At 44.8% G+C, this 104,374-nt stretch overlaps 1 protein-coding gene, 2 non-coding genes and 1 pseudogene across 4 annotated transcripts; 3 read left to right on the forward strand and 1 right to left on the reverse strand.

The window, feature by feature from the left end:
* Positions 1-25,796: 25,796 nt before the first annotated feature.
* MALT1 (MALT1 paracaspase) lies at positions 25,797-86,799 on the reverse strand. 2 transcript variants are annotated; one of them, XM_049620277.1, is made up of 17 exons: positions 86,360-86,799; positions 76,407-76,573; positions 65,756-65,877; positions 59,825-59,984; positions 57,355-57,533; positions 56,826-56,922; positions 56,275-56,304; positions 53,281-53,307; positions 51,170-51,202; positions 46,007-46,210; positions 36,929-37,106; positions 35,576-35,650; positions 35,104-35,231; positions 32,403-32,552; positions 29,648-29,805; positions 28,446-28,571; positions 25,797-27,371 (listed from the first exon to the last, which is right to left on the reverse strand). In XM_049620277.1, the coding sequence occupies exons 1-17, from the start codon at positions 86,629-86,631 to the stop codon at positions 26,931-26,933; spliced, it is 2,547 nt and encodes an 848-aa protein (XP_049476234.1). In that variant the 5' UTR covers positions 86,632-86,799; the 3' UTR covers positions 25,797-26,930. The 2 variants fall into 2 exon arrangements, with proteins under 2 accessions (XP_049476234.1, XP_049476235.1); XM_049620278.1 differs by lacking the exon at positions 56,275-56,304.
* On the forward strand, positions 64,853-65,325 carry LOC125914440 (40S ribosomal protein S11-like; annotated as a pseudogene).
* Positions 76,811-76,895, forward strand: TRNAR-UCG (transfer RNA arginine (anticodon UCG)). The gene has a single exon. It is a non-coding gene; the product is annotated as a tRNA-Arg (tRNA).
* Positions 86,800-91,286: 4,487 nt separating the features above from the next.
* LOC125914936 (U6 spliceosomal RNA) lies at positions 91,287-91,393 on the forward strand. Its single transcript, XR_007455490.1, has one exon. It is a non-coding gene; the product is annotated as a U6 spliceosomal RNA (small nuclear RNA).
* Positions 91,394-104,374: the final 12,981 nt, after the last annotated feature.

Genomic DNA, 104,374 nt, shown 5'->3' on the forward strand with positions numbered 1-104,374 from the left:
TGCTTCAGATTCTGTGTCTCTCTCTCTCTCTGCCCTCCCCCACTTGCACTCTTTCTCTCTCTCTCTTAAAAATAAATAAACATTGGGGGCGCCTGGGTGGCGCAGTCGGTTAAGCGTCCGACTTCGGCTCAGGTCACGATCTCGCGGTCTGTGAGTTCGAGCCCCGCGTCAGGCTCTGGGCTGATGGCTCAGATCCTGGAGCCTGCTTCCGATTCTGTGTCTCCCTCTCTCTCTGCCCCTCCCCCATTCATGTTCTGTCTCTCTCTATCTCAAAAAATAAATAAACGTTAAAAAAAAAATTAAAAAAAAAAAAATAAACATTAAAAAAAAAAGCAAACTGTCAAAATATTTGGTACAGAGAATGAATGCTGCGGGGGATGTAGAGAGGAAAGACCACTGGTCCCACAGCATCCCAAAGGCTTACAGTAGAATCAGAAGAAGGATGTTGCTATAAGACAAGCGTCCCGGGGCGCGGAGGGACTGTCAAAAGGAACATTTTCACCGCCAGCACACATTCTTCGAAAACGTGATTTTTGACGATCACGGGGTATTCCGTCTCACAAATAACCACGGTTTATTAAACAACACTCCCCATACATTTTGTACACTTACGAGGTTGATAATTTTGGCTCTGGTAAACGATACCGAAACGAAAGTCTCTGTAAATAAATTTTTGCATGCATCTGATTTTTCTTTGAAGACAGATTCCTAGAAACGGAGTTAGTGGGCTGAAGGGTGATGATTTGAAAATATTCTTGATACTCATGCCAAATAGCCTGCTGAAAGCATTGCCATTCAACACGTTGTCCAGCGGCATGTAAAAGGCCCTTCCCGCCAGTCAGCTTGCCATGGAATGAAAGGAGGGCATACAGCGGCATCCGCTGTACATTGTTTTAAAATGACACTTGTTTAAAGATAACCCGAGGGGGGCCCGGGTGCTCAGTCGGTTAAGCGTCTGACTTCAGCTCAGGTCGTGATCTCACGGTTTGTGGGTTCGAGCCCCGCATCGGGCTCTGTGCTGACTGCTCGGAGCCTGGAGCCCGCTTCAGATTCTGTGTCTCCCTCTCTCTGTCCCTCCCCTACTCACGCTCTGTCTCTCAAAAATGAATAAACATTACAAAAATTAAAAAAAAAAAAGATAACCCAAAATGTTAACCATGTCTGACTCTGGATGTTGGGTGTTTAGAGGAGATGAATTTTCTTCTTTAAACTTTTCTGTATTATATAAATGTCCTAAGTAGCTTGTGTATTCCTTAAAACATTTTTTTGTAAAGCAGTTTAAGTGATATGTCAGGAAAACCGTGCTGTCCCAGGACTCATGCTGACAACAGCATGTGTGAAACAGCAGGTAGGGGGCCTCGGAGGGTGTCCTTCAATCACCTGGGCACTTAAAAGCCCTTCCTCTGGGTGGCTCAGTTGGTCGAGTGACCGACTCTTGGTTTCAGCTCAGGTCACGATCTCGCGTTTCTTGGGTTCGAGCCCCGCATCGGGCTCCGCGCTGACCGCGTGGAGCCCGCTTAGGATTTTCTCTCTCTCTGCCCCTCCCCCCACTCTCTCTCTTTGTCTCTCTCTGTCTCTCTCGAAATGAATAAATAAACTTAAAAAAAATTTAGGAAAAAAAAACCCAAACCCTTCTCCTGAGTTCCACCTCAGACTCAGCAAGTCTGCATTTTCCGGTGGGAGGGGGCCGAGGTGTGGGTATTTTTTTAAAGTGACCCATGTACCCTACATTGACTTCGGGGCGAACGCCCCTGAACCGAAGGATCGAAGGGAGGCCTCGAAGGCCACGCCGAAGGCGTCATCCCGGCCGGGTGTGATGGAACACACCTTTACCTGTGTCTGCAATGTCTCGGCTGCCCGTAGAGGGTGGTCTGATTCTTATCCACCGACGTCTGCAGACAATGAGTCAGAACCAAACAAAATTGCATCTCTCATTAGGGCCGCTGGCGCCTCCCTCATTCCTAGCGCTGGGGAGATCAGACGGGGTGGGGGGGGGGAAAGCCGGGCAGTGGTTGGCTTTGGCCCTCCCTTCCTGTGTCGGGGAAGCAAAACTGGTAGTCTCTCCCTTGTGTGTGTGTGTGTGGGGGGGGGGGGGGCTGGGGTTGTGTTGGGGAGAGAGAAGTGAAGGTGGGGTAGGAGGGAGAGGTAAGGGCCAGGCCCCTGCACTCCGGCTTCCTCAAGGCCAGTGGGGAGCTGCCGCCCCAGGCTGGCCAGGCTCCCAGCCTCCTCTGAAGCCTGGAGATTAGGGCAATTCAATCCCGTGCTCCTCTCGTCTGGTTATTTCTGTGGGGAAGGGGGCTGGGCCTGCCGCCGGTTCCCTCAGCAACAGGGCCTGGCCGGGCTCCATTGTGAGGAGGGCCTCGGCTGGGAAAAGCAAGCCGTGGGGGAAGGAAGGGAGGCGCCGGGTCTTTCTAGGGCCTTCCCTTCTCAGAGCTCGTGGAAGCTGTAGACACCCTAGAGCCCGCGGTTCCAGAAGGGGAGGGCAACTCTTCAGGGTCCCCAGCCCCTCCCAGGGCGGAGAAGGCCAGAGGGGAGCCTGTGGGCATAACAGAGCTCATTGTTTGGGTGCTGAAAACCAGGGCAGAGTCAGGCTGGGCTACAAGCTAGGAGAAGAGGCGTTAGAAAGAGTTCTAGGGTGCACATCTTTCCCTTCGATGACGATGACGAGGAGGGGCAGGCCAGTCCCTGACAACCCTGCCTGGTGGCGGGGCCTGGCCTTCAGCCCCCAGTCCCCACACCCGGCATTTCCTGACCAAGCGAAGCATTCTTCTTAGCATTTCTTTTTAAGTCTATTTATTTTGAGAGAGAGCAGGGGAGGGGCAGAGAGAGAGGGGGACACGGAGAATCCCAAGCAGGCTCCATCCGCCCTGTCAGCTCAGAGCGAGATGCGGGGCTCGAACCCACGAACCGTGAGATCGTGCCCTGAGCGGAAACCAATAGTCGGAGGCTCAACCGACTGAGCCACCCAAGCGGCCCTTCGCCTCTGTTGTGTTGTGATCGTGTCCCCCTCTCCTCAAGCCTTTTCCAACTCTGCCACGGTGTGTCCACCTCTCCCACATTCCTTCTTCCCATTTGTCTTTTATTTCCTTCACACGCACACCACACACGCTGCAAAAACAAATGAAAATCTCCCCTTCTCTTTCCAGGTGCAATCTTCCGTCAGGACAATAAAGGCTCTGCTGGCCTCGAGGGGGTCAGGAAAGCCATCCAGGCCTAAAGACATTAGCACACTTCGGGAACTAGGCACGAGACAGACGTTGGACGGGTTCTGTCACTAGTGAGTTTTAGATGTCTCGGTACTTAAACACGTGAGCTTCCAGATCTAAAAACACAGCCACTCCAGGGGCGCCTGGGTGGCTCAGTTGGTTAAGCGTCTGACTTCGGCTCAGATCATGATCTCAGGGTTTATGAGTTCGAGCCTGGCGTCTGGGTCACTGCTCTCAGTGCAGAGACTGCTTCGGGTCCTCTGTCCCCTTCTCTCTCTCTACCGTCCCCTCCCCCCAATCTCTCGTGCTCTCTCTCTCTCCCTCTCAAAAATCAACATTAAAAAAAAAAAAAACACAACACAACCCTTCTAAAAGCTTCCAGACCACACCCAAGGAATAAAAAGGTGACAATGTGATTTAATTAAGTCCCGTAGAAATAAGTATCTTTTGGGGCGCCCGGGTGGCTCAGTTGGTTGGGCGTCCGACTTCGACTCAGGTCGTGATCTCACAGCCTGTGAGTTCGAGCCCCGCGTCGGGCTCTGTGCGGACAGCTCGGAGCCTGGAGCCCGCTTCCGATTCTGTGTCTCCCTCTCTCTCTGCCTCTGCCCTGATCTCACTCTCTCTCTTTCTCTCTCAAAAATAAATTTAAAAAACATTGAAGAAAAAAAAAAGAAATGTGTTTTTCAGAGGGATACCTTGCTGTTTTCAGTAATTCCCCTGATGCTGTTTCCTCAGGGACCATTGTTTCAACCTGGAGCCAATGAACCGAACCCAGTTCATTTCTCCCAGGGGGACCCGGAGCCCTGGGCCAGTGTCTTGCCTGTGACTGGCTGTGCTCAGACAGTTCACCAGCCTGCACAGCACCGACGTGCTTGGGCTCCGCTTTCGATTTCTGCACGGGCGGCTGTTTGCACCATGAAGAAGACTCACCTGTGTGGAACAGGGAGCACCGTGCCTGGGACACAGCAAGCACAGAAATACGGTCGTTGATGTTCTGGCCTTGGGAATGTGCCTGGGTTATCACCGCAGCTCACAATACAACAGTGCACAGATCGTTATTATTACAGTTCACAGACGTAAGGCTAGAAGCTCAGGCAGGTTCTGTAACTTGGTCACCCAGGGTCACCCAGCCAGTTAGACGGTGCAGTGTGGATTTGAACTCAAACACTCAGCAACCCGGGGCACCAGGGTGGCTCAGTGGGTTAAGCGTCTGGCTCTTAATTTTGGCTCCGGTCATGATCTCACAGTTCGTGAGATCGAGCCCTGCATCGGGCTCTGCACTGACAATATGAAGTCTGCTTGGGATTCTCTGTCTCCCCCTCTCTCTGCACCTCCCCCTTTCTTGCTCTCCCTCAATGAGAGAGAGAGAGAGAGAGCAAGAAAGGGGCAGGTGCAGAGAGAGGGGGAGGAACAGAGGATCCAAAGCGGGCTCCACACTGTCAGCACAGAGTCCGATGCGGGGCTCGAACCCATGAGCCGTGAGATCATGACCTGAGCCGAAGTCAGATGCTGAACCACTGAGCCACCCAGGCGTCCCAATAAATAAATAAACTTAAAAAAAAAAAAAAAAAAAAACCGCTCAGCAACCCGTGAGCCCTTTCCAAAGCAGCCACCGCCTCCCCTGCATCGTGACAGTTTTATAAATGGTTTGCCTTACCTGAGTCCTCAGCGGTTTGTTCCACGGAGATGAGTCCATTATGTCGATGCACTGGCGGTCCGCTAGGTAGTCCTTCGGTGGCGGCTTTTAGTGCCTATTAAGCAGATGGAGAAAGAACAAGATCAATGCGGTGAATGCGATGTTCCCGAGGCTCCCGCGCGGGGCCCATGGCCCTGCCTGCTCCCCCAGGTTCTCGGGCAAGGCCACAGTTCTAAGGCCTCTCGGGAGAACTGCTTCACACAAAGACAGAGGAGGTGGGTTTTCCCAGGCTGGTGGGATTTTAGGGGAAGGGGACCGTTCCCTACAGATGTGTCGTTTAGATCCAGATTGTCTGATAGGAAATGTGCCTGGAGAGCCGACATGGAATTATTCTTCTGAGGCCCTCATTCCGTTTAGAGTGCTCTTTGCAAACAAATACGACCGCTAGAAGGACCCCGCGGGAGTGCAGGCCCATCATCCTGTCTGGGTCCCCGGGGAGGGCCAGGGGCACAAAGGAGGGGCACAAGGGCCTCAGTGTTCTTCCCAAGGCATCCGGGGAAGTGTCTTTGATGTGATATCTGTTTTGTGGTCTGTGCTGGGTTTTCTGGCTCCTCTCGGCTACTTTTTGACCAAGAATGGAAAAGACGGATGACAGAGGAGGGGGTGGGGGTGAAGGGTGGCAGGGAGGGAGGTTGTCTCTCACCCAACACACGTACGTGTACACACACACACACACACACACACACGCACACCCTCTGAAGCATTTTTAGAGAATAACAGTGCCACCTGGTGGCTGTTTACGTGCAAAGCCTCCTCGAAACCTTAGCGGGAGAACACATAACACAAGTTGTACCATTCTGTGCGTATTCACTCTGGTTTTCCACAGTTGAAAGTCCCTCTTCACCCTCCTATCTGTTTCTCAGAAAGTGAGCCAAACCACGAATGTGCTTCTGAGAAGTGCTTTAGAGCGTTCCGGGAGGGGCTGTAGGCCAGGGAGACCACAGTCAGGAAAACAGCCTCCCAACAGAACTCCGAGTTCCCGACGTCTTAAGACCCTGGCATGGTGCTTATTGGGGGAAGGAGGCAACAGCCTCAAGGAGCAGAGATATGCGAAGCAAAGGCTCGACTGCAGGAATTGATTCCAGCCACTGTCCGCTACTGTGCATTGAAAAAAAAAAAAATCTGTAAATTACCAGAAGAGCCACGAGCCCTTTATTGTCAATATCCTCCCTTTCTGCTTCTCTGACTCGAGCGTGGTCTGTCCACTAATGGCTCCTCTCACTTTGCTACACTTGTACGAAACGCCATCCGCGTGCAACGCCCCGTGTTACCACCCTGTGCCCGGCACTGAACAGCCAGGGGGGGCTCTTACCGCTGCTGGCGACGTCGGGGTAGATGTAAGCACGTGGGGGGGGGGGCGGCTTTGTTTTCCTCCCAGGAATGCGACACACAGGTCACAGCTGATCGTTATCTCCCTACGTCCACGAGACAGTGAACACCACGAGCAGAACTCACTGCCTGGTACATCGTGAGTGTCCTGTAACTGCAGCTATGAACGTACCAGGTAGAAACAGAGCCACATGCACGCGTGTGCCAGGTATCGATGACTCGGGAGCAATGCAGGTTTTTCAGTGCTTTGGGATTTTAAGAGGACTCCCTACAAGGCATCACGATCACTACCTGTGAGCCTTTTTATTTATGTAGGAGTCCAAGGAGCTCTTTCCAAATCCTAGCTCGTGGATCCTTGCAAAATCCCCTGGAAGTGACTGGCCAGGGAACGGAACACAGGCTTATCATTAATCTGAGCACCGTGGCAGTGGAGTCAAATGCCCACCCCCTACCTCCAAAGGCCGGAAAGTTCTTCAAGTGCCCTCCCTCCAAAGTCTGGAGCAGTAAAACTCCCTGGGACACAACCTGGCTTTGCACTGTGAGTGCTAGGTAGGGGAGACTCCTCATTCGCCCCGAACGCAGGGAAGGAATCAAGCTCTGAAAAATAATTCTGGGTTAGTCTGTAAGCAGGACCACAGAGAGGAGACCTGGAGGGCTCACCTCATCCCTTCTCCGTCCCAACGAGTGAAGACAGGTGGAATCAGGCTACAATGAGTGTCAAGAGAACGTCAAGAGGGGGACACAGATAGGAGTGATGATAGGGACGCCACCACCTGCAGGGGGCGGTGGGAGGAGAACCCGCTTCCTTGCCTTTTGAGTTCCTACTGGCTGCCCGTGTTCTTTCCGCCATCTTTAAAAAGCATCCTTCCCAATCTCTGCTCTGTCACACATTGCCTTCTCCTTTCATGTCTAGTGCTCCCCTTGTAAGAGTCCTTGTGATGACACTGGCCCACCCAGATAACGCAGAACAATCTCTCCATCATTAGTCACATCTGCCAAATCCCTTTTGCCATGTACGAGCACATTCCCAGGTTCCGGGGATGAGGCTGTGGACAATTCTTGGGCTGCTATTCTGCCTCCCACACTGGGAAGTCAGGGAGGAGAGACCAAATGACATTGCAAGGAAGGATTCCTGTAATATGGAAATCTTTCCATAACATCAACTTCTTAAGTCCCAGGGCTCCAGAATTTTTCACCCATGAGTCGCCCTTCGGAGCTCTGAAGTGTGCCAGTGTGACCTGTCTGCCACCTTGGCTGCGAGAGGTCACTCCTGGGACCCTCCTGAGCCAAGGGAGGTGAGACCTTGGCACAGCAGAAGCTTCTTCCTCCAGAAAGGAGAGAAAGCCCTCGGAAGCTCAGCTACCCACTGGCCCGGCCACTCGGGTTGACGAGGTGTTGCCCTTGGCCGGCGCAGTGGTGGGGAATGGAAAACAGGTTTTGTAACAACCAGAGCACATCAAGTTCTTTTGGACCGTCTCTGATGAGACCGTTTCTGGCTTCGAGTTAGTAAGAGGAACCCTGATGGGAACCCCATACGCCAAGTGTGAGCATTTCCTTCTGCTCTGCCAGAGAACCACGTTCAAAGTAAGAGTTCGCAGCAGAGAAAGCTGGTTCACGTATCCTAGAACCTCCAAGATGGTCCTGGCCACAAACCTGTCCCATTGGCAGATCTTGTAGCGGATTCTAAGATCTGATCTGAGCACACGGACGCCTCGGACTCCCCTGCGTTGTAGCAGGCCACACTGGCCATGAGCGCTTACGACTTCTGCTGTCCTTGTCTCCTGGTCCTGTGGCTTGGAAGTCCCCACCGGGACACTCTTTTGTCTTCTTAACGTTTATTTATTTATTCTGAGAGAGAGAGCGTGCACGCACGCACCTGCGCACGAGCGGGGAAGGGGCAGAGAGAGAGAGAATCCCAAGCCGACTCCGCGCTGTCCGTCCCGTCTCAAGACCTGAGCCGAAACCAAGAGTTGGACGCTTAACCGACGGAGCCACCCAGGCGGCACCCTAGCGGGACACTCTTTACAAACCATGGTCCGTGGATCAGCATTGAGGTTACAACGGCCAACACTTCCTTGGACCCGTTGGTCAGGTCGCCCACAGGCTTGATTCCCTGCCACCCTTCCCCCCCTGAAGAGATAAACACACGTTCCCTCTTCAAAGCTCTTACCTTCCATACAGCTCTTTCAATCCCTTGATCGGGAAGAAAAATCTTACTGAGGGGTGTGTCAAATAGGGATCCGTTAAGACGCAAAACATAGAAACTTGAGTTTCTATGCCGGGTGAGACCGGGCAGGGCTCTCAGCACTAGCGACATTAGTGACATTTGGGGACAGATAACTTCGTTGTAGAGGCTGGTCTGTACACGGTAGAGTATTTTGCGACATGCTCGGCTTCCGACCACTAGATCAGCTATTCCTGACAGGGGGCAATTTCGCCCCCCAGACGACATCTGTTCAGTTTAGCTGATAATTATTGGGACAAGGATCCTCGCTGGAGACACTTCCTGGAGGGAGGCTCAGGGGGGCATGTGCAGGAGAGAGGGCACACCCTTTTTTAAAAGAAATTTTTAAAATTCTTCATGTAATCTCTACACCCAACGTGGGGCTCAAATTCACAACCCGAGATCAAGAGTCACGTGCTCTGAGCCAGCCAGGTGCCCCAACACATACTTCGCTTTAGGGGTGGCTGGGGAGGCACCGGAGAGAGTTAGCACCTGCTGCCTGTGGCAATCTGAGCCCAGGCGACACCCTGAAAAACCAGTACTGGAAAGATCGGTGCACAGCCCGGCCATCTGAACAGCAGGCATGGCTGTCTTCACACTCTCGGTACGTTTCGTTGATTTGGGTTTGTTTTTTGTCTTTTTCGCACCCCATATCTGTTGAAATACTTCTATCTCAACGTACATTCAAATATTATCCACTCGTACACACAAATGACATCAGGCCCCATCTACAAAAAACAGCGAACAGATCGGTAACAAAGGGGAAAAGGGAAGTGCGTGTATCAGCTACGAATCGGTCCACCCCGGGGCCACTGAAGGCTGTAGTTTTTGTTCTGTAAGTACAGCCGGGTGATGAGAAACCAACAGACGTGGGTTGTCACAGCTCGAGTAGCTGCTGGGTCCCTCCCCAAGACCCCACCCCAGTGACAATGCTGTGGGTGCAGGTTGGGGGGGGGGGGAGAAGGTCAGCTACTCGCGGAGCTGAAGAAAGGGGAGGTTAATTAAAATCACAGTGGGCTCAGCTGCCTGGTGCCCCTGAAATAACACCGTTTTCCAACCGCTTTCTTTTCCACCCATCATTAGCTTGAAATAGAGGAGCCAAGATGCATTTTAAAAAGCCAAGCACAGGAAAATAGACCGTCATCGCGTCCCTATTTCCTGTTCTGCTCTCTCTGCCCTTTTGGATGGAGGGATAACACAACCTCCCTGGACTGGCCCCCTGCCAGGTGCTCTCAGCTTCAAGTTCTTAACGAGTGAGCGGGCAGAAAAGTTCAAGAAGGAAGCAGAAGGGGGGCGCCTGGGTGGCTCGGTCGGTCAGGCATCCGGCTTTTGACCTGGGCTCAGGTCACGATCTCACGGTTCGTAGGACGGAGCCCCACGGGCTCTGAGCCGACAGCGTGGAACCTGTTTGGGATGCTCTGTCTCCTTTTCTCTCTGCCTCTCTCTCTCTCTCTCTCAAAATAAATAAACTTAAAAAAAAAAAGTAAAAAAGAATGAAGAAGAAGGGACGGGCTGAGGAAGGTCTTCCCCAGGCAGCACTTTTCGAGACATGGTGGAATGTTGAAACATTCTGGGTTTTGTCTGGTCCTTTGGCGACATTTTTTTTTTTTTTCCTTCTTTTCCTCTCACTAAGGCATGTAATGGAAAGAGGTGACTGGTGAGCCCTGTGGTGGCACTGATTCCTCTTGTTAAAGTTTTTATGTGGATCCCTACCAATCCATGGAAATCCTGTCCATGGAAAAATGGACAGATTTAGGACAATGCTGGCTCATCAGGACTGGCGACTCTGATGTCGTTCCAAGACAGGGGACTCACCCTTCCTCCCATTACTGAGCTCCCCCAGGACAGGAACGCCCCCAGCCCCCCTCCTGGCTGTCTTCCAGCCCCCAGCGTCGGCGTTGGTCAAAGGCGGGGTCCTTAGGCTGTGTCGTTGGAGCCAGGGTGTGAGGTCCAAATCCAGGATCCATTTACTTCCTCTGTGACTTTGAGCAAGGCGGCCCTCGGGCTTCAGTTTTCTTGTCCATGAAATGGGAATGCTAATGGCAAAGGCCTGACTGAGAAACAGCCTGGTGCCAGGCTTACCGTAGGCGCGGCCTAAATATTAGCCGTTAGCATTAGGGGTTTAGGTTCTGTCGTGTTCAGCTTTGTAGCTCACGGAAGGCCAAATATCTAAGGCATTTGACTGCTTAGAACTGTTTTTGTCATAATGGCTTCTCACTTATGGACGGCACAGATTATTTTCAAAGTGATTTTTGAGAGGGTTTTGAATGGCCTTTGGTCCCGTTTCTGGACGTGGGCAGGGATCCCTCCGGGAAGGCGTGGGGTGGGGAGAGCTTACACCGAGATGTATCAGATGTGGCACCCCCAGCCCCAGGGCCAATGTGTCCCAGAAAGTTCGTACAGGCAGGCGTAAGAGCCTGAGAGGCCTCTCCTACCCACCTTGGATTCCTTCCATATTTTTCTCAGCAAAATCTTTCTCCAGATCTCTGCCTTTTTTCTTTGAGGATCGCTCTCTGTGCCTCAGGCTCTGTATATGAAAAGTCCCAATAAAAACGGAGAGTGGGGACGACGTGAGTGCATTAACACTCCCGAACTGTTCACATTTAAAATGGTTACAATGGTAAATTTTATGTTAGGTATATTTTACTACAATTAAAAAAATATACACGATCACACACACACACACACACCCCTAAAAAGTGGAGTGGGAGGGACGTAAGGGCCTTCACTGGTGATTTGACATCCAATTTTAGGAGGTTCATGCAAGTCCAGAGTCACGTGTTCCAGGGCACCTTCCGGGAGCATTTCTGTGTTTTCCTCGCTGCGTGGGCGGGGGCGGGGCGGGGGCGGGGCGGGGGTTCGGAGCCCGGCTGGGACTGCGGCTTCTGGGTCCTGACCCCTCTGGACAGGGGTTGCCCGTGGGCATATGTTGACTGTTCCTCAAGGCAGGAGGGGGGTCCAGAGGCAGGTGGCCCGCGCCCAGAAGGGAAACCTTTGAGCATCTTTGCCCTTTTTGGCTCAAGGGTCGTGGGAGCAACGGGACGGGACGGGAGAAGGACCCACCACTTGCTGAGCCTGGCGGTTGAGGCCTGGACTGGCAGCCTCTCCTCCTGCATTCCTCGGGCTCTCTGGCCTCTAGCCGCACCCCCTGCTTCCCGTCATTCAAGTAAAAATGCAAAACTGCTTCCTCCTGCGTCTTCCCACATCCCCACTGGGAAGGTCCAAATCGCCTTCCAGGTGGGAGAGCCCAGGACAAACTCAGGCCTGTGCTGCCCTCTGCTGGGCGTCCCGGCCCACGGCCTTCCGAGGACTCAGCCGGAAGGACACAGGACCAGGGCCAGGAGGCCTGTGGGGAGCTGCAGACCCAAAAGGGACCCCGTGGGTCCCTCATGCAGGTTCTTCGCTGGTCCTTCCCTCCTCGGCTTGGGGCCCAGCATCCCTCACTGGTCCGACTCACCCGGTGGGGATGCAGACTGGCATTATTCATCGCAAGCCATTTCCAGCCGTGAGGTCTCTCCCCTTCGGGCTCAGGGAGCTTCAGCTGTCCCCCTGGGGTGGGCTGTGGCTCCCAGCTTCCCCGGGGGGGGGGGGGTGCGGCCTCACTCTGCTTGTTCCTTCAGGACGTGCCCTGTCACCTGCTTATCTTTCCACCATTGCCACACGCTCCTATTCTCCTTCCCAAACAGAGTTCTAAGTGCTGTCGGACCCCATCTGGCAAGATGGCCTTCAGGCCGTTCCCGCCCGACCCCGCAGCCAGTCTGAATTAATATGTGATCCTGCCGGGCCGCCCGTCTGACCTCCCGCAAAGTCCGCCAGCTGTCTAGAGGGCGAGTACAGAAGGGCACGAAATACAAAGCCCTTCACCACCTGGTTCTGCCTTCCTTTCCTTTCCGTGCTCGCCATCGACATCACCTCCTCTTGTGTCTGGGATCTTCTTGTCCTTCAAACAAGCCAGGCAGCTGGGGTTCCCGGGTCAGCTCCATTGGCTAGCAGTTTGATCTGGTTGTTACCTTTCTTGTCTCAATGATACACTGGGGATAATAAATACAAAACAGGGGTAATAGGAAGAGCTGTGTAGGGTTGTTGTTAACATGAAAACGACAGGACATATGGAAAGCACTTGGAAGAGCACACGGCACATAGTAGGCACCTTATAAGTGCCGGCCGTTATTTGTTGAAAATCTTGGCAAAGTCGTTCCTTTGACCCCAACCTCTGTTAGCAATCTGGTTGCTTGAATATTCATGCAAGCCACTTACCCAGCAGCCTCCGATGTCCTGACTCTGGTGACTTTCACTGCCAGCTTAGCTAAACCACCCATGCTCCTGTCGCCCCCCCCCCCCCCCCAACTAGTCTGGACTCAGAACTGCCTCTGAAATCTTACCTGCCAGCATTCACCTTCTGGGAGCGTCCACCCTCCTTCCAGCTCTCTCAGTGAGCACTGCTTTTAAGCCGGCTGGCTTCCTTCCCAGGTGACCCAGGTATGTGGCCTCTCTTCTTCTGTCAGCCCGTCAGATCTTCCCAGCTTTTTAAAGTTTATTTAGGGGCGCCTGGGTGGCTCAGTCGGTTAAGTGTCTGACTTCGGCTCAGGTCAGGATCTCGCGGTCCGTGAGTTCGAGCCCCGCGTCAGGCTCTGGGCTGACGGCTCAGAGCCTGGAGCCTGCTTCTGATTCTGTGTCTCCCTCTCTCTCTGACCCTTCCCCATTCATGCTCTGTCTCTCTCTGTCTCAAAAATAAATAAAAACTTAAAAAAAAAATAAAGTTTATTTATTTATTTTGAGAGAGACAGAGAGAGTGCAAGAGGGGGATCACCAGAGAGAGAGGGGGGACAGAGGATCCAAAGCAGGCTCCATGCCTATGCGGGGCTCGAACTCACACCGTGAGATCATGACCTGAACCGAAGTCAGACGCTTAATCGTCTGAGCCACTCAGGCGCCCCAGATCTTCTCAGCTTTTAAATGTGTCCCTGCTGAGTTTATGTATTACTGATCACTTGAATTTTCTTATCAAGATCTTTAATTCTCTTGCTCATTCATTCATTCACTCATCCGTTGAGTTGGTGAACATCTGTGAAAGCCCTCTGTGTGTTAGGCATTACATCAGGCCTCAGGCTCACACCATCCTTGCCCTCAAAGCTTAGGGTCTAGTGGAAAGAGATGAAAGAAATACATGAGTTCCGTCCTTACAAATGCTGCACTTACGAATGGAGGAAAGTCCCAGGAAAAGAATCAATAGAGTAGTAGAATGGAGAATAAAGAGAAAGACCTATTGGAAATGGTCTTCAGGGATGACAACAGAAAAGCTGTCAGTGAACTTGACCAAATGGTGACTCCAACAAGGGCAGTTCCAGGAGAAAAGTGGTGGGATTTGGACACTTGAGGGGTTCAGGAGAGCGAAGGAGACACAGTTCCCCAGGCTATTCTTTCTATGTAGGGAGGGGGCGGGGAGGGAAATTGGAGATAGAACCACAGACAGCCTTGACATCTCCTTCAAAAGTTTTTAAGGATCTCAAGATGGAGGCAGCAGACAGTAAACCACTGAATCAAGCGTGGGGCCCCAAGTGGCCGGGAAGTCTCTGCCCACGAAGCTGGCTCTGATGGCGAGTTTGTATGCCAACGAGAATAATCTGTTTATTTATTTATTTCCTTTTGTTTTTGAGAATAATTTGCGTAAAAGAAAGATGCTGATAATGTAGGAAAGAAGAAATACCTCAAGGCATGACATCTGGGGGAGAAAACAAGATGGCAGGACCCTGAGTCTGTGTGGAGGGATTAGACAGGAGGGGGCCATGGCCTCTGTCATAACAGCGAGAAAGACAAATGCGGGGGTATATGGAAGTATGCTAGTGATGGCTGGGGTGGCTTCCATTGTCTCAGTGATGGCTGAGGCCAAGCTCCCAGCCAAGAGGGAGAGGGTGGCAGGAGGAACAAGGGTCTTCATAGAAAGCAAGTGCGTGTGGAAGATGGTTGGGGTTGAGTTGTGCCAGTTAAAAAAATGGAGGGCGAGCAAATAGAAGGGGTTGTCAGTGTTTGCAAGAGTCAGAGTAAGACAGGAAAGGAAGGAAGGAAGGAAGGAAGGAAGGAAGGAAGGAAGGAAGAAGGTTAAGTCAAGAGAGGCTGGGAATGAAGTTAGAGACACCCCCAGCATGAGCAATCTGGATTAGGTTGAAAAATTACTGTTGAAGGGACACCCCAGGAGGTGAGTTGAGCACAGAAGTTTGGATCAGACAGCAGAAGGTTTAAACGAATTTCTGGGGTGACAAGGCCCAGGATAGCTCCAGGGAGGTGTGGGTTCGGTTGCAGGAAATGGTCTCTGTTGATGAGGAAGGCTGGGAAGGCCAGCAACACCCAGCTGAATTTACCAAGAAAGATGACAGGGCACAGGGCAGAGCAGGAGGCTTTGGGACAAGTGCTGAAGGTTTCACACTGTTTTTCAAGATGGAGGCCAAGAATGCACTATTTGAAAATGTTCTCTTACAGGGGCGCCTGGGTGGCTCAGTTGGTTGAGTGTGGGACTTCGGCTGGGGTCATGCTCTCACGGCTTGTGGGTTTGAGCCCTGTATCCTGCTCTGTGCTGACAGAACCTGGAGCCTGCTTCAAATTCTGTGTCTCCCTCTCTCCCTGCCCCTACCCCACTCGCGCGCGCGCTCTCTCTCTCTCTCTCTCTCAAAAATAAACATTAAAAATTTTGTTTCTTACAAACATCTTTCTGTCTTCAGTTTTGAGGTTCCCTGCTTCTCTCATTTCATCCGATTATCTCCAATAGCTCGGGGTGGGGGCGGGGAGGGGGGCGGGTGCCGGAGGAGCCGCACTTCTCTCCGTGGGCCAGGAGGGGGCGCAAGAGATTGCAGCCAAAGAGTGACTGGAGGGAAGGCTCTGGACCACAAAGTGGATGGAGCTCAGGAACCGCTGGGCCTCCTCTCCATCTGTGTCCCTCCGAAGGCAGGTAGGGGCTGGGGCCACCTGAGGGTTGGTTCACCTGAGAGCTGCAGGGATCCCTGGCTTGTGGTTGCCGCACCCCACCCCCGCCTCGAGCCGCACCCCGTCTTCCCCTCTGCCATCTCTCCTAGAGATCTCATCCTACCCACCCTGATCCAGGATGATCTGTCCAGATCCTTAACTTAAGTACATCTGCTAAGACCCTGTTTGCAAACAGGGTCATGGGTCACAGGGTCTGGGAGTTAGAAGGTAAAGCTATCTTTTGGGGGGCCACCATTCAACCCACCACACCTTTCTTTTCTCTCTAGTTAAATAACCCAATGGGTGACCCACTTTATTTGGGTGAAAATGTTGGTAACAGTTACCGAGTTTTTACTATATCCTGCCCGAGCTAAGGTCTTTACCGGGGCCCCTTGTTTACTGCTCACAGGTACCCCCGGGGCACACAGTGCTGACCGCCCTTGAGAAAGTGGAGGCTTCAGTGGGTGAGCTGCAGACCCGGCGTCCAACCCAGGGACGCTGCCCTCTCAGTCCCATGCTGCCTCCTCTCTCTGGGTGGGATCTCCTTTCTACCAAGAAGATTCTCGCAGTTAGAAGGATTCGAGTAGCTCGAGACGTCCAAAGTCTCGTGCAGAGGGGGAAAGAGGGGGCTGGAAATGCGGAGCGTAAACACTGTGACCCTGGGAGCACGAAGCGTCACCAGCAGGTTACGGAGAACGGAGGGGAAGGCCAGCGTCGGAACCAGCTTATCTTAGTGGCGAACCCAACTGCCTGCTACGGGGCGCCGGGGGGGGGGGGTCCCGGACCTCAGGTTGGGGGCTGCCCGCAGGGGGACGATGCTTGCGAGAAGGCCGCCCAGCAGACCTGCAGGTGCCGGCGAGCGCATGTGCACCGTGGGCGCGCCTGCGGCCCCCAGGTGTACCACGCAGGGGTGGGGTGGGGGAGGGCAGGGGTGGGGGGTGGTCTGCAAGCCGACCAACTGTATTTCTGCTGCTAAAGAGAAACCTGTCAGAAGAGGCACGGGCAGCAGCCGGCCGCGGTGCCCTGCGGTGCTGTCGGGGGCAGAGGCGGCCTCGGCCTGGAGGCCCCCCGGGTCACTGGCAGGGGTGGCCGATGACATGGATGTTTGGGGCATCTTGGCCTGGTGTCCTTACCGGATTCGTGGGACTGCCTCCCCATGTTCCTATCGTACTGACCTGAATGCCTTCCATGGTGAATTGGCCTTTTTCTCCCTTTATGTTTATTTTTATTTATTTTTAAAATTCGCATCCAGGTTAGCATATAGCGCAACAAGGATTTCAGGACTAGATTCCTTCTGCCTGCGTGTGCCGCGAGGGAGGGCGGGTATCAGCGGGCCGACCCCCGAGGGCCACCACGTGGTCTCCCGCAACAAGCGCGCTTTGCCGAGCCGATGGGAATGTCACTGTGCCCTTCAAAGTCATATGTGTCCCTGGGCCGCAAGGAGGTCAGGTGACACCAACGTGTCGCATCAGGTTTTAAGAAACTCAATCCGTATTTAGCAGTAACTGATGCAAACAGGGGCGGGTCGGATGGCATCTTGCCTTGCTCATAACAACTACCAGGAAGCCACGTCTTGAATGACGAAGTCGGTCTGAGGGCCAGGTTTTGTGCTATTTGCCAAAACTCCTAGTCAGTATCGGCACACCTCAGCGATAGTGTGGTCTGGCTCCAGATGACTGCCATCAGGCGAACGTTGCAATAACGTGAGTCAAATGAACATTCTGGTTTCCCAGTGCAGATGAAAGTTACGTTTAACTGTGGTCTATTAAGCATGCGATAGCATGATGTCTAAATTAACGTGCATGCCTTTACTAAAAAAATACTTTGTTAAAAAATGTTAAACGGGGGCGCCTGGGTGGCGCAGTCGGTTAAGCGTCCGACTTCAGCCAGGTCACGATCTCGCGGTCTGTGAGTTCGAGCCCCGCGTCAGGCTCTGGGCTGATGGCTCAGAGCCTGGAGCCTGTTTCCGATTCTGTGTCTCCCTCTCTCTCTGCCCCTCCCCCATTCATGCTCTGTCTCTCTCTGTCCCAAAAATAAATAAAAAACGTTGAAAAAAAAAATGTTAAACGTCACTCGAGCTTCCAGCAGATCATAATCAGTAATCTGTGGTCAGCCACGGATCACCGTGACAAATATAAGAAGGAAGAAGTTTGAAAGAGCACAAGTTACCAAAATATGACACAGAGACACAAAATGAGCAAATGCTGTTAGAAAAATGATCCCTACAGACTCGCCCCACAAACCTTTAATTTGTAAAAAAAAAAAAAAAAAAAAAACCAACAAAACCCAGTATGTGTGGAGCACAGTGAAACAAGTCTGCCTGTATCTGCTCGGTGGCCTCCTGAACGCCTCCCTTGAACGGGGAGGTGAGACACCCTCACAGCTCAGTGGGACTTTTTTTCTTTCCCTACTTTCTCAGCCTTGTCACCCAGCTGGTATGCGAACCAGCTGTGTGTGAGAAGGTCCCCAAGCAATGGTGGGGTCTAGTGAGAGGAGATGAGATCCACTGATTTCTACCAAGAAAAACAGGCATTTTATGTCTATTTATTTTGAGAGAGAGAGAGAGAGAGAGAGAGAGAGAGAGAGAGAGTGAATGTGCCATCAGAGGAGGGACAGAGAGAGAATCCCAAGCAGGCTCTGTGCTCAGTGCAGAGCCCGACGTGGGGCTCGATCCCAACTACTGTGAGATCATGACCTGAGCCGAAACCAGGAGTCGGACACTTAACCGCTGAGCCACCCAGGCGCCCCTACTGAGAAACTGTTTACACAAGCCAAAGGTAACTTGGAAAGGCGGGGTGTAAACGGATAAAAGTACAGATGCTCTGGATGAAACAGAAAGGGGGGGACCCCCGTCCCACCTATCAGGGACAAGCTATTCTGAACAGTTTGGAAACCACCAGACTCAGGTGTGAGGAAGGGAAATTGGGAGGGGGACAGGGCCACTTACCCAAGCTGGGGCACAGGACAGAGGACGGCGAGGTCAGATAAAAGTGTCAAAACCCAAGTCTGGCAGCAAGGGGGACACATGTATATACATACATGTGTACAGAGTATAAATCAGGTACATAGTGTATCATCAGTCTTCAGGGAAGACAAGAAATCTTTGTAACAGAGTCATGAATGTTCTACACAAAGATGAAGTGGTAGGACTAAAGATTATGAAAAGGCTTAAAAATATATATTTTAACACCTCTCCCTGTCAGAACTCTGTTGAGCATAATACAGCAACATTACTGACTTTTAGGTCAACACCTTTAGAAATGCTTGGAATGTGACCTGTGACTTTCATCTTTAGAGACTGTGGGTTCAAGCCCCGTGCTGGGCTCTGCGCTCCACAGTGTGGAGACTGCTTGGGATTCTCTCTCAAATAAAGATAGACAGATAGTCAAAGCCTGGTGCTAGCAACTTATTAATGTAGGACTAATCAGCCAACCATTTACTTAAAATGCTGTTCAACAGTGGACTTCAAGCTGTATTACAAAGCTGTAATCATCAAGACAGTATGGTACTGGCACAAGAACAGACACTCAGATCAATGGAACAGAATAGAGAACCCAGAATTGGACCCACAAACATATGGCCAACTAATCTTCGACAAAGCAGGAAAGAATAGCCAATGGAATAAAGACAGTCTCTTCAGCAAGTGGTGCTGGGAACACTGGACAGTGACATGCAGAAGAATGAACCTGGACCACTTCCTTACACCATACACAAAAATAAACTCAAAATGGATGAAAGACCTCAATGTAACACAGGAAGCCATCAAAATCCTCGAGGAGAAAGCAGGCAAAAACCTCTTTGACCTTGCCCACAGCAACTTCTTACTCAACATGTCTTCAGAGGCAAGGGAAACAAAAGCAAAAATGAACTATTGGGATCTCATCAAAATAAAAAGCTTCTGCACGGTGAAGGAAACAATCAGCAATCAGCAAAACTAAAAAGCAACCAACAGAATAGGAGAAGATATTTGCAAATGACATATCAGATAAAGGGTTAGTGTCCAAAATCTATAAAGAACCGATGAAACTCAACACCCAAAAAAACAATCCAGTGAAGAAATGGGCAAAAGACATGAATAGACACTTCTCCAAAGAGACATCCAGGTGGCCAACCGACACATGAAAAAATGCTCAACGTCACTCATCATCAGGGAAATAGAAATCAACACCACAATGAGATACCACCTCACACCTGTCAGAATGGCTAACATTAACAACTCAGGCAACGACAGATGTTGGCGAGGATGCGGAGAAAGAGGATCTCTTTTGCATTGTTGGTGGGAAGGCAAGCTGGTGCAGCCACTCTGGAAAAGAGTATGGAGGTTCCTCAAAAAACTAAAAATAGAACTACCCGACGACCCAGCAACAACACTAGGTATTTATCCAAGGGGTACAGGTTTCGAAGGGGCACATGCACCCTGATGTTTATAGCAGGACTATCGACAATAGCCAAAGTATGGAAAGAGCCCAAATGTCCATTGATGGATGAATGGATAAAGATGTGGTGTATACACACACACACACACACACACACACACACACACAATGGAGTATTACTCGGCAATCAAAAAGAATGAAATCTTGCCATTCGCAACTACGTGGATGGAACTAGAGGGTATTATGCTAAGCGAAATTAGTCAGAAAAAGACAAATATCATGTGACTTCACTCATATGAGGACTTTAAGGTACAAAACAGATGAACATAAGGGAAGGGAAGCAAAAATAACATAGAAACAGGGAGGGGGACAAAAACTCTTAAATATGGAGAACAAATAGAGGGGTTACTGGAGGGGTTGTGGGAGGGGGGATGGGCTAAATGGGTAAGGGGCATTAAGGAATCTACTCCTGATCATTGTTGCACTATATGCTAACTAACTTGGATGTAAATTAAAAAAATAAAATAAACATTAAAAAATAAACATTACAAAATTAAAAATGCTGTTCAACAAATCTCCAACATGATGCAAGAATTGGGAATTACTTTAGATTTGTGGTAATTACTTTAGGCTTAGCTATTTTATAACAGGTAGAATAAAAAGTATCTATGTATGCATCACTCATGACATTAAAAAATGCATGGGGCACCTGGGTGGCTCAACTGGTTAAGCATCTGACTCTTGGTTTCAGCTAAGGTCATGATCTCACGGTTTGTGAGTTTGAGCCCTGCATCAGGCTCCACACTGACAGTGCAGAGCCTGCTTGGGATTCTCTCTCTCTACACACCCCCACCCCTGCCCCGGCTTGCTCTCTCAAAATACATAAACTTAAAAACAAAAATCTCTTTTAAAAAATGCATGAAGTCCTGTGCATTTTTAAACTTGATAGCATTTATGAAAATTAAAAATGTGTTCTAAATACAAATTTATTGAGTCTTAGCATATTTATATTAGTCAATGTGTATGTCTATATTTGAAAATTATATAGTATCTGTTCCTTTATAAAAACTGAAAAATCCAGGTAAGCAAAGACAAATAATGCCAGCAGAGAAACACTGCTAATCAATTGCTTTCAGGTGCAGACACACTGTACGTTATTTATTTATTTATTTTATTTTTTTAAACATTTATTTATTTTTGAGACAGAGAGAGAGACAGAGCATGAACGGGGGAGGGGCAGAGAGAGAGGGAGACACAGAATCCAAAGCAGGCTCCAGGCTCCAGGCCATCAGCCCAGAGCCCGACGCGGGGCTCGAACTCACAGACCGCGAGATCGTGACCTGAGCTGAAGTCGGACGCTCAACCGACTGAGCCACCCAGGCGCCCCGACACACTGTACTTTATACTAAATAACTGGTGATGTTCAATTTCCATGCTTTTTTGAAAGGTGATTTTGGAGTGAACAAAATTCAGTTTTGTTTTTGTTTTTTGTTTTGTTTTTGTTTTTTTGAGAGACAGAGAAAGTGAGCAGGGGAGGGGCAGAGAGAGTGGGAAAGATAGAATTCCAAGCAGGCTCCACACTATCAGCACAGAGTCCGATGCGGGGCTTGAAACGTGAACCATGAGATCATGACCTGAGTCGGAACCAAGAGTTGTACACTTAGCCAAATGAGCCACCCAGGAGCCCCAGTTGCAACTTATTTTTAAAAATGTTTTAACTTTTAGTTTTTTAAAAGGTAAGCTCTACACCCAAAGTGAGGCTCGAACTCACGACCCCAAGTATCAAGAATCGCACGGTCTACCAACTGAACCAGTCAGCCGCCCCCATTGCAACTTATTTTAGAAGGCAATACTACATTGCCAATATTAGAGTGCTGTGTAGGAAGCATCCTGAAAACAAATAATACACGCCGAACCGTGAGCATACTGACCGGTATGGCTTTGGGAAAGCCAGATTTGAAGAATGATGACCCTTGTCCCACTACTGCCAGCCCTGGAGAGTATTAGAAGCCCTCGCATGTTATATCCTTGTCCCCATACACAAAAGCACAGACAAGCTGCAAGGAAACAAAAGCACAGACAAGCTGCAAGGGCGCACTTCAAACCAAACTACTATTGGGTGGTGAAATGAGCAGACTCCTTCTTTGTAAAGTGACTTGGTGTCAGTGATGCGAAAATATTTTTTAACGCTGTCAAATTGCAAAAAAATTAAATGCATTTATACAAACAGTCTCATATTCTGGGTATATTTTTCTTTGCTAATTAATATTTTATCAGTAGAAGACATAGGTCATAGGAGCTAAGAGAAAATCCTAAAAATATACAGATTTTGGTCAGGCCTGGATCAAACTCACAATGTCAAAACAGAAAAAGAGGTTGAAATTGCACAAGAGTAATTTGTAAGTTTTGTGTGTTTGGCATTAGTTAACAGTTAAAAGCAGTGATGATATATACTCTATTAGTAGGCGAGCATTCAAGTAACAGGAAACAATTTAAAATTTATTAGGCATTTTGTTTAAAAAAAAAAAATCAGATCTTGGAGCGCCTGGGTGGCTCAGTCAGTTGAATGTCTGACCCTTGATTTTGACTCAGGTCATGAGCCTTGCGTGGGGCTCCGTGCTTGGTGTGGGGCCTGCTTAAGAGTCTCTCTCCCTCTGCCCCTCTCCCCTGCTTGTGCTCTCTCTCTCGCTCTAAAAAATACATAAATAAAAGTGTAAAAAATCAGATCTCCTTCTGATAATAAACTTGTGCCGATCTATGTGTCAATCTATCAATTATCTCAGCTGTGGCTACATGATCGAATCTCGAATCTCCGGAGTCTGACAAGTCCTCAACAATTGTGACAACTGAAGAGACCACCTCATCATTGCTTTGTGTGCAAGTAAGAGGTCTGCAAAGTAGCAACAGTGGGGGAAAAGGAAAGGTCTACTCCCTTTTCTGTCAGTATGCTTTAAAGATTTTCTTTCTCGAGGCTCTGCCTATTTGGTCTGTTCACCTTTAGATGAATAATACTTTAATGTTTTATATTCAACGACTCAGGTCATGATCTCGCGGTTTGTGGGTTTGAGTCCCACATCTGGCTCTGTGCTGACAGCTCAGAGCCTGGAGCCTGCTTGGGATACTGTGTCTCCCTCTCTCTCTGCCCCTTCCCCGTTCGTGCTCCCTCTCTCTCTCAAAAAATAAACATTAAAAAAAATTTTTAAAAACATGTAACTTATAATTGCTACTTTGTAATTTTTAAGTTACTTTCCAGAAAATCTCCCCTTCCCCAGAATCAAATATTAGCTTTGGATTTAGGTGAGCCTTGCCTTCCTAATCTCTCGCTCACGTTGCAATGGCATCAATGGGTTACCCCTCCTAAATGCTACTGACATATAAAATCCTACGCTAAGGTTACAGAGCGACTGGCGTATAAGGGGTCAAGGAAAATAAAAGTATGGCCGATAGAAAAGACAAAAACTACACAGCTCTGTTACTTTAAAAAATGTTTTAAAAGTATAAATACATGCTTTCAAAAATTCAAATATACAGAACACCTGCACAGCTGAATACAGGAGCCCCCAGCTGTATTTCATTTGCTCAATTACCACCCGGGGCTAGAAGCTACGACGTCAGGAGCTTACACATAGACGGCTTTCATCATCACAGAAAGCCCATTGGGCAATTCATTGGTTTCTGCTCTACAGTAACCATAATTAAGCACTAGTACATTATTACAAAAGTTCTTTATATATTCTGGATATAAGTACCTTATCAGACATAATTTCAAAAATTTGCTGCCATTCTGTGGGTTAGACTTTCACTTGATGGTGTCCCTTAAACCTTTAAAACATTGAAGTTCATTTTGAGGAAGTCCCGATTTTTTTCCCTTGTTGCTTGTGCATTTGGTGCTGTGTATAAGAAATGGAAGATTTACTGGTATGTTTTCTTGTCAATTTTATAGTTTAGGTATATGATCCACTTAGATTTAGGTATACGATCCATCTGGGGCTGACCCAGGACTTTTTGTTGAAAAGATTACTCTTCCTTATTGAATGCTACTGGCACACTTGTGAAAAATCAATTGTTCATAAACGTTATTGATTTCTGGATCCTCAGTTATATTTTATGTTCCCGAAACCCATGTTTATCCTTATGCCAGTACCACATTGCCTTGGTTACTGTAGCTTTGTAGTAAGTTTTGAAATTGGTTAAGTGTGAGTCTTCCAACCTTGCTCTTCTTCAAGATTGTTTTGGCTTTTGTAATTTTCCATATGAATTTTATCAGTTTGTCAGTTTCTGCAAATAAGCCAGCAGGGGTTTTAATGGGAATTGCACGGACTCTGGAGCATTCTGGGAGCATTTTTATCTTAACAATGTGAAGTCTTCCAATCCATGAACAAAAATGAATTTCCATTTATTTAGGTCTTCTTTAATTTCAACAATGTTGTGTAGTTTTTGTTCACCTTGATGCTATTGTAAATAGAATTTAAAAAAAAATCTCAATTTCAGAACATTCACTGCTGATATGGAAACAAAACTGATCTTTGTATATTGATCTTGTATCTACCCTGTGGTCTGGTGAGCTCATGTAGTTTTTATTTTATTTTCTTACAATGATGTTTTTTTATTGAGCATAAGTTGTGTATTTCTTTTTAATTTTTAAAATTTTATTGAGCTCATTTAGTTTTTAAATGAATTTCTTAGAATTTTCTACAAAACAAGTTTATGTAATCTGTGAATACATAGTTTTACTTCTTTTCCAATATGGTTGACTTTTATTTCTTTTTCTTGACTAATTTCCCTGGCTAGAAACTCAAGTACGATGTTGAATAGAAGGGGTGAGAAAAAACATCCTTGTCTTAGTCCTGATTTTGGGGAGAGAACATTCAGCATTTAGTCTGTTGCCATTAATGATGTTAGGTGTGGGGTTTTTGTAGATGTTCTTTATATCATGTTGATAAGTTTCCCTTTTATTCCTGGTTTGTTGACTATTTTTATCATGAAAGGGTGCTGAGTTTTTCAAAGCTCTTCCTGCAACTATGAAGACAATTAAGTCAATGTGGTAAGTTAGTCCTTTATGAACATGGTAGCATTGATCCTCATTATTTTCTTTTTTTTTTAATTTTTTTTTTTTTTTAACATTTATTTTTGAGACAGAGAGAGACAGAGCATGAACAGGGGAGGGGCAGAGAGAGAGGGAGACACAGAATCTGAAACAGGCTCCAGGCTCTGAGCTGTCAGCACAGAGCCGGACGCGGGGCTCGAACTCACGGACCGCGAGATCGTGACCTGAGCCGAAGTCGGACGCTCAACCGACCAAGCCACCCAGGTGCCCCGATCCTCATTATTTTCGATTCTATATTTATGAATTTACCAATTTACATCTCAACTTGTTTGTAATCCCCACCTCAAAACTGTTAGCACTTCTATGATCATTCACAGGCATCTGCAGACACACGAAATTTAGAGCTTCCTGATGTGCGTGTTCTCCGTGGAGCTGAACAAGGCAATGCTTTGCCTTCCTGTTCCAGGTCCCCCCAGACGTGACCAGAAGATGAGGGGGCAGGGGGAGCGCAGTGCAGTGCAAAAAAGTTCTGGTTCTGGGGCTAGTATGAATCCCAACTCTGGCAATTATTAGTGGGGTGGCTTCAGGCAAGTCACTTAATATTTCTAAACTTCGTTTTCTCTTTTGAAAATAAAACAATATGTACCAGGATAAATTGTCTTCAGGATTTAAGATTGTAATCTATTTGAGGTATGTATACACACACACACTTCCCCTAGGAGCAATGGCTCTGTATTCACTAATTCAGTATCCACAGTGACTTCATGGAATGTAAATAATGTGAATAAGGTGAATGCTGTGACTAACGAGAAGCATCTGCATATGACATTGAATTTTGGATGTTAAACCAACCTTGTATTCCTGGGATAAATCTTACTTAGTCATGGTGTAAAATCCTTTTTATATGTTGCTAGATTCACTTTGCTAGTATTTTGTTGATGACTTTTGAGTCTATATTCAGAACAGATACTGATCTGTAGTTTTCTTGTGATGTCTTCACTGGTTTTGTATCAGGGGAATACTGGCCTCATAAGATGACTTGGGAAGTGTTCTCACTTCCATTTTTTGGGGAGAATTTGCAAAGGATTGGTGCTAATTCTTTAAATGTTTGGTAGAATACAGCAGTGAAGCCATCTGGGCGTGGTATTTTCTTTGTGGCACGTTTTAAAGTTACTAATTCAGTATCTTTGTTATTGGCGGTTGTCTTTTTCACTTGCTTTCGGTAGAACCAACAGTGGTAAGATGATCTCTCAAGGCCAGTACAATTCACTAAGAAAATTGACGTTATCGAGGAAGACATATCCAGTGTCTGTAGGATTCAGATAAGCAGCTGGCCAGGATTATCCAGTGGTAGAACTGTCCTGCTGTCTTGCTCTAACAGAGACAAACATTTCATCATCTCTCGTGCTTTCACGACCTTAGGAACAAGAACTTTCAGCCCGTTTACAGAAGATTTAGATACAAACCTGTTAACAGACATTTGTAGTAAAGTCATATAATCACAAATTAAAGTTTGCACATTACTAGATTATATACAGACATGTGTATTTACATATTATCTTTAAATCTATCTACAAAAATAATACCTGTCTCAGAACCTGTCAGGAAGGCAGTATGTAGTGGAATAAACACTGGAATAGAAATCTGGAGATCTCAGTTCTGGTGTCAGCCCTCACTTCAACAAGATGCCACAATCTGTTTCTCCCACCGATAAAACGAGGTTAAGCCTGGTGATCACCAAGGTTTTTTTTCCTCATTCTAAAAATACAAGGACTTCTTCAACAATAATGTCATTCCCACTGTTGTCACTTCTGAGTGCTCGAAATGAAAATACTTTTGTGCTAAGCACATCCACACTGCATTCTTACGGAACAAGCCAACCAATTCACCAAATCTTACAAGAAGAGGAAGAGGAAGTCTGTGGCTAAATAATATAATTCCAACATCTCAAGGTCCTGGGTTTGCCATGAAATAGCCACTATTAATCCTCTCTCTCTACAAAAATGTATTTGTTTTTTCGTCACACCTCACTTCCCGTCGGTCCCGTAGCACAGGAGGCGTGTAGTCATTATGGTTGCTTTCAAACACAAGGAGGTCACTTGTCTGAAATTCGGAGCCCGTCAGAGAGACTGAACGGCATCTCATCTGTTGTCTCTACTGGCACATTACTTCTCCCAAAGCGACACGAGTCGCGGTGGGAATGGGGACTCGAGATAAATGCATCCGCGGTCCGGCTGCAATGACAACTATCTGATGGCAAAACGCTGCTTGAGTTACCAAGATGCGAATGGTAAAGAGCGTGGAAGGAGTCTTGAGACGAGTGATACTGTCCAGCCCCCGTCGAGGTGGACGCAGGGCTCTGGTAAGGGCCGTTACACATGACACACGTCTGGAAGCAAGTCTTCCTTCCCAAACCCCGGTGAATGTCCAGTTTGGCAATGAGGGGTTTCCCAACGTTCACTTCCTGCTTCTCCTCTACAGTATCTTCCAGTCCTGAGTACTGATACGACACACACACTGTGAAGATTAGATGTTCCTGAAAAGGAACAGGGATAAAGTTATTTTTATCAACTGTGAGAGCACATCGGTCTCAGAGTATCACTGACATCTACAAATACGCACAGGACCACACAACAAAATCCACGGTCACTCCCCTTTCCCAGCTTCCAATCCTCAAGGCCCGTTTACATCTTCCCTATACTAAGCGACGCCGGCTATAATCATGTTCCCTTTCCTTCATTCGATACTTTGAATTGGTAGAATTCTAGTACTTACTACTGACGGTGGTCAGAATCACAGAGACCTTGTACTGTATTCTGGAGGAATAGTTTAAAGGTGTTTTCCAAGCAGTGGGGCTTGGGAAACTTACCCAACTGGTGGAGATGGGAGAATGGTCCTTTAAGGAGAAAACCTGACTTTACACCCAGGCCAAAAGTTTAGCTGGTTTAAAAAGTATTGTGAGATAATAATCCATGGTCACAGGTGGAAAAGCATTAACTGCATCAGATCACAGGCTTATTTCACAGACAAAGGAGACTGAAGAAGATTAGCTATGAACAGGGTGACGATAGTTTGTATCTGTTGTTCCAACTAGAAAATGATTATTCAAAGATGCAAAGATATTTAAAAGCAGATTATGCTCTGTATCTCTAACTTTTTTGTTTTAAATGTTTATCTGAGAGAGAGAGAGAGTGCACACATGTAGAAGAGGGGCAGAGAGAGAGACAGAGAGACAGGCAGACAGACAGACAGACAAAGAGAGAGGAAGAATCCCAAGCAGGTTCCATGCTGTCAGCACGGGGACTTGAACAGATCTCACAAACTGTGAGATCACGACCTGAGCCAAAATCAAGAGTTGGATGCTTAACCAACTGAGACCCAGGCACCCCTCTTTTCCATCACATACACTCTCACGTGAACATCTTCAGGCCATTAGCAGGGACAGAACACCACGCGGAAGGGGGGTCACTGATACGACTGTGTATCACGTATCTCTATTTCAATTTAACACTCAATGAAGCAGCAATCTATAAAGCGATACAACTGTCACACGCCAAAATGAGTTTTCACTTTCATAAGATTAGCAGTTACAAACAGGAAAAGTAATAACCTTTAATTTTTGCAGTGAACTGAGCCGAGTATAGAGGCACTGCTTGGGGAGATCCTTTGATACCAAATAGCTGCCAGTTTCCTCAGGCGTCCCTTTGTTTGCAGCTTTTGGATCAATGTCTAAGTCCTGTGAAAAGTAGCAGGCGTTATTAATGAAATCAATGAGACTCACAACACTGTGCATGACAATAAAATATCTGAACAGGTATTTCTCTCTTACGAATTTTGGCTGAGTAGGTAAACTCTCATCCAGGACTAAACAAACAATAAAGACAACACTCTAGAGTACAATAGGAATTCTAAATTCTGCACACACATGCTTAAAAAGTTAGCTGTGCAAGGACAGTTACTTCCAAACTATCCCTAGAGACACTTCTTAACCCACTCCAAGCTTCCTTTCACATCCAAGCCCCATTAGTGTGTGACTCCTGGATTCTCGTCCTTCTATTCATCACTTTTGGGCAGGTGCAGCGGGTTATCTAGAAACAATAAACGGACAAGACACAGACAGCCCTTCCCTTTTCTTCTCTAAGAGACAACTCCTGGCTGAGGGCGGGAGATCTGTTCTGGAACTCCAGGGAGAAGGCCTCAGGTTCTGCCCTGACCCATGCCCAGAAAGCTGCCGGGGCTGGTAGAGAGACCTATCTAATTCTGGGCTTCAGTGCTGGAACATCTGCTCTCACACTAAGCAATGTCCTCCATGAAGCTTTTATCAATACCAGAGGTGATGCTCTGGATTTGTCTTGCGCCTTGCTTACTTCTCAATTTACTAAACTCATGTAGGAAAGAGGGATACTATTTATTGGCTTCTTTAGGCTGACACAAAATACATACTGTATCTTAATTTATGGAAAAACAAATTTCTGTGCTTCCAATATACTACCATAAGACTTTAATTAACAACAGTAGTTTTTAAAAGGAAATTATTTTTGACATAAGAATAACAAATTTGATAGTCTACTTAGGGTAAGGGAAATTAAAGGCTTCTTTCCTGGGTGAAATTTGACATTTAGGGTATTTTTGGTGATTAGTTTTTAAATATTATGACTACTGTCACTAAAACACAAATAAGTATTTACATAAATGGAATATATAGGTATTTATATTTCCTTTAACTTTACCATGAAGTTTCCAAATGTTTAGTTATTAGTAAGTGAGGCTGTATCGGTATATTTTGAACCAAAGAAGAAAGGGGGGACTTACGAGAGGAAAATCTGTGACATAGGCATCGCACATTACTACGTCGGGCGGCTTGTGGACTATGCTTGTGTAGATTATCATGACGTTGGAGAACTCTGCGGCGAACCCTAACTGAATCTGGACACCGCACTGAAATTTAAGGCACATACTTTCTGGGAGTTCTGAAAAAGAACAAAAAGAACAACTTGTAAATAATCATTTGAGGAGTGCTCGGTAAGTTTTCGGATGATGAGCAACAGATAAATTTTCTTTAAGGGCGAAACAGGGCTTTTGTTTTCACTCAGAAAGGTTCTGTAACTAACACATTGTTCAAAGACACATAAACACACATGCATACACTTACAGAAAGAGGAAAAAAAAGCCCCATATTCTGCTGGTTGGTCACGCAAATAAAAGCCTTTCATTTACTATTTCCTGACAATTCTTGTCCCTCTGCATATATAATTTTTACAGTGGTAACCAAAAGTATCCATACAACTTGTAAATTTTCACTGCTGCCTCGATCTTCATGAAAATAGTTTTCAATAAGCATTATGTTGCCGAATAGTTTGCTACTTTGAACAACTCCACTATTCTTGAAGATCTATAGTATTTCTGGATTTTATTATTTTTCTACCATAGTTAATATTTCTTATATACATGTACTTAATACTTTAGACACAGCTGCTGGACAGTTCCTCACACATGTGACATTCTCCACTCACGTAGACTGTAAATAGATTTGACCATACAATTTCCAAAATGAATATTAATTTTCAAAATGTTTACCTAGTTGATGAGATTAAAAAGGAAAAACTACACTATCATAGTTTTAATTTTGTTTTCTCTCATTACTACTTAAGTTTGCCATTTTTATATTTGTTTCTTAATTATTAATATATTCACAACTGTGTATATTGTTGAATTTGCATCCTTCGGTGAGTGATTAAGGGAGTCTTAATGTTTTTCCTTTTACCATTTTGTAAGAACTTTTTAAATTATTTTTAAATGTTTTATTTTTGAGAGAGAGAGAGAGACAGAGAGACAAAGAGACAGAGTGCAAGCAGGGGAGGGGCAGAGAGAGAGAGAGAGGGAGACACAGAATCCGAAGCAGGCTCCAGGCTCTGAGCTGTCAGCATGGAGCCCGATGCGGGACTCGAACTCATGAACTGTGAGATCATGACCTGAGCTGGAGTCGGACACTTAACCGACTGAGCCACCCAGGTGGCCCTTGCATGAACTCTTTAACGTAAAAAATACCAAACCTGTTACCAAAAACAGTGCTCTCTTTTCACACAAGCTACTCTGACCCTCTAGAGCCTGTTTGCCTTTGGTAAGATGACATATATCCGTGTGTAAAAGATAAGAAATAAGTATTATTTTAAGACCACAATCTTTTCATGATGTTTTAAAATATTTGGGCCAAAAACTTCCTGCAAATCAGGTTATAGTCTCAGTAACACAGACTCACTCAATAACTATTTTACTGAACATCTACTATGTGCCAGGTGTGGTATAAGTAATGAGCAAACAGGAAAATAATGGACCAGACACTTCTAAACTTTTTTTCGTTTTTTTTTAATTTGAAAATCTAGGGGCGCCTGGGTGGCTCAGTCGGTTGGGCGTCCGACTTCATCTCAGGTCACGATCTCACGGTCCGTGAGTTCAAGCCCCGCGTCGGGTTCTGGGCTGATGGCTCAGAGCCTGGAGCCTGCTTCCGATTCTGTGTCTCCTTCTCTCTCTGCCCCTCCCCCATTCATGTTCTGTCTCTCTCTGTCTCAAAAATAAACATTAAAAAAAAAAAATTAAAAAAAAAAAAAAAGAAAATCTAATTGGCCTCATTAGGCGATTTATGAATTGGGCAGCATCTCATCTACCAAGTAAAGAGATGCTTCCTTAGTTTCATTTTATAAAAGGGTTTTTTGTTTTGTTTTGTTTTTTCTCTTTTCACTGTTGATCTTTACCACCGTGATTTTGCCATTGTTGTTGTTTAGAGTTTTTAATCATTATTATTTTTTAATGTTTGTTTATTTATTTTTTTGAGAAAGCGAGCAAGTGTGAGTAGAGAGGGGAGGGGGACAGAGGATCCCAAGCAGGCTCCGTGCTGACAGCAGAAGGCCGGATGCAGGGCTCGAACTCACAAACTGTGAGATCATGACCCGAGCCGAAGTCGGACACTCAACCGACCGAGTCATCCAGATGCTCCTAGGTCTTTTTTAGAGGAAAAGACTCGTAGCAAATCCAAATTCTTCACTTGTCAATGATTTAAACTTACTTTTTCACTAAACACACAGAATTACCAGTAGTAATTCATTATGTTGTAGATATGATTTCCACTCCCTCTTTCTCCTGCTCACCAACTCGCTGCTTCCAGAGTCAGAGAGAGCGAATGCCCAGTGATATTTATGAGCACATAGTATTTGCTGACTAGCATGCTTGTCTCCTTACACGTGCGACCTCATTCAACATCAACAACCGTAGCAAGTGTTATTTCTTGTCCCCATTGATAGACAACATGCTTACCAAGGGGCAGAGACAGAATCAGAACCCAGGCCTGTCTGATTTTTCAAACAGCACACTTCCAGCAGCTCAGAATATGATCAAGTCTAAGGGACTGTATATTAGGTAGACTGTTTAGTCTTGGGTTTGCCCACTACGCTAAAATGTTTTCACTACAAAGTTGAGAAGAAAACGATTTATCCAGGAGGAAAAAAAGTCCTTCATGATGTAATACAAGCACATTATAGAACAACGTCACAAAAAGCAGCCATCACCGTACCGTGTGCCTTGGCCCACTGCAGATTCCGCACCAGAGATTCCGCAGAATATCCTGTTCCCTGTATTGGGTCAGTAAGTGCTCTCTTTTCAGACAAGCTGCTCCGAATCTCCAGAGCCTGTTTGCCTTTGGTAAGGTGACACTTACCCATGTCTAAAAGATAAGAAATAAGTATTAAGACCACAATCTTTTCATTATGTTTTAAATACTTAGGCCAAGAACTCCCCTGAAAATCAGGTTATATTCTTAGTATCTATCACTTATTCACTCAACAAGTATTTACTGAACACCTACTATGTGCCAGGAACGGGTCAAAGTAACGAGCAAACAGATGTGAGAGAGCGAGAGCGAGAGGGAGACAGAAAGAGAACATGAGTGGGGGAAGGGCAGAGAGTGAGAGGGAGACACAGAATCCGAAGTGGGGTCCAGGCTCTGAGCTGTCAGCATAGAGCTGGACGTGGGGCTCAAACCCATGAACTGTGAGATCATGACCTGAGCCGAAGTCAGACACTTAACCGAATGAGCCACCCAGGCGCCCCCGTCAAAATTTTTTTTTAAATGTTGGATCAGCCCACTTCTTTTTTTTTTTTAATTTTTTTTTTTTTAACGTTTATTTATTTTTGAGACAGAGAGAGACAGAGCATGAACGGGGGAGGGTCAGAGAGAGGGAGACACAGAATCGGAAACAGGCTCCAGGCTCCGAGCTGTCAGCACAGAGCCCAACGCGGGGCTCGAACTTACAGACCGCGAGATCATGACCTGAGCCGAAGTTGGCGGCTTAACCGACTGAGACACCCAGGCGCCCCATGGACCAGCCCACTTCTAAAGGCCCTTTTAACTTTTATCTTCTATAATTCTATTACCAAATCCCTAATACTTTAAACCTTAAAATTCACAAAGAACTGAAAGTATATTTGTTTACTGAAAGAGTAGTCCTCATTTTATGTCTGCACTCCGTTGGGAAATACACGCAGTTAGTAAACAAATGACTATTTATCTACGAGAAAGTTAAGATCCCGTGCCATCTACACCTCAGATATCTTTATTTTGAGACAGAGAGAGAGAGAGAGAGAGAGAGAGAGAATGAATTCCAAGCAGGCTCCACACCCGACATGGGGCTTGATCCCAAGAACCATGAGATCATGATCTGAGCCAAAATCAAGTCAGACACTTCACTGACTGAGCCACCCAGGAGCCCCTACCTTGCATATTTTAATTTTCACTCAAACACAGGCATTGGTAAGTAGTATATGCCAATGTTTTAGGTTTTGAACTTAACAAAAAAGTTATGCCATAATGTGTTTTCATCCAACCTATTTTAGACAAAGACTTATGATTATTGATAAATCTCAATTTAAACTTACAAAGCTATATATTATTTAATATGAACAAATTACTTCTCCTACTTCTATATATATTATTATTAATAAAGTTATAAACTAATAGTATCTGGTCTTGGGAAAGTAGTTATTTATCTGGAAAAAAAGAGGTAAAACTAAGATTCTTAAAGTAAATTTTTAAAAATATTTATTTGGTTTTTTTTGGGGGGGAGGGGCAGAGAGAGAGGGAGACACAGAATCTGAAGCAGGCTCCAGGCTCTGAGCTGTCTGCACAGAGCCCAATGCGGGGCTCGAACGTAGAGTGAGATCACGACCTGAGCTGAAGCGCGACGCTTAACCACCCAGGTGCCCCCAAACTAAGATTCTTAAATAGAAGAATCTATTCTGAAATAGAAGCCTCATATATAAAGCAGATAAAGGCAGACTTTTCTGGCTGAAGCAGGATGGCAGGAGGAGGTCCAAAGCTCTGGCTGTCTATGTTACATGGGAAAATGGCGAAGTCAGGTGACCCAGCTACAAGATCTGCACCGATAAAAACATGAAAATAAAGGTGACTCATGGCTCTTAGGGTAACTCTCACATACCTGATACTCAAGCTGCCATCTTTGGAACACCCAAGAAACTCCAAATCTCATGGGCTGGTTTGCAAAAGAACTGTTTTTTGGTATGACTTTTATTATTTTATTAAAAATTTTTTTTTCTTTATTTCTGAGAGAGAGAGAGAGAGAGAGAGGGAAGGAGGGAGGGAGGGAGGGAGGGAGGGAGGGAGGGAGGGAGGGAGACACAGAATCTGAAGCAGGCTCCAGGCTCTGAGTTGTCAGCACAGAGCCCGATGTGGGGCTCCAACTCACGGAACTGCAAGATCGTGACCTGAGCCAAGGTCAGATGCTTAACTGACTGAGCCACCCAGCGCCCCGAAAGCAGAATTTAAAAACATTGAGTACATCAAAAAAAAAAATGAACCCAGACTCTTCCACCGGGCCTCAAAATTTCTGTAAGGCTGTACCTCTAATCCTCAGAGAGGATGCTCTCTGGACCAGGTTTCTGCAAACAAGCAGACGGGGCAGCACCAGGCACGAGGCACAGAAAGGAGGCACACAACTCGGGGAATGAAACTTCACCGATTCCACAGTCTTGCCTGCGATCAGCGCCGCGGCTCAAGTCATGCTGAGCAGAGGGCATAAAGCCAAGTCAACAGGGAATGAGGAAGGGGGCGGGGGGGAGGGATTAAATGGAGTGTTGCTGAACACTGCCTAAATTTTTGTTTTTTATAAAATAAATACTAATTCCAAACCTGCACAGTAATAGTAGGAAGAAAATAATTACCAGACGACCCTGAGTAGCTTTCTCTTTATTTATTTTACCTTCTGCAACTTCATCCAGTAACACAGTAATTTTCTTGTCTTCTAATAATCTATCTTTTAAAAATTTCATGAAAATTCCATTTGCCAACCCAGAATGCTGGATTTCAAAAGCTTCTGCCCCTTGACACCTTAAAAAACAGCAAAAAGACAAATTAAAACAAAAAGAAAGGAAACACTTGCCACACGGGCTTGCATAAATACGGATGAGCTTCATTTGCTTCTCAGCCTCCTGCATGACATCTTAATTAAACAGTTAATCTTCAAGCAGGAACTACATGCTCTGGTGCTTAGTGAAAAGAAGATGTCAGGATAGGAGGTGCTAAAGTCAATTCTTTAAAACTTCTTATTGAGGATATCAAAGAGGAAAATTTATGCCTACAATTCTATGGATCTGTCTAGGCTTCTAATCTATAATCAAAAAGAAGTCACGAAAAACGAAGGCATCTTGAACATAAATATAAAATTTCCTTACGTGGCGTATCCAAACACAATGTTGGCGGTGACTTTTAGTGCATCCAAGATCGGGATGGTGTCATCATAGTCATTTCTACATAAAAGGGAGGAGGGAGGAGGACAGATACAAATGTGAAAAAAGTTAAACAGCATTTTGGAGAGCTTTAATAATATAATGGAAAATATAACACTATTATATTACATATGATTTAAAATTATAGATTCAAAATTCCTTTATCAAATCAGCCACATATTTACCCAAAATAATCCAGGCCTCCTATGCTGCTGAGAGGGCAGATGGCCACATCCTTTCTCTGCTTAGCTTTAAACAGGACCAACATCTGAACTCTGGCATTGGTTTTTGATTGGTAAACGCTGAGCAAGCACAAACTCTATTTCTGAGAGGAATTAATCACTGGTTCTATTCCTTAGTAACACAGTGGCCAACAACTGGGATCTGAAGCTTCAAACATGAGGTTCGGCTACGCTTTCTGTATCTGCCAGACCAGGGCTGACAGAAGCCCCACCTGACCACAGGTGTTCTTTCTGTCAGTTCCTGGAGGAATAACTGAGAGACGACTGGAGACACCTACAGGCATTCTGAAGAGCTGAACCTTCTGGAGTGTGAATAAATACCCATGCCCTTGGGGCGCTTGGGTGGCTCAGAGTTAAATGTCTGACTTCGGCTCAGGTCATGATTTCATGGTTTATGAGTTCGAGCCCCGAGTCGGGCGGGCTCTGGGCTGACGGCTCAGAGCCTGGAGCCCGCTTCAGATTCTGGGTCTCCCTCTCTCTCTGCCCCTCCCCCATTCACACTGTCTGTCTGTCTGTCTCTCTCTCAAAAAATAAACAAACATTAAAAAAAGAGTTTTTAAAAAAATAACCATTAAGAAAAATTAAGAAAAGATACCCACGCCCTTTAGTACCTCACTTTTGTTCTATAGCAAATAAGAAAAAAGCTAAAATCATTAAATACACATGCAGAAAATATATTTTCCTCTAGTGTCCTTCTTGGTCAGTTTCAATTTGTAATTACAAATTCACAAGTTTGGGGCGCCTGGGTGGCTCAGCCGGTTAAGCTTCCAACGTTGGCTCAGGTCATGATCTTGTGGTTCCTGAGTTCGAGCCCGAGTCGGGCTCTGTGCTGACAGCTCGGAGCCCGGAGCCTGCTTTGATTCTGTGTCTCCCTCTCTCTCTGCCCCTCCCCAGCTCATGCTCTGTCTCTCTCTCTCTAAAAAATTAACGTTAAAAAAAAACAAAACAATTTGCTAGCTTAGGTGGTTCTTAGAATTCCCAGGTTTGCCTTAGATTTACTTGTCAAGGCTGATATTTACCTCAATCCAATGAGCTTCATTTAACACAGACAGCTTACCTTTTCCTACACATGTCCAACAAGAACACGTTGAGTCCGGTTTCCTTTTCTTGCATCAATTTCAGTATATTTTGTACACAGAGACAGTTTTCAGATCTATATGGATTTGGAGCATCAACAGGGACCATAAAGCTGTTCCCAAAGTTTTCGTAACCATGTCCTGCATAATATAATAATCCTGGAAAAGAGAAAAAAGGGGTAAAAATTAACTCTAAATTGCACTCTGAATACGCATGCAGCACTCTTGTGCGGTCTTTTATTTTCTTCAAGTTAATGCAAGCTTATTTAAGAGATACCCAACTATAAACACAGTCAATGTTAACTAAGTTTGCACTGAAAATTATTTCGACAACAGTCTTCAAATACTGTATTTAAAATTTTTTTTTTTTAACGTTTATTTATTTTTGAGACAGAGAGAGACAGAGCATGAGCGGGGGAGGGTCAGAGAGAGAGGGAGACACAGAATCGGAAGCAGGCTTCAAGCTCTGGGCCATCATCAGCCCAGAGCCCGACGCGGGGCTCGAATCCACGGACCGTGAGATCGTGACCTGAGCTGAAGTCGGACGCTTAACCGACTGAGCCACCCAGGCGCCCCAAATACTGTATTTTAAACTGACATCAAGATGCTGTCCTGAACTATGTTTTAGTTCATTAAAATGACATATTTGTAACCAGTGGTATAATATGGAATGCAGATTTATCTTATGTTATATAAAAAAGAAAAAGGCTAAGGACTTCTTTGTTGACTCGTTTGTCTTCTCCATGAGACCAGGAGTTCCCCCAGGGCAGGGAGGTTATTATCTCTATCTGTGGATTCCTGGCACACAGCAGGAGCTTAGTAAGTTTTTAATGGATGAACAAATAAACTTATTTAGATGACTAGTAGCTACTAAATCCAGTATAGGAAATTCTATGGGCAAAAAAAGGAAAAACAAATCCCACAGGCATTTATATACATAATTAGTAAGGGCTATAAAAATAAAAACGTAGTCTTTAAAAAAAAAAAGATTATTTATTTATTTGGGGGGGGGGTAGGGCAGAGAGAGAGGGAGGGAGAATCCCAAGCAGGCTCCACGTGCTGTCAGCACAAAGTTCCACGTGAAGCTTGATCTCATAAACCTCGAGATCGTGACATGAGCTGAAATCAAGAGTTGGACACTCGACTGACTGAGCCACCCAGGTGTCCTTAAATGTAGCTTTTTCTAAGAAGGGAAGGAAAATCTGATTTCATGGATTACTACTTTTTTTTTTTTTTTAAAGATTTAAGTTTATTTTAAGAGAGAGTAAGAGAGAGCAGAGGAGAGGCAGAGAGAGAAGGAGGGAGGGAATCCCAAGCAGGCTCTGAGCTGTCAGCACAGAGTCCAACGTGGGGCTCAAGCCCATGAACCGTGAGATCATGACCTGCGCTGAAATCAAGGGTCAGATGCTTAACTGACTGAGCCACCCAGGAGCCCCATTACTACTTTTTCTTTTCGTTACGAGATATAAATATCATTAATTTTCCATCTAGAGTCTCTTGAATTAATAATCTCAAATTTACATTCATTTTAGTAGTCCATAGATGAGTCATTTCTTTACTGAGAAACGATACTCTAAAAACTGCACCAAACGACTCTGAACATTTTCTTGAAAAGATGTTTGTTTTGGCTGTAAAAAACAAAAAACAAAAAACAAAAAAACCCCCAAATATCAGTATGGGCTTCCTTATAAAAATATTTGATAGAAATATTTGTGAAGATACATTCCCCCTAGGCACGCAATCTCTAAGGCCCACTGATTTTGCTCTGTCAGCGTCCTGGATATGACGACTTCTTTCTACGGCTTTCTGACATTAATAGTAAAAAGGCGCCAAGCTGGGGAACAACAGAGAAGCTGCTCCCTGCACCCACAGCTCCAATTCCGAGCAAAGAATGTAGCTTCGAACAACTTGCTCCATTTGGTCCTCCAGGGCAGAACCCAGGTCTGTTTTTCTTGAACTCTGACTAAAATGAGAAAAACGGTTCTTTCATATGTAACATTTCAGGTAAAAAAAAATGACAAAATGGGGGGCACCTGGGTGGCTCAGAGAGTTAAGCATCCAACTTCGCCTCGGGTCATGATCTTGTGATTCACTGAGTTCGAGCCCCGCATCCACAGAGCCTGCTTTGAATTCTCAATCTCTCTCTCTCTCTCTCTCTCTCGAAAATAAACATTTAAACTAATGACAAAATGGGTACATTCATGTATTCAGTGTGGGTTTATTCTATCTCATCTGTGTCCTGCATGAAAGAAATGAAAGAGAAAAGGAAGACGAGGTTCCTGCCCCAAGGATCTTGCAACTCATTCAGACCTGCTCATGTTGTTAAAGAACACAGAAAGTCAGCACACAATGAAATATCATAAATTATGTGATTAAGGAAACCTTGTATGATCTGAGTAAGGTGCACGGAGGAATCGGTGTGAACGGAAGCAACCACAGGTGGTCTTGGGAGACTGGGTACAATTCGGAAAACCAGAGGAAGAGCAAGGGACGTTATGGAACGGAAACAATCCAGGCGTGGGCCTGGAATGGCAGCCAAGAGAAAGGAGACCAGCCTGGCAAGGAATTAAATTATCCCCGGAAAGAAGAGGGGCACTGACACGAGCATCTTGAAAATCGTGACACAGGGAGTGGATGTAATTCACTAAGGAATGAAGACTGAGTGAGTGAAAAGCCAGCCCGAAGAATGAGAGCAAATACTTGCAAACAGTAGATCTATAAGGACAACTTGTATCTAGAATACATAAAGAACTCTTCAATTCGACCATAAAAAGACAAATAGCCAAGTAAAAAATGGGCAAAGGATCTGAACAAACATTTCTCCAAAGAGGATAGCAAACAAATAAACACACGAAACGCAAAACAGAACGAGATCCCACATCACGCTTACCAGGACAGCTACAATAAACACACAGGCGTGAACATGTGTTGGCAAGGATGGAGAGAAACTGGAAGCCTCATTTACTTCCGGTGGGAACATGCATTGGTGCAAGCAAGCAGTCAGGAAAGAGTTTAAGCAGTTCCTCAAAAAGTTAAACGCAGAATTCCCATATGATTAAGCAATCGCAGTCCAAGGTGTATACAGCCAAGAGAACTGAAAACCTATGTCCACACAAGAATGTGCACACGAGTGTTCACAGCGGTGTGATTCAGAATATCACCCAGAGGCAACAACCTACGTGCCCACCGGCTGATGGATGGAAATGTGGTACATCCTATACCATGATTATCCAGCCATAAAAGTAACGCAATGACATGGACGAACCTTGAAAACATTATGCTGAGAGAAAAAAGCCAGGCACGGAAAGATTCCATTCTACAAAATGGCTCCAAAAGGTGAATCCATAAAGATAGAAAGAAAAGCTGCTGTTACCAGGGGTTTGGGACAAAGAGGAATGAAGAGTGACGGCTAACGGACGTGGAGATTCTTTCTGGGGTGATGAAAATGTTCTGGAATTAGGTGACTGATGCAAAACTGTGAATACGCTAAGGCCACCGAACTGTACGTTTCAAAACAGTAGAATTTATATACTTCTTTATCCAGTACAGGCACCCCTCACTTTTTTTTTTTTTTAACATTTATTTATTTTTGAGACAGAGAGAGAGCATGAACAGGGGAGGGTCAGAGAAAGAGGGAGACACAGAATCTGAAACAGGCTCCAGGCTCTGAGCTGTCAGCACAGAGCCCGACGCGGGGCTCGAACTCACGAACCGCGAGATCATGACCTGAGCCGAAGTCGGACACTCAACCAACTGAACCACCCAGGCGCCCCACCCCTCCCTTTTTTAAAGTTTGTGCCACGCCACTCTGCCTTTAAGAGAGACCCACATTATAGTGTCTGGTTTTGCAAACCAAAGGAATCTAAAGAGGACTTTGTTTAATGATTATTTATTTTTGAGAGAGACAGAGGAAGGGAGAGAATGAGGGGGGGAGGGGCAGAGAGAGAGACAGAATCCGAAGCGGGCTCCCGGCCCTGAGCTGTCAGCACAGAGCCAGATGCAGGTCTCGAACCCACGGACCATGAGATCATGACCTGAGCCAAAGTCGGACGCTTAACTGAGCCACCCAGGAGCCCTGAGACGTTTTGCTTTTATGAAAAAAAGGCAAAAAGCAGAAATGGCATTTAGCGTTTGTTTGCAGCGAGTCATTTGGAGGCAGAACACAGCCAAGCAGAGAGAGAGAGGCACCGCCGGCTCCTTCCCCGGGATCCACACTCAGCATCCCGGCAGCAAACTGCCAGACCTGAGCTGTGTCTGTGAGCATCTGGGTTGTATCTCAATGTATCTTGTGCATCCGTCAGCAAGATGTGTCCGGAGGTACCAGAAAAGGCTGTCTGGGCCTGGGAACGCTCACATCGCGGGAAACCTGCGTCCAAAACGGGACTCTCTTCCCCATCAGTCTGTTCACTGCTTCTAAAAGCAAGGTATGCTCATTTCTAACCTTCACGACTCTACCTCAGTTACTCTCCCTCCTTCCCATCTACCCACATCATGGCAATTCCTCAAGGGTTATCTCACGCTCAGGACCCTCAGCAGGTTATCACCTGGTTTCCAGCTTTCTGACACTTCGGTCTCTCCCTGCTGGGAAGCCGTGTGGCAGCACTCTCTGACACATAATCACACGCTGGCTTTTAGGGACACCTTACAGTTCTATGCGTATTTAATTTCTTTGGTAAAAATGCTCATAAGAGACATTAATCTTATACGTTTGTATAGCTTTCTCACGGTTCTGGAAATACGTTCATATACATGAACTGATTTTAATCCACGTAACAATCTTTAAATGATTTATATTCATATTTTATAGGTGACAAAATGAAAAAGATAAGTGATTTGCTTACAATCATACAGCTGATAGGTGTTCCAACTCCAAAAAACGCATTTTTAATTTTGTCCTCATTATATTAAGGGACTTAGAGTTTTGAGAGTATAAATCATGCTCTTTATTTTCCATATCTCCTTCGACACCTAGCATACTCCTTTATCTGTGCTACAGATATATTAAGGAATTCGGTAAATACTTTCGAATGCATTAATTAACAATGCAAACCAATCAGGAGAGAGCTGGATCCAGAGAACTTTCTAGAAAGGGCCTGATTTTCAGTAGAAACGGTACCATTTCTACAACTGATGTTACTTAAGACAGCCAACCAGGCAGCTTGAGTATTGTCCCCACTGTTCTCATTTGACACATCTGCCTCTAGCGAGACGTAACTCAGGAGAAGCAGCAAGTTCAAGGGAAGGTTTAAGCTCCGTCAACCAGGGTGACCTAAGCATGGCCCGTTATTTCAATGCCATACGTCCCACTAGGCAATCATTGAAATTAAGGCACTTACAGGAACAAAAAACCTTTCTCCGCCCCAAAATGACTTCTGGAAAGTGGAAGCATTTTGTATCAAAGTCTACAACCAAATAGTATGGCAGGAGAGTAAACATTTTTATGTACAACAAACTAGGCCAAATCATTGTATTTTCAGAATTCCATCTCTATTACTGCCAATTAATTTAATCAATTATCGCATTACTCAAGGGTAGGCATCTTTATAAAATGACATCTTTATAAATAGGCATCTTTATAAAATGACAAAAGTATTTTTTTTTAAGTTTATTTACTTATTTAAGTAATCTCTACACTCAACATGTGGCTTGAACTCACGACCCTGGGACCAAGAGTCGCCAGCCGAGGCGCCCCAAATGACAGGAAATTTAATGTGGTTACAAATATAATCCTGTCCATTAGACCTTTAGGGAATCCTGTTTCTTGGGAACATGATTTCCAAGGACATAGTTTATTACAGATGTTTATTCTTGCCTACAGAGAAGAGAATTGCCGAAACGGAGGACGGTCCCACCGGAGTTGAGCTGCAGTGCACCTAGCACGGTGCTCTGACGAGGACAGTCACTGCCACCAGCACTGTCACCGTCAGCCTACATAGCTCTTCCTGTGTGCCAGACGCTGTCTGAATAAAGTGCTTTAGTTGTATAGTTATCACCTCCTATAATCCTCGTATTTCTCGTAACCAGGCAGTTATATTATCACCCACCTTTTACAGATGGAAATACTGACACACTGAGAGGTTTAATGGTTCATGTAAATCCACATGACTAATAAGTGACGGAACTGGAGTCTGGATGCTGGCCAGGCCAACCACTGTGCTATACTCCACGGTCTCTTTATAAGCTGCTGCTGGCTTTCTAGTTAACTTTACTCTCAGAAAATATAAAATGTCAGTGAGCTGGTTTTCCATGGCTTCGCTACACTATCATTTAAAAAACTCCTTTTTTTTTTCTTCGAAATGAAACCTTAGGCTGAACCTTAATACATAAAAACATATGAAAGCTGGGGTTCTCTAACTGAGGCCTCGAGTGGAATGCTATCTGGTTCGAACCTCGCATCTAAAGATGCAGACAAACTGGAATTCAGGAAATGATACCGATAATACTTTTACTGTGCCAGGCACGGGGATAATTATTTTACCTTTATTTATTCTGCAATCACTTCGTTAAGTTAGTCTATCCATTTCATAAATCCTTTTCTGCTTATAAAAGTTAAATAGCTTAGTTACGGTTCCACACTAGTCAGCAGAAAAGCCGGAGCGCTGAGCACGAGCGAGCCGACTTAAGGCCCCCGCCTCACCACGCAGCTCTGAACTGAACGACTCCTCCAGGGTAAACGAGACTTGGCCATATTCTGACCAGACTCCAATATCCTTCTCCACCAAAGCACAGCTGAACCGCAGCAGGTGGAGAATGCAGGAAGGCACAGTGTGGAGGGGGGGGGGATTTCAGTTACTCTCTCTCATAGCCATCTACGTGTGACAACTAGAAATCTTTACCTTCACCTGTCTTCAAGGACGTGTAGTAGAGATCAGTTATTTCTGTTCTCAGAGGGTGTTTTTTAGGTTTATGTATGTTTTCAAAGTGAGTTACCTACTTTCTGTTTTGGGGCAACTTTTGCTTCTTCCACAAACCCATGGGCGACGTGATATAAAAGGGCATGAGCCTGGATGCATATGCTTTCCGTATCTGAAGTCGTTCATGCTGAAATTCTCCCACGGCTCTGCCTTGGCCTCCCCCACCCCACAGGCCGTCAACTGGAGGTGAAGGCGCAGTGCAGGTGGAAGGCCCTGTGACGCGAAGCCTCTGCCACACTTACGTCTGCATCAGATGTGCCTGATGCCTGGGATACGCACAACGCTTCAAAACAGAAAACTTTAACATTTATTTATTTATTTAGAGAGCCGAGAGCAAGCGAGCAGGGGAGGGGCAGAGAGGAGAGAGGGAATTCCAAGCAGGCTCTGTGCTGTCAGTGCAGAGACTGATGGGGGGCATGAACTCACGAACCGTGAGACCATGACCTGAGCTGAAATCGAGAGTGGGCCGGCCACTCAACCAATGGAGCCGCCCACACGCCCCGACGGTGTTTTTGTATCGGGGCAAAGCCTCAGCACAAGCTGAGCTCTTCTGGCCACAACTTTTTAATATTTCTGGGTTTCTACTTTACAGGCGCAATTAAAAGTTTTGGTGTAAGCTAGACAAAGGACTTAAAGCTAAGGTGACAATTTCAGTAAGAAATGAGAATGAGGGGCGCCTGGGTGGCTCAGTCGGTTGAGCGTCCGACTTCAGCTCAGGTCACGATCTCACGGTTCGGGAGTTCGAGCCCCGCGTTGGGCTCTGTGCTGACAGCTCGGAGCCGGGAGCCTGCTTCGGATTCTGTGTCTCCCTCTCTCTCTGCCCCTCCCCCAGTTGCACTCTGTCTCTCTCTCAAAAATAAATGAACACTAAAAACAAAATTAAAAAATCTTTTGAGCCTCATTAGCAATTCCACCGAGCTTACCTCATCATATCAGTCTCATTACAAATAAAAGGCTGAATTTAGAAATTAATCTATTTAGAAATTACTGAAGTAAAATAATTTGAAAGATATAAAAGCTTTCAAACGGGTACTTTTTTTTTTTTTACTTTTTTTTTTTTTAACGTTTATTTATTTTTGGGACAGAGAGAGACAGAGCATGAACGGGGGAGGGGCAGAGAGAGAGGGAAACACAGAATCAGAAGCAGGCTCCAGGCTCTGAGCCATCAGCCCAGAGCCCGACGCGGGGCTCGAACTCACGGACCGCGAGATCGTGACCTGAGCTGAAGTCGGACGCTTAACCGACTGAGCCACCCAGGCGCCCCTAAACGGATACTTTTTATTTATCACCAGCATGCCTAATAACAGGCCTGGAAATGCCACTTCCCTGGCAATCAAATGTGATCGCACTGCATCACAGTCCCACCCCCTGTGAAATACAGCCCAAATGAGCCCGCCGGCTGGCCTGCCTTTTGTGGCTATACTCATTAAAAAAAGTAAGTTACCAAAGAGATTACTTACTCCTGACAACATACTCTGTCTCTTTAAAAAATCTTTACCATATATGTGGTGTTCTTAACATATTTAAATGATGGAATGAATAAAATGATTACAAATTTACTGTTAGAATTTTTGTGGAGGTCCACCTTTAACTATGTTTGTACAGAGCTTTAGTTTACAAACTGTTTTTGTATGTTTCATTCACTAACAAATCCTTGCTAAATTCCAGTTCCCATTAAAGGATTAGAAAATGCCATGAAATAGTTAGAAAAAGGAAACAAACATAAAGAATGTACATTCGGTTACCTTTCGTACTACACACACACACACACACACACACACACACACACAGCAATACTGTACATATATGAGTATACAATTTGCCATTTGGCCATTGAGCTTTACTGTACTTCAGCTCTCATCAATAAAAACAAAATCACCGAAGACAGGAAAGAATTATTCTAATAAGAACAAAAATGTTTTCACAAGAGACATTAAAGTAAAGACACTGAGTTAGTTATTCACATGGAGCTACAGAACGAAGATCAAATCCATCGTCTTTACAAGAACAAAACTCTTCCTTCACTTCAACAACATGTTCACTTCAACAATGATCAAATCGGACCATTTTCTGATTTTTACCGCTTAACCTAACTTGTGCAACGAAGAGTGGCTAATTATAAAAACAAGACTGTAAGTATCTTACCATAAACTCCTTTGTCTAAAAGGAGTAAAAATTCATCCACGGCATTTCGCATCTCATACTCAGTGAGATCCAACAGTGAAACAACTTTGAAATCTAGCTGTCTTAACAAGTTGGTCAACTCGTACACATCCACCAAAGGAGCTTTGAGCTTGGGGTGTTCCCAGTAATTCATATTTCCTATCAAAAGAGCAACCTTGTCCTTTGCTGTTAAAAAAAAAAAAGAGAGAGAGGGGATTTAAAGGGAGGATATAAAGATTAAGATTAAAGTAAGACCTATGGAAATGGTAGAATTATAACAAATTGTATGCTTTACGAATTAAGATCTCGTTCTAATTTAATTTCATTTTAGAGGTACTACTTTATGTGGAAAACTCCAGTGAGGAGCACAGGCTGATAGACAACAGAGAGTAGACTTATTCGTGCTCACTCGGGTCAAGGCTATTGATGAACTGCATAGGAAGCCACATACTTGTACTGAGTTACAACAAAAGTAAAGAGTATAATATTCAACTAGCTTTTAGAGCAAATTTAAACAAGCAATGTTAGTAACTGGGTTCCCATCAAATTAGGTTCTGTTTTGCTGACAGCGGAAAAGGCTTAAAAAAAAAAAAAGCAAAAATAAATACCAAAAAGAGGAACAGGACAAATTCTCATCAGAGCAAGCAAGGGGAAAACCAAAGAGGAGAGAAAGGCAGGGACTTAACAAGAACTGTATCTGAATTTTCTCAGCTGATGTATTGTTTCCTTTTGGTTTCTTAAAAAGGTCATTTGGGTGACCTTAGGGATATGTGAAAACTTTTCGTATGAATATCTTAACAGTTTCTTTTCTGACCTCAGTGCAGAGACTCTGCTCAAAGGTGTACTCTTAGACAAAGAATTTTCCTATTTTCGAGGGGCAAAATGATCCACACCGATGCCTTAAAAAGTACCACCTAGCTTTATCACGTGTGTTGCTTGTCCAAAAACGGCTGTAGAAGGCTGGTCTTCAAAACTATACGTTTGCTAGTCGGGGGGCGGGGTCAGCGGTTAAAGAGTTGAGGCTGCGCCATGACAGCAGTAACTTATTACAATGTTTTTCTGGAGGGCTCGTATGTGCAGCACAGGTCATGGCAGAAATGTGACGGAGACACCAGGGGGCAGTGAGGAAGGTGTAACAAGAGCACTTGGCTGAAGAGCCACACTGGGTAGGACCTTGAGCCACCTCCCAACACAGGCCAGGACTTAGGTGACCAACCTCTGTCACTAAGTGCTACTAAGTAGTTTATTTATAAATTATGAATACGACTTCGATGAAACTGAAACAGGCACAAATAATCACATTGCTGACGTGATGTCTGCCATACGGAATAGAATTTCAGATGTTTCAAATCATTAAATTGATCTAAACTCTTTGGTGAAATTTCTTTTCTTTACATAGAACATTTAAATCTAATGTTAAGTGAGGTCTGGAGAAAAACTAGCACAAACTCCAAGAATGGGACTCTCTTACAGTGAAAGAAAACCCTACTTTGTGAAAAGCCCCAATACTTTTAGGTCATGGTATCTGTATTCTGTATTTACATTCTTAGAGATTTCTTGCAAATTGCTTATTCTCATGAATACACATATTTTAGAAAAAAAAATGATAAACATTAAAAAAATTTGTAATGCTTATTTATTTTGAGACAGAGAGAAAGTGGGGAAAGGGCAGAGAGAGAGAATCCCAAGCAGGCTCGGCATGGTCAGCACGGAGCCCGACACGGTGCTCCGTCTCACGGACCATGAGACTGTGACCTGAGCCAAAATCAGACTGTGACCTGCGCCAAAATCAAGAGTCGGACGCTTAACCGACTGAGCCATCCAGACACCCCTTAAACGTTTCTAATTCAGTAAAAAGGCGCTTCAAGTCCTAAACAAATGATAATCTCTTCTTTTATTCAAAAGAAAAAGGCCAATTATCAAGACTACTTCATATACAAAGACTTCAGACAAAGTTTCTATTGAACTGCCTTTAGTTCTAAAAATCATTGAAAAAGCAGAGGACACTCAGGATAGATTCCAACAGGAGGCAGTATAAAACTTAACCTTTCTTGGGTCTTTTTTTTTTTTTTTTTTTTTTAAGATTTCTTCTTAAATAAACTAGGTATGTACCCTTACACCAAAGTACCCACTCTAGAGCAATACTGTTACCTGACTAATCCACAGAAAGAAAATTTTCAGTGCTTTTTCCGGGAGCCCAGCAACCCTATCAGAATTTGGACCCATCGATACAGTGACAGTCTCAGTGCAATCTACCTCTAAGTGAGGGGAAATAAGAGAATGTCTGACTTACATGGTCCAGCCCAAATCATGGGTTCCCAAAGTTATTCAGGTAGTAAAGTGTTTGTAAATCACAGAGGTGATTCTGATGGAATATTATGATAATTTAATTCTAATACATGTTTTAGGCTACGTTTTATTGGCAAAACACAAGTATAAGGGATGTAACAGAAAAAATCACTAGAGTCTGGGGGAAAAAAGACCAGTTGTCAAACTGAGCATGTGTTTGCCAATGTCAATTCCTTATTCATTGGTTTTGTTACTTAGAAAGAACACCTGGTACAGTTTTCAGAGGGCCAGGGTTCAACAACTTGAGAACTCTGTGGCTTAAAATCTATGTATCAATAGTTGACCACAGCTCTTTCAACAATTTTCCCCAATGATAAGTTTTTAATAGCCAATTCCTAAAATGTCGCAGGGCATTTTCTCGAGTTTAGTGGTAATAAAGAGGATGGGTAAGTAAATCTTACCTTGCCCAATCTACTTGTGAATGACAGGTGAACTGGGGGGTATTTGGGATGAGAAGCAGACTGCAGTGGTCAACACAGAGATGACAAAGACCCATTCCGGGAATTGGTCGTAGGAAGGAAAAGGAAAAACCAGACTTCAGAGATATGACAGAGCAAAGAAGCGGTAAAATGCAAAGCTGGGGAGAGAAGAGTGAGGAATCAAAGACAATTTCAAAATAGCAACTACATAAGCAATTCATGATGGTTTTCAAGTGATAAAAATAAATGGAAGAAATCTTCTGAAGAAAAACATTTACTGTAAGAGCCACCCACAATTTCTTGAACACAAACCATTTATTGGAAAAAGGAAACATAAATGCCAGTTGATTAAACAATAGAATAATAAAACCACTTCAGAAAGGTATTTTAACTACATGATCCCAGGCATCTTCCAAAGCTTAACGCAATATATTCTTTAAAAAGCGACACAATGTTATAGCATTCGTTCCACATCTAATTATTCTAATAGTGTGTTACTCATCTCATCCAAAATAAATAATATTCAGGAGCCCCTGGAAAGAAACTTGACATAGATTAAGTGCTATTAAAAAAGAAAAAAAACAAAAAACACAAAACACAAACCTTTGGCTACCAAAAATGGAGTACTAGCCCCAAATCTGACAGAATCTTTTCATCTCCATGTCCCTCAAAATAAAGTCCAAGTCCATGCCTACCTTTACAGATGTGGTAGAAGAGAACCTCCGAGCAGCCACCCCATCCTTGCCCTCAGCAAGGCTCTGACCCCCGAATCTGGGCTGCCCTGTGATTCTCTTCGAACAACATAATTTGGCGAGACGATCGCCAGTTCTGGGTCTAAGCCTTAGGGAGTCCGGACGACTCCCGCTTTTGAGACCCAGCCACAATGTAAAGAAATTTAGCAACATGGCAAGACCAAATGGGGAAGGAGGGGAGGAGGACAGAGAAAGGGGGAGACAGTGAAGCAGGCCCGAGGCTGTACAACAGGAAAACGGGGGGCACAAGCACTCTGCCAAGGGGCAGCCACTATTCAGTCATTAGCTACCAGTCAAAAGCTACCACTTTTCAAAAGAACCTAGAAATCTAGATTTTTATATAGTATCTGATTAGCGACAAATGATTCTAATGGTTAAAAAATACTCTATGGGCCCCCTGCTCCCTCCAAAGGTTACCCAGTTTGTGCCATTTTCTCTGTGGCCTTTGGCAATCTGTTGCGGGCTACCCCTCGGTTTGAATTTCCACCTCTACGCTGATGATGCTCCTGTGTCTCTAATCCTGGCCTTCCCTTACAGCTCCAGATCCATACATACAAAGGGCTGCCACCGGCTGCCGTGTGTCTTCACCTAATGTGATGCAAATGCCTCAGACGGGTTAGGTCTCAAACGGATAGTCACCTATCCCCTGAATCTTGCTTTTCATTCTGTGTCCTCTAACTCAGTGGGTTGTATCGCTGCCCACCTAGTGGTCCAAGCAGGAATCCGAGCAAGCATGGTGACGCCTGTCTACTTTTTATGCCCTACAGCAAGGTGATAAGAACAGCTTACTGATTCTATCGCCTCAAGATCTTTTGAGTCTGCTTTGTCTCCTGCGTTCTCACTGGTACTATCTTAGTTCAGATTCTCGTGATTTCTTATCTAGACTACTGACTACTGCAACGGTCTCTTAACTTTCCTCCTAACCAAAAAAAGAAAGAAAAAAAAAAAAAAAAGAAAAGAAAAAAACCCCCAAGAACATCACTGCCCTCCAGTTTACTTTCTATGCCCGTACAAGACTGGCCTTTAAGAGAGACAACTCTCAGCCCTCTACCAACAAGTCTCCTTCCAATGGCTCGCGAGACAAACGGGGCTCCCCAAGGTCTGGTGTCTTCCGACCTCTCCCCCGCTTTCTCTTTGTGCTCTAGGGGACTGTGTGTTGTTGGCTGTCCCCAGAATACAACACACTGGCTCACTGTCTACAACTGTGTGCTTACGAAACTCCGTTCCGTCTGGCGGGTCCTTCTCTCCTTTAAAACGTAAAGCTGCTATTGCAGCCTCTCCGCTGCTTCTCCAACCTCCAACCCCACCAAGCGATCGTATTAGTATTCATCACTTCTCTGTAACGCGTACAAGTTTCTTGTTTACCTACTTGTTTGTCTGCGTGTTGCCAAAACAAAGAAATCCCCCCAGAGAAGCTGGCTAGGCCCCAGAAACTGAATTCATAATCTCTTTAAGCCCCATGTGCTGTAATTTCTTTTAGCAATATCCAAAATAAAACGTCTGGTCTCGACGTCATTTAAGTATTTGGAACAGCTGCCAAATTAAAATGTCTCGGATCCCTTCGTGATCGCCATTAAAGCGCCGCAAAGTCGTACTTTGGCCAAGCATTTTAAAGCTCTACTCACCCAAAGGCTGATCACCCGTTTGCTCTTCATGGTCTACAAAAAGATAAAAATGCAAGAAAGATAGGATGTTATTGTCGGTGATACAAATATCTGCAGGGTTAAAGATACACGGAACCAATGAGCAGCAGGATCGGCAGCAGCAAAGGACAGAATGTGGTTCCTAACGGCTAACCAGTAATTTTAAGATTTTCAGACTCTTGATAAACATACCTGGATGGGCAGAGTTAGACTCGGGACAGGGGACTATTTTCGGAAATTCAGCACCACGGCTGGGGGTCGTGATCTTTAACCGGCTGCGTAGAAACCAGTCTGAAGACGGCGGGTGGCGGCACCAGGCACCGGCAGAAGCGCCGAACAGTTTCTGAACGTCTGCCGGGTCCTGTTCTGCGTGCTTTAAATGTAACGGATTCAAATAAACCTCAACTCGTCTCGGAGGTGTATCTTTCCACCGTCACATAAATAAGGAATCCGAGCACAGGGAGATGAAGCAGCTGGCTCAAAGGAACTGAGCCAGTCAGCCTCGTTCCATAGTCCGCGCTTTCCGCCATCTGTATACCTAGAGCCAAATACCTCCCACGCCCAGGACCACGCGGGAGAAGCCACAGGGAAAGATGGGGCGGAGTCAGCGATGTGTCTACCGCAACACAGGGTAACTCTGTTTGCGTTTTTTAATTTTTATTTATTTATTTATTTATTTTAACGTTTTTATTTTTGAGACAGAGAGAGACAGAGCATGAACGGGGGAGGGTCAGAGAGAGGGAGACACAGAATCTGAAACAGGCTCCAGGCTCTGAGCTGTCAGCACAGAGCCCGACGCGGGGCTCGAACTCACGGACCGCGAGATCATGACCCGAACCGAAGTCGGACACTTAACCGACTGAGCCACCCAGGCGCCCCTCTGTTTGCGTTTTTAACAGCATATATAAAACGCCGGAGCCTGTTACAAGTTTTTAAACGTCCTCTTTTTCAAAACCTCACTTTGGGGGGCATCTTTTGATTCTTGAGGAATCAGGATACAATGAAAGAGGGGGCCAGGAAAATCTCCGAGGCTTAGCGGCGGTTTCTCATAAAAGTTTTCCCGAAGTAACTTTTCACGATGTTCACTGAACGGCAAGAAATAAGAGGCCAATTTAGGAAAAGGCCTCATTCGGTGTGGGTCTGGAGTCTGAAGCACAGTCCCATGAGACTCCTCAGCAGGACAGCACCCCCGTAAGGGAGGCGACCCGGTCTGTCTAATTTGCATCTGTGTAGGGGGCACAGCCCCGTCACTGCTCACAATGGCAGACGCTGACTAGTCAAATATGGGCACGAAACTAAGCAGGCTAGTTACGGTGCTAAAATAATGAGAAATGACCTGCCGAGAAGTAAGAGGGATCGCTGTAAATATTCAATGATGTAGTTGCCTCCTTCAGCTGTTTGTGTAAGGTTTCATTTCCAGATACTTTCACAGGCTCCATCACTGCCTTTCAGGATTTCAGGCCCATGCTGACGTCCCGTCTTGACGTGGTCCTCAGCATTACTATGTGTGTCACCACAGCTAAGGCTTTCCCGTCAGCTTTGCTTGTTCAGACATCTGATCTGGTCAGAAGTGGCCAGGGTGACGGAAACTTCTGCTGTCAGTCTCTTCATGGTCAACGACCGCCTGTATCTCTGTACAGCACCAGTGATCCTCACGCACACGGCTTTTGCTTCCGAGAGAGGCAAGCCACCCGACGAGCTCAGGTGTGTTCTATGAATTGAGCAACTCTGAACTAGGTCCCAGGAGTCTGGCAAGTTCGGAAACGTTACCCCCGTCATTCTTTCACAGACCGTTTCTTGCCTTTCAAATTAAAGATCACACGCTTCCACAGAGTCATGTACACAATGATAAAAATATACATTGATATTTTCTGTGGCTGCAGCACGCTTCTGTCTCTACGGCCTTGTAATCTAGAATATTTTCAATACTTTCGCTTGCATGAAATTATACTTCATAGAAGTACCAATTTCAATCCTCCACTGTATTACTTTAGTAAAGAAAAAAGTTTAGTAGTACCACTGTGGCCAAAGAATATCTACAGTACCTTTAAGTTGTTATGTTCAAGTTAACATTTTACATTTATATTACTCACCAGGGCATCCGAGATTATTTAATTCATCTAAAATGAAGTAAGAGAAAATAGATTAGTTTTAAATAACCAAACTGCCCACGTGGCACAAACAGTCAGACCAATCAAAGAGGTAGGCTTCAAGCTATTCAGGCATGTTCAGTTTAGAACTTTCCAAACACCTTCCAAGAGGAGGCGCGCAAGCAGTGAACACAGAGAAAGGCTGCTGGGGTCAGCGAGGACTTCAAAGTCATGACCGTGCTCCCTGAATGGCAAAAAGCTGAACAGACTCCTTCATGATGTGTTCAGAGTTTTAGCTTAGCTATTCTGGCCTTCGGGACAAAAAAGAGTCAAGGGATAGGTCTGTGGCCTCAACTGTAAACTTCCTGAAACTAAGAAACAATCTCAAATGATTTTTTTCTTTTTTAAAAAACTCTTACTTGTCCAACAGTTTGAGGTTTACAGAACGAATGTGAAGAGAGTAAAGAGAGTTCCTGTAAACACGAGTTTCCCTATTTTAACGTCTTGTGTTTAGTAAGGTGTATCTGTCATAACTAACGAACCACTAATATTCTCTCTCTCTCTCTCTCTCTCTCTCTCTTTTTTTTTTCCAGGACCCCATTCAGGACACCACATTACATTTTCTGATGCCCCTCTGGGTTCTTTGTTGTGGCAGTTCCTGAGCCTTTCCTTGATTCGACGGCCTTGACAGTTGTGAAGATTACTGGTGAGGTGCTTTGTAGCACCTGTCTCAGTTTGAATTAGTTGATGCTTTTCTCATGGTTAGACCAATGTAATGTGTTTTGGAGGTACAGTGGTTTCAGAATTATTAACCTGCACTCTCTGCCTAAAGGACAGATAAAATCATCTAAGCAAATACCCATGACATTACAGCCATCCGTTTCTCCTTTGTAAATCTTATGAAGATGCCAATTAACACGAACAATAAACTATAAATGTTACATTGTTCATGTCATGAAGGAACTTATTCTTCTCTGTGGTGTAAAATCAACTAAAGAGTATCATCAATAATCACTACATCAATTGTACAGAGCTCTCTACAATTTCTCTTGCTTCTTCTCTTATAGACGTCATTCATTTCTAGTTACTTGGGTCAGCATCTTGTTCTTCCATCCCCTCTTCACTTTACGTTTGTAATACATTTAGATTCTTTGGTTACATTCTGCATTCCATCCAGGGATTCCCCCTCCTCTGGCCTCCTACTAAATGGTTTTAAAAACTTGCATGCAAGTATTCACCGTTACGATGGGCATACAGAATAGTTTCACGGCCCTAGAGAAAATCCTGAGCTTTGGGGCGCCTGGGTGGCTCAGTCGATTAAGTGTCCGACTTTGGCTCAGATCATGATCTCATGTTTTGTGAGTCCGAGCCCTGGGTCGGGCTCTGGGCTGACAGCTCGGAGCCTGGAGCCTGCTTTGGATTCTGCGTCTCCCTCTCTCTCTGCCCCGGACTCATGCTCTGTCTCTCTCTGTCTCTCAAAAATAAATGTTGACAAAAAAAAAAAAATCCCAAGCTTCACCTATTCAATCCCCACTTTTGTCCTGATGAAGTATCTTTAACAAAATACATAAAATGAAATAGGTAACATCATATTCTGCAGGCTAAAAAAAACAAAAAAGATACGAAGTGGGACACTGTTAATGGTATGTGTCAATCTGCCAATTAGAAAACATCTCAACTTTTACGCTCTTTGAGAAAGAAAAGTTGGGTCTAATTTTTCCATTGGAAATTCCTGAAGTAGTTGCATAGTTGGATCTTCATCTCCAAGCGTGCTGAGAGGATTTGTGTGAAAATCATAATTTAATAATGTTTGCCATTGTGAAAACCACAGAGAATCATACAGGCACCCCATAGCAGCACCCCAGCAGGACGGTGACTTCCATGCATTGCCCTAAAGCCAAACAGCAGTGCTAGTGTGTATGTTAGTTCTCAGAGATATCCAACGTTAGGAAGGTGAAGAAAATCATGCAACCAGGCAAAAAAGGAGTAAGAGGAGGAGGACAAGTTTGTTAGGATTTCTTCACAGAACTTCTCTCATGTAAGGCCCCTGTGGACAACAGGACTGGGATCCCTTTGTGCTAGAGAGTTCTTGGTCAAAAGGATGCTTTAGGACAAGACCAGTAATTACAGCACTTCAATGGACACCACAGAGAAATGAAAGACAGGAAAATCCAGGAACCAGAAGATTTAACATCATTTTTTTTTTTTTTTTACTTTACCCGCGTGGAGCCCAAGGTTAAGTAAAAGTGTAAAGCAGGAATTGAAAAAATACTTTGCTATCTACAAATCGAATTTCGTGAAACAATGTGATATACTAAGGGAAGGAGGAAACTTAAGTATTCCAATTTACTCATTAGAACTTATACGCAATGCTTCACAGAATTAAAACAACTTAAAAGCTTATGTTGAATTCTTGCCCGGTTCTCTTTATAAACTATGACAAAGAGGACACAGTGGATTCATCTATAGACTTGTAGCTTTAAAAATGGATCTTCATTCGTAAAATTGTTTACATTGAAACAAATATCAGATACTGGACAAAACATGTGCTCCACAAGAAACTGCCTGTCCTGAAACTCTCGCGGGAAACTCTCGCGGAAAGCACGTTCGCATCAGAGCAGCACGCAGCCGTGGCTAAAAGGATGGCTGCGATCATCCAAATGGTTATCCGTGATAGTACAGCCATCCGTCTCTTTAACAGACTCTATAGGTAAAACTTAACATTAAAAGTTGACTGCAAGTATTTCCTATTCAGAAGATGTGCAGTAACGCTACGGTAGAAGGTCAACTGGAAATTAGTTACGTGTGTCCACTTGACAGTGTCGCTGGCAATTTACGAACCTTAACACTGAGATACAGTATCGTTCAGCGAAATCTCTTTCTTATAGCTAGTATTTTTTCCATCGCTGCACTCAGCAGGCTAGACAGAGCACTCCACCGCTCCCCAGAGGAACCAGCATGCAGGGTATTCGGGTTCAAACCAAAGGATTACACTACCTTCAGTGCACTCCACTGCATCTGTTCTTCCTTGTTCCAGAGAAAACAAATGTGAATACAGTGTAATTCATGCTCTCAGGAAGGGCAGCCATCAGGTAAACAGAGAAATAAATATCATACAAATATGTTGGCAAACCAACATGTGCATCGACATCTCCTACTGTGGACGACCTCACTATAAATGCAGTAAGCCTGAACAGAATAACTCCCAAATTACGAACTTCATAATGTGGATTGTTGGTTGGTAATCATTCTTTCCTTTCTAGGTCTGTAGCGCTCCGTTTTAAAAAGACGTGCTATTGAGACTCTCTGCCCACTTAAATCAAGATTTTGATAACTAAAGTTGTTAAAGAATACTTTTTTCCCCACAAACGTTTATGATTGTGAAGTAAGTATTCTCTCGCATTTCTGTATAAACAACGTAACTCCTGAGACTTAACACACCATTAAATAGAATGAGGTAGAAAGTAGAATTTCCGGGGCTTACATGTTTCATTTTAAATAATTTGTTTTGTACTCCATTCATGAGAACACTGAGTAAGACTGCTTACCTATGATGACTTCTACCTTCTTGCTATCTTGACTGTCTCGATCGTTATATACGTGACACCAGTAGGTCCCTTGGTGTTCCAGATCCACATAAGGCACCTATTTTCAATATCAGAACACACACACATTTCCTTTTCAATTTTAATCTAAATTGGCTTGGAGAAAAAGTTATTTTGAAGTCAGGAAAAAAAAACCCATAACATCTCAGAAGACTTTAGATAGTCTTACATCATTTCCATTTATGAGGTTAAATATTAGCAGGCAAATATTAGTGACTCTAATAATGGTGAGTTAGCCGCAATACTATCTGACATTTTAGTATAAGCCCTTAGATGTGGGCTAGTGTTATGTTCCCGTACTTTTAAAAATAGAAGAATCAGTTAATATTGAACAACAAGGGACTTGAAAAGAAAACAAGGAAAACGTGAAAACTCCGCAAAGGATATGAATTTTAATGTCTGTCTTAATTTTTAATTATACTATTTATTTTCTATATCAACACACAAAATACGCAAATAACCAACTTCCTACCATGTATAGTTTTTTTGTCTCATGTATTAATGGTGACTCATTTTTGAACCACTGGTAGTGAGGAATAGGGCTTCCAACAGCCACGCACTGTAAAAGCAACGTGCTGCCAGGCATCAGCTTTTGGGACCTTGGTTCAACGCAGATTTGCAACTTGGATTCAGAGATGCCATCCAAACTCCCTGAAATTAAAAGAAAAATATCACTGAACATAAATAAAATCTCCAGGTTAACAATACTTTTTTCCGTTTAACTGAAAAAAAAAAAAAAAAAAGTGTTTTCAAGTTAATTTTTTTGTAACCCTTACTAGCCTCTCCCCAAACTCTGTTTCATAAAACTGTGGCACTTCTAGAAATACTAAGAGATGTTCTGTGGATAAAAGGATGCTGTAGAGGGGCGCCGGGGTGGCTCAGCGGGTTAAGCGCCCAACTCTTGGTTTCGGCTCAGGTCATGAGTTTGTGAGTCTGAGTCCCGCATCGGGCTCTGTACTGACACTGCGAAGCCTGCTTGGGATTCTCTCTCTGTTCCTCTCTCTCTCTGCCCCTCCCCTGCTCTCTCTCGGTCTCCCTCTCAAAAATAAATAAAAACTTTTTAAAAAACTAGAAAAAACAGGATGCTGTAGACAAGTAAGTTTGGAAAATTCTGGGTTAAATACAGTTACACAGATTTTTTATTGCAGGACTTCTCAGAGCTTTAGTCATTAGTATGCTTTGTGTATTCAAGAAGGGAAAATCGTTCAAGTGGTTTTCACATGTGTTTGGCCACAGAATCTTTTTGGTGGGGGCAAATGACTTATTAACACCTTGAGTGATATTCATATTTCAAACAGAAAGTGCTACATTCTACTGTTTAGCTTATTAAAAGGAGGGGTTTTGTTATCAGCATGGAATAAATATGAATGGACTATCACTAGCATTTCTTCCTGAGGTAGGCACTAGAGAGCGTTATTTATTAAACGCTCATGTTGCTCTAAGATCCTCGAGGAAGGAGGTCTTACCAGTGTTAACACAGCCCCAAGTCTCTGTCCTGAAAGTTGGTGTCTCACACACGGCAGGTGATGTCTTTGCTGAACGAATAGGATTTCATGTACTTAACTTTATTTTTTTTTTCATTTTTCTAAAACAGTTTAATTCAAAAAAGGTGAAGACTCTGACAAAATCAGGGGGAGGGGCAGAACCCAAAAAAGCACACCGTGGGAGTCTACTGGCTCGGTCACAAACACCGCCATCGAGAAAGATATTTAGGTTTAATACAAATTTGATACAAAGAAAATGGGAAAAAATACCTCTATATGCTAAAAGCAATTAGGCTTCACAAATAAGGCCAGCGAGGCTATTTTATTTTTTTGACACCTTAATTCACCAGTGTTCTTTCTCTTATTTTCTTTTATACTCTCTTTTTAGTTCTTCTCTAATATGGGGAACTGGCTAGAAACTCTACAGTTCACATCCTCTTATAAACAAAGAGAAAGTAAACAGGACTAAAATGTACAAAAGAATGTACTGGGATGATATCATATAATTAATTTTCTCATATACACACATCACCTTTTACTCTGTTCAATGCTTTTTGTTCTACACAACACACACAGTGTAACAGACAGCATGGCCAGCGTCTGGCTTTCCATCACACTGCCTTTGTCTCATGCTTATGTAAGAATGTAAAATCCCACCATGTAAATCATACATACATGCTTCATGCTAGACTCAAATGTCCTCTGCATGCAGAGGATTTCACTTATAAACATATTAAAGTTCATTACATGCACAGAAATATTCAAGAAAGACAAAAATAGTTGTCTTCATCATGACTATTTTTAGACATTGTTTATTCAGGTATAGGAAAAGCTACACTGAGACAGAAGAATGGAAGACAGACTGGTAACAAAGTCTGTTTCCCACCTATTCTTTTGGTCTGGCAAAATGACAAAGAATATGGCTCTTGACTGTGAGTGTGAATAAGAAAAATAACATCTGACGGGCGACTCTTTAGAACAGACTGAGTTTTTAAATCAATACCAGTTACTGGACTAAGTAGATAGATGACAAGGACTAGAAAAACAGTCTGATTGAAACACTTCACTGCAGTGAACGATACGCGCCCTTTCGTGTCAACATTGACTCTAGAGCTTTTATTCCACAACACAGTATGTTCAGAGTAATACGAGTGTTTGGGAGAAAAATATACAGTGGAGAAAGAAAGAGAAGGAAGTTCCCAGAGGTCAGCACCAGGGCCAGTCTGAGGTTCCAGGTCACCTTAAGGCATCTACATATACGTATATATGCGTATACATGTCAACCTTCACCGAGAAGGAATCAAAGCACAGGAGATAAAATCTTAGCAACTGGTGATCTTCTGTTGGTGATAAGTACACATGCGAGCTTCCGGTACTGTTTTTGATGCTATGAAATTAAACATCTGAAATAAAGTAAGGCGATTCCCATTCCAGTATTCAATTTAATTTGTCACTTACCCTGGAGGTTTCCTGTTACTTCTGTGACATCACAAACATCCAGCTGTGACCACTGGCTGAATTCAAAGGTGAAATTGTTATTAACTCGACAGACGTAAAAGCCTGCATCTTTTACGTGCACGGTGTTAAAAATTAGTTCGGATGCATTTCCGTTCGGAATCTGTGAAAGAATCAGTAAGAGAATGTAAATGAATGACTCACGAAAACACGCCTTATAAAGTGTGCTGGGCAAAAAATGTGTTGATTTCCTTGGAGCTTTGAAAAGCGTATCTTTTCTCAAGTCCTGAAATATTTTTTACTTAAAAAAAAACAACAACAACCAAGCAACATGTTGAGTAATTGAAGATTAAAGTCTTAGAAATCCACACTCTTTTACAAGTGCATTAACCAGAGAGTTAAGCTCTCTCCCATAGTTCTTCCCCAAACAGAAAATCGTCTATTTTGTCATTTAAAACTGTTCAAATCATCAGTATTCAAAGAATCTACAACGGCAAATGTATAAGTAACACAGAAAGTTAGGCCTGGCTATTAATTTCAGTTATGGCCAAATTAGCTGCGAATACACATAAGCAAGTTTTTTGTTTTTTTTTTTACCTTGAGACCCTAATTTTTCATCTGCAAAATTCCGTAAGAGGACAAACTCCTTAACTACTACACTTCTTTCAGGGTCTGGGCGGAGAAGGGCTACGGAAAGCATGTCGGTGATGAGAAGGATGGCCGTCCAAGGGTCTCCCAAGCTCTCCCCTCAGGCCTTTGGTCACCACATTAGGGTTTCTTTCCCCTCTACTCATTAATCTGTAAGGGCCACCCACCTCCGGCACGTTGCCAAGGAGCTGAGTCGTGTACCTCATTCCATTACGTTAGATTCCTTGCAAGCGTAGTTTAGTAAGTTCATCTCTCTCTCTCTCCAAACCCCAACCAACTGAATTCAACTCCCACCCCCTCAGAACCTGCACCAGGCCCAGGGCATTTTGCTGAAGATTTGACAGCTGGGATGGCGGGCTGCACTTGGCACCGTGGCGAGGCTTGGTAGGCAGACTGGCTCAAGCTGAAGACGTCCGGGATGAACAGACTGCAGAAAGCGGCTTTCCCAGCGACTCCCCTATCTGACTAAAAGCAAAAACTTCCAGGAAATGAGGCTACCGGAAATTCCTCCTTCGGGGTGACTTTATCCGGGAGGGAGACTAAGAGTAAACCTACCATAAATCCCCTCTCCAGGAAGAGTTTTATGGCCGTGATGATGGAAGACCATTTGCACCCGCATGAAGAAATATTATCACAAACTTTCTTATCTGTTTCTTCTTCTAGAAACCTCTTCGCATTTCCTAGAGAAACCCACTCATTCTTCCCATACGTGTCTTTCTCCCTCCTCCCTTTTCCCTGTTAAGTAAGCATGTAAGCTGCTGGCTTATTCACAGAGCTACTTCCTTTGTAAGTTCCCATAGGAAAAAAAACCTTTTTCTCTTGTTAATCTGTACTTCATCAGTTAATTCACAGGCACCCAGAGGCTGAACCTAAGAGGGTAGAGGAAAACCTCTTCCTCTTCTGCCAATCCCAGTCTCTTCCCTTGCTCCTGGCGATTTTCTCCCTGCTTTAGCATCTGTTTCTTTTATTGCATCACTCTCAAAAACCTACTCTAGTACTTTGTATCTTAAATAAATAAAAACACCCCCAACAAACCTCCCTTAACCCACATCCCCTCCTCTCAGCAGCACCGAGAATGCGAACTGCCCCTTTCTTCCTACAATACTTTCCCCTTGAGGCTTCGTATCCCTCTCTGCTGGATGTCCTCCCTTCCCTCTTGCAGATTTCTTCTTAGTCCCTTTACTGGGTCCTCTTCCATAACATAAACTTCCAATGTGTCTCCAGATATCCAAACTGCCCAGCTGATTCATGCAGATGTCTAACAGGCATTTCGAACTTAACACATCTAAAACCACACCCTTGCTTTTTCTCCCTAAGTCTAGTTCTCTCCCAACCTTCAATACCTCAGTATAGAACACGTCCCCAGATGCTTCAGTCACCAATCCAGGGGTGATCCTTGATCTCCCTTCCTTTTTCTTCCATCGGGGCTGGTTAAACTCTGCCTCTAAAGTAACCTGGCCTGGGCGCTTTGCTCCCGCTGCACGGCCTCACTCTAGCCACACTGCCACCATGCCCAGGCCAGCTCGGACGCCGGCTAACTGGGCCTCTTGCTCCTCTCCAAGCAGGGGCCTCGTGTTTTAAAAACGTAAATCCCATCATGTTATTTCTCCTGCTTAAGACTTTCAGTGCATCTCACTTCATATCACCCTGTTTATTTTCCTCACGGTTCTGAGCTCAAAGAACTCTCGTTTGTTCACTGTCCCCCCCCCGGGGGGGGGGGGGGGGGGGGGGGGCAGGACCCTGCGTGTCAGTGCTTCATCATCGTGGCCTGAGATCCTGGCCTGGCACGAAACAGGTGCTCATCAGGTATCTGTTAAATGAACAGCTCGTAAGGGGCTCCTGGGTGGCTGGGTCAGTTAAGTGTCTCTTAATTTCGGCTCAGGTCATGATCTCGCTGTTTGTGGGTTCAAGCCCTGCATCGGTCTCTGCGCTGACAGTGTGGATGGAGCCTGCTTGGGATTCTCTCTTTCCCGCTCTCCCTGCTTGTGTGAGCACGCTCTCTTTCTCTCTCAGAATAAAAAAGCTCAAAAGAATAAAAATAAAAATGGGGCGCCTGGGTGGCGCAGTCGGTTAAGCGTCCGACTTCAGCCAGGTCACGATCTCGCGGTCCGTGAGTTCGAGCCCCGCGTCAGGCTCTGGGCTGATGGCTCGGAGCCTGGAGCCGGTTTCCGATTCTGTGTCTCCCTCTCTCTCTGCCCCTCCCCCATTCATGCTCTGTCTCTCTCTGTCCCAAAAATAAAAAAATAAAAAACGTTGGAAAAAAAAAAAAAAAAAAAAGAATAAAAATAAAAAGGAATAGCTCTTAAAATAGCCTCATGAACATAAGAATGGTTCAACAAGGGGTGCCCGGGAGGCTCGGTTGGTTAAGCGGCTGACTTCGGCTCAGGTCATGATCTCACGGTTCCTGGGTTCGGCCCCGCGTCTGTCCGGCTCTGTGCTGACAGCTCGGAGCCTGGAGCCTGCTTCAGAGTCTGTGTCTCCCTCTTTCTCTGTGCCCCTCTCCCGCTCATGCTCTGTCTGTCTCCGTCTCTCAAAAATGAATAAACGTTTTTTTAAAAAAAGATATTTAAAAAAGAATGGTTCAATACAACTCGACTTGTGAGGGCTTTAGAATCTATTATAACTCTTCAAATCTAAGAAGTACTCCCCACCCCCTACATTTTTTTTTTTAATTTTTTTTAACGTTTATTTATTTTTGAGACAGAGAGAGACAGAGCATGAACAGGGGAGGAGCAGAAAGAGGGAGACACAGAATCCGAAACAGGCTCCAGGCTCTGAGCTGTCAGCACAGAGCCCAACGCGGGGCTCGAACTCACAAACCGTGAGATCATGACCTGAGCCGAAGTCGGATGCTTAACCGACCGAGCCACCCAGGCGCCCCCACCCCCTACATTTTTACCTTTCTCAAACCAGGGCATATTTTACAAATGATATATATATATTTTTTAATGTTTATTTATTTTACAGAGGACAGGGAAGGGACAGAGAGAGAGAGAGAGAGAGAGAGAGGGAGAGGATCCCAAGCAGGCTTTGCGCCGACAGCAGAGAGCCCAATGAGGGGTTCGAACTCACGAATCATGAGATCATGACCCGAGCCGAAGTCAGACGCTTAACCGACTGAGCTACCCAGGCGCCCCTACAAATGATATTCTTAATGTTGTAAGTTTTATGTTGTTTCTCTTTCAGAAGGCATTTATTAAAATAAAAGCAACTTTGCAATTGAGAAAATGTTAAAAAATTGCTTTATTTTTATTTTTTATTAAAAATTTTTAAAAAATATTTATTTCTCAGAGAGAGAGAAACAGAGCGTGAGCAGGGGAGGGGCAGAGAGAGAGGGAGACATAGAATCTGAAGCAGGCTCCAGGCTCTGAGCTGTCAGCACGGAGCCTGACTTGGGGCTCAAACCCAGAAACAGCGAGATCGTGACCAGGGTTGAAGCTGGATGCTCAACTGACTGAGCCAACCAGGTGCCCTGTTAAAAATAACTTTAGTTACCATTTCTGGAAAGCCTAGTGTACGAAACATCCTGTCCATTAAATCCTCGTAACCGCGGATGCCAGCAATTCACATGACTAATAAGTAGTCAGGGTTCCAACAGAGGCCTAACAGCAGAGGCTACACGCGATCTCTCACTACAGTCTGGCTGCTCTAACCTTACTTGTGCGTAAGGGATGGAAATTAAAAATGGCACAAAACCACAGATTTCTTCTAAGGCACAGAATGATCCCATTAAAGGAAAGATGATAATCTCAGAATAGCTCTTTAACTTAGTTTCGGGTTTGCAAATGTAGACTTCGCACTGAATTCGGAAGAAAGCTTAGTTATTTGACTAGCAGGGTGAAAAGAATATGGAGTTTCAAGGTACAATCTAGGAGGAAAGGGAGTGAGGGGAGGTGGAAAGAGAGGAGAGAGGCCCACTAAAGTGAGACACAGCACGGGCCGGACAGACTGGTGGGAAAAGCCCAGTGGCAGAGAGCTCAAAGAACTTTTAAGAAAAAAAGGATTCCAATACGTGATTTTAAATTCCTTATTGGGTGGTGCAGGGAGACAATATTTCCACAAGAGGAATAAACGCTCCCCTCCACCAGCCTGAATTTTACTTCAGAATCTACCACAATAGCCTAAATCTTTTTTTTTTTTTTTTAATTTTTTTTCAACATTTTTTATTTATTTTTGGGACAGAGAGAGACAGAGCATGAACGGGGGAGGGGCAGAGAGAGAGGGAGACACAGAATCGGAAACAGGCTCCAGGCTCCGTAGCCTAAATCTTTTGATGTAATGGTTACATGGAATGTTTAAAATAACATTCCATTAACCTTCCATGTCACCTTTGAAAGATCTTAATTAAAGATTTCGGCTGCCTTTCTTCGGGCAGCTGGGAAGATGGCGGACCCTCAGGCTGAGTGTGCCCACCCGAAGCAGCCAACCATCTTTCAAAAGAAGAAGGGGGTCTTGATGGGAGACACTGGCAAGGAGAAGCTCCCACGAAACTATAAAAACATCGGCCTGGGTTTCAAGATGCCCAAGGAGGCCACTGAGGGCCCCTGTATTGACAAGAAATGCCCCTTGAGTGCCGATGTCTCCATCCGAGGGTGGATTCTGCCTGGTGTGGTGACCGGGATGAAGACGCCGAAGACCGCTGTCATCCACCGAGACCTCCTCCGCTGCAGGGGAAAGGACGAGCGCTTCGAGAAACGCCACAAGAACACGCCCGTGCACCTGTCCCCCTGCTTCGGGGATCCGGATGGGCAGCACGGTCACAGTGGGCCAGCGCCGGCCCTCGAGCAAGACCGTGCTTCAATGTGCTCAAAGTCGCGAAGGCTGCTGGCAGCAAGAAGCGATTCCCGAAGTCCTGAGACTAGACATCTGTCCACACCCTCAAAGAAAATAAAGTTATTTTCCAAAAAAAAAAAAAAAGAAAGAAAGAAAAAGAAAAAAAAAGAAAAAAGCGAGACTTTGGTTGGAATATAATTCGTTGTAAGGAGTTCTGTATGGATATGTTAGAATGTACTGGCAATATTTACCGTCTGTTAACGTTGTTGCTCTGATTCCTAATTTCCACAATTTTTAGTGACTAAAGAATTGATTTTATTATTGCTCACCTTTTTTAACATGACAATTTTTGGGACTGTCTTAGCAAAATGATGATTTTTCACTACTTCAGTAATAACACAGCCTTGTCTATCAGATCAAAATTCTAAAACATACGCTGAGGATAATGATGCTAATTAATTTACTGTCATTCTCTCTTATGACTGAGAAAGTAAAGTACATTTAAAAAGTTACCTCTTTATTCATTTTGAACCACTGATATTGTACAAAGGGATGTCCAGTTGCCCGGCAACACAGTTTCACAAACTGTCCAGCCAAGACTGCCTTTGATTCTGGGTTTACGGTGATCTTTATTCCTTAAAAAAAAAAAAAAAAGAAAGGAAGGAAGGAAGAAAGAAAGAAAGGAAGAAAGAAAAGAAAGAAAGGAAGACGGAAAGAAAAAAAAAGTTAACTAAGTTACGGTAGAGAGGTTTTCCTTGTTTATGTTTCTGAAACCAAATTAAAAGAAAAAAGTATCGTGGAAATAACTTGCACATTCATTCCAGTTGCAAATTGCCCGTTCGTGTGTCCTTCCCCATCAGACTAGGCATCTGTGAGCTCCAGGCTTTGTAAAACCAAGAGGAAAGAAACTCATCCCCAGAAGACTTTGATCTACTGTACTTCCCATGACTGGAGGAGAAAACTGTTTGCCCTGTTTCTTCAATTCTTAGAAAACTTTTTTCTGCATTCTAACACCTCTGGAATCAGGATGCACCTTCTAAACAGATGTCTGCTAGACAGCACTCATGATGCAGTTCTCAGTGCTGGCTTGTCAAACACCTGGTCAGAAACGCTCATACGGCTGGCACTTCAACTGAGTTAGGGGCACTGTTACGATAAGACGAGTGTTGGCCATTGAGAACGTCTCCAAAAGACATCTGAATTTAATGTTATGACTTGGCATTAAAGTGAAACTATTCTGCACACACAAAGGCACGGAAACAGAACAGCAGGATATAAATCTGAAATATGGGATACGGGCATTTCTTATCTGAGAAAGGACTTTCAGCATTGACACTTGGAAAGCTTTAAAGACGATCCTAAGTCAATAATGTTATGCCCTCCATCCCACCTCCCTCTCAGTTACTCTTTCTGGGAAAGCCAGCTGCCCTGACATGGGGATGCTCAGGCAGCCCGGTGGGAGGCCCGAGTGATAAGGAAAGACAGCTGGGACTCCTGCCAAAGGCCCTGTAAGTGAACTACCTGAGAACTATCCAACCCCAGTCAAACCAGACAGCTGCAGCCCTGCCTAACAGCTGGACTCCCACCTCAGCAGAGGCCGAAGCTGGAGCCAAGGCCACCCAGCCAAGCCATTTCCAGGTTCCTATTCTCAGAAACTGTGTGAGGTAATAAATGCTGCTTGTATTAAGCTTGGGACTTGGGGGTAATTTGTTATGCAGCAACACATGACCGATACAAAAGAAACCAAAGTTAGGAAATTTTACATTTGCCAAGGTTATAATACGGAAAAGTGGGTTAGCTGGCTTTTAGGAAGGAAGAAGGAAAGGTCATTAAAACTTGTAAATATGTTAACTAATTTGGGTTTAAATCAAAAAAAAAAAAACTTGTAAAATGTAATTCTCTGTACCTAGTTTTATTTTCTTTCCTCATCTATCCTGCATATGATCTGATAACAGGTTTTTCCTCTGTAACCCACCAATCCAAAGGAACAAAACAAGATTACAACCGAAGAGGAGTGAGTCCAAATAAAAGCAGTCTTAATACATCAAAGTATCAAATACATACTAAACTTTCCAGAACAAAAATAGTAAATAAGGTGAAATGGGTAAGTGAAAAGCATTCCAGAAAGATACCAAATAAAACCAAAATCCAAAATAAATATTGATCGCACAATTATTACATTTGAGGGTCTGGAGAAACCCTGGAAAATCTTTAGTAAAGAGAGCACATCCTCTCAAAAAAGAATTTGAAACCTTTGCCAAGGGAGAACTTTCCCATTCGTTAATTCTTTATGTTAGCACCGTACGGAAGAAGGAACAGAGTTCTTCTGAAATCTGTCTCATGTGTTGGTTGGAAAATACATGTTGAAGACAGAAAATGGGATGAATGCACTCACTTCGGCGGCCAACTCACAGCACTGCATTTAACACTCCCGATGCGAGTCTTTGGCCAGGAAAGGCTTATGTCACAACTTCAAGATACAAAGATTCTGATTTTCAAGGTTTATGTGTGATAAGAAAGAAAAAAAAGTTGTAACAACAAAAGAAGGGAACAAATATAAATCGGAAAAACACAGGGCTTGTGGCCAAACGGGCTTTAAAATGTGGGTCTTCTAGCCATCTCCAACTTGACGAGTCCCAAATCCTTTTTGAACAAGGTCTACTCCTGCATGAGGCCCTGCCATCTTCCATCCCAGCCGACCCTTCCATCCGGTTCCTCAGGGCGAAAACTTAGAGCAGTCCTCCCGAACCCCTCATTCTTCGCAAGTAATTTCTCTGCAAGTCCTGTCGGTCGCGCTTTTCCACGGCTCCTCATTTTCAACGCCATGATCGTAACCCAAGCCACCATCAGATGCTGATGGAATCCTATTAGAGCCTGTAGACTGGTTTCCTTGCTTCCAACCAGCAGCCCAAATGTCTTTTTTTTACGTTTATTTATTTTTGAGACAGAGAGAGACAGAGCACGAACAGGGGAGGGGCAGAGAGAGAGGGAGACTCAGAATCGGAAGCAGGCTCCAGGCTCTGAGCCATCAGCCCAGAGCCCGACGCGGGGCTCGAACTCACAGACCGTGAGATCGTGACCTGGGCTGAAGTCGGACGTCTAACTGACTGAGCCACCCAGGCGCCCCCAATTTTATTTTTTATTTATTTTTTAAAATTTTTTATTTTTATTTATTTTGAGAGAGAGAGAGAGAGAGAGCGAGCACGAGCAGGGGAGGAGCAGAGAGAGGGAGACACAGAATCCCAAGCAGGTTCTGTGCCATCAGCGCAGAGCCCGGTGCAGGGTTTGAACCCACAAACAACGAGGCCATGACATGAGCCAAAATCAAGAGTCGGACGCTTAGGCAGCTAAGCCACCCGGGCGCCCCCAAAATGCCTTTTTAAAACATAAATCAATCCATATCATTCCTCTGATTAAAACCCTCAACTGACCTCATACTGTACTTAGAATAAAATTCAAACTCCTCATCATGGTCTCAAGGTCCTACATAAACCGATGCCTCTAACCTCGTCCCCTCCTACTCTCCTGGTTCCAGCCACACCGGCCCCTCTTTTCAGAAGCCAGCTATTTTCTACCTTTCCACTTACTAGTCCTCTGCTGGATTTCCCCTCCAGCTCCCTGTTGCTTCACGGCAGGCGCTTTCTTTCTCATCACCTGCTGGGTCTCTGGCTTCGCTGGGAAATGTCTCTAAACTAGCTATCCCCCACCCCCACCTTCTCTATTATACTCACCCCACTTTGTGGGCTTCACTGCACGAACCAACTGAAATCCCTGTTTCGTTGTCTCACCTACTGAAACAGAAGCTTCAGGACAATAAGGATCTCGTTTGTCTTCGTCACCAGTTTACCCAACATCTGGAATAGTGCCTGGCATATGGTGAGAACAGTTGAGTGTTCAACACGTATTTGTTGAATGAACACGTATCACCGTCACAATAAAAACTACTGACTGCTTTATACGTGCCAGGCGTTTTGATCTCTAACCCTCACAAGAACCATATGAGTTAGATATTGATTACACCTACGTTACAATGAAGAAAATGGAGTTATTTGCAAAAAGTCATCCAAATTACCTTGAGTATAGTATTTAACCTCTGAGACTAATTGTTTTTCCATTGTAAAATGGCAGAACCAGAATGCAACCTAGGTTTTCTTGGGCTTTAAAATCCCCATGCTTTTGTTAACCTGGTGATTCTTTTTTTTTTTTCTTCGCCTTTATGAAGGTACACCTGACGAATGAAATGTGTATAAACTTAGGGTGTACGATGTGATAATTTAATATACATACACATTGTGAAGTGATTACCACACTGACTTAATTAACACATCCATAGTTATTTTCCAGTGGTTCTTTTTCACTTTTAACATTTTGTTTATTTTGAGAAAGAGAGAGAGAGAGAGAGAGCAAGCATGTGCCAAAGCAGGGGAGGAGCAGAGAGCGAGGGGGAGAGAGAATCCCAAGCAGGCCCTGTGCTGTCACGCAGAGCCCAACACAGGTCCAATCCCATGAACCGTGAGATCATGCCTGAGCTGAAATCAAGAGCTGGACGCTTAACTGACTGAGCCACCCAGGTATCCCCCCAGCTTTGGTTTTTTTTTAAGATTTTATTTTTAGGTCATCTCCACACCCAAAGTGGGGCTTGAACTCACGACCCTGGGATCGAGTCGCATGCTGCACCGGCTGAGCCAGCCAGGCGCCCCTCCTTAGCGCACCTCCCGTGTTAATCGTCTGCCTCGTGAGAGTGCCAGGCAGTGCTCATAAATCTACCACGGCAAATATTCTCTCCTATTATACAAAGAGAGAAGAGTGATGTAAATTAAAGGGCTTTCTCCCTATAGTGTCTTACAAAGAAATGAATGACTCTAAACGGACAAAGGGCCCACAGGGTCAGGATGTCCTAAAAGGGTATCCTTCCTTCGTGTGGGAGATAATACTAAATGATTTTTAATGTACACTCAAACTCAGCTTATACATCTGTCCTGTCCCACCAATTTTAGTAGTCTAGTCTTCAACAAGCAAAGCAAATAAAGACATGTATTTATTACTTCATGCTTCAAAGACTGAGAACTGAAAGGCACCACGTGATCTGGAAACTGCCCTTGGTGAGTAGTAAAGACAAGAAGTCACAATACCTCCCATGCCTTAACCACACAAATTTCCTTCCTCCCACGTAGTGTTGTGCGGCAGGGAACCATGGTCAACCTGTAACCACCCTCGCGCAGCGCCCACTAGTCAGAAGGTGCTGAACAAAGGTAAGGAGGGAAGATGGCATAGGGCTACGCAGGGTGTACCACGGCAAACAAATGAAAGTTCTATTTGAAAGCGCAAATACACAGCTTCCTGGCAAACAAGTCTATTTTCAGATAACATCTGCAAAGAAGTCAAAGAGGTTACTTGATTTCCTGTAAGCCGGGAAGAGTCTGAACCAGGTACGATGGAACACGGGGATCGTGCATTCAACACAAACCTGGGTAGATCACAGATTCGTGATACTGACCAAGAAAACTCAAAACCCTGCTGGAATTGCAAAACATCAATTAGGGTGATTCCCTATGGTGACAGGAAGATTCACGATAGCTTCCCTTTAGGCTAGTGTCTCTTGAGATGCATTTAAATACTGATGCAATTTACAAACAGCTGTTCCGGGAACTTCTACAAGTACTGTATACACTACAATCCGTCTGTTTTCAGAGACCATGAACCAAAAATTTCTTTCCATCAGCTTCTATCCAAAACTCTTCCTCCAAGTTATTCTAAGAATTTCTAAGCTATCATTGAAAAGTGCCTCCTCGTATTATCCCAGAATAAATCCCATTTCTCTTCCTCCACTGACCTCCCCCCAACACAACCACAGCAAGTCCATATATGTCCCCCTTACAAGTCAGGGTACATTTGCACCTATGCTGGCTAAACCTCGTCCCCTCATCATACCCCTTCTTCTCCCACATCGGCCACTGACCCTGGAAACCTCGGCACAGACACACATTCTTTCAGACCTCACCACTGCCTTTCTACCTTTCTACCCTTCTCCCTTATCTTTATTCCCATCCGTACCACTGTCGCCTCTTTTTGCTTCTTGGTATTTTCCTTTCAGAAACTTCGGTCACTCCCGAAACACGGAAAGTCCCTTATGAGATGTAGTAGCAGTGTTTTTTACTTAGGCAAGGACAGAAAATTGCTGTCCATGGGTCAAAGTGGCAACTGGGGTAATAATTCATCACCAAGCTTCTCAAATAGCACAGAAATTTCCTAGCCATGAGAGAAATGACGCTGAGTCCAGGTTGAAGTCAGCAGACCTGGGCTTTAATCTACTTTTGTCAATAACTGTGACTCTGGCTAAGTGATAACCACTGGAAATCTTACTTCCCACATAAATACGTGCTCACATTTAAAATTTAAATGTTCGTAACAGCACAGTTCTGTTCCTTCACAGAACTATAAAGATAAGATGATTCTGAACTAAAGGTATTTTGCAAATGAGTGAATAACAGTCACCCACCTTGGCTCCTGTCTTAAAGACAGTAAGAATAATAAAACATAAAATTTTGATATCAGAAACTAACAGTTAAGTGTGCTAAAAGGCATTTAAAAAAAAAAAAAAAGTGAAGTGATGTGAACTAAAAAAGGTGTGGGCCAAATGGAAAAGACGCCACTGAAGAGATCTCAGCCAGAGCTGTCCGATACGTACAGAGAGTGAAATCTGGGATTCATCTGATGAAACCCATGTAGACAACGTTCGTTCTCTCTAACCATCCCCTATCGTCGAGGCTCTGCTTAACAAATTCTGGGTCAGGGCATCACTTCCTTGGCAGCCATTTTGTGATCTACAGAACTGCATAACTGATGGGGCCTATAAATCTACTCAACATGTTTTCGCTTACAACAGAAGACACACACATCTTCAACTGCACATCTAGGTTCAGTATTTGCAAAGGATACAGATGCCAATACTGGTCCCTTGGAGTCAGGGTTTTGGGTCCTTTAATGAGAAAATAAAGGTCTAAAAAAATGGTCTAAAAAACCATTATGGGAGCTATGGTTCAAACAATGTCAGCACCCACTCAACGCTCCCACTCCCCTCCAGTTCCCAGTGAGATGAGCAAGGGAATAAAATAGGGAAGCAATGAGTGCTGGGAAATGGGGACGGGCACCATCCACACATAAAAACCGTATGCAATTTTTCTAACATAAGGGACAGGCCAGGTAAACTGGGAGTGGGGAGCAGCTAGCCAATCCACGTGCTGTGAAAAAGCCCAGTTAGAGAGAAAAAAAAAAAAAAAAGCCCAATTAGAAACAAAGCAGAAGAGGGTAAACCTCAATCCTATGGGGCTCCTTCAGAAAATGTACTAGGTGTCAGAGCCCATGGAGAGCACGAAGTTAGGGGTGAGTTACCCTTGGCTTCTACCCCATGCTCAGTGAGGGGCCATTGAGCTTGGCTCCTAGTCAAGGGATCGTTCCAGTTAGAGGCAGGGGGACGTCTGCCCCAGCTACTTCTTGGCTACCAAAACAAATACGTAAAAGAAACCCAGCTTCTCAGAAAAAGAGAGAAACTCCTTATTACAGCCCTCTCCTATGGCTATCTCTGGCTGTCAGTTCACAAACTGGAACGGAATGTGGCAAAATAAGACTCAAAGGAACCTAAAGTTTCCTCTTATTTCTGCATTTAGGTCTGAAAGGTCTGTTCAGAGGTTCAAAGCATCTTGGACAGAAGTCACCCTACTCACCAAAAGCAGACTTCTCTATGGAGACAAGTCATTGGACTTTCTGTGGTAGTAAGAAACTACCTTACCACAGAAAAGAGAGAAAATACGAGGATCTATTTATTTTGTTTTTTCACCAAGATACAGGAATACACTGAAAAGGAAAAACTGAAGATCAGATAAGACTTGCTCTATACGCACTTGTTTTTACAACTGTGGAGGACGTGATCATTGACAGCTTTGTTTTTCCTGTTAGACTATGAACCTTTCCTAGGCAAGAACTTTGGTTTTAATTATCTGTGAATCACAGCACCAAGTACAATGCCTGGAATGGTAAAGGTACCGGTGCACAGTATCATACGATACACTGTTTACTGAACGAATTGAGTAAAATCCCCAATTAAGTGGATTGTATCAAAGCTTTCCTTCTTAATTACAATATTTTTTATTCTCAATATCCTTATTAAAATACTAAAACTGTCTCTATAATTATTTTTTTAAAAATTTATTTATTTGGGGGTGGGGAGAAGAGGGAGAGAGAGAGGGAGAGAGAGAATCCCAAGCAGGCTCCGTGCTGTCAGCGTGGAGCCTGATGCGGAGCTCGATCTCACAAGCTGTGAGATCATGACCTGAGCTAAAACCAAGAGCTGGACGCTCAACTAACTGAACCGCCCAGGCGCCCCTCTCTGTAATTCTTACATTTCTTTATTCTGGTATCTGCAAATATAGTTTTATTTTCTACTTATTTAAAAAAAATTTTTTTTAATGTTTATTTATTTTTGAGAGAGACAGAGACAGAATGCGAGTGGGTTGGGGCAGAGAGACAGGGAGGCACAGAATCTGAAGCAGGCTGCAGGCTCCGAGCTGTCAGCACAGCCCGACGCAGGGCTCGAACTCACGAGCTGTGAGATCATGACCTGAGCCGAAGTCGGACGCTCAACCGACTGAGCCACCCAGGCGCCCCTGCAAATATAATTTTAGATTATTCACGTAAAATGTACATAGAAAGCTAACAATAAGTTATTTCTTCCTGAAATTATTGAGTATTATTCAGATCCTAAAATATGTCCTCTTAAATCAATACTTAATATTCAAGTAACAGCTGATTCCCAATGGATACTATACGGCTAATATGACATAAAACTTCACAGAAACAGTGCACAAGTGTTAACATAAAAATGTTAACATAGAAACTGCTTTCCTTTGCCTGTTCTCCCCTCAAATGCAAGAAAGTCCCAGGGGATAACTCTCAAAAAGCTTGTAGGCCAAATATCAGAATGATCTGCACAGAGGAACACTCCTAGTAATGTGCTAATCCTACCATTTGGAGAAAAACACACAGAGCAGAAACGGACCTGTCAAAAGCAGGGGAGACAACTGATGCTTGTCAGGTCAGCTCTGCATTCCCTGCTGGGTTGCCAAAAGTCAAAATCTAAAATATTGTAAAAAATTTCGGGCAGATCGTTACACATAAGTAAATATGTGACTCAAGTTCAGTAAAGCCCAGCTTCACGCATGGAAACTTCAAAAACTCGGAAACCCGAGATCTCAGGCCAGTGATCCAGCAGAAGTCACGAGATGGGAGGCCTCTGTGGTGGTGGGGAGGCAGCTCGAGGCGACATTATTCCACACCACTCTTGCAGGTCCGCCAGGGAGAGAACACTTACTCTCATTTTACAGACTTGGCAACCAAGAGTCAGAGAAATTAAGTGTGATTATTGAAAAAGATAACGAGATCTAAAAGTTGTATTTACTTCCTGGAGAGGTTTCTTGCGTTTTCGGAGGCCCCGCTATGGTATTGTATCAAGTACGAGAACTTAGAAGCTAACTGAGTGCCCCAGACTGGCAGATTTCAATCGTCACAACGTCTGAGTCCTAGTCAAGGCACAGGGGATATAAAAGTTAACAAATGTCGCCTCACGAAGAAGTTCACCCACTGGTGACAGACAATGTCACTGAGATGCGGGCTGCATTAGCAGGGGTTATTTCCGCCCCATCCCTCCTGGGAGGAACAGGCATGTCATCAAAAGGAGTTAACTAGAATCAATCTTGTGATTGCTGCCGGGACACAGATGAGTGCAAGGAACAATCAGTAGGCACCCTGCAACTATGCAGAAAGTCACTCTTGGAAGGAAGCCAATAACAAGAAAGGAAGGGCAAAGATGAAAACAAACCGATTCCTTGAAAACACTGTCTCTGGCCTCTCTTGAAGCCCAACCTGCTTCAAGACTTTTCAGTGAGAATTTATTCCCTTTATTACGCCGAGCTGAGTTGGGGTTTCTGGTAAACAGAACTACCACTACCGTGTGTCCCTAATTCCCGAACCTCAGAACTAAGTAAACAGTAAGATCTGAATTGTGTTAAGTTAAAAATATTTTCACAAGTAACCTGGCTACATAGTAAAAACTGCATATGTCAAGACGACGTAAACAGAGAGCACAAGTCCTTAACCCATGGCCCTACTAATCTTCTACCGGCTTCTCTGCTTCTAGTGGGACCCGTAATGGCAAACTGGACCCCTGGGAAGGAAGGTCTGCGGTGCCGCTACCATCAGGTGACTTAGATCACGTGGTCTCTCCTGCCTGACTTGCCTGCCCAGGACCGACTCCATGTGTAGTTGTAGGGGAGGGGGGGCTTTTCCTATTCCTCACACCTGACCCTGGAAGGAAGCAGTCTCACTCAATATTGGTATATTCAGGAAAAAAAAAACCATGGATGAGTCGATCAACAATTCAAACGCATCATGTTAGCAAAATACTTAAACACTAAACATCTGTCATATTTGCTTTATCTCCTTCATATACATACACGCATATCAATAAATACGTATTTATTTATTTTTTTGGCTGCACTATCTCTTTCTTGTTTTTTTTTTTTTTTTTTTAAATAATCTCTACCTCCAATGTGGGGCTTGAACTTGTGATTCCAAAATCAAGAGTCACAGCCTCTACTGACTTACCCTTGGCTGCACTATTTCAACATAAATTACAGAAATCTTACTCCTAAATACGTCACAATTTTTTTTAAGTAGGCTCCACACCCAACGTGGGGCTTGAACCCTGAGATCAAGAGTCTCATCTCTACCAACTAAGCCAGCCAGGCGCCCCATCCTCTAAATACGTTAGCATGCATCTCCTTGGAATAAAGACATTCTTCTACAGAACTACACCGCCATTATCACATGATGATTCCCTAATATCTCACATGCATGTTAAATCCAAATTGTTTTACTTGTCCCCAAAATGTCTTCTATCTAGTTGATGTTTTTGAACCACAATCAAATCGGTGTTTCTGTGTTATATTTGCTTTTTGTGTGTTCTTTAGTCTCAACCTGGGGGAGAAAATGAGGCTCCAAACGTTTACATTTTCCAAAACCATTTAACACAATTCATTGTCAAATGAGATATTTTCCTCTCAGTCTGCCTCCACAAACTCCTGGAGAATACGCTAGGAGAAGAACCTACCTGGGGGGCTGAGAAGCAGAAGAACTTCGGTGTGCTCCATAGCCTGCAGGAAGTCACTCAGTTCTGTGACCGTACAACCTTTCTCACCCATTAGCTTCAGTAAACATAGGCTTGGGCTTCCTTCAGGCTCCAAGACCTTAAGAGAACACTGCTCCAAGTCCAGACAGCTGCAAACGACAGATTTAATTCAAGTCAACAACTTTCTCCAACGTGATATGCCTGCTATATGTTTGGCATGACTGCAGGTGTTATAGGGAATAAGCTGCGAGTCGCTGAGTAGTGAAAAGTTATTTACATTTTGAATGCTACTGTCCTTTCCTCCTCCTTCTGCCTTCATAGGGGATTCCTCTTTATGCTCTTCTCCAGATCAGCTCCCATGACTACTAAATCAGAAGATCAGGGGCGCCTGGGTGGCTCAGTTGGTTGAGCGTCTGACTTCGGCTCAGGTCATGATCTCATGATCCGTGGGTTCGAGCCCCGCGTCAGGCTCTGTGCTGACAGCTCGGAGCCTGGAGCCTACTTCGGATTCTGTGTCTCCCTCTCTCTCTGCCCCTCCCCTGCTCATGCTCTGTCTCTCTCTCTCTCAAAAATAAATAAACATTCAAAAAAATTTTTTTTTAAAAAATTAAAAAAAAAAAAAAAAGAAGATGAGAGAACTCTTTAAACAGGAAGCGAGAGAAATTAGCTTTGATACTGACCAAATCTTTTACTTTAATTTGGGAACAGGGAATAAAAAGATCAGATACACTTCTCTACTCTTTCTTGCACTTTTTATAAAGTGTAATATGACCCAAGAAAGAGGCACAGATCTTTGAGACATCTTGAAAAATGGAAAAAACTTAACATATGGTATTTTATATTAGCAAAGTAGTGTCCTTGTGTGTGTGATCATGCGAATAAAGATACAGAACAATGTATTTTCTGCATGATACCATTTTTATTAATACGTGTTTTTCTTATATGTAGAGTTAACTTTGAAAAGATGGGCAAGAAACTCGTAGTTGGGATTGTCCTACAGAGGGGAGCCAGTGCAGCAGAGCTCAAAGCTGGACGATTCGCTTTTCACTATGAACCTTTTGTATTGTCGAATTTTCACTATGTGTGCTCATTTTATCAACAATTTTTAAAAGACTATCAGTGCTACTGACGTTCAAAGTACAGTACTTCTAAGCACCTAGAAATACCCTATCGCAGGAGGAAGACAAACTCTGGTCTAAGGGCCAAACCCACCCAGCCACTTGATTTTGTAAACAGTTTTGTTGGAATACAGTTATGCTCCCTCACACATACCTTTACAAACGTGGATGGCTGCTTTCCTGTTACAACAGCAGACGTGAGTAGCTGGTCTGCAAAGCTGAACACATGTGCTATTTATATTTAGCTCCTTATACAAAAAGTTTGCTGACCTCTACTCTAAAGAATCTTTAGGTCTCGTCCTTTTGTTAAAACGATTTCTTTTTAGTATCACCATTTAACGTACACATGCCATTTCTTTTTCAATGTCATTGTATTCAGTAGGTGTATACAAGGTTAGAAAGCTTAAGACCAGACTGTACAAGGCCAGAAATAATGGGACAAGGAGTACGGACTTCAACCATTTCATAGGAAGGGAAAGCACAAGTATGAAACATGCAAGAGAAGAAAAACAATAAAGTAAAACCAAACAAAACAACAAAAAACCCCCCAATAATCTTCCCAAAGAGACGTGACCGACAGACAACAAAGGCCAACCAAAGCCTTTGGGTAATCTCCATGATAGTCTGTAGAATTCGCACTTCACACACCTTCAGAGAGACCTTTCTCTTCCCTACCAGTTTAAATGAAAGTCCAATACCTCTCGCTTCTCTGTGAGGTTGCCCAGACCACGCAAGTCCTCCAAATACACTTTAGACACGGTCTCCTGAGGGTGCTCTTCTCGTATACCAAAGGTTCGCAAACTTGTGTCACGTGGCAGAGAGTAAATATTTTAGGCTTTATGGGCCATACGGTCCACTGCGTGTTCTTCTTCCTTGTCTTTTGCTTTGCAATTTTTCAAATATAAAAACCATTCTTAGCTCATAAACCGGTAGTGGTGCAAATCTGGCTCTCGGGTCATTGTTTGCAGACCCCGATTCTCTACGTCTCAGCTGGCACCATTTTGCCTTAAAACCACGAGCTTTTCTTTCATATCCATGTCTTCTGTACCTAACTGGGTCACCGAACTCCTTGAAAACAGAAACCCTATATTTTTAACCCCTCGATACCTAAAATCTGTCGTGCCCGTATTAGTTGCTCATAACTGAATGATTACTGAGTGAATTTGAATCGTAACTAAAAAGGCTGGAAGCTAGAGAGATGGAAGGGGTAACAGTACTAAAGCTGTGGCAGGTGCCAGGTCCGCAAGTTTTCATATGACTTGGAATAACCTTATTCCATATTCATTTTGATCGCTTTTATTAAAAGGTCACCAGAGCATTTGTGTAATGGTCACTCAAGATTTATAATTCTGTAGTGAAGTTGGTAATCTCACAAGTTTAGAAAAAAAAATGTATCCAACCAAAATAATTTCACTGGCAGTATCATCCACCTCATAGGATTGTTAGATAATCCATGCCCCAAGCGCTTAGTGTGTGGCAAATAACACAATAAAAGTGAGCTTTTCTTATGCAATAAAAATACGGGGATATTAAAAGAATATCAATTTCCTAATCATGCTAATTTCTGAAACTGTTTTAGCTTTTCCTTAAAAATGTTTTCGAGGGGTGCCTGGGTGGCTCAGTCAGTTAAGTGTTCGACTTCGGCTCAGGTCATGATCTCACAGTCTATGAGTTCAAGCCCTGCGTCGGGCTCTGTGCCGACAGCTCAGAGCCTGGAGCCTGCTTCGGATTCTGTGTCTCCCCCTCTCTCTGACCCTCCCCCATTCATGCTCTGTCTCTCTCTGTCTCAAAAATAAATAAACATGAAGAGAAATTTTAAAAAAATGTTTTTGAGTAGTTCCTAGTTTGGTAACCTGATCATGTCCTTCAAGGCCTCCTGTCTCTATACTCACCATTCTTTTCCAAGTGTTTCAGTTAAATGAATACATTCAATACTCGATTTTTGTTAAATGTGACTCATCATAATATAGGTTAACCGTTCCCAAATTCTGGACCATAGACCAGTGGCAGCACAATCTGAAGCCCATGGTAAAATGATAAAAATAAGGACGCTAAGGGCCGCCTGGGTGGCTCAGTCAGTTAAGCGGCCGACTTCGGCTCAGGTCATGATCTCGCGGTCCGTGAGTTCGAGCCCCGCGTCGGGCTCTGTGCTGACAGCTCAGAGCCTGGAGCCGGTTTCAGATTCTGTTCTCCCTCTCTCTGACCCTCCCCCGTTCATGCTCTGTCTCTCTCTGTCTCAAAACTAAATAAACGTTAAAAAAAATTTTTTTTAAATAAAAAAAAAAGGACGCTAAGACTGTCTTTTTGTCTTTAAGATGGTCTTTCCTATTTTTCAGTGTTCAAGTGTCTTTTCTTTTGTGGAAGAATGGTGACTATAACAATAGAAACAACAAAAGCTGCAGATACCCACTGGTCCTCCATTTTAGGAAATTTTCTTTTGTTAGTCCCTGTAATGTCCAAGTCGAGGAACCAGTATTAGAGATAGCTTAAGGATCACCAATTTTTTTTTGAGAGAATTAGAATATGAGATTTATAAAAACAAGGATGCTGCAAGCTAAATATAATTTTTTTTTTTTTATGATTCAGAGAGGTTATCAGAATCTGGTATATCTCACCAAATGTAACCAGGTGATGCTTTAATATTTATGCTGATATGGAAAAAAATGAGAAACAGTTTGACGTCTTTCTTCCAAATGAAGAAAGGTAAAACTGAAGTAGAGAAAAATTTCCAATACAAGAGGCACAGGAGAAAAACCAGATTCTGTATCTCCTTTCCTTTTTTACTGATTTTCCGCATGGGCACTGGCTTTCAGCAGAGAGGATGCTTATACACATCCAGCCTTTATGTCTTTCCTTTTTTAGTTACATTCCCGTAAAGACTGTGCTTTGTAGTGGTTTCTGCCAACCCTAATTTGGAATTTCTCATTTAAGTTAAAAGACTATTACTGAAACAAATGGGCTGTTTTTAGGGGTGCCTGGGTGATTCAGTCAGTTAAGCATGGTGACTCTTGATTTCGGCTCAGTTCATTTCACAGTTCGTGAGTTCGAGCCCCATGTTAGGCTCTGCATCGACAGCGGGCTCTCACTCTCCCTTGCAAAATAAATAAATATTTAAAAAAAAAAGACTATTACTGAAACAAATGGGTTTTGCTTTTTTGTTTGTTTGGTTTTTTTTTTTTTTTATTTTTGAGACAGAGAGAGACAGAGCATGAGCAGGGGAGGGGCAGAGAGAGAGGGAGACACAGAATCTGAAGCGGGCTCCAGGCTCTGAGCTGTTGGCACAGAGCCCGATGCGGGGCTCAAACCCACGAGCTGTGAGATCATGACCTGAGCTGAAGTCGGACGCCCAACCGACTGAGCCACCCAGGTGCCCCAAGGGTTTTGCTTTTGAAAATATTTATATTTACCTTCACTTCAAAAAATATATAGTCAAACAAAACACATTTTACATCCCTTAGGGTACGAACCGTGCATTGCTTTTATGTTCTTTTGCTTCTCTTCTTGGAACATTACTGTTTGGAATCTTTATTCATTAATTCAACAACTACTTATTAATCACCTAAAATAGGCCAGCCATTTTTCCCAGGTATTGAGGATATGGTAGCAAACAAGACAAAATTCCCTCAACGTCTTGGGTTTTTCTACAGGAGGAGATATACATGTATACCCGCACAGGCAGACAAACGGAGGGGTGTGTGTGTGTGTGTGTGTGTGTGTGTGTGTGTGTGTATGTGTGTGTGTGTGTCCATCCAAAGGTCATAGGTGCTCTGGAGAAAAACAAAGCAAAGCAGATGCACAGGGTAATTTTAAATAACGTGATCAGAGAAGATCTCACCGAAGGAGGTAACTCGTAAGCAAACACGTGAAGACGTAAAGAGCAAGTCATACATTTCACCCGTGGAGACCATCTCATGCTGAGTAAAGAGCAAGTGCAAAGATCCTACTGCGTTCAAGCAAAAAGCAAGAAAGCAGGTGCACCGACAGTGGAGAAAGGGAGGAAGACAACAAGGTCTAAGAGCTAACTGGTAAACAAATGGTGTTTTTACACCGAACTAGAAAAGCAATGGAAGGGTTTTGAGCAGAGGAAGGGTAAGACCCGACCGAATGTCTTAAAAGAATAATTCTTACTGCTATGCTGAGAATCACCCGGGGGTGGGGGCAGAGTGGAAGGTAGGCAGCTATCGGAATGAACCGGCAGAGAGATGACGGTGGCTTGGCCCAGTGCCGGAGCCGCGGAGGCTGGATTCTAGATGCACACGGAAGGTGCACTGGCTGAGGGCTGCTGCCAAAATGGATGTGGTGTGAAAGTGGAGTCAAGAATAACCGTGACGTGGGGCGCCTGGGTGGCTCCGTCGGTTGAGCTGACTTCGGCTCAGGTCACGATCTCGCGGTCTGTGGGTTCGAGCCCCGCGTCGGGCTCTGGGCGGACGGCTCAGAGCCTGGAGCCTGCTTCCGATTCTGTGCCTCCCTCTCTCTCTGCCCCTCCCCTACATATGCTCTCTCTCGCTCTTAAAAATAGACATCTAAAAAAAAAAAAAAAAAGAATAACTGTGAAGTATGGGGCCTGAGTAATGGGAGGGCTGTGGCTGCCATTTACTGAGATGAAGAAACCTGCACGAGAGAGAGTTTTGCTGGGGAAGACACGCTGAGTTTTGGACATGTTACGTTTCAGATAAGATATCTGTTAGTCATTCAAGAGGAGGCGGAAAATAGGCACGTACACGTAGGAATCCGGGGGGTTCAAAGCAAAGACATGGACTGAAGATGCGAACGAAGAGTCATCCACCTAAATCTGTATCGTCATGAGACTTAAGGACAAACCAAGAAGGGGATTGGGTGAAGACGTGTAGGTAAAGAGACACGAAGCCTGACTCCTAAAGCACTCCGAATTTCAGACACCGAAGAGACAGGCCGAAGAGACAGAAACGGGAGGAGATCTCTGCTTTCGGCTTCTCACACGTGTTCTCAGGCCTCTCGTGAACTGAGTGAGGACAGAGGTCTGGGGCTAAGGAGCGCCTTCTGTGTTGGTTTTCCTTGGTCCCCGTCCCACCGCCCCCGTCCTAAGCTCCCTCCTGCACAGCACGCGCGCAGCGTTGGAGCCTCCTGGGAGCTGTGTCACCTCTGGCGCCTCGATGTTCCGGGCCACCACACAATTTATGTAGCCTGGGCTGGACACTCAGAACCTGCACCTGTCTCCGCCGACAGCAAAGGCTGTCCAGTACCAGGCGGGTTGGGAAGGGCATTAGGGCCGGGTTTGTGTTCAGGGGATTCCCATACGCACACGGTTGTGGGGACCTGAATTATAGGCCAAGACTGATTCTGGGTCACCCACAATCAAATGAAAACACTTACAATGACTCCTGATCCCCGATGGACAGTTCAGAACGGACTCTTGTGGTTTACTTATTAAATGCTCATCTGGTTTCAGGAGACACGTATAGAGTGAGAAAAGAGTGAAAACGAACAACAGGCGGCCTTTGAAGATTCCAGGGAAAGGCCCACATCCTCACGGGAACTGTTATCCACTTGCACCCACCCTCACGCTTCAATTCCTCCCTCTAACACTGGAGGAAAATACCTCGGGGACTGTGTGCAATCTAGGTGCTCTTCGATCAACAGCATGAAATTACTCTGAAATAACTTGTCTTCCACAGAGTGAACATTACCAGCTTACCTGGCCCCCTCCTCTGCTCCTCTCCAGCCCCCGAAGCTCCCCGTGCTAACTTTCTGTTATGTCAATGTGGTTCAAATTTTAGTAGGTATACGACGTCAATGTTCCCCAGTTTTCTTTCTTTCTTTTTTTTTTAATATTCATCTATTTTTGATAGAGAGAGCATGAGCAGGGAAGGGGCGGAGAGAGAGGGGGGCAGAGAATCTGAAGCGGGCCCTGCGCTGACATCAGCCAGCCTGGGGCAGGGCTCGAGCTCCCGAGCTGTGAGATCATGACCTGAGCGGCAGTCGGATGCTTACCCAACTGAGCCACCCGGGGGGCCCCAATGCTCCCCAGTTTTCTAACCTGCAGGGCCGCCCCCACCTCTGACCACCACTCACCTACTCTGAGCTAATCTTCACCCTCCAGGAAGGCTGGTGAAACCCCACCAATTTCGTTTCAGACTTCGCACCCCAGAACCGTCAGATTCCACGAACGCACGCCCTTTGTTGCTTGTCACATCTTGTGAGGTTACGGCCCTTCTGTCTACACCACCCTCACCAGAGACGTGGCCTCAAACTTTCCTGTTACTTTGTCAAGCAAACCACTCTGGAGTCATCAGCAAAACCTGACTGAAGGCTTGGGGCTCAGGGTTGGGGGTACACTGGGCACCTGAAGTCGGGCATCCACACTTCCTCGGTGGTGGCAGGGCCTTCTTCCTTCCTTTTCTTTCCTCCACTGCCAAATTAGGAGTCCTCACTCCCAGGTCCTCAGGAAAACCCAGAGCCTTCCCTAACGAGAGTACTAATCACAAACTAACCAATCACAGATCTGATGATCTGACCCCCAAGGAAGACAACTTTTTGCATTGTTAAGTCTAGAAATTCAGCAATCTATGGACCTAGCATAACAGTATTTTGGATTTTCTTTGCATAGTTCCCTCTCCCTAAAAGAAGCATGTTTGCTTTTTCCCTAGAACAGAAAAAAATTGTGCCATCTGTCTCAATTTTGCAAGTTTACCACTTTTTTTTTTTTTAATTTTCAATGTTTATTTTTGAGAGAGACAGAGAGAGAGGGAGAGAGAGGGAGAATGAGCAGGGGAGGGGCAGAGAGAGAGAGAGGGAGACACAGAACCCGAAGCAGGCTCCAGGCTCTGAACTTTCAACACAGAGCCTGATGCGGGGCTCGAACTCATGAACTGCGAGATCGTGACCTGACCTGAAGCCGGACGCTTAACTGACTGAGCCACCAGGCGCCCCACAAGTTTACCACTTCTTAATTCCAACCTCACATCACTACTCCACTCTGTGGCCAAAGAATCCTAAACCCTCATGACTCTGGTTTAACCCCAAACTCTGAAACTCGAGGTCGTTGTGAGAGTTAAAGTAGATAATGTATGTAAATACTTCGTGCATTGGTATACACTAAGTGATCAATAAATGATAAAAGCCCACTGTTATTATTATCCACACCCAACACAGCACTTAACGTGTTATTTGTGAATGTCCCAGAGTAACAGTCCACTGCTATAGAAGTCTTTGTGAATAGGAACTAAATATTTGCCATCTTTTTATCTTCTGGAACTTCCAGCAAATAATAGGCACTCGATAAGCATAATTCTGAATGAATGATTCCCCTCTCAATTCAAAAGCATTTGTCGTGTGTAAGACAGGTTGTATGCATAACACACAGAATCTTAAGTGATGCCTCCTGTTCTCAAGGAGTTCATAAGAAATGGTGCGAATAACCATACCAGACAAAGTTTAGTTATACGAGAAGGTAAAAACAAAACAAAACAAAACTTCTAAGGGGTTCAAAGGCAGACCAAAATCCTAACGATGGTAGAGAGGGGCGGTTCTAAGTATGGTCTGGGCATCCCTAGTGTAGTTCCTAGTGCAGTCACAGGGTCCACACGATCAAAACGGTTTTTCACAGCAACACTAAGATGAGACTTAGCATTTTCGCTCACTCTCTGAGAAAGCGTACATTGGAGTACCCGGTGTAACGTGACCTGCGACAGTGCAACAGACCCAATGCAGAAGCACAGAAAAGCCAGTTCTCTGCAGTTAAGGCACAGATCTTCAAAATGTAAAACAATGCCACTTTTCTAATTTTTTTTTTTTGGTTTTGAAAACTCTGTTTTTTCACAAAAACATGTAATTTAAAAAAATGCTTATTTATTAATTTTGGAGAGAGACAGAGAGAGAGGGAGAGAGAGAGAGAAGTCCAAGCAGGCTCTGCACTATCAGCACAGTGCCCAACGGGGGGGGGGGGGGGGGGGGGCTCGATCCCAGGTGAGATCACGACCTGAGCCGATATTAAGAGCCACCCAGGCGCCCCCAGAAACATGTAATTTCTGCTACCATGTAGAATGGGCTATCCTTTTCAAATAAGTTCAAATATTTTTTTAACGTTTCTTACTTTTACTTTTTGATACAGTAAATATCAGTGCACAGCACATGTATATAACGGATAGAACCCACATTAAAAACTCCCTGGGGTCCTCAATCATTCTTGAGAGTGTAAAGAAGTCCTGAGACCAAGAGTTCGCAGTTTCAAGCCTGGGTGAGAGGAAAATAGTTTTTACTTCTAGCTCAGTGTTCATGGCGAAGTGAAGAAGAGAACCCGGTTAAGTTGGTTTGGAGGAAGGTGGGGAGTTTAGTTTCAGTCTTTCCCACCATCACTCTCTCCCTATTATAAAAACTTCCAAATCCTGCACCCGAGCCCCTCGCTCTCATTATCTCTTGACCTGCACTTCTCCTTCCTAACCTTCCTTAGGTCTTCCAGGTCTGTGCCCGTATCCCGTTCTTTTGTCTGTTAAGTCCTCTGGAATGACTGCCCTATCCTAGTGGTTTCCAGACAGATTTCCTCCTCTCCAACCCCCCCCCCCCCCCCCGCCCCGGGTCGATCTCCACTTCTCCCTTTCAGCTCAAGGGGAGGAGGGTCCAACCTCCAGTCTCTGGCATTCCCACGACTTTCCCGACCGAGAGATCTCCCCTCTGCGCCCCCTCCACGCGGGCGACCCCTGCCGCACCCCAGCGCCCGGAGCGGCGGCCCCCACCCCCTCCAACTCGCGTGCCCGCTCGCTCCCCCGCGCGCCCCCGGCCCCAGCCCGCCCCGCGTGACCCCGCCCCTGTCCCCACGCCCCCCGCGCCCTCGTCCCTCACCTGAGCCGGAGGCGCCCCCGACTCCCCGCCACCTCGGCCAGCCTCCTCCAGCCCCGGCCCTCGGGCGCTCGGTCCAGGCTCCCGCTGAGCCTCCGCAGCAGCGGCTCCGGAAGACGGTTGAGGGTCGCGCTCGGAGCGGGGAGCGGCGGGCCCGAGGGCGCGGCCGGAGGCGGCTGCGAGGCCGGGGGCGGCGGGGCCTGCAGCAGCTCCCCGCACAGCGACGCGTCCCGCGCCGACGACCCCGCGACGGCCGCGGCTCCCGCCGGCCGCATCGCGGGCCTCGGCTCCAGCGCACCTTCCGCTCGCCCCCTCGCGGGCCCCGGCGCCGCGGTGGCAGGGGCGGAAGGACAAATCGGGCGACGACGCACCGCGCTCAGAGGAGGAAGCTCTGCTCCCCGCCCGGCCGAGACAGGTTTGCCTCGGGGAGCCGGGCCGGCGGAGCGCGCCGGCCGTGCCGAGGGGGCGGGGCTTCGGGCGGGGCCGCCCCCCTGCGCGCGTACGCGCGCCCGCGCGTCTCCTTTGCCCTCGCCGCCGCCGCCCGCTCGCGGCGGCGCGCGCACCGAGGCCGGAGAGGTGGAGTCGGGCCTGAGCCGGGAGGGTCGGGTGGTTGCAGCCGGGGGAGGAAGCAGTGGAGGAGCTACGCCCGGGCGGCTGCGCTCCGGCGAGGAAGCCTGCTACGTCGGGGCTTCCCGAGACCGTGGGAGGAGGATTGCCTCACGCCGAAGAGGGAAGCACGCGGCTCTCCATCGCCGGCCCCCCATCCCCCCACCCCCGGTCGCGCTCAGCTGACTCGGTGACTTGCGTGTGTCCGGCGGCGCTACCGGCACCCGCGCTTGGCGACCCCGTTTTAGGCTTTGATGTGTACGGCATGGCTAAGGGCATTGGTTCCTAGACGTCCAGATACCTAAAGGAAATTTGCTCGAAATCTGTGCCCAGACTTTTTTTTTGTAAACTGGGCTGCAGATCTTGGAGATGAATGTTTTTAGCACGAATTGCCTGGTTTCCTCCGAGTCAGACTGCCACCCACAGACAACTACGGGATAGTTTGGGGCAAAAGCAAGCAAACTACTTACGAAACCCGACAGGTACACAAGGTTTCCTGGCCCGATTTCTGGTGCCATTAATGTTTTCATCACACAGGACACCAGGATGTTTTATAGCAATTTGGGCACCCAAATTCTCCCATTCTTCTGGCTACGTAGTTGTTCCATACAGTCTCCATCACATTTGAGCACAAGCAGTCACTATACTTTTTCATCCAGTGTGAATTCGGAGTTCAGAATGCAGTATAATGGCTAAGTGCACGACCTTTTTAGATCCAGAAAGATCTGCTCGATTCTAGTTTTTTTTGTTTTTTTTTTTTTTAATTTTTTTTTTCAACGTTTATTTTATTTTTTGGGACAGAGAGAGACAGAGCATGAACGGGGGAGGGACAGAGAGAGAGGGAGACACAGAATCGGAAACAGGCTCCAGGCTCTGAGCCATCAGCCCAGAGCCTGACGCGGGGCTCGAACTCACGGACCGTGAGATCGTGACCTGGCTGAAGTCGGACGCTTAACCGACTGCGCCACCCAGGCGCCCCTCGATTCTAGTTTTTATGACCGTGAACAAGTTACTTAATTCTCTGCGTCATCTTAATAATTCTCTGCCTCATCTGTGCAAATGGGACTGAAAATGTCGTGGTATATATGGAGTTGTTACCAGAGTCAAGGAGTTGATTACTATGTAAAGCACTTAACTCGGCTTGTCACAGAGTAGGTCATAAATGCTAGCTATTATCCTTACAAATGCAAAGGCTTCTTTCACATTCAGTTTGACTTGGTCAGTCTCCGAATCACTTCTAGTGCTGTCCTGTTTTGTTTTTAGACACTGAACGTATATCTTATGAGCGTCTATTAGCTGCATGTGCCAATTAGGGAAATCAAGTCTTTGAGGTTTTATCTGTCTAGTCTTTATTAGTTGAGACTCAACAGACTTCTTGTTTCTAAGTCTGCTGTGTGCAAGATGTGGCTTATGCAGCTTCTCATAGGTGCGTAGGGGTGAAATGCACATGTATCTTATTTACCCAGTGAGACTCCTTCCCAGTTTGGTCAGGTGCTTCTTCATCCAATACAGCTCAGCTAGATACTGACTGGTGTCAATCCCTCCCGTCTCTTCCTCAGTTTCTCGTCTCCCGCCAGGAGGACTGCCTACCTCATGTCACTCCAGACTGGGTCCTGTTTTACACGCGGAAACTTTATTTTCTTAAAGTAGGCCCCACCCCCAATGTGGGGCTTGAACTCTTGATCCTGAGATCAGGAATTGTGTGCTGTATGGACTGAGCCAGCCAGGGGGCCTCCTGCCTTGCAGTTTTATAACCTATGCAGTCATTTCAGCCGCCACCCTTCAGCCTCTGCTTTGAACTGACATTACATTTTATGATTGGTCTTTTTCTCCTCCCGATCAAACATTAATATTTTTATATGTAATTTCACCCCCTGTGGTTCTCTTAAGGAGCATAGTGGTCTAATAGGAAAAACAGAGCCTTTAGAATTAACCCCGAATTTTAAAAAAATTTTTTTTTTAATTTTTTCACGTTTATTTATTTTTGAGAGACAGAGACAGAGCGCAAGTGGGGGAGGGGAAGAGAGAGGGAGACACAGAATCCAAAGCAGGCTCCAGGGTCTGAGCTGTCAGCACAGAGCCCGAAGCGGGGCTCGAACCCACAAACCGTGAGATCATGACCTGAGCCGAAGTCGGTGCTTAACCGACTGAGCCACCCAGGCGCCCCTTAAATTTTTTTTTAACGTTTATTTGTTTTTGAGACAGAGAGAGACAGAGCATGAACGGGGGAGGGTCAGAGAGAGAGGGAGACACAGAATCCGAAGCAGGCTCCAGGCTCTGAGCTGTCATCACAGAGCCCGGCGCGGGGCTCGAACTCATGGACGTGAGCCGAAGTCGGGTGCTCAACCGACTGAGCCACCCAGGCGCCCCAGAATTAACCCCGAATTTGAATCTTGATGCTGCCACTCGGTGACGTGACTTTAGGCAAGTTCCTTAACCTTTCAGCTTCAATTTCTACATCTGTAAGGAGCGGCAGATAATAGCACCTGCTTCAAATGATGTTACAAGAATTAAATTAGAGATGCTGATATATACATACAAGGAGTGTCTGGGAGAAGTAGATGCAGGGTGTATTAGTACTCTCAAAATTGCCACAGTAATTTTGGGAACAAACTAACAAAGAGCAATTCAGCTTCTTTTCCTAGACCAGCCATCACAATTTTACACAGGTAAGAGAAAAATTGAGAGTGGAGATCTGGCTTTTAAACGCACCTTAAAAGTTCATGCACATCTTCAGAGGATCTGCTTAGGAGTTCTTCCTCATTTGTTGAAAGTGACGTACATCTTTGTGAATCCAGGCAATCTGCAAGAAACTTGTGGTTTCTTTCTATGGAAATTCATTGATGTAATCTTGCAAATACAAATCTGAAAACTGACTCATAGATTTCCTTTCCTTTACACAATTTGAGTCTAGATGGTACTTTAAAAAATGCCGGAACAACACGTTATTTCATATCTGGACAGGTTTTCAAGGGCCCAGGGTAGGAGAAGCCCTGCAGGTGTTGGGATTGGTATATAGCAGAGGGGAAGGAAACAGGAGTCTTGTGACTTAAATGGCATCCCTTCTCTTTCGCCCTTATTCCATACCAGCAACCCTCATGACCTCTGACTCAGCTCTGTGTTGAGCCCCACCCGGTGCACCGTCAGACATAAGGCTCTCTACATCCACCGCAGACCCTTCTTGTTGCCATCTCCCAAAGGGTTAGGGGAATTTTCCCGTTCTGATGTCAACTTTGAAATAGTGACTAGGTGTTGTAATAGTATTCCATACCTTTCCATCATGATGAATCATCCACGGTAAAGACAACATGTACTTGTCTGAATCGATTGATTGATGGTTTGATTCATCCATTCATTCGTTCAATCATTAACGGATATTTACTGGATGCCTACCTTGTGCCAGGCTCTGTGCCAAATACTGTTAAAGGGTAGTTTTAATTAAGGCTTGTTTTTGGGGGAGGGGAAGGGGGCAGTTTTAGATTCACAGCAAAACTGAGGGGAAGGAAAAGAGATTTCCCATATACGCTCTGCTCCCACACATGCACAACCTCCCCCCTTATCATCATCCTGCAGCAGAGTGGTACATTTGTTACAACTGATGGACCTTCCCTGACACATAATCACCCTTAGTCCACAGTTTAGATCAGAGTTCACTCTTGGTGTGGTACATTCTGTGGATTTAGACAAACGTATAATAACATGTATCCGCCATTATGGTGTCATACAGAGTGTTTTCACTGCCCTAAAAATCCTCTGTGCCCCCATTCATTCATCCCGCTGCTTTTGAACCCCGATGAGTTCACCTATCAACAGATAGTTTAGCAGTGCTTTCTGAATACAACATGTCATGCTGACATCACCACCTTTCCTTTCTATTCGAGAAAACGTATCTGAGCCCTGGTATGATGATGGAAATCATTTCACGCGTCATAATAGATATGGCATTGTGATATGAAAAGTCTCGAAGCAGTTCTAATTCATGACCTCCGAAGCAGATCATTCAGAAACTCTTGTATTCAAATGGTCATTACCAACAAATTATGGGGGACGCAGTTCAGCTGAAGGTGGGAACAGCAGTTGAGGTGCTAGGTCTCACGGCCATGAGACTGTCGGGGTTGGGGTTTTCAAAAAGAGTACCATTAATCCACCCAGTAGTCTTTTGACTTTGTGACAAAAACAACTGCCTGGGGCTACGATGCAATTTATGAAGGAAGTCATTCGATAATATTTACCAACTGCCAATCCGCACTCTCCTAAGGATGTGGGAGGAACACTGGTGTTTCTCATCGTTGGCTATACTTAAGAATCACACGAGGGCATGGCAGTTCATCAAAAAGCATAAACCTACACTAAAATCGGGCCAATACAGAGAAAATGAACATGGCCCCTGAGCAAGGATTGCCGCAGATTTGTGAAGCGTTTTGTATTTTTCTTTTGCATCCGTGTGAGATGATGGATGTTGACTAAACTTCTTGTGATAATCATTTGATATATGTCAGAGCATCATGCTGTACACCCTAAACTTATACAGTGCTGTGCATCCGTTGTATCAACATGAAATCGGAAAAAAGTTAGACCTACCATTACCTCATGATCCAGCACACCCACTTCTGGGTCTCTAGCCAAAAGAATGGAAAGCAGGACTCAAACAGATTCATAGGCTCATTATTCACAGTAGCCAAAAGGCGGACAGTCCAAATGTCCATTAACAAATGCACTGATAAACAAATGTGGTATATACAGGCAGTACAATATTATTCAGCCTTGAAAAGGTAGGAAATTCTAACACACGTTACAACATGGATGAGGTTAGAAAGCATGACGCGTAAGCGAAATAAACCAGTCACAAAAGGATAAATACTGCATGATTCTAATTATGCGAGGTACCTAAAAGAGACAAATTCACAGAGACAGAGGGTAGAATAGAGGTCACTAGGGCTTGCGGGGGAGAAGGGAATGGGGAGTCATTGTTTGATGGATACGCTTTTTTGTTTGGGGTAATGAAAAGGTTCCGGAAATAGACAATGACAACAGTTGCGCAACATTGTCAAAGGACTTAATGCCGCTGAGTTGTATGCTTAAAAATGGCGAAAATAGTAAATTTTCTGTTGTATATGGTTTACTACGTACACACAAAAAGAGTCACCCGAGGAACCTTAGAGACACGCTGACACCCGGCTACAGTCCTCAGAGACTCTAATTTTAATTGGTCTCAGGTGGGGCAGCAGTAGGTTTTCATATCCCTCAAGTTATTTTAATGTACAGTCAGGCTTAAGAAGGGAGGCTTAATCTCCAGGGCAGTGAGGCTCAGCCTTGACTACACATTAGAACTATTTGGGGAGTTTTACAGTACTCTGATGTCTGGGTCTTAACACCCAGGATTCTTATTTAATTGGCTTGGGGATGCTGCCTGGTCCCCGAGATTTTTTCTGAATTCTGCCTCTGATTCTAATATGCACGCTAAGGTGAGAATCTTTGCTCTGGGCACACCCCACAATCTCTGCCTTTCGTTCCACCTTTAGAGAACAAGTATTTCTGTATGTCAGTGATGCAATCAAGGGCATGGTGCAGGATGGACTTCTGATGACAGTCAAGGAGCCAAAGGCCACTTGGATTCCTTCTCTCTACTTCCACAGAGTCAGAATATTAAAAGCGGGAGAAGCAAAGACCAGTAGAGGGCCCAGGAAAAAGGGGTCCATCCAGTAGGCTCACTCTTACAAGAGAAAGGCTCTTTATTCTTCCTGTAGGCGTCTGGCTCCCACTCTGGACAGTGCTCCCTGCCCTGTCCCCAGTCCCCCTTTGAGTTCCCCTTCCTCCCCAGGAGGGGCTCAGAGCTGACCTGCTCAGCCAGGGTCCCAAAGAACCAGGGCCGTTGAGAGTACCTCAATCAAGGGACCATACTGCTGGTGCAGGAAAAATTGGACAGCTTACCTTAAAAGAACATCGAGATGGTAGGCACACACTGTCCTCTGAGTGATCCTGACTTAACCCTCAGCCAATCTTCTGTCACTTTTCTCTCCCTTACTATTTGTATTTCTGTTCTATACAAATGCTGGCTCACTCTGCTTATTAGGTCCTGTTGTATCCTGCTATTTTGTTTGTGAACGCCTGACTCCGACCCTTGGTCCTTGGAACCAAGGCCAACTAGACCAGGGGCGGGATGGGGATTTAGTCATGAAGCTGAAAGGCAATGTGGGATGAGGGTGGCATCTAAAGACAGGAAGTACGGAGAGAGCAGACGGGGCCAATCTGCTCTAGGCCTCACAGCAAAGTAGTGGTTCCCTATTAGTCTGTGTCATTTCATCAACATAGAATCCCGCCATAAGGATTTTGGCGTCCCTCACTCAGTGGTGGTAAGTGCCTTTAATGTCCCACGTGTAACATTCCCCTCTTCCATTTATGTGGCCCTTGGGAACCAACCAGACATTGACTGGCAAGGGGACCTGGAGTTTCAGATCCTGGCTATCCCTTCAGACACAGCTGTCAAGGGAAACAAAATATAAAACAGAATCTGTGTTTCCTAGGAACTTACGGTCTTGTTGAAGAGATAAATTATATAAACACGAGAAAGTAGCAAGGCAAAGTTTTTGTTTCTGAGAGAGAGAGAGAGAGAGAGAGAGAGAGAGAGAGCATGAGTGGGGGAGAGGGGCAGAGAGAGAAAAGGAGAAAGAGAATCCCAAGCAAGCTCCAGGCTCAGTGCAGAGCCCAATGCAGGGCTTGTTCCCACGACCCTGGGATCATGACCTGAGCTGAAGTCAAGTGTTGGACGCTCAACTGACTGAGCCACCCAGGTGTCCTCAAAGAAAGGTTTTGGATCTTAGGATTTCTGTATTATCAGCGTATTATAGCTAAATAGTTTTCCAGGGACTTATCAAAGGCCTAGAGATGGGCCAGGAAGAAAGAGAAATAAACTAGGATTAGGAATGGTGGGCCCAGAGAGTTAAAGGGATCTGAGCAATGGAGGCATGATTATTTCCTGGATACTAATGGTATAATTGATACATTTTTAAAAATGTGGCAGCCACGACCACTCCTACCTAGTTAATGACATTAACCCCTGCATGTGAACCCACTTAGGCAGAAAGGAGGTTAACTGCATTTGCCTCCAGAGGTGACCTGTTCTGTCTTCTGGGGTGACCGATGGAGGACCTTAGCAGACTTTCCCAAAGATGAGTGATGGATTCAAAGTTCCTGATGGCTTTGAGTTTGGGAATTCCTTGGGATAGTGTCCTGAACACATATTTGGTGGGTCGGACTGGGGGAGGGGACTAGACCCTAAGTCCCCTTCCATCGTGAGGTTTTGAGTAGAAAGGCACTAGGTCCCAGAGGGAGGAGAACATGTGATCAAAGACCAGCCAGGGAGGGTAACTGCAGCTGCTCCAGGATCAAGTTAAGCCACTTAACATGTAAATGCAATTCATTAGTGTGAGGCAGAGGGGCGACGTTTAAATGACTGACGGATCAAGTTGTACCATATTCGTTATTTGCTAAAATCAGATTTTGGGAACAAGCATGGCTATTTCAGCTGAATGGACATAGTATTAAATTAACATGCGAGTGATATTTATTTGTTAGAGGAAAGGTGAGAAGAAGTACCTGTTTAGTTGACCAATAGCTTGAATCATATTTAAGGCCTTTGAAACATTAGTTACATGCTAAGCCTTGTATGCTCATTATTCATTTGTTCTGTAAAGCCTTGTCGGTGAAAACTTTTCTCTGAAACATTTTTGTAGGGGGCTAGTTGACCCTATGAATAATTCACAGTGAATTAGGAATATGGATATGAATAAGGGCATTTATTTAAAATACTCTATAATTTAAATTTTTCGTCGGTGACCGTAATGAATTTTATTTCGTGGGGTTTTGCTGTATATAGAGCAGAGCTCTTAAGCTCCTGGAAATTTTGTAAAGTTTATTTATTTATTTATTTATTTTAAGAGAGACAGAGACAGCACGGCTTGGGGAGGGGCAGAGAGAGAGAGGGAGAGAAAGGGAATCCCAAGCTGGTTCCACGCTGCCAGCACAGCGCTAGACGCGGGGCTCGAACTCATGAAATCGGAAGATCATCACCTGAGCCGAAACCAGGAGTCGGCCGCTTAACTGACTGAGCCACCCAGGCTCCCCTCTCCTGGAAATTTTTTTTTTTTTTTAATTTTTTTTTTTCAACATTTATTTATTTTTGGGACAGAGAGAGACAGAGCATGAACGGGGGAGGGGCAGAGAGAGAGGGAGACACAGAATCGGAAACAGGCTCCAGGCTCCGAGCCATCAGCCCAGAGCCTGACGCGGGGCTCGAACTCACGGAGTGCGAGATCGTGACCTGGCTGAAGTCGGACGCCCAACCGACTGCGCCACCCAGGCGCCCCTCTCCTGGAAATTTTTATGATATCTTAATATAGGTAATCAATGGTTATTTCGTGCTAATGAGAATAGCTTCACGCAAGTACACACGTAGTCTCCCGCTTAACGCTGTACGCATGGAATGTCAGCGCTAAAGAGAACTTTGGCTGACCTAGCCCAACACCTTCAGTTTCAGAGGAGAGCCCTGTGGCCTAGAGAGGTTTTCTGCCCCTCTTGAACCTCTACATAGTAGTTCTCAGTCTGTGGTCCTTGGACCAACAGCGTCGGTTCTTTAGAAATGCAAATTCTCAGGCCCCACTCCAAACCTACAGACTAGAAACTCTGGGATGGGACCAACAATGTGCAGTTTAACAGCCTCCCCGGTGATTCCGATCCACCTGAGTCTTTAAGAACTACTCCCCCACACCTTGGCTTTAAAATGTCTTGGGGCAATAACTTCCCTTAGATCACTCTCAGCCACACAGAGAATTACTTCCTGTTTTATGTCTAAATTTATCTCCCTAAAGCTTTGAAGGGCGTGTCACACAGTCTTCACAATGTAGAGACACTTCTCTTACGTTCTTTTATGGGTAACAGTGCAGGATGGGTCTCAGCAGAAGGGGAAGCGAGCCAGCCGAGAGACGAGATGAAGGCAGCTGGCAGTGGGCACGGTGTGGGGAAACGAGGACTGATCTTCCCTCCGTCCTCATTCCCGTTAATTTGATAATTTGGTAATCCAAGAGCCACTCCAGAGAGGAGGAGCACAGCACAGTTTAGTTTGGGGTCTGAGTTTCTAAGACAAATAACACGGAATCGAGGGAGTATGGAGGCCGGGGGGGTGGAAACTTAGGACATACGTAGTAGAGAAGATGGGAGCCTAGAATACCAGCTGACGTGGCTCCAGAAATTGTCTGAGTAAAAGCAAGACAGAATCGGGAAGGGTCCGACCCTCTGGGAGTTGAGCGTTGTTGACAAGCTAAAAAAAAAAAAAAAAAAAAGGCTCCATGTGGACTGGCTGTGATTCATGGCTTGATTCTGCTGCTCCCCACCCACGCCTGCCAACTCAGTTAGCAGAGAAGTCTAGGGATTCACGATGCCCAAGAAATGGGGGATTCCTATGCCAAGGGAGCCACGTGAGGCCACTGTTTCTGAGGTCTTCGCAATGCTGTCTGGAAGGACTGTGCAGCGGGTGGTCATTGTTCCGTCTGCCTAGACTAGAACTCCTGTCTCAGAAATACTGCTTCTCAATGTGTGGTTCTGTGGGAGCCCCCAGACTCTTACCAATCTGTTTCTTTAACTCAGTAATTGTCTGGAAAGGCATCTTCCCCAAACTTGGCCAGTCGCTGGAGTTTCTGACCTTTGACCAGATGAAGAGGGTTCCAGGCTGTGTCATGTGGCAATGCTGTGAGGTGTAAATCTGAGCTGTTTGGTGGCCATGTCCCCAACAGCTGCGTGGAAGCAGGCAGTAATGTGGTGGAAAAAAGTGACTGGTACACTGAGAAGAAAGGATCACTGGTGCCCCAGTCTCTGACTGTGGTCGTGCCTGAGCCCGGCTCACATCTGCCTTTCCTGCAGTTCAGTCGGCTGAGCCAACAAATTCCCTTTTTTGCAGTAGGGGAGGGGGGAAACTGTCTTCTACCCTCCTAGGTTCAGTACTTGGGACCAGCAAACGACACCGACAAAAGACAAATGAACAGTAGAAAAGGTTTATTTTGCATGCACAGGAGAACCATCAAAGAAAGGAGCTGGTTTATTAAATGGTTAAAGGATTCATATACTGAACTTAGTAGAAGAAAGGGAGGGGGGAGAAAAGGCTTCTTATGGGAAAAACAAATAGGTTTTCTTTTTTTTTTTTAGTATCCTTTTTTTTTTTTAAAGTATTTATTCTGAGAAAGAGAGAGAGAGAGGGAGAGGAGAGTATGTGAGGGAGGAAGGGGCAGGGAGAGAGGGAGAGACAGAGTATCCCCAGCAGGTTCTGAGTTATCAGTGCAGAACCTGTCTTGGGACTCGATCTCACAAACCGTGAGATCGTGACCTGAGCCTAGATCGAGTCTGGTGCTTAGCCGACTAAGCCACCCACCCTTAAGATCCCTTTTGAAATTTACAGTAGAAACATTATGAAAATGGGAGAAAAAGGTAGCGTCAAAAATGGTAAGTAAGTCACTCTTAGAAAAGATTTGTAACTTTGCAAATAGGTTTCTTTAGGAAAGGCAGACGGGTTTTAGGAAACAAGATGAGGAAAAGAAAGTGTGTGATAAAGTGTGTCTGTATAGGTATGAGTGGTCTTTCCATCTTCAGGGTCATAGAACTGTCCTGGAGAAGGGATTTGGAGTAAGTTTATTATTTTTTTTTTTTAATTTTTTTTCAACGTTTTTTAATTTTATTTTTGGGACAGAGAGAGACAGAGCACGAACGGGGGAGGGGCAGAGAGAGAGGGAGACACAGAATCGGAAACAGGCTCCAGGCTCTGAGCCATCAGCCCAGAGCCCGACGCGGGGCTCGAACTCACGGACCGCGAGATCGTGACCTGGCTGAAGTCGGACGCTTAACCGACTGCGCCACCCAGGCGCCCCTGGAGTAAGTTTCATTCATGTTCTCCCTTCTGGGAGTAGATGGGCCCCGAAGAGGAATTTATGGCATCCTTACTTCCCAGAAGTTCCTGCTTTTAGTCTGATAGGGGAAGTTCTTAGAACATCTGCCGAGTCTCAAATGTCTTCAGCTTAAAATAATCAGTATGCCCAAGTGGCGTATTTTGGTGCGGCGTATTCCTTTTTTTTTTTTTTTTTTTTAGTTTATTTATTTGAGAGAGAGATAGAGAGCACAAGCGGGGGAAGGGCAGAGAGAGGGAAACAGAAGACCTAAAGTAGGCTCCAAGCTGACAGCAGAGGGCCTGATGTGGGGCTCGAACTCATGAACCATGAGTTCATGACCTGGGCCGAAGTCAGATGCGTAACCGACTGAGCCACCCAGGCGCCCCTTAACTTCATTTGTTAAAGAGCAGTTTTAGGTTTACAACAAAACAGAGGCAGATACAGAGATTTCCTGCATACCCCTTGTCCCCACACCTATATAGCTTCCCCATTATCAACATCACTCACCAGAATGATGCATTTGTTAGAACTGATGAATCTACTGTGTTGTATCATAAGCACCAAAAGTCCATAGTTTAGGGGTGCTTGAGTGGCTCAGTCGGTTGAGCATCCTACTCTTGATTTCAGCTCAGATCAGGTCATGATCTCATGGTTGGTGAGATCGAGCCCTGCCTCAGGCTCTGAGCTGGCAGCAAGGAGCCTGCTTGGGATTCTCTTTCTAACTCTCTCTCTTTCCCTCCTTTGCTCTCTCTCTCAAAATAAATAAATAAACATTAAAAAAATTCCATAGTTTACTTTAAAATTCACTCTTGGTGTTGTGTATTGCATGGGTTTAGACAAATGTATAATGACATATACCCAGCATTATAATGCAGAGTATTTTCACTGCCCTAAAAAATCCGTGTTCCTATTCATCTTTGGCAACTACTGATTTTTAAAAAAATTTTTTTTAACGTTTATTTATTTTTGAGACAGAGAGAGACAGAGCATGAACAGGGGAGGGTCAGAGAGAGAGAGAGACACAGAATCTGAAGGAGGCTCCAGGCTCTGAGCTGTCAGCACAGAGCCCGACGCAGGGCTCGAACTCACGGACCACGAGATCACAACCTGAGCCGAAGTCAGACGCTCAGCCGACTGAGTCACCCAGGTGCCCCACTACTGATTTTTTTTTTTATTATCTCCATGGTTTTGCCTTTTCCAGAATGTCATATCATTGGAATCATACAGTATGTAGCCTTTTCACGTTGGCTTCTTTCACTTGATAATATGCCTTTAAGGCCCTTCCATGCCTTTTCATGGTTTGATAGCTGATTTCTTTTTAGTGCTGAATAATATTCCACTGTCTGGATGTACCACAGTTTATTTTTCCACCCACCTATGGAAGGAGAGCTTGGTTGCTTCTAAGTTTTGACAATGTTGGACTTTGCTTCTAGAAATTTTTTGCCAGAGGATTTTATCACTGTAAGTAACTCATATCCACTTATTTGTACAATATTAACCAATATTAACCAGTGTTCTTTTTCTGGATAGCATGTTACTATTCACTCTATGGGTTGCTTATTATTCCATTTAGATGTTCTGACGTTTTATGACATATTCCATTAAGGGTGTCTCTGGAAGAAATTGCTTTGTTTTTTGTTTTTGCCTGGAAATAGTATTGGCAGCTCTACAGCCTTGAGCCTGAGGTCATTTGTAACATCGGTTGGACCAACCGTAACTCAGCTTCATCCGCAGTGGTCTTCAGAATTCAGCAGTGGCCTCCTAGCTCTGGTGACTTAATATTTAGGTCATTGGTCAAGTGAGTTTTAAACATCTTCTGTTTAATTGAATGCTTTAGACCTACTTGCTTCACAAGATGTTTGGGAACAGGCGTATCCCTAAAATATGGAGTAAAGAGAGATCAAGGCAGAGAAAGCTTAAAGGCTCGAATCGTATCATTCCTGAGTGCCCAGTTGCATTGCGTCTATCTAGCAGCAAATGAAATAACATGGACTCTGAGTTTTGACTGCAAACTTTTGGTTTCACCCTGTTATGTTTCCTCCCTTTGTGGTTAGCTGCTTGGGAGGGGATTTCCGGAGATGTGGGCTATGTAGTTTGTTTCCCAAAATATTTTGCATTGTTTGGGGTGAGAAGGTGTATGGCCTACACTATAGTACCTAGATCTCAGACAGCTAATACAATATATAACCATAGGGGCGCCTGGGTGGCTCCGTCGGTTGGGCATCTGACTTCAGCTCAGCTCATGATCTCACAGTTCGTGGGTTCGAGCCCCACGTCGGGCTCTGTGCTGACGGCTCAGAGCCTGGAGCCTGCTTCGGATTCTGTGTCTCCCTCTCTCTCTGCCCCTCCCCTGCTCACGCTCTGTCTCTGTCTCAAAAATAAATAAACATTAAAAAAAAATTTAAAAAAAGCAATATATAACCATAATCATATGAGTGTAATGTGCCTTGGTGGTGACACGTTCTTTCATCAGAAAAGAAAGCTTTAAAAAAAACACATTCTTTTCAAATTTGGTAAAATATACATAATACAAAAATTTACCATTGTGACCATTTGTAAGTGTACAATTCAGTGGCATTAAGTTCTCGGTTTTGGGCGACCGTAGCCACAATCTAGTCCCAGAACTTTCGCATCATCCCAAACAGAAGCTCTGTATCTGCTGCAGAGTAACTTCCCATTTCTCCCTTTCCCCCTATCCCTGGTAACCTCCTTGCAGCTTCCTGTTTCTATGAATTTGCCTATTCTAGATTCCTGATGTAAGTTGAATCATACAATATCTGTCTGTCTATTTCTGGCTTGTTTAATTTAACATGATACTCTCTAGGTTCATCCATGTTGTAGCATGTTTCAGAACGTTCTACTTTTTGAAAGCTGAACGATACTCCATTGTATGTATATGCCACATTTTATTTATGCATCTGATGGTGGATACTTGGGCTGTTTCCACCTTTTGGATATTGGGAGCCGTGCTGCTGTGAACCTTATTGTACAAGGATCTCACTGAGTCCCAACTTCCAACTCTTGTGGGTATTTACCTAGGAGGAATTATGTTGAACTTTTTGAGGAGCTGAAGAAAGGAAAACTTTTGAACCATCATCTTTTTTTTCTTCACTAACCACAAGTTGGATCTGCAGGCCTCAAATGTGATAGGACAGAATGTCTAAGATTACACTGATGCCACTCGGGTGCACCCCACAGCCTGTGGGATGCTCTAGAAGCCGGTCTGGTATTCCTGGTGCCTAATTCCTGACGATAGGGGGAGGCAGTTCACTTTGGGGTGTCCTGTCTGAACCCACGATATTTCCTTATGAGGAGCTCTATCTGTGTCTTTTCCCGAGAGGACCCTGATTTTCAGGACAACTCTCCAACTAACCCTGCATCCTTGGATTGATCCAGATTGGGGCCTATATAGAACCGGACTAAATCTCAGGGTTGCTTCAGGCAAGGCTAGGAAACCACGCCCCTCTTCCTAAACATATTCATCACCAACCACTTTTTATTCCTCCATGGCACTCGATCCTCTTCCGTTTCTATCTCTGCTGCCACCATCCCGGGCCAAGGTACCCTCATCTCTCTCGTGAACTCCTACGACAGCATCATGCTGGTCGTCCCCCGTGCACGCTTCTTTGCACTGTAGCCAGAATGATCTTTCTGAAGTTCTGATCTGATCATATCACCAACAGGGTTTTGGCAGAGGGGACGAGACAGGATGATTATAAAGTTCATGTGGAGAAGTAAATAGGAAACAACCAGGACGTTTTTGAAAAACAAGAGTAATGAGAAGAGACCAGCCCTTTTCAAATATCAAAACAGATTTAAGAAGCCATAAGTACTCACGTGGTTTCACATCACACATGGGTAAGCAGGTCAATGGAACAGAATACAGGACTGTAAAAGAAACCCAAAATAGATGAGAACTTAAATTATAATGAAGATGGCATTTTGAATCAGTGGGAGAAATTTGATTTTGACTAGTTGGGTGTTGAGACAAATGGGAAAAAAAAAAATTGTTTCCTTAAGTCATGCATCACACTAAAGGAAGTCCCAACTGTATCAAAATTTTAGATACTATTTTATTTTATTTTTATGTATTGTTTTAAAGTTTATTTTTATTTTGAGGAGTGTGGGCATGTGTGTATGTGTGAGCGTGTGCGTGAGCGGGGGAGGGGCAGAGAGAGAATTCCAAAAAGGCTCCATGCTGGTAGCACAGAGCCCGGCAACGCGGGACCCGATCCCACCAACCCTGCGAGCCTGACCTGAGCCGAAATCAAGAGATGATGCTCAACCGACTGAGCCACCCCAGAGCCCTGAGAATATTTTAAAAAGTGAAACCATAAAAATATAGGAAAAGAATTCAGGAGAATGTCTTTACATTGAGAGTAGAAAGGGCCTTCTGAATATGAAAAATCTCAGAAGATTTGAAAGAAAAGATTGGTGAATTTATGTAGACACCAACGAAGATTTTGTTCGTGGAGAAATAGCGTGGTGCAAGGTGCAAGTGACAAACTGGTAAATATATTAGGACAAGGGGTACTATTCACATATAAAGTACTCATAATTTAAAAAGATGAATTATCAACAGAAAGATGGGCAAAGAATATGGATAATTCACAGACAAAAATCATTCAAATGGGACACTTCTTTTTAAATGACAGAAATGCACTTAAATAACAGATTAATCCTAATCCAACTATTAGATTAGCAAATAAAAAATTCTGCTACTATATTGTGTTTCAAATCTGGTATCTCCCATAAGTTTTCACTCTTATGTGGATCCTGAGAAACTTAACAGAAACCCATGGGGGAGGAGAAGGAAAAAAAAGAGGTTACAGTGGGAGAGAGAGCCAAAGCATAAGAGACTCTTAAAAACTGAGAACAAACTAAGGGTTGATGGGGGGTGGGAGGGAGGGGAGGGGAGGTGATGGGCATTGAAGAGGGCATCTTTTGGGATGAGCACTGGGTGTTGAATGGAAACTAATTTGACAATAAATTTCATATAATAAAAAAAAATCTGGTATCTCATATATTGCTGGGAAGAATATAAATTTGCATAATTATTTGAAGGACAATTTAACAGTATCTATCGAAATGAAAAACGCACTTACTGTTTGATCTAACAATTCCATTTCTAGAAATTTATCTGAAAAATATGAGACTCACACGGATGCCATGAGAACATTCTAGAACAAGTTATTTCTTCTGACAGGGGAGGGTACACAAAAGACTTTCAGGAAGGAGTCATCAGTGGAAGAGTAAAACATCTGACACTTTCTTAGCCAAGATAGAAGAAATTCTCCACCATCAGCCAATGTCTGATACAGTACATGTATGTACATATGGATGGTTGAAAAGATTTATCTACAGCAAAAACTATTGCTTGCTGAGTTCTAAGGCTGGAGAGAGATATACTCAAGATTTCTTCTGGGACCAACGTTAATTTTTACACGAATTACCCTCCAAAAATTACCCATATTTCCTTGTCCATGAGTAACTCACCCCCACATCAACCCAAGAAAGGAGCTATAATTATTCTCATTTACCCAAGGAGTTTCAGAGAGATAAAATGTGTCCAGGGCCACACATTTAGGGCAGATATGCTAATGAAAGTGGGTGGCGTTTCACAAGTTAGTGCGTAAGTAATTCTTACCAGTGGCCTAAGCCATCACAATAGATTGGGAAGCCCACACTTGAAATAGCTTTGAATAAACAAACCTAAGGAAATAGAGACTCTCTAATCAGGTAACCAGTAATCCCTTACTTACAAAGTACAAGAGCACCTTGAATATTAAAGGGGATGTCCTCTTACTAAATAAGAGGATGTCCTCTTATTAAAGGGGATGTCTCAAAATGGAGTTTGATGTCTTTTACGTAAGCACTTGCCCCTCTTTGCATTCTCTTTAAAATGCAAATATTCTCCAAAGTTAAGTCATGCAGTACCTAACTCTATAATGAGTATGCTTATCACAGACTTTCCTACTCCAGTCTGAACTAGAATAGAGAAATATGGGGCTAAATCTAATTACATGACATGGTGAACAGATCGCTGATTGTCCTTCGGTGTCTTCGTGATTTTTGTCATGTGGTTCACTGGCTACTTGCATGGGGTGAGGGTAGGGGGTTGTCGTTAAAAATGAAGTTATATGGCCTTGAACTCAGACCCACTTAGTCCGAATCTCTGAGAATGGGTCCCTAAATCCTGCATTTGAACAGAGCCCCAGGAGATTCAGATGCATGGTGAAATTCAAAACTAACTGCTTTAGGGGCACCTGCATGGCTCAGTTGGTTAAGCATCCAATTCTTGATCTCGGCTCAGGTCATGATCTCATAGTTCATCAGTTCGAGCCCCAAGCCGTGCTGTATGCTCTTAGTGCAGAGCCTGCTTGGGATTCTGTCTCTCCTCTCTCTCTCTCAAAATAAATAAAGAATCTTAAGAAAGAAAGAAAGAAAGAAAGAAAGAAAGAAAGAAAGAAAGAAAGAAAGA

The sequence above is a fragment of the Panthera uncia genome (genome assembly GCF_023721935.1).
Source record: "Panthera uncia isolate 11264 chromosome D3 unlocalized genomic scaffold, Puncia_PCG_1.0 HiC_scaffold_8, whole genome shotgun sequence".
NCBI classification, from domain to species: Eukaryota; Metazoa; Chordata; class Mammalia; order Carnivora; family Felidae; genus Panthera; species Panthera uncia.

Coding starts and splice junctions, on each gene's coding strand:
- MALT1 (XM_049620277.1), bottom strand. CDS start 86,631: ATGCGGCCGGCGGGAGCCGCGGCCGTCGCGGGGTCGTCGGCGCGGGAC. Junction 59,985..65,755: donor GGTTCAAAATGAATAAAGAG/GTAACTTTTTAA, acceptor ATTCTTTCACAG/ATTCCGAACGGAAATGCATC. Junction 27,372..28,445: donor GTTCACTGCAAAAATTAAAG/GTTATTACTTTT, acceptor GTTCCTTTTCAG/GAACATCTAATCTTCACAGT.